Below are 144,179 nucleotides of genomic sequence, written 5' to 3'. Positions count from 1 at the left end.
CAAAAACCATGATCCAATGCCTTTCATCTTTGTCACTGGTGAATTCTGACTGTGGCACCATCTTTTTCCTGTGTGATTGTCATCCCACGCTGTTTGCTGGCACCTTTTACAAAATCTTCTGTCAAAATAACTCTAAAAACAGTATTTGAACTAGGCATTTAAGAAAATAATGTGGTTTATTCTCAATGATCATGATAGCGAAACATTTCTTTGTGAATCAATTTTTTCCTAGTGTTATTTGCTCTTGAAATCCTTGGAGATTATATTCTAGTGACATCTGTTAACACAGCTACACTTGACATGTAATTGGGAAGGAGGGAAATAAAGAAAACAGAAAACAAAAGCCCATGCCAATCTAAATGTGCTTGAAAGGTGCCAGATTGATAACTCTGGAGAACTGAGTCCTCTGTTTGTGCTCTGAGTCAGTGCAGCAGGGTCAGTGGCAGCTCAGGCTCGCTGCTGTCACCCTGGGATGTCCCCTGCTCAGCTGGGAGGGCAGCCTGGCTTTGCTTGCCCCTGGGAGGAGGCTGTCATTTAATACCAGGGGGATAAGGAATGCTTTAACCCTTCCCTCCTGTCCCTATCCTATCCAATTCCCCTCCCTAACCCTTTCCTAGAAAAGACCATTATCTGAGCTCTTCATGCCCTGGGACCACCATGCAATAAACAACGAGCTTTGAAAAAGGCAAAGAGCCTCTTTTGGATCCTTTGTGTATCACATGCATGCACCTAGCTCCTTCTTAAGAACTAAATAATTAGAAGGGAGTTGCAGTAGGATGAGCAGGCTGCTGTCCCGTGGTGGATGGGCTGCTCTGAGAGCCCCAAACTCATCCCAAACCAATTCCTGCCCATCCTCCTCAGGTCAAACCTCAGCTTGCACTGCACAGCTCTGGCATGGGCCACGAATGGTGATTCTGAACTGCAAGGCTTCATCATGGTGCATTTCCAATCTCTTAACTCTGTAATCCCCTGGTGTGTTTTATTTAATGCACGCACTGCCTGTGACATGACAGAGCCAGAGGCACTGCAATCTATCATGTCAAGCCTTCCCACATTAGCAGCACTTGTTAGCACCCACTGGCACAGTGCAGGGAGAGCTCTGAGTTATGCTAATGATCCATGGATAATGGGGCAGGGGAGAGTCTGAGCCTCCCTCCCAGGCAGTGCCACAGAGCTTTCAGGATGTGTCAGAGAGCACCAGCCTTGGCACTGGAACATGCTTTAATGCCTCTTCAGAGCACCTTATCTTGTATGCTCTGCTTTAATTGAGATTAAATGGCTTTGAAGGTCCAAACACCATTTCAAGGACAATGCAATATCTCATATTCTCAGTGAAAGGTTTTTAATGTATTTCTTTAAAGCCAAGACAAATATACCCTACAAACACATTACACCAGGCTGATGTTAAAGGTCTGTCTCAAACTTGGAGAAGACAACACAATTTGAATTTAAAACACAGTGTTCCCAAGGCTGTGGCTGGGATGGGGTGGGAGAATTGCAGAGGAGCTTGGGGCCTGCAAGAGCACCCACAGCAAAGTAACAACAGAAGCAGCATGTTGGAAAGGAAAGTAGAAGGGCCTGGATCCTGTGGGAAGTCAGATAGAATTTGTTCCAGGGAAGGCTTGTGAGAGTATTCTTCTGGGGGCATTCATACTCTGAATTCTTTGCACAGTGTCAAGGTACAAACAAAACCATCCTGAAAATTTGGGGTAGTTTGTCCCCCTTGTCTTTACACCATTGCTGTAATAATGGTTTAAGAAAACTTAAACAGATGTCATATGGGAAGAGAAATGACAAAACAGAGACTTAGCCCCCCCCCTCCCACTCCTTTTTTTGTATCTTCAGTTTAATACTTAGCATTTTCTTTAGTTGCAAACTTGTCCTCTCTGCCTTGCTTCAGTGATGATATAAAGGTGCTGCAGTACCTTGGAAGATGTTGCTGCATTCCAATAATGATAACTGTGTAGTTTCATGACCCTCCTGAGCTTACATTTGAGGCCTCATTGGAAAATCTGCCATTATATCACAAGGATATGAAGTCTAATACTGCCAATTTTGTGAATTATTCATTAGTCTAAAGGAAAAAAGAAGCAAGAAAGACACAGGCAGCTTCTTTTTATTTATGGTTTTACTACTTCATATTTTTAAGTGAAGGGAATACAACTCTTCCATCTTTTCCACAACAACAACAGCTGAAAAGAAAATGAAATGAGTATGTTTGAAAAGTTGGGATTTCTGGGAATACATTTTCCTCTTTTAGCTAGCATTTTAACATAAGGTAAAACATTTTTTTGACAAGGTAAGTAGAGTAAACAAAGATCAGTGAGAAAGCAGAAATTATTGAAGTACTGGAGAAACTGCTGCAGGCTACTTTTTCACACATTGCTGCTCAAGTCAGGATTATGCTATGACAGTTCTAACTCTCCTGCTGACATCCTTATAGACTCTATTACATTATTTACTTCTTGTAAAATAACATTCTATTACAGCTCCTTCATGTCCTGCTGCTAGTCTAAGTTCAAGGGGAAGAAATTCTGCTCTCCTCACTTCCAGCTCGTTAATACAGCTCTGAGGAGATCATTATTAACCAGACTGATCTGCAGCCCCTATTTCATGCCCCATTTTCTATTCCAGTAACGACTCTATTTGCAGAGTGCTGGTCTTCACTTCCATCAACAGCACAGTAAAATGTGTCAGGCTGTGTCTGAAGGAGCAGGTGAAGCATCCCCACCCTGTGCTGAGGATGTAATGTCATTTTTATGCCCCTGAGGGGGGAAGCTTTCAGATGTTTCTCTTGCTTTTCCACTGCAGGGAAAAGTGAAGCCAGGCATGCAGTCATACCTGATTTCAAAAGGAAAAGAGTTGATTCTCAGTAGGGTTGCAGGAACATCTGTGCATAAGCCAGGGTTAACAGCAGACAGGTTGCTCAAACCCTCTCTGAAAACTGGCTTTTTCAGTGTCAGGACATATTCAAACACACAGCACTGTGCCCCACGTTAGGCTGCTGCTGAAACTTGTTTTCTGGGAATACATACTTACTAGGACCTAGAAAATTAATTTACCTGTCTCTGAATTCTCACTTACCCAGCTAGGTCTGCCACTAGCAAAATATTCCCTCAGTCTGGCAGAATGCTCCCAAAGCAGCAGCCTTTGAAAAGCCCTGCTTTCATCAGTGCCCCAAATCACCCTGGCAAGTCAATCACTGGCCCTGCTCCTTGCAGTGGGAATCTTGAAAGCAGCACTCAGTGCTTGAAGAACTGGCATCAAACCAGCCAGCAGTGACCACAGGCTTTGAGATGGTCAGGGGACAGCACCCCTGGCACTGCTCACACACAGCTCTGAGCAGTGCACTCCATCAGCTGCTAAAGCTGCCTGAACAGCCCTAACAACTGCAGGCTGCATTTCAGCACTGATAATACAGGCAACTGGTAATTGTCTAATCATTCAGCCCTTGAGAAGAGATAGGTGCTAAAGCTACCAGCAAAAAGTGAATCATATGTGCTCTTTCTTGAAGGCAAGCTGCTGGAAAATCATCACTGGGTGGAAAGGAAGTCAATGGAGCCCCATTTCCAAAACTGAGTTTCATTTCTTTAAAAAGCAGCAGTATTTCCTTCTGGAGGTGGTGGGTCCTGATAACAGCAAAGCTTTTGGCCATTGGTCTCTGAAGCTTGGCAGGGTGGGAATTAAGGGTGACTTTTGCCACTTGTTTCTATGTGAGCCAGGACTTGAGTCACCATCTCCAGCATTTTCACAGTTTGCTGTTCAGTTATGGCACTGAAATCAGGGATAACTTTACATACCTGAGTGTGCTGTGGCAGAAGATGCTGATTGCTAAATCTGTTTCATGGCAATGGACATGGCTAATTAAATATATCATTCCTCAGGACAAGATTCTGTGATCTCTTCCACAGAGGCAAGAAGTGAACATGGCAAGAGGTCTAATTTAAAAAGTGCAGTACCCAATTCTACCAGAGCAATCCAACAGAATAGATAATTGATATTTCTTTCAGTTATGGCAATACTGGTCAATCTAAAAGAATTATTTTGATTCGCTGTACCCTTTGATTTCCTAATATTTTGTTTCACAGCTTTGGTGGGTTGGTCTGTAGAGTCCCCACAGGCTCTGGGATTCACCACACAGTTATTACTGGCAAAAGGAAAAGCAGGTTGGTCACCAGTGCTGCAAAATTTCTCTTCCCTTAGGCATGGAAGATGATCCCCTTCTTCATCCTCCTACTCCTCTATCTCCTCAGTCTGACCTGCTTTTTCTACGAGAAGTGTTGATTGTTCCCTGGAAAACATGTTTTCAAGGAATTTCAATGAAAATGCCATGAATATCTGACCAGCTGTTGAAGTAGTTTAGTTCAAATGCCTGTGGAATGTTTTTAAGACCCCGTGTCCTAGCTCAGTTTGTTAGGACTGCTAATTCCATCTTTGACCAGGGAGTCACTCTATTTATCTGTTTGCATTTGGTTTTTATAGACCACCAATTACTGTTATCAAAATGTGTTAAATTAACTGTGTTCTAGGAAAGCAGATAATTTCTGTGTAGGCTGGTAAATATCCGATTATAAATGAAGCTACCTTTTATTTATTGCAAAGGCTAGCACATTCATCAGCATGCCTAATTAAAATTTAACAATTAATAAGCAGTGGCAAACCCTGTACGAAGGTCAGTAGCAACCTAAGCAAACTTATCAAAAATGGAAAGGGGTTTGGAGTTTTTAAAAAGTTCATTCTGTTCTTAATTAACAGATCTAATTACAGCTCTGCCATAGCAAAATGCAAAATGATCTCTTCAAAAGACAAGGAGTCAGAGGTTTAATAGTGCAGATAACCTTTTTCTTCAGTACACACCGACCCAAGTGTAGAAGGGAATTTTACCAAGCAGTCAACAGAGTTGATTGGATGGCTTTGAGAGAAATTTAAGCTAAGCAATACATAGAAATCCCCAAACAACAAAGGAATTGAGAGGGAATAAAAACTCTCTTCTGTCTTGGGATTTGAAATAACACCAAGTCAAGACTTTGGGTAATCTCCTCTCTTAGCAAGTTGTCAATGTATTTATTCCATGACCTTTGCTGGTTAGTTTTGAATAACACTTTCTGTTCTATAGAATGCATGTGTTTAATTATCACCTCATTTAACAAAAAAAAAAAAATGGACAGTGCAAAAATCAAGGATAATCTAGCAGAGCTGGGCTAAATACAATCAAGAAAAACACTTAAAATTCCTGCAGTTAATAGTCAGCATTTAGGCACTGAAGGGCAATTTTCCAAGTTTTACTGAAGGGTTTAGTTGTGCATTACTTCTTCAAGAAGTCCAAGAAAAAAACTGAGTGTTCTGTTCTGAGTTTTGCAGGAAGAGCCTGGAAATTCATCAGTGGTTCATCAGTAAGCGAATTAAATCTTCCTGGCTGATTTATGTGAGCAAGGGTCATTACACATGGGTAATAGAAAGTGGCTGATAGAAAAACTAGACTGCTTAAAATTAATGATACATGGCTGAAATGAATTGTTACTATTCATCTTTACGTTTGGATAGCAGAAAGAGCACAGGTATGAGAGGCAAGATCCCTCCAGGGAAAGCTGACCTGTGTGAACATCCCCAGTGTTCCCTTTCATACCCTGCCAGTGGCAGAGGGAGCTCAGCCCCAGGAACACGGGTCTATCATAGAAAAGGTGGAATCACAGTCATTATCTTGGAGAGGCTCAAAAACACAGGAGCCATATTCATCTTGGGCTGGAATCAAAGTGCAGCATAACGAGTTTTTCAGCCAAAAGGCTCATTAAATGCAACAGGAAAACAGAGAGGCTGTTCTGAGCAATCTCCACGAACTGGCCTCTAGCTTCACCATGGCACTATCATGACCTGAATTAATTTGCTATGGCATGATCATTTCCTCTTGGCTGTAGGAGGGAAAAAAATGAGCCCTGCTCAGGCTGATGAGTATTTTAAGACTTCTCTTTAATTCCTTTTCTTAAAAAGAATATCAGCTTCTGTTTTTAAAGTGCCTGGCTTCAACTGATAGGTATCATCACCCATCAATAACGTGCTGTACCAAGGTGGTCTGTGCCACTCCAGTGCTGCAGAGTTGAAAGCAGAAAGGGTGAGGCTTTTAAATGTCACAAACACACTCCTTCTCAACTCAAAGGAGCCAAACATCCTCTGTGGCCATGGCATACCCCACCTCTCCTTTAAAGAGGTGATCTGTCTAAAATGTGAACAGCTTGTTCTGATATTTGGTCATTCCCTGCCCCACTCCAGCAGAAGAAACCTGTCCTGAGACTTTGCCCAAAACCACAGATAGCAGCAAACACCACAAGATCACATTCCTCTCCTCGGTAACACTTGCTTTAAGGTAAGAAATGAGCATAATTACTTGTGTTCTGCTGATGGGAAGTGAGCTATCAGAGGCAGGCAGTATTACTGGTACTGCTGATATTATTACCCAGGTAGCAGGAAGTGCAGTGCTATAAAAACTCTTCTAAGCAGTCACTCCCTCTTACAGACCATTAAAGGTTCACTTCACACTTACATCTCTTTCTTCCAGACTCAATCCTGAATCATTAATTTTGCACTTGGCATTCCTAAAATAAAGCTTTTTTTGAAGCAAAGCCTTCTCTTGATGTCTGAGTGCACCCTGAAGATGTTAATCATCAGAGACGTTCACTCAAGACAAAAACCCATCCAGGTTCCTTGGATTTAATGAAACTTGAAAGCAGCAAGATGCAAAGATTTTTGGTTTGTTTTCCAGCACCATACAGTGCCCAAGCTTTAGACAATATCCTTTTGTCACAGCAATCTGAGGAAGAGCAGTTGTTAAAAGAGTGTGTGACCCAAGACACTGAAAGTGTGACAGATCAGATTGGAAACCAAACCAAGCCCTTCCTCTCCTCTCTTGCCAAAGTGTCACTTTACAGATGAACTGGTTTTAAAGAAAAACACTTATGGGGACACTCCACAGCAAGGGAAAGTACAATCTCTTTGTTGTGCAGGTAAGATACCTCTAACGGAGAGAGATTTTTTTTTTATGCTACCTATCTCTATAACTTTTTTTAAATCTTCTCCCGTTATATCCCTTTTTTATTTTTTCTGTTCTGCCTTTTTCCTCTTCTGTCCTTTTCAAGAGATTTTTTTGCTATCAGTGATTCAGCAAAATTCAAAACAATTTCAGAAATTTTAAAATGTCCTTCAATATTTTGTTTGGAAGAGATACTCCTCCCCTGTATGCAGATCTCCTTCCCAAAAGGGATCCTCACTTTCTTTTAAGAATACCACAAGACTGTGAAAATGAGCGATTGCTAATTTTTAGGTTTTTGTGAAGCTTTTTCTTTTCCTACCCCAGCTTCCTTAATTAAAGCAAACACATGAAGCAAATGATGAACTAACAAGTGGAGACCACCCATGTCAGATATTCTCAGTCTCAGAAATCCTGAATATCTCATGCATTATTGCCCTCTAGTGTTACCTCAGAATCTATGGAAAAGATTCTTCTGTAAAACTGAACAACAAATGCACTTTCCAAAGAGACAGGGCCAGAGCTGACCCTGAGAAGAAGTGGCCATACATCCTTGAAAAGAGACCATTCCCAGTTCTCCTGTGGCTGAGGAGAACTCAGGGATCTTAAACTGGTTTAGCAATGGACCAATAAAAATAAAATACATAGCAGTATAAGTTTAAAACAACATTGCCATAGAATGGCATGAACAAATTGGAATGTGACCAGTTACAGAAGGATAAATTAATAGATTGCTTTATCCTCTCCAATCTGACATTAGCTGTTCAGAAAAGTTGTCTAAACTTCCTGAAAGGCCAGAGCCCAGATCAGCAGGTAAATGCACTTTCCACAAGCCATGCACCACATTCATTGCACTGCCATTTAGGTGATGGTTGGAAGGAGAAATCCAGAGACCTCAAATTGAGAGTGATCCATGGAAATTTCAACATCCAGTCTGTTCTCTCACAGGTCCTTTCATCCTGCTCCCAATCAGGAGCTCGTGCAAGCTTTGGCAAAGATTTTGCTGGAACATGCTGGTGAAACCCAGCAAATAACTCTGCTCATTCCTTATTCAAAACCTTGAAATACCCAGCAAAAGGTGGATCATGACATCCCAGCAAGTTTACAAAAAATAAATGTTACTATGGCTTTTACATATTTCTGTTGGGCTTGATTTTTGTCTCATCCTAATTTCCTGAGTTGTATCCTGCAGTCAGCTTTGATCATATAACGTGACCTATCCTAATAAAAGGAGCAGAATCAGAGCAGTGCAAAATATCCCATTACATTGATCTATTTATCTATTTATCTATTTATCTATTTATCTATTTATCTATTGCTTTAAATCTGTCAGAGGTCTGTTCTACATGTTCTTTTGCCAGCCATTTACAGGCACTGATGTCATTTTAAAGTCATTTGGGCATTTACCATGCCCAGTGACTCCTGGAATTTTCCAAACAGCTGAGAAGCTTCTGGGTTTTAAAGGACTTTGACAAGAGTGAGATAATAAAGGCTTTTCAAAACTGTCATTAGGTATTTATCTGCATCTTTAAAAATGAGAGGTCTATCAAAGTGTGACCCTAATCCACTTCTGAGAAGAGGAGAGCACATGCCAGTGCTGGGTGTGTTACATCACACTTTTGAAACACCTTTGAAAACATTTCTTCACATCTACATCTGCCTGCAAGAAGTTGGCATCCAGACAACTTAGAGAGGATGATTTAAAATCTGGTCTTGAACAAGACACTATTTTTCTAAAAGATTGCAAATGTCTGTAACATTTCATGCTCTGAAGCTCATTTTTTTAATGATCCTCATAACTAGATTTTTATGATGAATCTTTATGATTCAGAGAATTCAAATCCCAGAGTGATTTGTATCCCCCCCTCCTTTAGATATGGGTATAGCTTTATACTGATCCTAGGATATGCATTGATTGTTTTTTATGTTCAAGGCTTTTTAAAGGACTTTTTTCTGAAGGCATTGAAATTTTTTCTCTGTTACATTAACAATAGAGTTTTAACTAAGACACCACTTCAGGAGAGCAGCAATGAAAGGAGAACACAGCTGTGACTTTCAGAGTTTGCAGGGATGTCAGCAAGACAAAATGCATCTTTTCCTGTAAAGTGGGCAAATTTATTCTGCAAGAGTTTGAGAGAAAATAAATTTGGAACTTCACAATGCTATTTATTCAGAGTCACTTTTCAATATAAAACCACTGCTGAAAGTTCTCATAATAGAGGGTAGGAATCTCATAAGCATCTCAATGCACCTTACACTCCTGCCTCTGTGAAGAGTCAGCAGCCAAGTTGATAACAAGACCTATCTTCTTTTATTTTGCTGGAGAAACTCTTAATCAGTCCACTGTTGCCTGGTATGTGTCTAATTTTATGTAGCAAGGAAAAGATGAGCATGTCCACACCAGCTTAGCAAGTTCAGAGGCATTTTGCTTTAGCATTTACAAACAGATAGGATCCATGACTGGAATTACAAAGGTAGATAAGCATAAAAGATATAGAATTGCATTTTCTTTCCTCCTAATTTTTTCCCTGCAGCTTGTCCTTTCTTGTGTACCAGGGCAGCAGGCTCACCACCACAAGTACCATGGAGTCACAGTCAGAGCAGGGTGCAAACTCTGTTTTTTTATATGCAAATACATATTTAAAGACTGTTCACATTTGAAAATAAATCTGTACATGAGACACATGGGAGAATAACAAGAAACAAAGGAAAGTTCAACTTTAAATGCATTCTGACCACCGTGTCTGGAAAATCTTTGCTGCATTATGTGGATTTTGAATTTGTACTAAGAGGAAAATTCAGCCCTGGATATAGCACAGAGCAGTGTGTAGGTCTAGCCAGGAGCATGCTGAGCTAAGTATTGGGTCTTTGTGGTCTGAGATGATATTTTGTGCCTTGAGTCCCATAAAGCAGAGTGACAGAGAAAAGCTTATTTCAAGTGTCACTCTTTAGCTCGGGAGCTAATGTGAGGGTGGTGGTGGTATTATATATAACTACAAGCAGATCCTCAGTACCTAATGCATTTCAATAGAAACAATTTGATTCAGGACTCTAAATGTGAAGTGATATCTGGCATAGGGCTTTGAAATAAACCTTTCAGGGTTTGGTACCTGGAGCCAAATTCCTCTTTGTGTTCTCCAAGTCATGTCTGCTCTTGCTGCCCGCAGGGGCTGAGCACAAGTGAGAACTGACCTCCAGATGCTGCCTTTCCTCTCACTGCACTGCAAGGGAAGGCTCCATGTGTGGGGCTGTTCCTCTCACAGCACAGCCAGGGCTCACATCCTCAGAGGGACACAGCTTGTGGCTGGCAGGAGATGCAATAGCTAATAGGCACTCAAGCTTATTTAGGGTCTGGACCTCAAACGTTGGCACTAATTAGCTTCTTAAATCACTGCTGAATGGAAGTGCAGAATAAAAAACCTTTTTCCCCTCAATGTGGTCCTTTCCAAATTACTGCTGAGATGTTTGCTGGGGGCAGATAACATCTTCCCCATGCAGCACTTGCACTGTACCTGTTCTTAGCTATGCAGAGAATGTGCAGTTCTGGCAGCTCTCCCAGACTCTGCAGTATGTTCACTTTCATTTTCGGCCACTTTAATAGTGAAAGATCCTTCCTTGGCAGTGGCTACAAATATCAGAATTCCCACTGCGAGGAAAAGTTTAAATATTCAGAATTCACCTTCAAAGCATTAGTTGAAAATCACTATAAGAAATTCTGCTCTTGTCTTTGCCTTTTATCTTGTGAAGAAAAGCAAAACCATAAAACCTTGAGGAACAAAGCCTGCCTCTGACCTTGCCCTTGCCTGGATCAGGTGTACACGTGTGGAACAAGAGTTTTGTTAGTCAGCAGCTGAATGTGTTTGCAAGTTTAATGTGTCCAGCCTATTCAATTATAGTACTACAGCTAATCAAACTAATAACAAGCTGCCTTCCTACCTTTTGCATTGTATTTGGACATTGCTAGTTTTGGCAAATTCAAGTTCACAGTGCCTTAGAGGGGCAAGAGAAAGCCACAGCTGCATGCCCTGAACTGGGCCAGCCGTGGAAAATGAAGTAATGCTCTCTGTCCAGTACAAAAAGGGATCTGATAAGTGCTGTTCTTGCTGACTCTTTTTGTGATGTAGGCTTTGGGGGAAAGCCTTTAGGCAAAAACACCATTAGAAAAATTTTCCTGATATTTTCAATCTCTGTATTGTGATTCTCAATTACATTTCTTCAGTGGTCAGGCTGAAGTGTCCCTTTGTTCTGTGAGTTCAGAATAAAGGAAATATTCTTGTCTTTCTAACAGGCTGTAACTGTAGTTGAAATGTTCTTGGCTTGCTGACTTTGCTTTATCCTCTTAACAGAATAAATGTTCTCATGTAATAACAAACCCGACAGATCTTCATAATTGATCCCTATCCCTGACATATGAAGGGCACAGGATGCAAAGAGAATGAAGCACTGTAAGTACCCTGCAATGGAAGTATTGATTCTCTCAATTGCAGCACTGCCTCTCTCTGTAAGTGCCCACCTCAGCAAGAAGAAATTATGGGGCAAAATGGACAGGGGAAGTAAAATTAGACCAAAAAAAAGTAACTGATAATTCAGTGAGAGCTTGCCAAGGAGCCTCATTGCCTAAGGGCTCAGTTTTACATAGAGCCCTTAACTAGATCAATAGATTCCTTTTGGACTGCTGGAGGTTCAAACAAGTATAAGTGGGAGAGGGCTAATAAATCAACCCTGCTTGTACCAGACACAAGTTAGTAGTGTCTAAACCCCTTTGTACAATTAGAATGATTCACACAAGAGTGATTGGCAGGGGCTGAGAGGTGCTGTGGGTAATGGGTAAAGTGCTGTGAGGAGGGCTGCTCACACCCCTCACTGCCAGATTGTAATCAAGCAAGTTGTTCTTTCAAAGCATTATGTCCTTGATAAACAAGGAATGGCAAGGCTCATTAAAGTGCAGGCCAATCACTGTTATACCCTGATACTGGAAGAGATAGGTGTCAGGTTCTGTTACTGCTGAAGTTTTCACAGCACCCAAATGATCTCACTGGAGGTGTGTGAGGAGGCACTTTGGCACTTAATACGTGCACACCTATTCCCAAACCTGCAAAACCACTGCAGGAACCCTTTAACCTGTTCTCTCATCTCCTTTTATCCATCACAGTTGTCTCACAGTCTGCTCCCACTGAGCATGCTGCAGTTGTCTAACGAATTTCACATTCAGATGGTTGAGTCACATTACACTCCACAGGGTCATATAAATGTTCTGAAGCTGACAGTTGTGATTACAAGTTAGTTGGGTAAGAAGAGGACCCCTGGGCACAAATCTCTGATGTACCTGAAAATTTTTTTGGCAGCAGTGACTAAATCTATCCCAAGCCTCCAAGGTCAATTTGCAGCTCAGTTGCCATCCATATTTATCTGCCTCACACATTGAAATTCTGCTATGACAGTACTAAGATCTCTAGGAAATACCTCAAGTCGATTGTTTCCATGGGTAGCCTGTAACCCTCATTCTTTTGAAACAATCTTCCAGGATATGTCATTCTCATGATGATGCCATCTTAAGTTAAAAAGGAAAAAAAAGGCACCAAGAAAATCAAAGCCCAAAATAAAATAGGCTCTTATAGCCATAGAATTCCCCTTAATTTCAAATCTGGCTCATAATGTGGCAAACTTTGGTAGCAGCACTATCACCAAATGTAGGAACTGCTCTGCTGAACAATAAAGAGAAAGGGTTGGCTGCTGGAAGGGACAAAGAATTCTCATGTGTGAGACTGGACTTATGGAGGGACTTATTAACAGAAAAAATGGCAAAGACATGGAAAATCCTGTTTGGGCATACAGCCTCTTGGCCCCTGAGCTCTTCCAGTGCTTGATGATCTCAGTCAGAGCTCCTGCTCAGAACTAATGTATTTAATCACAGAACTGGTGTGACAAAACACCAGATCAGAAAACTGCAGTCACAAAAGGAATCAGTCCTACTCATACCATGCCTATTTTAGAAGCAATAAAAATTTTAGACACGTGTCTTGGTGGTGGGAAATCAGTTGAAACTGCTTTTAAAGTATTCAGCATTTAGCAAGTTTAAAGGTGTTTAAAACAAGGCGATATTTGGGACATTTCCTCTGAATCTCTGGAGAGAACTGCTGCTCTTGGTCCATGATCAAGGCAGTGCATGGCCTTGTGTGATACAGGGACAAGTATTGATATTTCCAAATGGAAGCAGGTTTTAACTAGGATTTTCTCATCCACTAAATGAAATGGTGGATTCTTTTCATCTCTCAACACAATCCACTTCTGAAGTGCTAAGTATTGGAAAAAATAAGGCAGTCCTTGTCTGAAGTAGCTGTTTAATATTGAGATGATGCAGCTGATATTTTTGTCTGACTTTTTTTCCAGGAACAAAGGAATGTGAAAGCAAGGAAGGTTGCTCAATGGCTTGGAGAACCTGGCAGGGGTTTTTTGCCACAGTTTTGTAACATGAGTACTGAAAGGGGGGGAAAATAGCTTTGTCTTTTATGTGTTCCTTAAATTGTGAAATAGCCACATTGTTCAAGAATTTCAGTGTTCAGCCACCATACTGCCCCTCACTGCACCAAGGGCTGGATCCAGCACATGCCAAGGTCAACAGGAGTCCTTCCATCAGCTGGAACAGGCTTGGACCAGGCTCAGCACAACTCAGAAATGCAAACACTGCAGCCCTGGCTCTCAGAGAGCTCTCCCCTCTATCAGCTGAATAAACCCTGGCTAGGTTGGTGCTGGTTTGGATCCTGCCAAGCAGGCCATGTGCTAAAGGGTGGCCGTGGGCAGTAGATGCAGATCAGGACATCACTTCAGAAACATCATCCCTGTGCTGTAGAGGTGCTACAATGTGCTCTATGCACAGTCCCTGCTCAGCAGAATTACTGTCTTCAGCATTTAATTTTGATATTGAATCAAAGGCCTTTATTTTATAATAAAAATATTTATTAATTTCTTTATTAATTTTCCTGAACAGGGTGTTCCCTAGGATATGCACTGATCTCCCTTGAGACCCAAGGCAAAGTTACTGTAGCTCCATCCATCATTATCCAATTGCTAAAATAACCAGAAAGTGCTATCAGTGTTCCACTGTAAATGTGCCCCCTTGCCATTCACAACCTGCAATATTAGTTCTGCAAAATTTCCTTTTTATTTACAGCCCTCTAAGTACATTTCCAGAGCTAGATGATACAGTCTTTGTCAGCAATACAAGCAATAAAATATTACTGTATAGCTGGCACCTCTGGAGCTGGAATACAACCCAATCAAACTGACATAGCTGATAAAATTCAGTGCTGCAATTCTTGCAGAGTCTGAAATGCTTGAGTACAGAATGCTCTGGAAATCAGCAGGTTTTGCCATAAAAAACCTCGAAGTCAGTGCCAAGGAATAGTGTCCTTTGTTGCACTGATTGAGTGCCCCATGCCAACTCCATCTCATTAAGAACTGCTCACCAGGGACAACTCAGAAGTGTTTTGCTGCTTTTAAGTAAGAAATCGAAATTAGTGGGAGCTTGAAGAGGTGGTGGATGCTTTCTTTTGCTAGCAGAAATCCCTCTGTCCTTTGCATCAATAAAACCCATTGATTCTAAATTTGCTAATCCTGTTGAAAATGGTTTTCTCATGCTCCCCCCGAGTCTGGTAAATGGGGATGGAAGGTGAGAGCTGCAGCAGGTGCAGGGTGATGTAGATGCAGAGGCAGAGCTGCTGAAGTGCAGCAGGTTGGGGCTCTTTGGCTTGGTAGAAGCAATCCAGGGCTGCATCATAAATGTCCCTTCAGCCCTAAGATTGCTTTGTCTATCACTCATCTCTTGAAGAACCAGCTTTATATTAACTAGTACAGTATTTCTTGCTATTCAGAGGAAGATAAAGTTTTCCTCTCTTGTTATCCCTGCACATTTGATAACAGAAGCAAACATTTACCCTCTGTATCTCTGCAGTATCTGTGGTGATGTGGCACACAGAAAACCTGTAACAGAATTTTTCACTGGCTCTTGCAGTCTACAGAGCCTGGAAACTCATTCACTAACTACCAAGCTTTTAACTACTTGGAGTGTTTTGTCCTCCCTTCTGCCCCACGGGAGCAATTTAAATTTAAATGAAAGATGATTTACAAGGCTTGAAGATAACATAGTATATGTAAACTTGTAAGTGTCAAATATAACCAGAGCTGATGGGAAGGGTGATAAAGTCTGTGCTCTGTGCCATGTAAAAATGTACTGCTTGGAACTGAGACTTGCAGCCAAACTCCCTCCCCAGCACATTCCCTCCTGCTCCCCACTATTGCTGCAGGGGATGCTGGAGAGTGGGACAAAATGAAACACATTTCACTGTTTCAAAGCTGCATCTTTCCTTCTTTCATCTCTTTTATCTATCAATGCTCTTCAGACCCTCCTTTAAGAGGCAGATTAAAGAACAACACGGGAAAACAGAGGAAACACAAGAATGTTTTATTTTAAAGAAATCGTTCTTAAGAGTGTCTGCTCTCAAATGCTTACCTTCAGATTTTAATTTTGTTGTTTAGGTTTTTTGTATGTTTAAACACATTCCCCTTGTCATAAACACCCCTTGTGCCATTTCCAGTGCCAGGAAGGGAGATCTGGTTTTGTAAAGGTACAGTTATAGGGAGAAGCAGATGGAAGATAAAATGCTGGGTGAGATTTTCTGTCTGTCTAGCCACTGGCTCATTTATTGTCCCTTTCCATCTGTCTTTGCTTGCCTTCTGAGATTGTATTGTGTACTTCTCTCACTGCTGCTTGCCAGAGATTTAACTGAGCACCACACTCAGCTGGCTGCAGAGCTTACATCAACAAGAAATAGTATTTAGTTATACTGGATTGGGCTCGTGTTCAGTGTTTATTATTGGATTTCTTAAAAATATAGTTGTTCATGGGTTTGCAGAAGGCTTTTATGACAGGTTTACTGTGTAGTCCATCTTAACCAAAGATATGTTACCTACTGCCTGCTTCAGAGGGTTTTTTCTTCAGTGCTCATATCTTAAAGTTTTGCTAGTTTTTTAATCCTTATTCTCACTTTTCAGCTGGCTTGCCTCTTGCTACTTTTTCATTATTTTTCTTAATAGGATTGTAGATTGGATTTAGAGTGAGTTTCCTGAGTTCTAAGCAAATCTCACCCTAAAGCAGATGTTACTTCAGGAGGGGCACAAACTTGTTGCCTCTGTTGCAGCTGTGGCACAGGGATGCCAGTGCTCCCTTCCTGACTGCAAGTGGCTGGGGAAAAGGACAATTAAACAGCAAGAGCTGCTGACTGCTTTATGCACCATGCTGAGAGTTTTAAAGTGCTGCAGCCTCAGAAAGGCATATAAAACTGCTGGGTTTAAGCTCACTCGACTTTTTTTTTCTTTTTTCACATAAACACCAGTATTTTCCATGCAAGGGGAAAATCTGTATGGGTGGGTATAAATCAGAATGCAAAGTCTGCTGTTGAATTTACTGGCAGCCTTAGGTTAAAGGAATGAAATGGCCCAAAGCAAAAGCACTAGATTCATAGAATCCTGCTTGGAATCCTGATGGAAATGTCCAGCGAACTGCAGGGTGTGATGCTAACAATTCCTGCTGTGGAAAACGAGGTATGGCTACTGTAAAGAAGGACAGCCTGAGGTGATGACCAGGTGCTGGTGCCAGGAACTTTTAGGAGAAGCTGTGGAAAATGACCCAGGTCAGCTCCACAACTGAGAGAGGATGTGTGCTTTGACAAAAGATTGGGAGATGGAGATAAGGGTGCTTATCTCCCCATGGTCAGGGCAAAAAGGTAATTTTCAAGATTTAAAATACAAATCCCCACATCTTTCAACACCTAGATGGGGTTACTGGTTTGTTCTCGGTGTGATTCTTTTTTAACTGTTCATCCATTCTTTCAGCCTTTCTCTGATTTATTGTCCTGATATAACAATTGTGTGAATTGGCTCCTCAGAGCTATATGAGATTTTAACAGATTCTCAGCCTTGGGGGGTGGAATCCTTCTTCCTCTCTATTTCCATCATCCTTGTCCTCTCTCTCCTCAAGGGCAGGTGCACTCATTTCCTCTGTTAGCTCTTTTTGTGGAACAGTTAAAGGCTCCAGGCATTGAATCAGCTCACCTGTGATATGCCACACAACCCTTGCAGCAATTGCAATGCTGGTGAGGAAAAAAAAAAAATCATATGCAAGTTATTTCTCAAGACAAACCTCTCATTTGCCATCTCAAGACAAATCTATTTTTTGTGAAGCTTAAATTATGTTACCAGTTTTTTTATTATCATTTTTCACTCACTTAAGGAAGCTTCTTTACGCAGCAGACTTCAGTGAAGCCATTTGTGTAAGAATTGTGGGAGCAAAAAATGTAGGATTAGAATCTTTCTTGCTAGAAAAAAATTGCTGGGTTTGTTGGTTTTTTGGGTTTTGGGTTTTTTTTTTCCTCTCTAAACAATTATTTTATTGGAGTACAATTGGAAGTTCCTCAAAATTTCTTTCTGGAAAGAGTAATTCCATCATGATCATTCCCATATGTTTTGTAAAAAGAAATAGCTGTCTGTACTCAATTTGTTTCAACAACGTGCATTTAAATATTCATTATATATTTAGAGTGGACACAGGTACAACATGTGTCTTCATATGTCTTGCAAATAAAATGCTTTTCCTGTTTTCTAGACAATTCCATGCTCTAAGCCTTTCTGAGGTACCTGTTGAAATCTTAGCTGTGTTTTCTTTCCTGCCTTTTTATAACATTTCAGTGGTCTGGGTCCTGAATTATAACACATTCCTCAGTCTGATTTATTTTGTTATTTTATTTTTTTAAATTGTATCATCACCACAGTGCTGCTAATATGTACAGAGTAAAAAAAAGAAAGGAACTCGAGCTTTTCTTCAACCTGTCCTCCAAACCTGGCAACACCAGGCAGGAGATGGGCATTGGCACAGGGACTGTAAAAATACCACAGCCAGCTCCTTGGACATAATCCCTTAGGGAATGTGAGGGCATAGGGAAATCTTGTCTGAATTCTGCTGCACTCTGACCATCTGGGTGTGGGGATGTCCTGTTGCTTTGGCTCCCTCCCTGTGAGGACTCAAATGTCTCATTGCCACGTAGTGAGACACAGCTCATGTTTCCTGTTGCCTTTTCCAGAGAAGGGAATGTTTCTGTTCTGAGAAATGCACTGGATTTTCCTTCCAGTGTTTCTGAAAGAGGAGGACAGAGGCATTACACTGTCATGTAGGCTGATTTCCCAAGCCCACGCTTATCTGGCAATAAATACTTGGACAGGAGTAAGATGATGTTGTGAAATTGAATCTTGATACCTCAACAGATGGTAATAAGCAGCCTAAATATGAGGAGAGTGCATCAGATGTTTGACTTGAGTCTGAGAAGAAGATTTATGCAGTTATATTCTAGCTGAAAAGGAAATACCTAAATACCTTTGCTAATCTAGATCTGTGCCACATTAACTTTCAAAGGCAGACAAGTTCTCTGCTGCACTCTGAGGTAGATTATTGGTTCTCCTGAGCCAGGAGACATGTAAAAAGTGACAAAAGGGAATAGGCTCCTATTGAATTTACCAGACAAGTTGATACATTTTTATGTGAAAAGGGAGGTTGGAAGTATAAATATGTTCTACATCCTTTCCATGACAGGCTATGGAATATTTATTATAAATGGAGTCATAAAGCAGGAATAATCTTCCCCATGACCTCACTGTGACAAACTGGCTTTCTAATTCTTGCTGAGTGCTGATTATTGCTTGGCTAACACTCTGAGCTGAAGATGAAGCATGTGCTAAGTTGCAAGAATTCTTACAAATAGGCTGAGCTAATTCCAGAAGGGCAATTTTAAGGACACATTCATGTTTTTACTTGCTGGAGTATTTTTTCTTAAGGCACACGAGTAGATCCACATATGCTGAAAACCTTCAGGCAAACAGTATGAAAGCAATTGCTCATTTCTGCATTGTGCAGTGCCTGGTCCAGGGAAGCTGTGGGATTACTGGGATTGGTCACAGGCTAGGAAAGGCACTCTCCTTAAACACCTTTTGGAGGTGGTAGCACTTAGAAACTTGCCTCAGTTTCTATCAGCTCAGAGAGGATGCTGCAGGTGAAGGCAGCTCACAAATACACAGGTGTAACATAAAAGAGTAAAGGGGTTCCTTGTGGAGTTTTATCAGCTGCTGGAATCATTTAACTGTTTATGGAGAATTTGCTTATGAAGGAGACAAGGATGTTGTTTCTCATAGCAGTGCAGCTGCTGTATGTGCATCTGCAGTGCTTTCAGAGGCTCAGGGAGAGCTACAGTGATCTCACAGGCAGAAACAGTCATTAATTGAAGAATTGTGCCATCCTCCATGCAGGGTTTCCCTTATGGATCATCCTGATTATTCCACCTGAATTAAGCCAAAGGTACTTCTGGTGTGTATTTGCCCTTCAGCAAAGGGTCCCCAGAAGTGTCTGGCTGTAACCAGAGCATCTCCTCTGCAGACCAGAACCACAGCCAGCCTTCCTGGTGTGCCTGGCATGGACAGGGGCTCACCCTGAATGGTTTTAATCCAGCTCATGCCACTCAGATCTACCTGCACAGCTCTCGTGGCTCCACACCTCCCTTGATGGGTTTTTCCAACCCCACCTTTCCCCAGCTCCTCTTACTCAGCAATGAGGTTTTTGTTTCCAAGTCTTCAGGGCCTGTTCATGGCCCTTTTGCAGCTCTGTTCCACAGCCCTCCTGATGTGCAATTATAGCAACAAGAGGAAAAAAGTGCAAACCTTTCCACTGAGCAGCAAGGAGAGCACACTTCTGAGGGTGGCTGTTTACAGCATTTCTTCTAATAGTGTCCAAAAAGATGTATAAAGGAAGGATTTATCATTCCTTTTGTAATAACCTAAACACCTGTCACTTGCTTTCAAAGATTTTTCATGTGACATGAGACTTTCTCCACAAGTTATTCTACATCTCCCCACACAGCTGCCTTCTGTGATCCACTGCTGAAATTAGGACCACTGGGGGAGATCAGTGGAGGGAATTGTCTCACATGGAGAGTGTAAAACATCAATGGAATCAGCAAATACCTCTTTTAACTTCTAGATGAGCTGTGGGAAGTTTCTCTTCTTCTATGAAGTTTCACAGACAGCCTGAATTTAAATCTCCCAAACTTGTGAAAACCGAGACAGAGGTTGGGCGTTTTTTTTTGCCTAACCAAAAATATGAGACTTTTTTCAAAACTAGATAGGCTTAGCATTGAGAAACACTGACAGAGAGAAATGCCATCTGCAGGCTCAGTTGTGGGGTTCATTGGCTGTGTCCTCTGAGCACAGAATTTTTGTCACACCACTGCTGCAGGCAGTGGGAGTGAGCAGCAGCTCTACCCCAGCTTCTCAGGTGGGTCAGCCTTCCTCCTGTTTTACAAAAACTGTCACAGCTTCTTGTCTCAGAGGTTATTTTCATGAAAATGGAACAAGGCAGGTGTTTTCTAGCAAGCCATCCAGCAAATGTAAGGGTTTGTTTCCTGTGTTCTTGATGTGGCTTTGCAGAGCACCTCCTGCAGCACTTGCTGCATTAGTGTGGGTGGTGCAGCTCAGCTGAGTTTGCCAAAAAACTGGGGCAAGTCTTAATTAAATTGTGTTCTTGTGTATCTCATGCTCACAGGACAACATAAACATAAAAAACATAACCATATGCTTTCCTGCTACCATTGCTTGCTCTGCCACATGCTGTCAGCATGTCAGATGTGAAAAATTAAACCATAGCAAAGGAATTTCCAGTAAATGTTTAATTTCATAAACTGGGAGTGTTCTGTCAATGTGCATACAACGTGACTCCTGTAAAATGGCTTCACTGACACCAGAGGTGAATTTCTAGTATTTCCAGGCTCCAAGTTCCCAGCAGCTTCAGCTGTATTTCCATGTTCTTGCCTGCCCTTAAAATTAAAGAATAAACCTGAAGTGAGTTAATCTGGGATAGAAACAATAATACAATCCAAACTCAGGGTTATGAAAGGTCAATGAAGACTAACAAAGGAATGTTCTGTAGTTAAAGATCTGGGAAGCAATAAAATCCACCAGACTGTCCTGTGCAAGAGAATTCATGGCTGTAGTTTTGCCAGTCTGCTTAGGTTATTTTCCAGAGGCTTTGGGGAACACCAAAGGGGCTGTTCATGGGAGATGATGGAGCATTTCTTTCGAAATTAGAAGACCCTGGAGAGATATTTTTGCTCTGAATCATTAAAGGTTAAACCCATAATCACAGAGATATTCAATCAAGTCCTGTCCTTATTTTCAAACCACAGGAAGATGGATGCAGCTTGATGATTATTTATATGAGAAGTCTGCTGTTTTTCCAGGGGTACTGAAAGCTGGTTGGCTTTCAGTTCCTTGGATCCTTTCCCTCCCTAACAAGATCTTTCACTTCATACAGCAGAGCAATGGTATTGAACAAATTGTCAAATGAAGTCCTAGAACAAAACTGCAGCTATGCCTGAACCTATCACCATTGTTTCCACAAGCTTCAATTCTGCAAAGTCTTGCAAATTGTCTTAAATTCTTGTAATTCTGACATGTCTTATGGCCATTATGGGGCACTCCATGTGGTGATTCTGGTGACAAGGTTGTTTCAGAGCAGAAGGTCATAGAGGAAAAGAGCCAGCAGGCTCTGAGTCAGGCTCCACAGAGATGTTCCACATCTGTAAAGAGGAACAGGGCTCACACACCACTCCAGGGGACCTCTAGACATGTAATGGGAACACACAGACTACTCCAGGGGTCAGCTACTTGGGAAGACTTTTCTAGGGATCATCACTGAAGAGATTTTCAATGTAGAAATTAGTGTCATACAGGTATTACCTGAGAGAAAAAAAATGCTTGCACACTTAGCATAGAGAAAATATATTTTATACATCCCCAAGAAGCAATATCTTCTTCATGATCTGGCAGGGATGAATTTTACCTGTGCTTCAGGTGAATAAGAGCAAGAATGATCCATGCAGGCCAGAATCTCAGTACAGTCATGGCTTTAGAGCCAGAGGAACTGCTGCAGGTCAAAGAGCTTTGATACCTGTGATCACTTGTGTGACACTGCCTCAATACTGCAGCACTGAGCAGCTCTTCCTCTTTGGACATATTAAATACAGATCTTAATCTAAAGTCATTGCTTTTCTCATAAATATAGAGAAAATCTTGTGAAGTTTGCTAATAAGCCCTGTGTGGATATCTGCACTGAGCTGGAGGAATCATGGAGGCTGTGGAGACAGTCCATTTAAAGAACCTTGTGTGTAATTAAACAACTGCTGGATAAAATTCCTTGCTGTACTAGAAGTAAGATAAAAAATAAGCAAGAAACCCAGCATGGGGGAAGAGAACTCCCAGCACAGAGGTGGAAACCTCAGAGGCTGTGGGAGTGACACAGGCAGCACCTGCAAGTGAATTCCAGCAGCAGGGAAGTGCTGGAAGTGGCTATTTGGGGGACACTTGTGGGTGACCTCAGGTGGAGGAGAGGGATGGCACTGCAGTAGAGATATTTCAGAAGGTCTGTGGGCTGTCTGTCCAACAGCTGGAACTTCATATCATAGTTACAATTTGCCAGACTCCCTGATCTGGCATTTAGAAACCAACCACCAAACAAAAAATCCACTCAGAAGTCATTGCAAGGTCTAGAATGGCCCCTTGAGGTGTCAGATAAAACACTGCAGTGAGCACAAGCCATTCAGGGCCAGCTTGAGGCTTGTGACACTTAACACTGCTTAAACCCATAGCACACACACAAAAAATATCAAATCAAGAACTGAGGCTTAAAAATGCTCAGGAAAGGAGAAATCCCACAAGAAACAACTGCAGGACTTTGTAACTATGATAACCAATAAATGTTATGTTGAAGTGGATTAAATAAGTCTTGTGTTTGTAAATAACTCCTCAGAGCAAACTGGTGTCCATATCATTTCAATTCTCAAGGAGTATAAATTCTACTGTTAACTATTAATATCTGTGGCTGGGAAATGGGGGTGTGGAACACTGTGCTTTAGGGATGCCCCAATTCTTTAGTGCCAAGGCCTTAAATATCTGAGCTGTAACAGAGACCCTGAAAGGTGCCAGTCTGTTGTCTGGGCACTGTCACAGAGCACAACAGCAAATCCCTCCCTGGGCACCCAAGAGAGGAAGAAGTAGCTTTGTGGAGGCAGCAGCCTGAACTTGTCAGGATCTCTGGGAATGCCCTTAGGCTCTGCTGAGATCCTAAATCAGGATTTAGCCCCTCTTGCCCTCCAAGGAAGGCAGAGAGATCTGAGTTCACTCTCCACTTGCTGGGCAAGTAGCAGTCCTGCTGCTGGCTGTGGGAGGATAAAGGAACTGAGTATCCTCTGGAATAAATAAATAAATAAATGGTGTTTGTGCTCCACCACAGATTTGGTGAGGAACCTCTGTGCATATGTTCAGAATCACACCATGTGTGCAGAGCAGCTCTCTGAGGCATGGAAAGTAAGAAATGAGTAACTGGCCCCAGCCCCACACATCTGGGGCACTCAGAACCAGAGCAAATTCTTAAGGAAGAGGGAGAAACTGGGGCACAGGAGCAGCAGGCAGTGTGAAAGGGAAGGGAGGGGAGCACAGCATGTGAGCCCAGGAAAATTCTGAGTGAGACCTAATTAAAATCATCTGGCCCTCGTGAGAGAGGTTTCTTTTCCTTGCAATTATTTTTTGTGTGTGTCAGGGATATTTAATTAGGCATGTAAAGCTGATGTTTCTAAGAGGAATTCAAAGCACATTCATAGCTATTTTTAATATGTTATCACATTATTAGACATGGGGATTGCAAACACTGCAAGTCCATGAGAACAAAGAAACTCTATGGCCAAGTCTGCAGCAGTGGATCAGGACTGACACAATCTGCAGCCCAGGCAGTTCTCTGTTTTGGTAGAGTTTTGGGAGGCAATAAATACCTAAGTAGAAATTCTACAGCATCTCAAACAGAATATCATAATCAGAGTTTAATTATCACTTCTATGAACTACTCACCCCCCTGCAGCCAATCTGTGGCATATTGAAACTGGATAAAACTTTGGAGAACCACAGTTTTGATAAGGTTTTCCACTAGTATCTTAAGTTTTTGTTTCAGTTTTTGTTGGTTTTTTGTTTTTTTGTTTTAATTTTCCTTTCAGTGGTCCCATTTATAACTAGAGACCATCTGGGAACTTCATAGCAGAAGGCAATTTATTGAGCAGTGGTTAATAGGTAACCAATGGACTGATGAGGTGCTGACTCTGGCTGCTTCATTGCAGCTCCACACACTCTGTGTCCTCCTAGCACAGGGATAAAGTTGCATGCTGTGGCTCTGTGAGTGCCCAGAGCATGAGACAGTAAGTGTGTAGCTTTGTCAGACATCTCCCTGGGGGAACTTTGCAAAAGCAAACTCCAAAAATCATGCCTGAATGATTTTCTGTTGATCCTTATGGCTGAGGGTGTTTTTCCCCCCTTCTTTTTCACAGAGCTGGAACTCAGCACCCACAGCTAACAAATAGAAGTGCTGGTTTTGAGGTGAACTCACAGGTTCTCTTTTCCTTCTCCTGCTAATGTCACACCCACAGACAAGTTTGTCTTGGCAGAAATGGCCCAGCACACACAGCAGTGGAGCAGGATCCCTGTGCCAGCCCTGGAAGGGTTCAAAAGCTTGTGGATGCAGCAAGTGAGGACAGGGTTTAATGCTGAACCTGGTGCTGGTGCTGGTGCTGGGCTGACAGAAGGATTTTCTGTTCTTAGATGCCCTTTCCAAACATTAATGACTGTGAATTTCTCTATCCCTCCAGACTTTGCCCCTTTTTCTACATTGCATGATGTCCTCTTTCCAGTCAACAGAAATGTTTTGATTTAGCAATGAGTATGTAAGAAAAAGGTGAGGTGTGTAGACATATATATGTATATATGTATATATGTATATATGTATATATGTATATATGTATATATGTATATATGTATATATGTATATATCTATATATGTATATATCTATATATCTATATATGTATATATCTATATATCTATATATCTATATATTTATATATATGTATATGTGTATGTGTGTATATGTATATATGTATACATGTATATATCTATATATCTATATATCTATATATCTATATATCTATATATCTATATATCTATATATCTATATAACTATATATCTATATATATGTACATGTGTATATGTGTATAAGTAAATAAATAAAACCATACACATGTTCTTGTTCCTGAACAAAATCCTGCAATTCACATAGACACCTTTTCCAATACTTGAATCGCAGAGGGATGATAAATCTTGTCTCACAGCTCAGTAATTGAAGCACCCCTTTGCTCCAGCCTCTGAGAGAATTCACAGAATTTCCTTGGAGCTCTTATTCCTCTCTAAGCTCACTAGGTGGCTGTCTAAGAACACACATGGTCTGTGCTCTGCTCCTGCATCCTCTCCCCAGCCATGGCAGGGCAGGGCTGAGCAAACCCAGCCCCACACAACCTGGCACCAGATCCCCTTGGTCAATCCACGTTTGTCCTCCAAGGCAGAATTCTGTATTTATACCCACCGAGTCCAAGCCTTGCTTGAATGAGTTCCTCACAATTTTTTAAATTCTGGGAGGTATTCCTAGGAGTTAGGTAAAAATAGGGAATAAGGTGGATAATGAAGGCTGCTTTTTATTTCCAGTAAACTAGGGCAGTGAGGCAAATCCCCTCCCAGAATCTGGGAATTCTGATTTGCATGTGAGGGGGCAGACTGAGAAAAGTCTGTGCTGTCCACTGAACATCCTTCATGCTCAAGCCCTTGTTGCCAGATGAGGCTTCAGTCTGGCCTGTGCACACTGATTCTGTGTGGTTATGAATCCTTTAACCTAAGGGAAATTATTTCTGATTAAGATGAAAATTGGACCCCGAGGCTCAGGCTGAGCTGAACTTTGGGAATGTGTCTCAGTTTTCCAATGCTTTTCACTGGAAACCCTGACTTAGGAAGGAAAGTATGCATGGATCCATCTCCAGTCCATGTGTCATCCCATTGTCTTCAGTCCTGCAGAATGCAGAGCAGGGAATTAGACCACACAGCAACGAGTGCATCTCTCCAGAGCACCTCTGGATCTGGCTTGCATGGTTTGTGCTCCTCTGGACTACCCCAGGAAGAGGAGGCAGGGAATTGGCAGAGTCTGGTCTCTGCCTTACTGGGATTGCAGCAAAGCTGAATTGGCACATGGGAATGATCTTAATTGCTTATGCATGGAGAAAAGAGGATGGGAGAATAAAAAGGAATATAAATGTTATCTGTGCTTAATCAGTGTTTTCCCATCACTGTGTTTTCAACAGGATGCTTACATTCCAAGAAACAATAATTTTTCTTTTAGTTCAGGCTTGTTGAAAAACCCAGATTTACCTGACACTTTAACAGTTTTCAGTTGAAAACAGTGACATGAGATACTTAGTCTGAGGGCTGGGTCAACCCCATATCTTCCAGAAAATCTCAGACTGTGAAATAGTTTGTTTCCTGTCATCAGGACACCAAATGCTGATGTACAACTCTCCAGTGCCTTCTGGGAGATGAAATTTGCTTGTTCTCTGCCCAGCTCTGGTATTTTTTGGCACCTTGCAGCTACACAATTCCTTTTCCACGTGGAGATAAATGCATACTTTTAAGGCCTCATTTGCCATAAATCTTAATTTGCATATTGCAAGTTTAGCTGAAATAATAACAAATTGCCAAAATGTTTTTGCCTGGCCGTCAGGCAAGTTTGAAAGTTAAATTCTTGGCTCGGAGCTGGCGGGATTAATATGAAACCCTAAAACATGATACTGGAGCTGATCAAACCGTGCAAGCTACACCTGAGGGGGATTTTTCTCATGGAATCCATAAAAAAGTCCTTATTTTCTCTTGATTAGATCTGACTGTTCAGGTTTGAATAGAAAGCAGCAACTTTTACGTGGACAGCAGTGGGAGCTTTGCTGTTCCAAAGCCATAACTTTTAATCAGTGCAGTTCCCTGTCAGGGTGGATTATCCCAGGACACTTCAAACCCACCCTGCTCCCACCCCCTGGCTTCAGGGGGCAGCTCTGGAACAGGAAGAGGGAAGCAGTGAAAAAGGGGATGCAATTGTCTGAGAGAGACACAGCTATGTGCCAAAATGTCTGAAGGTTTCAAGACACGATTCTCACATTATTGGTACTTTATTTTTTAATCAACTGCTGTTTTGAAAAAGGCAAACCCACTGTTTGCCTTTCTCTTCTATGTAGTTAGTGTGCCACAGAAAATCAATTTGGAAGCTGAGGTGTAAACTCTCCTTTCAAAGAGTCCTTTGGTAGTGGAGGGTGCTGGCTGGGATCCATCCAGTAGGCATGAGGTTCAGAAGGTTAATGAGAAGTTCAGGGAAGAGATTTACAAAAGCCAGCACCAAGAACAACCCAGTTCCTGCAGCACTCTCTTACTGGGCAAAGTGGGATTGTGCAATCTAGGAAGCTGGGGAGCTACTTTGGTCTGGCTGTTTCCTGACAAGACATAGCACATACAGAATAGTTTGGGTGGTTTTTTCACCTTAATTTTGTTCCTTACGTAAAACAAGATCTAGATGAACAGTCTCTAAGTATACAATAATCTTGTATATGTATATATATATGTGTGTGTGTGTGGATAAGAAGATTTTGGGTAGCAGTTTCTAAAACTGGCCTTATTTGAGGGATCTCTGAACTAAAGGAAGAGTTTTAGTCTCCCTCTAAGTCACAACCTCTCAGCAGATCAGGGCTGTTAGCAGGACAATGGCACATTAACACCAGGGCACCATAACAATTGCCCTTATACAGAGGGTGTGAGCTGTTCCTGCCCTAAATAAAATGAACCATTTAACTGAAGGGGAACTGGATACAGTGATCTAGAGAGAGCTGATTAAAGGGCTGAAAGTGATCAGTGGTTTTAGTAAATCCACTCTCTGACCACAGCAGGCTGCTATGTGACAGGTGTAGAATCAAGAATTAATCCAAACAGGATCCACTTTTCTGTTCCACTTCTCCTTTTCCTTCCTCACACAAGTGAAGAACTTGCAAAAACATCATCTGCCACCTCTCAGTAGAGTCCTGACCTTACAGCAGGTCACAGATTCAAATTCACAGGAGACTGTAGAAGAGGTTAAAATACCTGCACCAAGACCCAGAATGTCTCTGGGGTGATCCCTTTGAGGCTTTCCAGCTCCTAAAGGGCTCCAAGAGAGCTGGAGGGGGACAAGGACCTGGAGTGGCAGGACACAGGGAATGGCTGCCCACTGCCAGAGGCAGGGATAGCAGTTCTGTGCTCTTCTGATCCTCAGATGGAGGTTTTCCCCCAGTGCTGTCCCCCAGCCTGACTGAGGCATGGAGCACAGCTGCTTTAGCTCTGCCTTGCTGTTCACACCACTACCTTACTGTCACCTTCTCTGCCCTACTTTTAGCAGCAAGGCTGGTGACTCTGGGCAGGATTCTCAGTGATGGGCAAGTTCTAGGGTAGAGTCACTGTGCTAAGGAGCAGATGGAGTGGCTGCTGAGTGGGACAGATGCACAGCATGTCTTGGAGAGCTCAGTGTTTGCACTGCTCTGCTCCCCAGTCCCTGAGCCAAATGTCACACAGCTTAGCAGGGGAATCCTGACACTCTATTTTACCTGAACAATAACCTCATGCCAATTTCACGATCTTCATTAAGAGTTCCATTGCAACTGAGAAAGAACACAATAAAAAGCCAGCATTAGCTGTTCAGTGGCCACAGGACACGATGCCAGCTCAGGTTTGTGCAACGTGGCCAGTGGATATCACAGCCCCTTACACTGCCTGACAGCCTCAATCAATGGCTGGATGCTTTTCAGATGAGATGTTCCAGTTTGTTTATACACAATTTTGGGTTGGCAACCAGTATTTTGGAAGTGGACACCAAACCCCTCTGAATGAAGTTGTGGGAAATGATAGAGTTTGAAGAAGTGTATCCTGTATTTAATGGGAGAGAGCTGTGTTTACAGGCTGTTATTGTCTCTGTTGGTTGATTTTTCCCCACACCCAGCAAAGCCCAGACTCATGGAAGTTATGCACAACTTGGCATCTGCAGTTTATTTTTACAAAACCTGAGCTGGTGAGTTTTCTGCTGACAGGCAATATCTCTCTAAGAATGAAGTTTTCTGATCCATTTAAAACATCAGTGGAGAGAGCTGTACAGTGAAAGCCTTTGAAAGTGAAAATTCCTTTAATAGATATCCTGACTCTCTTCAATTAATCTAAGCAGAGACAGTAGAGGAGCATTATTTCCATGAAAGCAGAGTGTTGGTAGAGCATTCCTGCTTTGGGGGGAATCTCTTCAGTTTGTCCTATCAGACAGACTGAATTCAGATGTTGTGGTAATTTGAGAAAGTCCCAAAGATGCCCCCCAAAAAAGGAATTCTTGTGTATGCTTTCCTCCAAAATCTCTTTGTTCTCCACAGGTAGGAGCTTCACAAGTAAACATTTCCCATAAAAACCCATTCATAGTGTCCCTTTGAATGAGATTTTTGTCAGCTTTGCTATGTTATTATGAAAGGATTAGTGAACATTACCACAACAGAACATAATGAATTAATGTTTGCCAGCCCAAGGGATACTAAAGGTCCATCATTATTTGCAGTAGGCACACAGCAGTGTTGAGGCTGACATGTATGGTGACAATAGCTTGATTTAATGCTTACAAAGTAAGCCTGGAAGTTAGAACTTAGCTGAAGATTCCTGCCTCCATTGGCAGAATCCAGAAATTAAAGCAAGTTCTGTTCAAGACTGAATAATTCTTATTATTGAACAGAAAGTACATAAAATATTTAGTAGCTTGAAGCACAGACCCCATAATAGATGTTTTTCTTCAGGGAATGTAAGGAAAACTGCTTTTGATGCTACTACAATATATTGCAGATTGAGGAATTCAGATTTTGCTGTAGCTCAGCCCAGCTGGCAGATGTGTGCACCCCTTCCCTTAGCCCTGCCTGGTGTGTGCTGGCTGCTGGAAGGCCAGAGTGTGTTTCTGATTCCCTGTGCTCCAGGCAGAGGCTGAGCCTTCCCCTGGCACTGTGGGGCAGATGCTGTAAATAACCATCAGAGCCCTTGGCAGTCCCACTGCTCCCTGCCTCTGTCTGCACGTGGGAAGCTCAAGGGGAAGGACTCCAGAGTGTGATCCACACCACAGGACACATTCCAGCCCAGCCTGGAGCTGGACTTGTCCTGAAGAGCAGGGGACAGAGAATATCCACAGTGGTGGTGCACAGTGGGCAGGGAGCAGACAGGGGGTCAGCTTGATTTGGCTGATGTTCTTACAGCAGTGCCTGGGGAGGAATTCAAAGCATCTCCTGGAAGCTGCACCTCCTTATTTCAGGATATTTTAATGAGAAGGAGGCTTATTGCTCTGCCAAATCCTCACATCTCAGTCCCCAATAACTGCAGGTGAGTGATCCACATGGCTTTCCCTCCTCTGAACACACCTCATTTCTGCTCTCAAAGCAGTGTCAGGATAAAGTCCCTCAGTATTGCTCCTTCAGATCTCACCTGCACAGAGCTGATGTCCTGCACTGTCCACACAGACAGTGAGCCACCAGCAGCACTTCCTCCTAATCACCATGAGCTCCCTAATAATGTGATATTTTCTTTAGTTTCCTGTGGCACACTCAGGACTCTGAGCCCCTCATGACCTGTACACACAGCCCTGAACACAATGGCATCCCAGTGACTCTGCAAAGCTGCACTTCAATTAAATCAGAAATAGTGATGTTAATTTATCTTCTTGGTGCTTTTGAATAGGATTTGCTGAAAAATAAAGGAAATATGGGGTATGGATCGTGTTACCATAAAACCACATGCAGTGAAACATTCATCTGTCTCCAGCATTTCATGTCTTCTGGGCATCTGAGAGAGTTGAGTTTGATTTACACAATCAAGCTATTCATTAAATATCTGTATGAGTTTTGGGCAGATGCACCCTTTACCTGAGTGATGAAATCTGACCACAGGAAATCGAGCTACTCCTTTGTGAAAAGAGCCCATTCTGCTCTATAAAGTGAGCCTTGCAGCAATACACTCACAGAAAGCTGCCAAGCTTTGTGTACCAAATACCACTGCAAGGGCTCAGCAATAAAACAGTTGTGGACTTGGTGAGGATCCAAGCACACAACAGCACATCTTTATGCAATATTTCCTCTTTCAACATCCCCCTCCAACACTGTAATTCACTGACAACCATCGCTTCATTTGAATTCCAAAATTCCAGCCCCAAACACTGAGCAGTTTACAGTCTGAATTCCTGCGTGGGCATATTAATTATTTAAATCACTAGTCCAAATCCCATTCCAAAGAGCTCTTGCTGGGAGTCCTTCAGGAGCAGACTGATCTATTGCTGCTTACTGGGTTGTGCTGTGTGTCAGAGGCATCTCAGTATTTCTATCAACAGCCCTCTGAATATCTGGCTCTTGTGAGAGCACCGAGTGATTCTGAACAAAGGGAAAAGCACCAATATATGTTGGAGACTGTATCTGAAATGATCAGGGGAATGATACCCTCCCTCCTAGGGACTGACTTGGAAAGTTCTTAGCCAGTTTTAGAAAAATAAAGTGTCCCCAGGCAGATGGGAGAGGCTGTAAAAGCTCCTGCTGTGTTGAGTGAGGCTCCTTATCTTGAGCACCACCTTGCAGAGGAGGACAGGGAAGAATCCTGCTGGTTCTGGGATGCACAAATCCCCACTGGCTTTGCTGACAGGAGCCACAGCTCAGGTTTGTCTTGCACATGTATTGTTCTGTATTTTAGCTTTTGTGTTGTCATGCAAATAAAAACAGGGTTTTTTTGCCCCATTTTGCCATTTTGGGCCCAATTTCCCAATTACAAAGCAGCAGAAACACAGAATAACCATCTCCTTATGGGACAATCAACAAAGATGCAAGGGAATGCAGACAGCACTTACAACACTTGATATTTACTTATAACCTCCATATTTTATTCATGAATTTTACAATTCCAAATATAATGAAACAGTTAGAGTATTTTATTACAAAGCTTATAAAATAATTAAATATTACACTTATAGTTTTTGCTTTTTTTACACCATAATTCATACTTTGTGACACTACTATTTCCTTTCCTCAGTTCTCACTTAAGGAAGTGAGCAAAGAAATATAAAGGAAAAGCTATGCATTAATAAATTAATTATTTTACATCAAATAATAAAAAGGACACAATTATGAAAACAAAACAAAAACAACCTTGTAGTTTTCCTAGAAAAAAAGGTTATAATTACACAATGTCCAATATCAAGACAGAGCAGTGTAGGTTGAGATATGTTTCCAATCATTTTGTAAAGTATCACAGAATACATGTTTTTAATTTAAATTGCTTCAGAAGGAACTGCTAATTTTAAGTGACCACTGTCTGGCATTAGTGCTGAGCTGGCTAATCCTACACTGAAACCATATTTAAAAAAAAAACACTCAAACTGAACTACATTCATCAAAGTAAGTTGTGGGATTGGGTGGAATTAGATAAATATGTCCCTCACAGGCACTCCCCAGAAAATTGCAGTAGGACACAGCTCTGTCTTGGAATGGTTTGGCAAACAGGCTGGGGTTTTTTCAATGCAGGAACTTTCTGGATGGCACCATGTGATACCTGCTGCCATCAACATCTCGATACTGAACGGCCACAAATATCAGCATGCTTACAGTTCTTTTGTTTGCTGGTGGGTTCTGAACTAAATACAAGTATTAGGAGAGTGTATAAAAATAGAATTGACTTTTATTTGGTAGGAGTAAATAATCCACTTATCTTTTCATGCTTTTTTTTTTGTGTAACGTGAATAAATAACTGTTTAGAGAATTCAGCATGAATTGATGGACTGTAATATTCTTGTTATTTCCTTTGGGTAACGGATGAATCAAAATTGCAGAGAGATTTGAGATTAGAAGGAAGACATTCTTCAGTATCTTGGCATTCAAACAATCTAGCTTCTGAAACAAAACTACTTTAAAATATCAAGTTTAAATTTTAAAATTACGTATCTAATGAGCTTAGAAAGTTGAAAACATTACCATTGAGCTCAATCAATCCGAGTTCCTTGAGTTAGTTGAAATATGAAATTCTATTTTACTTGCAACACAGCAATATTAAAAGTCCAAATATTCTAAAGCTGCATATTTCTAGAAATACATTTCAAGTTACTAGTTAACCACCTCTGAGTTTCTACACGAAGCAGAAAATGAATTCTTCAAAAATTATAAAAACATTAGCATGATGCACAGCTTGCTTTTCCAGCAGCAAGTCTGGTAGAGAAGCACCATAGTATCTTTGTAGTGCACTATTTACTTCTGGTGGCCACAGGTGTGACGCTGCCTTCTCCAGGATGTCCCTCCAGGGCAGCAAACAGCCTCCTCACCCTGGGACAAGTCACAAAAAGCAGGAAAGGACCCCTCCTGATGGTGTGGTCCTTCCTCCTCCAGCTCCCAACTCTCCTGCTTTGCATGCTGGTAAATCAGCCAAAAAAGGCTCCCTTGCCTTGATTTCTTCCTTGTTATATGTGACAGTGCAAAGTGACACTTTTAAACAAAGAAGAACTTCCCCTTGAGTCTCAGTGTTCAAGTGATCCATAGTACCCTGTGCTTTAGTGAGGTCAGCAAATTAAGAAAAAAAAATAAGAAAGAAACATTCCTTTTTCAACATATATCCAACAATTACTGTACCTCAGACATTCCCTTAGAAAAAAATGTCTCTTCCATCAGTGGTTTATGTGGCACCATGTCTTGCCTCAAAGCAGAGATAATTCCAACATAAATTGAAGAAGAGAATCACTGAAGGGTTCAGACAACACGCTGCTATCAGTTCTTCTTCGTGCATGATTTACAGCATTGCTTGCCATAAAATTTGTGGTTACAGACACCATGCTGGGGCACCAGATGACACCAAGTGAAGAAATCCACACAAGAAGGATCATCTGAAGGAGAGGAACCCAAGCAAAATGGTCAGACTGTGTTTTAGCAAGTCTGCAAGTCAGGCAGTCCCACACCCTTGTATGCCTTTGGTAATATTAAAAACACAACTGACTCAATTCAAAGGAGAGGAAACATGAATGAGCTTTCATCTCAAAAATACTAGTTTCTTGCTCTGTCTTAAGAGCCACTAAATATTTGTTAAGAGATTTGTTAACTTGATTGAGATATAGATAATATTAAAGGGGTTCAAAAACTGAGGGAATTAAAAAATTTGGAGCACACTTTGTAGCTCAGGCAGACAAGAAGAAGTTCAATATTAGAGGATAAAAATGCCATCTGTGTTTAAATCTCTGATTACAAATGTTGTTCTAAAGCCAGGTGCTCATACAAATGAGCCTGCTCCATCCATATTTGATACCAGTTGCTGGCTGCCATCATCATCATCATCACATGGAGTTTATTGCACACAGACCTCTCAGAACTCAGAATGCCTGGGCCCTGCACAAAGAGCTCTGCTCCAGGATTACATTCCAGCACTTTCTGGAGAGACTTCTTTCTCTGCAGGGAACCTCAGAAATCCCTTTTCTCAGACACTTCAGTTAGGTGTCATGAGTCAGGCTTTTAGGACTTTGACTATGCCACATTGGCAAAATCTTAACTGCAATGGGAGAAGAGGCTTGCTAACCATGGCTAGCTCTCAAAAGCCCAGCTTTTAGTTACAAATACAGCCAAATTATGGTTTTTAATTAAAATCTTATTACTCTTCAATTTATGTACAGATATAATTTATACACACAGCTCCATTGTTTTAAAAGCACCTCCTTTAAAAAGCACTCACCTTTTAAAAGTAGCTGCTCCTCTCTCCACTTTTGCAGTGGATGCTTTATGTTTCTTTAAAAGAGGAGAGTCATGATTCGCATGGGTGATTTATAAACAAATTCACCATGTCTGAGAGAGCAGTAAGACTCAATGGGGTTTAGCAAAATTTATAGCTAAACTGAAATCTCCTACAAGCATGGGAAAAGAGTCCGTTCAGCTCTCAGAACTACTGTTTACATGGTCAATAAAAGGAATTTACAAGGAGACTGAGCAAAAATCTAGCCACCACTGTCTGCATTCTCAGATCAGTTACTGAGTCACAGCAGATAAATGCTCCCTCACAGAGCACAATCTTCTGCATGTTCTGTGGAACAGGAGGCATCTCCATCTCTCTATAGCAACTTCCTTGGTTTAATCACCCCTGTTCTTGTTTATATCCTTTTATATGATGGCAAAGGTGATTTTTTAATGCCCTTATCATCCTCAAATTTATTTGAATGAAAAATAAAATAATAATAATATTTTTTCTAAAATATGCCATTTTTCCCTCAGGTTTTCAAAACACGAGTTTGTTTTTAAATTCTAATGGTACAGAAAGAAAATACTTTTGAACAGGAGCTGGGGAGCTCAGGACTGAACTGCAGCTCCCACTCCACTGCTCTGCCTTCCTGTTCTGCATGGAGTGCCAGGAGGGATCCAGCTGGCAGCTCAGCACCAGCCTTCCCATTCCTTCACCTGCTGCCACCAGACAGAATTTGGGAGAACCCAAAGCAGACAAGAGATGACAAGCACACACCATACGAAGGAAGGGAAGCTGTTTTTATAAAGGCAGGAAGGAGCTCTCCTGCCATGAAAGGGTAAATTAAAAAAAAAAAAAATCAAATCTGTTTAAGAAAATGTATAAGCAGTGAGGCACTGAGGAAGCCACATTAATAAATCCTAATGCCCCCTTTGAAGATCAGAGGGCAATGCTAATATAGGTATGGCTGAAATTGGGACCTAATCCAAGGACTATTGGAAGGAACACAAAGCCCCAAAAAATGCAGTGGAAGTGCATCAGGCAGTCAGGTCCTTATTTCTATTTACCCAAGTATTTATAAGTTGTTTAGATTTTCATTCATCTGAAGCAGCTGGGTTTACCAGAGTTAGGGTGACCCTAACTGCATCTAGAGAGGGATGGAAATGACCCAGTTTGTCTAGGAAAATGTGCAAACCCTCCCTGAAACATTAATTTCTTGCCTGTGATCACTGAGCTGGAGCTGCATGGCTGATAATAGAGACTGATTTGCTTCAGTGTGATTCCAGCACAGCTGGTTTCTTCTCTTTTTGCTGCTTTAAACAGAAAGTTAGAGAGCAGCGAGGAGATAATTGATCTCTAGAGCCTGATGACCCAGGTATAATAAAGGGGAAAGGGCTCCTGCAGATGTGAGGAGACAGAGAAACAGGCCAAGGCCAAAATTAATAACAGACAGTACTTCAGACATGAAATATAACAGGGGAAAACAGGGCTGAAAGGAAAGTCCTTGCTATATTCTAACAGAAAAGGAAGTTACACAGAAACTCCAAAGTACAGCAGAACCTTTTAGGAATGTTAATTTGAAGTGTTAGGAACATTCACTGATAAAAACAGCAGAAGTATTTACTTATCCCTTTTAGGAGCATTTCATCTCCATGTCCTTGTTTGGATTCAGGCCCCTGATAGATGAGGCTGATACCCTGCATGTCTCGAGCTGATGCAGAAGAATGGTCTGCTGGGATCCCACTGGGTTTCAGGGGTTTTGTGCACAGGGAATGCCAGGAACTGGGGCAGACGTGGGGGTGGTTGGCTAATGTCAGTTTACAAATGCAGGGCCAGAGCTTGACCTCTGCTCCCAGCTCCATTACCACCTTCCTCATGCAATCCAGCCTAGGTTTTATAGAGGTTGCTTCCAGCTCCCAGTTTTTAAAAGGTAACAAGTCAATTAATGTGCAATATTTTGAAAGTCACTGTTTAAAATGCTTCAGCATACCTAGATAACCAGATTAGGTGGGACAAACATGGACTTCCATGAGCTTTTTCCATGCAGTTAGGAAGGAGTCACAAACAGTAACCATCCTGTAAGCAAATCTCTGGAACAGGGTAATGCACCACTCTCCATCTGTGGTGGTGCTGACAGACTTCCCCTTCCATCACTCCATGGCACAAAACCTCTTGCTCCCCCTCCCTTCTCCCACTGAAGAGGTGGAAGGATAGAATAGACAAGAAAGTGGAGAGAAACTCTAATTTCATGATCCCTGCCTGCATGCCATGCACTGGTCAGAAGGACACCCTAGCTATTTTGGAATCCCAGGAGCTGGGTGCAGGCTGAAGACTAAAAGTACATGGCAAATTCTTATTTCTTAGTTCCAAAGTTACCATTATTCATCAAAAGCAGTACCAGCACAGAATGCTTTTTCAACGAGAGAGTATAAAGGTGCAGCTCAGCACCAAGCAGCATGGCTTTTTCACATGCTTCTTTTCACATATGCCAGTGCCACCTGTACCCCCAACACTGCTTTAAGAGGGTGAAGAAGAGATGCTGTTAATATCAGAGAGTTACTGTAAACCTGGAGGTCTGGGAATAAACCATTTATGGAGGAGCAGCCCAGAGCAGTGGCGCGGTGAAAAGGTGATGCTCGCTGGCTGCAGAACTCTAAGCAGCAAGGCTGCTGCAGCACCTTGAGCACCTCGAGTTTTACCTCTTTTTCCGGGGGCTGGGCAGAAGTTGGTGTTGCAGGCTCTCAGGACAGCGGGTTTCTGCTGGGGCAGGCAGCCGGCGGCGGGCCGGCCCTGGCGCAGGCACTGCACGCTCCGCGTCTGCACTCCGCCGCCGCAGCTCACCGTGCACTGCGGAGACAAAACCTGCGCTTGTCCTGCGCCACCTCAGCCCCGCAGGGCAGCCTGCAGGGCCTGGGGTGAGACTGAAACCCCGGAGGGCACGATCAGGTGTGCTGCTCTTCACCAACCCCCGTCAGCGCCGACTTTTTGGGTATTTAAGGACTCTGCTGAAAATCTGGTTCCTTACTTAGGCGTCGAGACAGAAACTGAACGTTTCAGAAACCTGTTCCTGATTGTCTGCATGGATTTCTTTTGATCTCTAAGCCTTTGGGCCCAACCCTGCTCCCTGAACACAGATAAAACTCCCATCAGAATCATAATTATGGCAGTATCTGGGGAAAACCACTAAGGGTTTGCAGGAAGAACTATGAAGTATTTTAAAATTAACAAGCCTTTTACTTCTATGTTTCATGAAAAGTTGTCTTTAAGATAAATGTGATCATTTTCATCTGATTGCAATTGTCAGGCATATATTGTTTCATGAAAATATCATTAAATGAGTGCGTGTCTCATTGATATATGACTCATAAAGCAGATAAGTTCCAGAAATACAGAAGCTTGTTTGCAAGAATGTAGAAACAAATACAGACTGATCCCACAATTAATCATAGTATTTAGGGAATTCCAGGCAATCTGTGCAGATGCTCAAATACATTGTGCACAGAGATATGCAGTAGTTCAACCACAGTGCACTTTGAAGAAGACTGAGAAGAAAGTGTTGGAAAATGAATGTGGAATGCAGTGCCTCTCAAGCATGAATAACATTTTTAGGTGACATTCTTCAGTTTCAGGACAAAGTGAGCAGCACCGAGGTACATGATGGATGTGGAGCAGCTGCATCCCATCTCAGTGGCTGAGTGCTGTGTCCCTCCTCAGGGAATGGCTCCTGCAGGAGGGACCTGGGGCCTGGAGGCACTGGGGCACTGGAGGCAGCTCCTCTGTGCCACCCCACCGCTGATTTCCCGTTCCTACCTGCTGCCAGGGCGAGGAATACCAGCCAGACACCATGTTGTACAAGGTCTGCGATGGACAGGCTCCCTTGTTACAGGCCTCCTCCAGGTTGGTGTTTGGTTTCTTGATGTTCCTGCACCTCCTCTGGGGGAAGGTGACCAACTTCCCGTGGATGCTCTTCTCGCCACACTTGAGCTCTCGCTGCCGCAGGCCGGGCCCGCAGGAGGCTGAGCACTGCAGAGGCAAAGCACAGCTGCTGCAGCCCCACAAGCACAGCAGGCAGAGGGGAAGGGGTGGTGTGTCACACACCCCAAGCCATGCATTATGAAAGCATTACAGAACTAATCCCGCTAAGCCCGTGCTCCGTGACGTGTGAACTGAAATATGAGTCCCAGCCAGTGATTAACAGACATTGGGGCACATCCATTTTCTTGGGCTGCAATACAGGATGTGGCCAGAAATGTGAATTCTGTCACCATCTGTTGGAGCTGGGTGGGGCAGTGACCCTTATCTCCGTGGCACATATTATCTGCTAATGGGCCATCTTTAAACCAGCTGGGCAATCATCTTTATCTTTTCCACAGCCCATCCTCCCTCCAGGAAGATATCATCTGCTGCTGGGCCATTGAGCCCCACTGCATGACTGATAAAATTCCATCATCCCACTGGGAGATGCTCCAGCCAGGGGAGCAGCCAAGCCTTTCCTACCCAGATAAAAACTGACATTTTGGACACCAAGGCAACCTTCTTTCCACTGGATTCCAGAGGAAAGCCAGACCTTTGCACATCATCCCTGGAGCTTCAGAGGAAACTGCACCTTCTCCAGGAGCACTGCTCCAGCTGAACCACATCTGCCACTGCAGGAGGATGCAGCCACCATTGAATGGGACTGTGCCAACACCCTGACTGACTGACGGGTGTCAGCTTGGATTCTGACTGTCAGGGTTAGGATTGTTCTTTGTAATACTGTATTTCTATTTTAATTTTCCTAGTAAAAAATTTTTATTCCTAATTCCCATATCTTTGCCTGAGAGCCCCTTAATTTCAAAATTATGATAATTTGGAGGGAGGGGTTTACATTCTCCATTTCAAAGAGAAGCTTCTGCCTTTATTGGCAGACACCTGTCCTTTAAACCAGGACATCCATCTACATCTGGGGCTCACAGCACCTTGCCTAGGATACCTGATTTCCAAAGGACAGCTCAGCTTTCTCTCCTCCCCGTGGTCTGTGTGTGTCCCTGAGCCAGCATTTCCACGAGCAGCCAGGGCAGGCAGTGAGCCATGAAACTGCACCACTTTACCTCACTCCAGGAAGAAATCACCCACTGGAGCCGGTCATTTTTGGGACAGCGGCCGAGCACACAGGTCTGCTGGGACTCAGGCTTGGGGTCTGTGCTGCACATGTCTTCAGGCAAGATTTTCACCTTGGGAGAACCAGTACTCTTGCAGTAGACATCCCGTTTCTTAATACCTCTCCCACAAGTCTTGGAGCACTGTGATGGAAAGAAATGCTTCTTTGAACTGGAGGAAATTAAAATTGGCATTATTTTTTATTTATTTTTTATTATTTTTTATTATTTTTTATTATTTTTATTTATTTATTATTATTTTTATTATTATTCTCCAGCAGAGCACAGAAAGCATGGCTAATGGGCTGTACAGCTGCCATTGTGATATAAGTAAACTTGAAATTGTATTGGTAAATAAGCAACAGTAACATCTGTGTGTCACTTCTAAAACATTGTCTTAAGTGTTCTTCATGCAAGCTGTGAACTCTCTCAGCCCCCATGCAGAACAGACAAGTAATATCTCTTTTCTGTAGATGAGGTAAGCTGGACTTGTGAGCAAAATGCTTTTGTAAGCAAAATGCTTTTGTGAGCAAAACACTTTTGTGAGCAAAATGCCTTTTTCCCTGCTCAGCATAGTTGAAAACTGGTCCTAAGCTCCCATTGCAGAATCTCCCATGGCAAGATGCTCTCAGCTATTTGTCATTTTGTCCTCACCTTGGCCTAGAGGGATGAGATTGAGGCAGAGGAAACTGCCCAGGGAATTGATACATAACTCTTCCACCAAGGGAATCTCACTACAAGACAGAATCTGATACAGACAATGGTTAGGGAGATATTTCAGTTGCCAGCTGCAGCTTAGGACGAGTCACCAGAATAAAAATGGATTGCTGAGCTGTGGTTTGCACTGCCTTACATACAGCAAAATGCCTGAATGAGCCATTTGTGATGAAATGAGGCAAGGAGCCCTGAAATAATGCTGCCAGCTTCCAACCTGCTTGCATCTCCTCCAACTGTTCTTCTACTGATAATTATGGGGCACGCTCCAAGGCAGAATCACTCCGTGTATCAAATTACAAATGTTTTAAAAAGAATCCATGAAAGCACCTTTGTGCTGGGGATGCAACAGAAATGTCTGCATGCTGAAATTCTGTGGGTTTAATCCTCCCCCAAACAAAGAAAATGATCTTTTCATTTAAAACAGCACTGATTAGTGCAGAGGGGCTGGGTTTAGATTACATGTTAGGAAGGAATTGTTCCCTGTGAGTGGGCAGGGCTGGATGGGATATTGGGAATTAGGAATTGTTCCCTGGCAGGGTGGGCAGGGCTGGGTGGGATATTGGGAATTAGGAATTGTTCCCTGGCAGGGCTGGCACAGGGTGCCCATACAGCTGTGGCTGCCCCTGGATCCCTGGCAGTGCCCAAGGCCAGGCTGGACACTGGGGTCCAACCTAAACCATTCTCTGATTCTATGATTTTACATTTTTTTTCCCCTCTTAACACCTTTAAGTCTGCCATATAACAGTTTTGAGCTGAATCTTAATACCCTTTACTGACTTGTTCAGTAGGCCTGTTCACCATATTTCAGCAGGACTGGTGAATGAATTTCTGTGGGCTTATTTGAAAACTGCAACTTGAATTTTCCACCTCATAAAGAGGAGGAAAACAGATTTTTCATAATTTTATTTATTTGTTTGTTTGTTTGTTTATTTGTCTTAGACAGAAGAAAGTTTGAAAATGTGAATGCAATTGAAGACCTGGTTTATATAATTTCTGCCACTCAGGTTTCCTCTAGACACACTGGAAGAAAAAATTCTTTTTTGAATGTTGAACTGGAGTACTGAACAGTTACTCCTCTGTTACAGGACATTACAGGGCAATCCTGTAGGGGCAGTTCATGCTCAGCTGGGAGTGCTGAGGACAAGATGTTCTTGAGCACCTAAAGAGTAGCAGTACCAAGAACAGAACATGTAAGTAACACATTTTTCAGCTGAAATCCATCTTGAATCTCACTGAATGAAGATGGGAAAATAAAATGAATGTATATCCTTTTATAAAGGTACTCTCAGCTCTCTCTTAGACCCTAGATGTGCCAGTACTTCATTTTTCCTGACATGAACAGCATCAATAGCAGTGAAAGGTGGAGCAGAGCTGAGTTTTGTGTGGTTTTAGCTCAGGTATTTCAGTGTCAGGTGTGTAAAGCAGGGTGTGCACACAGGAATTTGCCCTCATGGCAATACCTGCAGCAGCACAGCTTGCAGGAGACTTACTCTGACAAAGGCAAAAGCACAGAAGTGAGTAGTGAATTTGTAAATCACAAATTTATCACCCCAAAATCCATATACACACATGCATTAATATGCAACTCTCACCCCAAATATTTCTTCATTCCTTGACTGCCTGCTATCTCTGAGAGAAGTTAATATTCCTTGGGAAGTAATCTCATAGAGGGTTGTTAGTCTGAAGAGTACAGAGCCTTAAATTATGAATCCAGAAAGAATTATCCATCTGTTTGTATGTGCCTAAAAGAACACCACAAGCCCATTTCTGGCAAGCCCTTGTGTGCTGAAGGCTGGTTACAATGCACATTTAGTTTACATGTTTATACAAACATGGTTTACATATTATCTTCAATAAAAAAGCCACTTGCAAAGCACTGATCTCCACAAAGTTTGCACCGTTTTTCTTTTCGAGGAGAATTTTTATGCAGTATTTTCATTATGCCTGCAGATAAAAACATAAATTTTCTCCAATTACCTGAGACCAGGGGCCAGAGCTCCATTCAGGTGGGCAGTCCTGACTACTGCACACCTGTACCTGTGCTGGGGTGCTGACAGGACACAGGGAGTGGGCCACCAGCTCCTCTCTTTGGAAAGCCCTTTTCTGGACACACTGGAGGAGGCGGCTTTGCTGTCCCCCTCCACAAGACTTGCTGCATGTGCTCCATTCACCTGCTGACCAGCTTAGAGGAGGAAAGGTGGGTTAGAAACACAGCACTGCAAGCAGCTTTAGAAAATCAATACAGCCAGTCACCTATCAAAAGTGAATTATCCAGGGATCCTGCTCAGCCTGTCTCCTGGTGCACTGGTATCTGTTCAAGCAATCAAAAAGTTGCAGTTACATAATCCTGTTTTCAAAGCATGGAACTTTCTGCTCAGGATAAAATGTAAGTCACTCAACTAGAAAAGCAAGTGTTGTTTATTTATAGCTTTTATCCACTAGAACCAGCTTGCCTACAAATCTGACCTGGAATCTGGAATTCCACAGGAGCTGAAAGAGATGCTGCCATTGAGGCTGGTGGAATATTTAGAAGATATAATTAGAGATATAATTAGCTAAGATAGAATGTAGCTGAATATATACCAACTGTATTTGTGCTGAGATACACTCCACTCACACAGGGTGACAAATGTTGGCATTTCAGTCAAACCCTACTGGTCCATATTCACCAAAAAGAACTTGCTTGCTAAAAGCAGCAGTCCTGTCACTGGTGTCTTGAGAAAATGAAAAGGCTCTGAAATGCTGAGAGAGCTGGGGCTGCTCATCCTGGAAAAACAAAGGCTCCAGGGTGACCTAAGTGCAGCCTTCCAGTACCTGAGGGAAGCCTGGAAGAGAGCTGGAGGGAGACTTTTCACAAGGGAATGCACAAGGAAAAGGGGGGATGGCTTTAAGCTGAAGGAGGGCAGGTTTAGATTAGATATAAGGGAAGGAATTGTTCCCTGTGAGGGTGGGGGAGGCACAGGGTGCCCATACAGCTGTGGCTGCCCCTGGATCCCTGGCAGTGCCCAAGGCCAGGCTGGACACTGGGGCTGGAGCAGCTGGGACAGTGGGAGGGGTCCCTGCCATGGCACTGGATGAGCTTTAAGGTCCCTTCCAACCCAAAGCACACTGTGACTTTATGATTCTCTGACTCAGTGATTGACATACCCTCAGACTAATAAATCTGGCAGACAGTTGGTGCAGAATCTAAATAAAACAGAGGCAATTTAACCAGCACAAGCTGTTGGGCAATGTGTGCTCAGGCACAGGGATGCTGCAGCTCACACGTCACGTCCCTCAAGTGACACAAAGTCTCAGGGGTCATTGCCAATTGCTTGGGCTAAGCTCAGCTGGGAAATGCCAGGAGCTGCTCAGTATTTCTATTCTTGAAGCTCTGAGTGGGTCCTTGTGGGACACTTCTGCAAACATGCAACCAAGTTTTGTCCTTGGAAGCTTCCAATGTAAGACAGTAATCACAGCCAGACAGGAAAACAGAAGTGAAAAAGCAGAAGAAATTATGAATGACTAAATGATTACCCATTGAGGACTCTTATTCAAAGACCTAGCACTGAAATTAAACTGAAGATTTTTAAAGAGTTTGACAAATTTTTAGTAATTTATGTCATGGAAAAGGTTCTTGTCTCCCACCTGACCACTTGGCCTATCCTGCTTCCACAGTTTCTCATAGCATCAATCCTGTGACCTCTGAAATAGCTGCTTGCATAGTTTTAATGACAAGAAAGCTGTTTTTGTCCTGGGTGAAAGATGTACAGCATCCCATTTGCCTGTCTATTCACAGCTGCCTGAAGAACAAACCTCATTTTCATTTGTATAAATTCATAAAAAGCCTATTTTTGAAAAATGTCTTTGGGAATTAGAAGAAATCCCAGCTCTCAGTGTCTAGCAACTTCAGGAACTGCCAAAAGTACTGAAAAATGTAAAAGGCACTAATTTAAGGACAAAGAAATATTAATGTGAAAAGTCAGCCGTTATGTAATTCCAGAACACGTCAGAAGTTTCCTTTTTGTCTGATTTATAAATATTTGGGGCATTGAACTACAAACTTCTGAGAAAAGAGTTTTAATCCATTTTACAACTTTTAATTAGTCTGCCTTGATGTTTCTGACAATGGTCATTGGTGGAGTGACCAAAAGTGCTCATTTTAAGAGTTTATTCACCATAACTTGCCCTGAAAGTTCCTCTCTTCACAAAGGAGAGGGCAGAAAACCTACTTTAATGTCCTCTAGTAAACTTCCATTTTCCAAGATTATCTGGGCTGTGATCCAAGAGTATCTTTCATTAGTTCAAGTAACTAAATAATTATGACCAGATTTGGCAGCTCTGAAATCCAGCAACAGCAGTGTGCAGTGCTGGTGCCTTTCTGTGTGGGACAGTGGTTTGGTCCCACTCAGACTAATCAGCCTTTGTTCTCATGCAGCAATTATTCCTCACTGACCTTTACAAATCTGGAGCCTCTTTTATGTCCCCAAACTGACACACTTGTATCTCATCTGTCCCCTCCTTCCCCTGCCTGTTCTGCCTGGTGTATTTGGGTTTGCTTTATTTGCTGGCTATTAAACATTCTTTTGTTTCCTCCATGGTATTTATTAATCCTACTTTTTTTTTTTTTTTTTTTTTTTTTTTTTTCCTTTTTTCTGTTGGCAGTGTTGGCTTTATGGGAAATATTACATGCTGTGAGTTTCTGGGCAGATTCCTCAGCAGAGATATCCTGGCACAGTTTCACTCAGCTGAATGGCAACCTGTTAATTTAAGGCATGGTCCTACATGTAGATCCTCCATGCATTATTATATCCTAAGGATTTTAAGAATAATTAATTAATGAGTTGAACAATTTTTCCCTAGAGGTGCTTGGGGCTTTTACATCTTTTCTTTTTGTACTCTTTTTAGGGTTCAAATCATTAATTTTGTTTCAAAGCAGAAAATCATAGAATAGCTGTGACTTCAACAGGAAAACATTGTACTGTGTGTCAAAATGGATATTCAGCATTTTCACAGTAAATATATATCAGTGGATGTTCAAAATGCCTCAGGATCTCAGCCTGTCAGAAATAGAAATTTTGTGTGTGGTCAATATAAATAAATCTGATTTGGGTGGAGCTTTATAGCATAATGATGCCACATCAAAACAAAGGTAAGCAGAAAGCTTAGGCAGACTCCTGGAGACATCACAGACAATATATTCCTGTGCTCATTGGATAAAAATAGTCCTGGCAGGAGATAAGTTGAAAAGATTGTGTTTGGCTACAAAGATTACTTAAAACTGGTATTAAGCAAACCATGTGGCTAAACACAAGCTAAAGAAACTGCTGAAGCAGCAACGTGGGGCTCTCATGTCACAAGGTACCATTATTTAAACCTTATCTCTACAGTTTTGTGGTCATAGTGTGTAATTTGGCATTTGGGTTTTGTGTACTCTGCTGTACTCCTTAAACTTGCAGGAAATTCCAAACTATTACTGGAATATTTTTCAGTACGTTCAACATATTGCAAGGTATGGATTTTTAAAGTAAAATCAAAGTCACTGCAGGACATGTGCATCCTTTTGCTTTGCCCCACCATCCTCTCCTAGACTGGGGGGAAGAGGGATGCTTCCTATTACACATCATTACATGGGATATTTTATGAGCAGGCTTAGCCAACTGCTTTTACTGTTGCTTTTATCACCCCAGAGTAAAACCAGCAGATCATGCCAGGTCTGGACTCTTCCTCCATTTCTTCTGCTTCAATGCACCTTCAAGTGTATTTACTTCTCTCTGACTGAAACACTCTTAATTTTGTCAACATATTCCTTTAGAAAATCTCCTGCTCTAGAGGTTTAAATGTCTTGTCCAACATAGTACAGCTTTTCTGATCTTTAATGTAAAATTAAAATAATACTGAGGTTGCAAAGTCAGGAATCCAAAAGTGAAATAACCAGCAGAAGAAAGATGGCCACTGTGTCCTTTAATCTATCTATTTATACCCTAAGCCACATAATACTGTGTTTAATTATATGAGCACACAATTTTTGGTTTTTTTCCCCAAGGACCCCTACTTCAGCTACTGTAAATCAGTGTAAATCCCTTGGTTTTTGAATTGATTTAGACCAGCTGGGTTCTAAGTGCTTGCCTGTATGTCAAAATCTTTCTTTGCACCTTGCCTTTTTTACATCTTTTAGAAAATAAGATTGTCCACAAAGGCAATGCCTTCATATATATTTTTGTGGGCATCACAAAATTGTCTTTGCTGACAATTCATTTGGTTCAGATAGTGCTCTTCATGGCATCACAATACTCTGTGGGACATTTTGTCCAAAAATGCCCAATTGCACTGCACAAGACTCTTTTAGCCTAATCTAATATGTGGAGTCACGGGGCTGAGCTTCCACACAGGGAGAAGCACTTTCCTCAGGAGAAGGGTTCAGTGACTCTAGACCAGGAAAGGGGCAGCAGGAGCCCTGGGAAGGCTGGGTTTGCCCTGTGCCACCCCAGCATGGGGACAGAGCCCTCAGCAGCCCTTGCTTTAGGCATCAGACCCAAAACCCCTCTGGGAGCCTTGGGCAGAGCATCTTAAACTATTGCTGGTTCCTGGTTACAGAGCACGAGGGACTCATCCAGCAGGAGAACAATTCCAGCAGAAAAACAATTCCAGCAGGCACAAAAGCCAGAGAACTTACTAGGCTGGGCAGGGATGTGTGTTGCACAGTTTGGTTTCAGTTAAAGGCTTTGTCCTTGGGCCACAAAGGGAGCTGTTCACCCGTGCACGATGGTCTTCCAAACAAACTGCTTTTGCTGTAATGTGTCCTGTGGAAGTATTGGAAAAAAATACACTATAATAAACCTGTATTCGAAATATAAGAGAAAAAATGTAGTAGAGAACAATTTTAACTAAACAAGTTTAAACTCATCCTTGCTAAAAATGCACTGACTTGGACTAAATAAAACATGGGTTTATGTGGCAACATGTTTTTAACACTGATTTCCTTCTCTGTAGCACAGATACTACTGAAGTCAGATAAAACATTTTAGCTACAAACAACAGATTTGCAGACTGCTCCCCCAGCAAAAATTAGTAATTATTCAAATCCTAATTCCCTGCAGACACTATCAGTGCTTGCTTAGAGCCCTCCTCACACACTTGAAAACTACAAATAAACACGCTGTAAATTTTTACAGTGAATCTCTACAGACTCCAGAGTTGTGCAGGACAATTACAGCAATGCCTGAAGTGATTTTATAGACTTATCTTTTAACTGAGATCTATCATTCACCTCACACATGGTTCATTGGGCACAGTGATCTAATTTGGAAACAAGATTGTTTCCATCATTTTTATATCCATCCTGCAGCCCTCTAAAGGGAAGGAAGGGAATACAGCTGTCATATTTTATATCTGCAATGCTCCTGGTGGATCTCTCTTCTATAAACCATTAACTGAGATGCTGTGAAGTTCTGACAATGCACCAGCAAGGTACTCCTGAACTTCACCTGAACTTTTTGCTAATACAGGAGCATTTCCTTCAGTGCCCAGTTGTATCCTTTGGTATTACAGACTTCCCACATGCCAGCTTTCTGCTTCATTTACTTTCACTGGCAAAACATGCAAGATTTATAAAAACAAATGGGTGTCTGTGCAAGAAAAGAGGAAATCAAAGTGCATAATTAATTCCCACATTACTTCAACAGGAAGATATGATATGCATATGGGTTGACCTAAACAAAAAAGACTGACTCACTGGCAAGAATATTTTTTACTCTAAAGGCGGTACCAAGTTATTTCCTCTGTATTCTAAGTTATCAGATAAAAAAATAAGGACCAGGTGTTCAGTGTAATATGTATCAATATATATTTGCAAAATTAAAGGCAGCTGAAAATATTTGAAATCCATAAAAAAAAAAACTGAAAAAGAAGAGGCTTGGCAATGGGAAAGTCACCTACCACCACCACAGGTCACTGAGCACTCAGACTGCACTGTCACCCAGGAGTAGCTGTGTTTTCTGACAGATGTCTTGTTTTCAGTGCTGGTTTTGGCAAATGTATATTCCCAAGAAATCCCAGGATTTTTGCCTTGTAACAGGATCTGTAGAGGGATATTTGGGGTTTGGTTTTTTTTTAAAAAAAAAGGTGGGGAGGAGGTAAAAAAAGGATTCTGTCAGTCTGAAGGAAGATGAGCTAAACAAGATACACACAAAATATATGGACACATAGCATGCTTGTGAGAGAAATTTTATGGAAACCCAAAGGAAAGATCATCAAAGCAATTCCTAAACACCAAGAATTGCCTGGACCAACACCTGCAGGTCTGTAAGAGTGGGTGCAGAAACACAGTGCCCTCCTGCAAATCAGGCATCTAGCAGGGTCAGAGAAGCAGCACTGCCCTCAGCAGAGGTGGAACATCACCCCAGAGCCCCCTGCCCTGCCCTGCCTGACCCATGGGGTCCCTCTCCCATGGGAGCCCCTGGCAGGGGCTGGATTTGGGATCTGGGCATGGGAGACACCTCCTCTCTTTAGCAAGCAAAGTCCAGGCTGGTCCTGCTGGCTCTGGGTGAGGGTCCATAGTGACACAGAGTGCCCAGGCAGTGCCAAGGAGAGACCCTTTATTGCAAAACCAGCCCTTTTTCAGTTAGCCCATTACAGTTTTAAATCATAACAAACATGATTGCTGTTATGTTTGCTGTAATATATTGTTATTGTTTGTTGTAACCAACCAACCACCACACACCACACACACTATAGGTAACACAACTTGTTTTTCTACCCTCAATTCAGCTGAGTCTCTTTCCCACAGCCCTTCTCTGCTCAGCTGAAGTAAGAGACCTGAGCTGTGATTTTACCTGACCTTCCTTTGTAAGGTGTTACCTATATGCAACATCTAGCACAGAGGAAGCTTCTGCCCACCAAGCAGGACTCAAATCTTTCCTGGCAGAACCTTTAGCACAGCAGCAGCACAGCTGCTCTTGAGGTTCTTGAGGCTGAGGGCATAAAACACAAATCTCTTTCTTGTAAAAAACTCTTTTCTATGCAGACTGGGAATAAATGTTGTTTGTAAGACCCTCAGCAGGAATTTCTCTCATGGTGATTGAAGCTGATAAAGCTTCAGTGCAGAAGAGAACCTGTCCTTGGGTGTCTACAGAGGCAAAAAGGATTGGAAAAATCTTTTATTCACTATTTCAGCATAATGTGTTAGAAAATTTATAGAAAGTGTGATTACTGACTATAATAACAATCTCTGTCATTTAACTCAGGGAGCCCAGCTCTCAAGGGTGTACTATTTTAGTGGTGAATTATACTGGAGTTTTCATTCACTGTATTCATTTCAAGACTGAATTATAATCACTGCAAGATGCATGAACATCTGACACATACCTAAATTTGGGGAGAAATTTCTACTCAACAGCACTTATTTTAGAAACTTTTGGCAGCAAAGTGCATTTATATCCACACTTAGTAGAAACAGTGTGGGAGTTTACAGTTACAGAGCTCTAATGAGTTTTAACTCTTCACCAATATGGATCTTGTCACAGTAAAATAAAGAGCAGGTGCAGTGAACCTCAGTTCCTAAATATGCTTTTTGATAAGCATTAGTATTTCAAGTACAATTCAAGTCTATGTTAATAATTGCCATTCAAAATATTAATAACTTATCAGTGAAGTTTACATAATGATTGACCTGAGCACTTAAGCAATCCATGCAAGTAGAACTGATCTCTGTAGAGACTGGTTTCATAAAATAGCAACAAACCCACATTTATGTTGTTTAAGACTAAAGAATATAATAACATTTTGAAATGTAGCCAAGGGTTTTAAGGTATTCTGAAAATGTGCCTATTGGAAAACAGAAATTGCCCATGACAGTGAAAATTCAGACCAAATTTACATGACCTGCCGCTCAATAATGTTGAACACATAGGATCTGGTCTGCTCAGTGTCTATTTTTCTAGAAGAAAGGAAAATGGATGCTATCATTTCTATTTTTAGTAGCCAAAGATTTGGTTTCAGTCAGGGAACCTCAATAATGATCCAAACTGAGAATGCAGCAATTAGGGCTGCAAAAGGCAAATACTTCCAAATGAATTGTAGAGTATGTGCCTTCTCCTGGGAGGATCCAGATTAGAAACACTTTCAAGCACAGCTAAATCCAGTATTTCATGTGAATATTTTCAGCTATCCAAGCTTAATTCATGAGCACCTTAGAATACCTGTGAGGTTATGGAAGAAACAGATCTGAGAGTGATTACTGAGCTCTATTTTAAATGAAAATTCTTGGCAGAAGTAGGATTACCAGATCTGCTGGTAGATGCAAACTATTTCACAAGAACAGGTTTAAACAGAATACTCTGAAATCAGGAAACATGAGAACTGAGGCTGCTGTGCAGCTCCTCTCTGCCCTGCACAGCTGCACCCCAGATCTCAGCATCACTTATGGCTCCCTGGGAAACCTCCACAGGGTCCAGAGCTCTCAGCACATGGGGCTCACTGATGGACATCTCACAAATCTTCTATATTTCACTGTTTTTTATATTCCCTTCCTCAGTGTGTGCTTCTGTGCCCTATTTGCTGTACTCTATTCAAACCATTCCCAGTGTAATTTTTTTCAGGACTTTTCTTTTTGCCTGGGTTATTCATCATTATTTGAAGTAAATGTGATAAGATTTAACAGCCCCTTGAAATGAAGGAAAACATCTCTTCTGAATGGAATACAGGATGTATAATGTTCAACCAAGCTTTCATCAGGAATGCAGTACTACTGCAAAGTTGCAATTTTGCCAAAATAACATTTTTATTTTTAAAAATCTATCAGACTGCTGACAGCAAAAAGTCCAACTGTTAGAACAGCTGTTCTAGAGTTTGAATATTGAACCCCAAGTCCACTGGCATTACAGATAAAACAGGCTGCAATAACGTGCTCACTCTATTCTTCTCTCAAGGACAAAGTGAGACAAATATCTGAAGCATAAAGCTTCAGAACATGTGCTTCAGAAAATAAATGCAGAATATTAACTGTAGTAAGAACTGAGCCCTTTAATATTATTCTTCATTTAAAACAATTCCTTCCCTGGTTATTCTTACAGACCAGACCTCAAAATATATTAATTTACATTTACTCATCCTCCAGGTCTAAGGTATTAGTACAGATCTCAGCATCTTAGGCAGGCAGAAACACTTTCTCCCATTTCAGTAGGAGCTCTGTGTTCCTTCAAGTGCTGAGGCTGAAATTCTGTCTGGCCTTTTAATAAGTTGTGTCAAAGGAGGAGGAGGTTTTGTCCATACCACATGTAAGGGTTAGTCCCCATCTCATTTGATTCTGACAACTGCCATAAAGCTGCGCTGTGCCAGTGGCCAAAAAGCAGCAAAGTTTAAAACTTTTCTAATAAAAATATCTTGAAGCATTAGGCTGAACATTTGTCTTCTGAAAGTGCTCTTTGTGACAGTGGAGGCAAGGAACAGATGGAATGCATTCTGAGCTCAGAGCAGGAAAGGGGGAGCAGGAGAAGGTAAGGGTGGCAGCTTGACTCCAGGGCTCTGCTGGTGCTTCAGCAGAGTGGAGGGAATGATGTGGGGTGGGTCAGAACAGGACCCACGAGAATGCATCCACTCAGAGATCAGCCTCAAACAGAGCAGGAGCTCACAGCCAGGGAGTGCCTGGGGTAAACCCTGCACACCAGGCAAGCTGGGCCATACACATTCTAACACCCTGGGCTACACCCCCTCTTTGCACGTTGGGAAGCAGCCACAACTCCAACAGGCAGGAGAAGGGAACTTGCTCTCCATTTCCTGGCCAGCAGCCAAAGCCAGAGCCCCTTCCCACCCAGCAGAGGGAATGATCACCAGCCAGGGGCTGCATCACTGCCTCTCCTCCTGTATCATCACAGCTACCCAGAAAAAGGGCAAAATCCAACTATGGAACAGTACTGGAGACAAAAATATTGCAGGGCACACCAAAAAAAATTAAATATATGCTTTGAAGCCCCTGGCACTCAGCTGAACAATAGTACACAATGTATAATGTCTGAGTTTTCACCAGGAATGCAATAGCATTGCAAAGCTGCAATTTTGCCAAAGTAACGAGCACATAAAAAGTTTTCTGTTGTATTTTCAAGCATTCATTATAAAGCCCCTTCTTAACAACCCAATAACTGAAGTCTGCATATTCAGCCAAGTTATCAGACCTACAAATTTGGAAAGACCTCCAGCACTAGTCTACTTAACTGGACACATTCCAGCATCTTTTCAGCCAACTGGCATTTGCTCCCAAATTTACAGCTGGCAAACAACCTCCTTAAACATTTCCAGTTCCTCCACAGAGCTGTTTAATGTCTACCTTTAACACACCAACCACCTGACTTCAGACACAACACTCAGCAGCTCTGACCGCAGGGCGCAGAGTTATAAAATTTACAGCTCCTTGAGCTGGAAAACCACAGGCTCTGGGGCTGGAATCTGCTGGATCTATTCCGAAGAAAAGGAACTGTGGCTTTAGCTAACGGCACAAAATGTTAAAACAATGGATAAATTGAACTCTCCTGGGTAAAGAACCTTTTCCCTTTGCTGCTAATTTTCATGTGAAAGCTAAACCAATAAATTCTCCAAACTAGCTGTGCATCTGCTCCTTTGTTTGAGATTTTCTTTTTCTCATGGCCATCCTAAGTTTCTAATATAATACTCTATTTTGCAGGTCAAATTTTTAGAGTCTACTAATACTGCTTGGTTATGACTGACTTAGTGCTTTCCAGTATTCTTTTATTGTAAGATATGCATGTGAAGTTATTTGCAGCACACTGAATTTAGAGAGATTAATTGATACAATCTATGTTCCTATTCCTTCCACAACGTTTTTATTCTATGTTTAGGAAAGAATTCTAATGCCTGGCTTGTAGAGGGCTGAAAAAAAAGCCTCATTATCTCTGTGGAGGAGGACTAACAGACATTTACAAATCACTTACAGAGTGAAGCTGAGCATAGAGGAAAACATCCAGGTAAAAAGGACTTTTCATCTGCACACATTCTGCATGTGCCCAATTCACAAAATGGGCATGAGCCCAAACTCTGAATCCCAGCATCCACAGTGCCTTTGATCTGCATCTACACTGCAAACATCATCTACACTTCCTGGGTCACTCCCATGCTTTGGAAGTCTTTGATAATTTCTTTGGGGGTGTACCAATCTGCAGAGAGGGCAGACAGAGCGGTCTGTGAGAAGCCTGGCTGTGCTCTGCTTGAGACCTGCAGTTCTCATCCATGGGGATCTACATGCTGTTTAATAAAACTGTAACATCCAATATCCTAAGCCACATTCTCTGCTCGAACAAGATTAATTCCATGGACTTCTATGAATTTATTCTGGTATATCTAAGCATGCAGCATATGGTTCTGGTGGAAAAGTGTTTAAAACAAGTTTTAAAACTAGTCTGTTGTCTCGAATGGGCAGTTATTGGATGGGATCCTTGACAGTGGCAGCACCAAGGCTTCAAAGAGAAGTGGGAGAACACCTGTTTGGAAAGCAGTAGAGGAAGAATTACCCACTGGGTACTTAAGCCAAACCTTAAAACAAAAGGGGTTTTATCTCTTCAGTACTTCTAAAATAACTTTAAACACAGTCCTAACTAAAAGCTTATGACAAACTACTGTTTTTCAAGTCCACTAAGGTCATTAAAAGGAAAAAAAAGAAAAAAAAAGTAAAAAAAAGTATCCTTGAAAGAGTCCTATATGATCTCATTTCTACTTCAGCTGTTTCAAATTTATCTTCCATTGTTATTGTGCTCCATTTTTTCACTGTTCACATGCTAAATGTACAACCTTCAGGGATGCTGTCCAGCTAATCTCTCCTCACTACAGGAGAACTCTTTTATCCATTGTACTGAGTCAACATCTGTATCTTATAAGTACATCTTGGGTCTCTTTAGCCTACTTTCTCTTCAGGGGAAATCAGTACAAATTTATCATCTAGTAGCTAATAATAAATGTAATCCTTTATAACTGCAACTTGGCTTTCTCCCAGTGGCAGCTACATCATCAGTAAAGCCATTCCACCTGGCCTCCCTTCTCCTGTTTTCCCCTATTGATAAAGAGGAAGTGATTTACTGGATTTAATTAGACATGTTCCTGCCTTGAAGCTCCATTCACCTTCTCTTCCTGTGGATGTCTGCCTCTTTACAAAGCATCCTTTCCATCTGTTACTTATTGATGTTAAAATAAACTCTCTTTATTTCACAAAGATGTCACAATTTCTTGATCTAATGTTTCACCAAGTTTGAGGATCCTTCAGTGAGGATACTCATCCTGGAAAATTTTGCTTTCTCCAGTTTTATTTGACTTCTCAAATCAGTAAATTCTTCCTTCATCTGCTTATTGATAGAATGGAACACAAAATTACAAAATTCCCATGTTTTTAAATTACTTCCTCAGTCCCTGGCCATGCAGCCTTTTTCATGCATTTCACATAAATTTTTGCTTCTTGTGTCCTTTCAGAATCTTTCCCAGAATTTGAGTGAGTTGTGGAGAGTGACTGAGTATTTCACCAAATAAATGTCCCCAGAGAGCCCCACATGTGACAGAGCCCTGTGAGGGTTCTCCTTCCCCAAAGGATTTTCAGCAGCTGGTGGTGCCCACTGGCAGCCCTTGTTTGCAAAGCCAGATAATTAATGATAAATATACTGTTTCTCTTCAAGTTAAATATCTTTCAGTTAGCAGAAAAACACTGAAAATATCCTTAAACTGGAGGAACTGACCTTGGATTACCTAGGTGGATTACCTAGGTCCAAATAACAGATAAATGAGCTGAAGGTATTCAGCTACATTTTTTAAAAATCCAGCAGATTTCTACTTAAGATGAGAAAAAGTATGCTACAAAAATTATATTTTCAAAAGCTGGTATTATTTTTTCATAGTTGATTAGCATCTATCATATTTTTACCCCTCTGACCATTGACCATTATTTCATGTAATCTAAAATGGGTCATTTTAGTGACTGTCTTCTGAATCCATGAATATTTTACATTTCTGCTTTTACAGGGTTTTGAAAAACATAATCACCAAAAATATCAGTAATGTTAACTGATACACAAATTCTGAAGGACATCAGTTTACTGGGTTTTTCCTTCCCCCCCTCTGAAATCAATTCCTGAACAATCCAGAAGGGAACCTGATGAATCCTAAAACCTCATCATTCAGTCACCCTTCCAGCAGTTGTGCTCAGGAAATACTAGTCATATATATTAATTCCACATTCATCTCACAATGTTCTCCTCTTCAAAAAATATCTGGCCACTACAGTTTGTACTTTTTGTCCCACAACCCAGTTAAATTACAGAGTCACTACTGTTTGCCCTTTTTAGTATGATTCATTCCCATAATTACATATCTATAATGCATAGAAGTATAGATATGGAGGGGAGGGTTTGGTGAATTTCTAGGGTAAATAAGACAAGCACTTCATGTCTTTTTCTGGTCTCTGACCCATTTTTGGATAGTGTTGAGGACTGCAATGTCTGATGAAATGATACGTGCTCAGCTGAACTACTGAAAAGCCTGACAGAGAAGCAGATGCATAGGAACACACTGTACAATAAAATAGAAATACAACACATCTCATAGAACTGCAAGGCTGAACTTGTGGTGTGCAAGACAATGAGAAATGCAAAGATCTTTTTTTTCTTATTTGCATCTCCTTCTGCTCTCTCAATACATGCTTCAGATGTCTCTTTCAAGAAAATATTTTGGAGGATGACTGCATTTCAAAGGAAGTGATTGCCTTGAGCACAGACTTGCCAGACCTGTCTGGTCCCATCCTCTCCTGGGAATGTTGCTTGGAGGACGTGCACAGCCTGAGCCTCCTGGATACCTGCTCTGCATGCAGAAACAAAGGCAAAAACCTGCACCATTTCAGCCACCACACAAACCTCTATCAAAATTATAACTGCAGAATGAAATGGGCACAAGCTGTGTTGATCTGGCATTCAGTCATAGGTGAATGGCAATAAATACAGCTGCAAAAACTTCTATTTTCTTCTATTTTCTTCTATTTTTTATTATTCTGAATAATAAAAGCCCCTGTATTATACATACAATTTATCCAAGCCCTTGATACCTGCAGTGCACCATTTCACAAGGGCTCACACTGAATTATTATGAAAAACAACAGCCCTAATCTGGAAAAGAAGTATTAAATAGCTTTGGGATACAGCCTAACTAAAACATTAAAAATTTAAAAATCTAAAGATTACAGGTAGAAGTTGAGGTCCAAACCCTGGGAAACCCTATCTTAAATAAAACTAAACTAGTTGAATAAAGAATAGCAGCAGAACAGTTTTGTGTGCTTCTTTGAAAATTATAGGTGAGATAAAAATGAAAATGAAGCTACACTGAAGTATGCTTAAACACTCATTTTCTTCAGCCTACTATCAGTTTCTGGTATTTAGAACTGAAGTAGGATTTGTTTCACTATTATGGCTGCAAGTAGACACTCAGCAATATGTTTCTCAAAGCATATTTCTTCAGTTTTCTGGCTTTGCTGCTTCTTAGAGTCACTGGTAAGTTATAAATAATGCAAATCTCTGAGCAGAAAATTCTGCTTTTTTTTCAGAATTCAGCTTGTTGAATGTTGCTTAAATTACTAAAGGGAAAAATAACCATCTTAAATTAAGTTCATAGATATGTGTAATTAGAGAACACATATTTTTAGTCATTAGAATCCCCAGCTACCAATGCCAATGGTGTAGGTATTTCAATAAAAATACAAAGGAAGCTTAAATAAGCTCTGAAAGGAGCAACAGCCTCCAGTTAAATGTTACATCTTAATAAAACTGCTTAGCATAATTTGAAAGGATGAAAATAGAAGTGTTATTTGGCATTAATTTCTCTTATTTAATCTTTATTCTGCAAAGTATGTGCACGATATGCACATACTGTAGGCGATTTATTATTCACACTTCAGCTCCAAAATAATAACACAGCTCAAATCTACTTTTGGGTTATGACAAATAAGATTCCTGGGAGTTCAGCTTAACATTTCACAGTATTTGTAAGTGTGGTTGTTTTGGTGTAAGGCAGGTGATTTGCAGAGAGGGGAGCATGTCTGCAGCTTGTGGCCCAAACTGATCAGACTAAAGGAAGATCCCTATGAGCACACACACACCCAAAATGGAAATTCCTCAATGGAGAAAGATGCTGCAAAAGGCACTGTGAATTGGGATGGCAATTTGTAGAAAGACAAACCTTAGCCCATGTCAAACTGCCTGCTCTAAAACTTGTGTTCACCCTAAAGAGTTTCACCCTGCCCATGGTCCAGGCCCTTCAGGACAGGCTTCAGTCCCTTACTCAGCCAGCAAAGCTCTGCAGTGTTCCAAAAGCACACTTCACTGGACACACCTCAAAGTATATACTTCATGTCCCAGTCTGTGCTTGCTCTTTCCTGGTTTAACAGGCCCAAGCTGGGCAAGGGAGAGGATTCCAGAGACTGGGATATGGGATGGGGGCAAGGACAGCAGGATGCTGCCTCGGGCAGGGGCACAGGGGGCACAGCACTCCCCAGGGCACTGCCCGTTCCACAGTGATGCTGGAAGGGGTGGGAAGGAACTGAATCCCTACTTGGAGGGATCCTTCCTTCTCCCAGGGAAGGAAGGGTTCATCAAAGCAGACTTAACAGCTGAGTTACAAAGCCAAAGACCTGCTAGACTAACAAAGGCAAACTAATGGAGCTAACAGGAAGCAAAGCCCTGATTCAGCCAGAAATGGCCCCTCAGATGTTCTGATGCATTTTAAAAGGAAATCTAGCTAAGCAACCTAATGCAGGAGGAGATTTTTCTTACAGCAGCAGTAGCACAGGCCAATTTCAAAACTGTAAAAGTTGAACTAACCATGTAAGTAGCAAGTTTCCTTTCTGCTTACAATAGTTTCAACACAGGACGTCTGGCAAACAAAGTAGGTGACACAAATTTCATTTGAGATGAACACATATAATAGAATAACTGAACTAACAGAAATTCATTCTGCAGGAACCTGTGTATGGTATTTTGACTGCGTTCCAAGGTGGATGTGAAAATGTCTCCACTCACCTGCAGTTTCAGAAGCATTATTTGTACCTGTAACAACAGAGCATTGACATAATGGCACCTTTAATTTTGACCTTATTGGATTTCATTGTATGCCATGTATGGGAGGCATTTAAAATTTCCATCAGCACTGTGCAACTCAGAAATTATGCTATAGGGTGTTTCATGCACCTTCCTTTTCACTGAGTTTGTGAGAGTTTGTTGCATTTTAAGGCTATAGGAGCAGTGAAAAGAGTAATGCAACATAGTTCCTCATGCAATAGAGAAGCAAATGAGAGAAAGAGCTTTATTTAAACTACACATATATATAGGGTAGTACATGAAAAACAATATAGAAAAGACTCATTGTTGGGGAAGATGAAACAGGAAAATCTTACAAATATGAATGCTCAGATTCTGGGAATACAGAAACCATGAACGAGATTGAAATGAAACCCACTTTTGAGATACCAAGCCTTAGTTACTGAATTACCATGAAACAATGGGATAGCCATCTTGGGGTAATCCCCTCCTGATAGAACAATGCCTTCTGCTAGATGGTGGGTCTAAGGTCAGAGAAAACTTGCTAGGGTCCAAAGAGTAGTTTTTAGAAGTTTAAAGTGTAACACACTATGGTAATGTAAGGATTCTTATAGGCTGTATGTAAATGCTATAGAATTGTATCTTGTGTTAGATTGGTTCTTGGAAATTAGAATATTCATCATAGAAAAAGATTTATTGTATTGTAAATGGGAAATCGCTCTCTTTACTTGCTCTCTTACTCTTACTGCTACCACCCCTCTCTTATCTCCCTCTCTCCCTCTCTCTTACCCCTTTGCCCTCTCTCTCACTCTCTTGCTTTTACTCTTTCTAACCCCTCTTGCTCTCTCTCCCTTCTTCTCTTACCCCATTGCTCTTTCTCTAACCCCCTCTCACTCCTTGTCGTACTCTGTGCTGCAGCCACCAACACTCAGTAGGACTCCATGTACTTTCACTCTTTCAATAAATGTATCAGTAACTTTTAGCTAATACAGACTGAATGAGTTTTGTCCTTGATGACCGTCTATCCCAACACAAAGACTCCCGCAACTCATTGGTGCAAGAAGGCAACACCTCTCTGAAAACATGCTTTCTGTAAAATACCACAGACACTCACACGGCTCTCACACACCCTGCAGGTGCATAATCATTGCTGTAATTTCTTGACCTTGTAAAGCCTTTCTCAAGGCTTCAAGGCTGCTTTTTTTTCTGGCTCCCAGCAGCATCCAACAACAACAGTTTACCAAACTTCAGAGCCCAATAAAGCAGGGAAAGGCCTTTCAATCGCGCACGACCACACAATTAAGTCTGAACGCTACCGTGACTCAACAGCACCCTTTAATCTCTCTGAGAGCCCCAGCTCAGAGCTGAAGCTGTCGTTACCAATTCCATAACGGGCATCAGGGCAAGAACAAACACAAGCCAGGCTTACTTCAAAGACCAGCGTCTCGTTGGTGGGTCCCGCCGCGTAGAGGCTCTCGGGGTGGCTGAAGGAGCGCTGGTAATCAAACACTGTCCCAGCAAAAGGGAACTTCCCTGGCCAGTCGATGGTCCAGTCCCCAGTCAGGTAGTACCTGCTGGCCAGGCTGCGCACGGCCAGGTAGCTGGGGGAGACGTGCATCTCCTGCAGCTGGATGCTGCGCGCGCCCGCCGGCACCGTCACCACCGCGTAGTAGTCTGTGGGGACAGCAGCAGCAGCCCGTTGGCAGCTGGCACACACACAGCTGGCACACACACAGCTGGCCCGTCTCCTGAGCCAGCCTGAACATCAGCACAGCTCTTCTGACTCGTTTTCACCAGGAAACACCAGTTCTGATTACAACACCCACCCCTCCATTCAGCCTCTAATCAGAGTAACTCTGAAGTATTTCAATTCTTTAATTTTTTTCCTTGTGATTAAAGGCAAGAAAAAGCAACTTCACCTTAGGAAAATGCAGAACACACTGATGGTGGCTGCACTGTAGCTTTCCCTGCAGTTGGAAGGTGTTGCTGCCAGCCACAAGGGCTTTGAGGTGAGGTGCACTAGGATGCAGAGTCTCCACAAAGCCCTGGGTACCAGAGCATCTCCCTGCTGCCAGCCAAGGCTGCATGACTGCATTCTGGACAATTTCCTGACCTTTATTACTGCAGTAGGACACGTATTATGACCAACAGCAAACAGATCCTCAAAATACCCCTGTGGGTACTGAAATCTTTTCTGCATTTTATGCCTGAAAAACTGCAGGACATTGAGGTTATTTCCCAAGAAGCCTGTGACAGTCCACTAAGGAAAAGTCCACCTCCCAGTGCCTGGATCTTCCACTGAAACAGCTGGACAGCTTCCAGACAACTTAATTTGAAAATGGACATGGAAATACTGTCATGTTTGGCATTATGCTGTGTATTGCTTTTTATATGTTCCACAGTCCCATCCCAGTCAGAGCTGCTGACAGCTATTTTTTAACTTGCCTGAATCCCTCTCTTTTAAGAGGAAATTCACAGTAAAGGGAAAATGTGGCTTAAGAAACAAGAGGATTGTTTAACTGACCAAGACTTATGCTCACAGCCTTCTTGTTACCAAGAAACAGGAGAAATGTGAACTCTCCTCTCACTCTCCCTGTGATTTTCAACTCACATCTGGACCCTCAGCCACTGCCTGGATGAGCAAGGGTCATATATATTACATGGGGACACAGCAGTGCAGGGAGTTGATGATCATGGGGAACAGTTTTCCTTACCATTAGCTTTGTGCTGGATCAAGTATTGGCCTTTAAAGAACTTGCACGTTGAATTATCTCCTTTACAAACTCCACAAGCATCCAACACAGCTTTGGAACCAAGTCCATGATCACATCCTACTTGCTGCAACCAAAAGGCACAAGTGAAGGACTCAGACAAAACGGAATTTAAAGAAACAGCTGCATTTTCCCTAAAGGAGTCAATTGCCCACTTATTAAAAAAAAATATATAGACATTAGGATTGTAAGAAACTTAATTTTATCTTACTTCACATATTCCATCAATACAAACATCATAATTATTTGGAGAACACAGAGTTCCATCCTTCACTTTGCTGGACATTGCAAAGAAAAAGTCAAAGTCTTCAGCTGTGCAGTACAATTTACATCTGTCTTCCTCTGGGGAGAGAGAAAACAAACAAACAAACAAACAAACACAAGAGAAGGAAGCATTAGCAGACCTGCAGTGTTAAAGAGATAAAAAGCATCTTGGCTGTTGTTTCCTCCTGTGTTCTAGAAGATAAGGATGAACTCTGCATGGTGACAACTTAGGACACCAGAATGTAGCTTTAATGAAAATATAGCTAAATAGAGTAGTTTATATTTTGCTTTTTTAAAAGCACTCATGGGTTTGCTTGTCCACACAAAGAATTAAGAATTCAAAGTCAGTGCCTTAGCTCTAATGCTGCACCCTGTTTTCAGTTCCACTGCTTCACAGACTCAAATTTCATTTTTATTAAGAGAAATGGGAGAATGCAAACATTTTATTTGAAGTTTATTTAAAATTTGGGGAAAGGGATAATACAGCACAAATGACCAGTTCAGCTGAAAGCTAGAACTGCAGCCAGACTTCCCCCTAAAAAAAGTATTTTTTCTCCAACAAATCCCAACCATTGTTAAATTTCTCCTTACACATGGGTGGTGTGTTATGCTTATAAAGGGCTGAGTAATTCTGCATAGACAAAACCAGTCATGAAATTGTAAATATTATTACAACTGCTGAAACGCAGAGTTTTAATACAAATTTAAGTGGAACAAATGAAACAGTTTTTAAGAACATGAAATTGGATTCAAAAGAGAATCATTTTATTGTTTAATCAGCAGCTGGATTTCCAGTAGTTCCTTCTACAGAGGCAAAGCATCTGCAGCAATTTTGAAAACCAGATCATGCTTTTCAGAACTATAAATGTAGGTCTTGGGGGAGCTTTTACATGGAGACATCTTGCTTTTGAAAATAACGCCCCTTGTCTCTAATTTTACTCCTCCTTTTCTAAGCATTGCCCCTGCATTTAAAACCAATGTAGGCCACCTTAATTTCTATTAAATAAGATGTATTTTTGACCTATTATACAACATCCACTGCTACATGCTGTGAAACTATATTACTTCTTTCCTCTGTTCACACTGCCTGTTATACATTTTTAAATACCCATGGAAATGTCCACAAAGACTTTTGAAGAAAATATAATCATGCTACAAAGGAAAGTCACATGTATGTTTATACTTCTATTTAATTATACACATTATCATCAAAAGCAAATTTGTACATGTGCTAAACAAAGCAGCTATGATGTGAGAAAATTCAGTATTATTCAAGTAGTGCTTTCAAACTAGAGAATGTATTTGTTTTAGCTGATAAAAGTGAATACTGATTCAAAATATTTGCAAAATTAAGATGCATAAAGTAAAAATAAACTTGCTTGTGCAAAATAACAGAAATAGTTATTGAGACCTGAACTTGATAAAGATCTCTTAGTAAAAGATGACTTTAAAAAATGTATGCCAGTACATTGTTTGCATTTCCACTTCTCATGGGACCATACCAGCAGAAAAGTCAAAAGGTTGATTTACTGTTACGTTTCGAAATCTGAGAACATTCCGAAAGAAGGAAGACTCTGGTAGTGTTATTGTGGAAGCTTACATTTCCCATGCTGAAAATTCCAGGGAAATTGTTTTGCTTGGGTTTCAGACTAAGCAATATGAAATATAAAATGAGAGAGGGAGGGGCAGCAACAGCCCGGGAGTCACGGTGAGGACAAGGACTCGAATTCCCAACCCAAATCAATCCTGCATGTCCATGAAGGCACACATCTCACAGAGACCCAGCCAGCCTCTATCTGCTCAGGTTTGCACAGAGCACACACAGGGAATTGGTGCTCAGAGCAAACACAGAGGGGAATTGGTGCTCAGAGCACACACAGAGGGGAATTGGTGCTCAGAGCACACACAGAGGGGATTTGGTGCTCAGAGCACACACAGGGAATTGGTGCTCAGAGCACACACAGAGGGAATTGGTGCTCAGAGCACACAGAGGGGAATTGGTGCTCAGAGCACACACAGAGGGGAATTGGTGCTCAGAGCACACACAAAGGGAATTGGTGCTCAGAGCACACACAGGGAATTGGTGCTCAGAGCACACACAGAGGGGAATGGGTGCTCAGAGCACACACAGAGGGGAATTGGTGCTCAGAGCACACACAGGGAATTGGTGCTCAGAGCACACACAGAGGGGAATTGGTGCTCAGAGCACACACAGGGAATTGGTGCTCAGAGCACACACAGGGAATTGGTGCTCAGAGCACACACAGAGGGGAATTGGTGCTCAGAGCACACACAGGGAATTGGTGCTCAGAGCACACACAGGGAATTGGTGCTCAGAGCACACACAGAGGGGAATTGGTGCTCAGAGCACACACAGAGGGGAATTGGTGCTCAGAGCACACACAGAGGAAATTGGTGCTCAGAGCACACACAGAGGGAATTAGTGCTCAGAGCACACACAGGGAATTGGTGCTCAGAGCACACACAGAGGGAATTGGTGCTCAGAGCACACACAGAGGGGATTTGGTGCTCAGAGCACACACAGGGAATAGGTGCTCAGAGCACACACAGAGGGGAATTGGTGCTCAGAGCACACACAGAGGGGAATTGGTGCTCAGAGCACACACAGAGGGAATTGGTGCTCAGAGCACACAGAGGGAATTGGTGCTCAGAGCACACAAAGGGAATTGGTGCTCAGAGCACACAGAGGGAATTGGTGCTCAGAGCACACACAGAGGGAATTGGTGCTCAGAGCACACACAGAGGGAATTGGTGCTCAGAGCACACAGAGGGGAATTGGTGCTCAGAGCACACACAGAGGGAATTGGTGCTCAGAGCACACACAGGGAATTGGTGCTCAGAGCACACACAGAGGGAATTGGTGCTCAGAGCACACACAGAGGGGATTTGGTGCTTAGAGCACACACAGAGGGGAATTGGTGCTCAGAGCACACAGAGGGGAATTGGTGCTCAGAGCACACACAGAGGGGAATTGGTGCTCAGAGCACACACAAAGGGAATTGGTGCTCAGAGCACACACAGAGGGAATTGGTGCTCAGAGCACACACAGAGGGGAATTGGTGCTCAGAGCACACACAGAGGGGAATTGGTGCTCAGAGCACACAGAGAGAATTGGTGCTCAGAGCACACACAGAGGGGAATTGGTGCTCAGAGCACACACAGGGAATTGGTGCTCAGAGCACACACAGGGAATTGGTGCTCAGAGCACACAGAGGGAATTGGTGCTCAGAGCACACACAGAGGGGAATTGGTGCTCAGAGCACACAAAGGGAATTGGTGCTCAGAGCACACAGAGGGGGTTGATGCTCAGAGCTCATGTTATAATTGGTGCTCAGAGCTCTGCCCCTGTCCCTGAGAGCAGGGCAGCCCTCCTCACCTTCCACCTTGGTGTAGGGCTTCCACTTGTAGAACCAGCCCCGGAAGGGTTTGCTGTTGTACTCTGCACACTGCAGGGCTCGGAAGTCCAGGCTGTCTGCTGGGCAAGGCTGCTTGTTGCAAAGCTGATAAACACGACTGGAACCTTGGCAGAACTTCCCACCATACTGTGGCCTACCAAAAAAAAAAAAAAAAAAAAAAAAAAGAAAAATATGATTTTGCAAAATCTGCCTTTTGTGTGATTGGCATGTTACACGTGTGTCTGTCTGTGTGTGCAGGAGCAGGAGAGGATATTCTTTCCTAGGAGATCAGTATTTCTTATATGGGCCATTAATTTTCATGGTTCCTAAAACAAAGCAAAGCAGTTGACATAAATTATCTACTTGGATCACTGCAGACTCAGCAAAGATGCAACCATCTAGAGGTGAGTCATGTTTGCACTAATTTAAATTTATAGGGCTATTTGGTACTGGCTGGGTTCAACCTTGTTATACAGCTATTTTTACTCTGCTGTAACCAAGGAATGAACATGTGCAAAGAATTACCTATCACAATTAGAGTTAATAAAGGATAACATAACACTGATCAAACAAAAAGAGAATGAATGATTACACTTGCTTGTTCATTTCTTTTATAAATCATTTTGAAAAAATGTGCTTTTAAATAGTCAGAGGAAGCAGGGACTGTGCATAGTTGTCCTGCTTTAGGAAAATGCTGGAATTCAGGGGTAATTTTAAACATGTCACATGCACTTCAGCAAACCTCACCTGGGCATTTCCCTTCATCTTGGCCAGAATGGAAAGAGCACATTCTATTACTTTGCTCAAACCTCATTATCAAAATATTACTTTTTTAGCCATTCGGTCTGTGCACTGACATAGTAAAACAATGCAAAATGCAAGAGTTTCTCTTTTTAACTTAGCCATTCACTGATGTCATTTGTGCAGTTTCACAATGCTCAGATACACATCTGGCAAGCACTGAGCCAAGTCTTCCAAATAACAAATTCTAAGAACTCTTTGTTGTAATATACATTTCTTGAATCAAGTGAAAAGAAATGTACTAATGCTACACTTGCACTCATTTATATAATGATCTTTTAAAGAAATTAGGGAACTTACATACTTGAAAGACAAGATACAAACTTTGAGTGGACAGCTTTTCCTATATTACACACACATTAAGGAAAATGCCCAGAATAATATAAAAAGATACTGAATAACAGTAATATATTAACTAACAGCAAACATTAAAAATTCTGAGTACAGAATGTGCAATTGAAACGTATTGTTTGTTGAAATCCCTAAACCATGCTGTAACTATTCCCCACATCCATGAAACTCCTGACTTGCTCATGCCAGGAGCAGCATGGAGACAGCTCTGTGCAACCTGGAGGAGGAAATCCAGGTGCTTCTTCTGTTTGCTCTGGGATAAATTTTAACTCCCATACATCTAAACCTCTAACCAAGCTGGGACTTGCCTTTTTTATGTTTTACTCACACAATATCTGCCTTTTCCAGAATCCAGGGCTGCAAAACAGTCTTTCAGAGAAAGAGATGGAAACCCACCTGTTACTGTGTTTAAAACTGGGTTAAATCACCAGTGTGCTGTGGAAAAAACCACAACAACTTCCACTGACTTTTCCTGAGGTCACCTGCCAACTACACTGATACTGGGTATAATGGTGAAGGTCTTAAAGTCAAATTTTTGTCCTTGTTTGTAGCAATCCAGCCTGTGAAGGGCAGGGAGGTTATGGAACATCAGTGAAATCAGGGAGTGTTTATGTTAACTTTGTGAAATGGTGAGAGCTTTGAGTTAAGGCAGCCAAACTGATGGGTGCTGACTCAATTCCCTACAGACTGTCTTTACAGCTTCAGCACATGGAGGATTTTTGACCTCCTTCAACCCTAGAATACAAATCTGCTTTAGTGTAAGGAAAAGAAGCAACCTCCTTCCAAGTAAATGCCACCAAATAAGCAATATAATAGAATTATTTATGGCTAGATCGTGATTTCCAGCCGCACTCCTGCATTTGAGGATGGGATAAAATCCCTCCAAACTAAGGGAGCTCTGAAAGAGGCATTCTGTTTCCCAACTCCATTACAGAATTTTAATATTACAGTACATTCCCATTACTGAAACTGTTGGCTTGAGAGTGATGGAAACTTCTCCCAACAAGATGTCAGTAGGAGTTAAGTGATTCACAGGAAACGAGATGGAGATCTACAAATGCAGGTTTCTATTATCCACACTGAGAAAATCATGCTTTTCTTGAGGATGTTTGTATCACCAGTGGATTTTAACCTCCAGAAGCAGTTGGTGTATCCACACCTGCACAAAAGGTATTCCAGTATTTCTGCAGCACTGCAGTTCCCCAGTACAGACACAGCCTGAAGCTTTCATCCCTCTGTGACCCCCCAGCACTGGCATAAATAGGTTGACCTGCATGAGGTCTTGCTGAGGATAATTGGAAAAGGGAAAAATGTGGTGAGAAAGGCCAGCAAGAAAAAACCTCCAAAGATGGATTTGGAAAAGGAGTCTGAGTGCAAAAAGGTAAATACTCCACTCCATATGAGACTCAAATATAAAAATGCTACAAGAGTAGCTTAAATTAATTCTGGAGAACCCTTTTAAGGGGAGATTTCCTAAACTATGATATTCTCTGCAACACAACACAGAGAGTGAGAAATCCTGGAATTGATGTGATCAGGGAAAGTATTTCATGCATTACCAAATGATTAAAGACTCTGAAATTCTGGATTCCTATTTCTCACTTTTTGTAATCATTTATTTCACATAAGAACACTTCTGCTCATCTTGTGGCCATATTATGATGGTATCACAAAGTTTTATTATTGTGCACAAATCTGAAAGGTCTACAACATCTTTCAGAGTCTTTGTTTTTTAGAAATATTTTAAATGGCATCATTAATTTGCATCAGTTAACATCTCACACTTTCTGCAATCACTGCTACAGATATTGCACACAAAAGATTTTAAAAAGTGTGTTCAGGCAGTTTGGATTCAGTCTTTTGACTGCACACATGCCTACAGCTCCATCCTGCTCTGCTGAACAATGCACTATTGTGAAGTGTAGGATGCAGTCCCACAGATATGATTTAGGTATTAATTTAAATCTCTCGGGCACTCTTCGGGTTCTTTCCCAGCTAAACTATTAAATTATGCAATCAATTTCTATCTTGGAAAAGTACCTCAACTGTAAAGTGCTGTGGTGTATGAAAACCAGATCCATGAAATTGCACTGTGACAATTTACAGGAACATAATGATTTTAGCAAATCTGCCCAGCTCTGTGGACTACAGGTCATCCCCACGGGTGTTTGTCAGGGAGAATTTGTGCACAACTCCAGTGGGAATTCCAAAGCCATACCCAAAACTGTTTGGGTGTGGTCACAAGGCCTGAAAATTGGCAAGAGGGAGGGAACTGAATTGGTTGGATATTATTTGCAAGAGGAGGAATTCACAAACTCACACAGGTAACAAGATTTTCACACACAGCAGCTGATGCTGTATTCTTCACTTGCCCTTAAATTTCTGGTAAAATGGATCACCTTTAAAATGAAGTCAAAATGACTGACTTCTTATGAACATTGAGGGAAATGTCTCAGTTTCTGGTGATTTTAGAGTCCAGTCAGTTCTTCATAGATCCACACCCCTTGGTCCAATCTCTTACAGAAATGCCATTGTCATTTTCAAAATTTTGCTATCCAAAATCATCTATCAAGCTTTTGAACAAAACAAACATTAGCTCCTACACAAATCTGGATTAGGAAAAGTGAAATAAATATATCACATATAAAATAACATACATATATGTACCAAAATATATAAACATCTGAAATATGTTTCAGAAATTCAGAAAGAAAGGAATCATTATTCTCTTGCTGTGTGTTTTCAGAGGTGAACAATGAACAGGGATTAGTCTTTAAATCATTTTGTGTGGTGTAGCATTGAAAATAGATGATATTATTTTTCTTCTGATTCTCCTTTCATACAAAATGCTGTGATGGCAAATACAGCTACCTGGACATTTGTTCACTGTTGTGTGGCTTATTTATACCTCTGTCATTCTATCAGTGTAAATCTGAGAGTGGATTTTACTATCTTCTCTTTGCCCTAACTGGATTACCACTAATACAGTGGAATTAAATCTAGAGTAAACATGATCCAGCTCTGGCACCAAGTATGACTTGGTTGCATCAAATCCTACTTTATTAGAACAGACAGTTCACTCTGAAGGAAGGTTCTAAATGCTACAGCAGCTGACACACTTCTTGTTGAAGAGCTTCTGTTTGAAGACCCCAGAAATCTTTATCAGTCCCACCAGTGCACCAGACTGAACCATTTCCACTCCTGGACATTCTCCTGTCATACAGGGAGAGCAAGGGGCAGCTTGTGCATAAATACAAGGAACAATGTGCAGCCATACAAATTCAGCAAGAAAAACAGGGAGAAAGCAGGAAGACCAAAATATATAGATATGGCCTCTAACTGAGACCCTGCATTCTTTTGCTAAAGCATTTCACAAAGGAAAATATACAAGTAATTTTATCTATGAAAATGAACTGAGAAACAACAGAAAAGGTTGACAAAACGCTCTGCTATGGATCTGCAAAAATTGGCTTGGCTGAGGGTAATAAAGACTACTTTAACTAACTCACATTCTCCTATAATATAGTATATGAAGCATGGATATTATTACTGCAGCACTATACAGTAGATGAGAGGCTTCTTTACAGCCTCATATAAACTGTGTCATACTTTCTCTGTTTTTTATTACTGCAGTTTAAATGATGCTTTTATTGTGTGCAATGAGGAATACATGTGTCTATGCCTGCTGAATTTGTGTATGATTTAAAGCAGGGAAACCCTGTTTTTCTTGTAAGTTGCAGTGAGCTGGGTACTTGGGAAAGATGCTGGTCAGTTAACACTTTTAATCTACTTTGAAATACTTATTATAATGAATAGCATATACAGAGAAAAGATATTAATTAGAGGCAAATAAAAGTAATGTTTTGTGACTTAGCACACAATTCTAGGGTTCAGCAACTTTTTTTGACTCATGAAATATAAAAACAATGCAAAGAACAGGACAGACATGCAAACACATCTATCCTTATCATCCTGGATAATATGATCTCAGTAGAAGTTTTAACAGCTTTTCAGATCTTTTTCTCCTGCTCTTAGGCTGTTAGGTGTAAAAAATGTCTGTATGGTGCTTCTTTAAATGCAAAATGTAAAAATGTCTATGTGGTGCTTCCTTACTTCTGCAGTATTTGATAAACTGCAGCATCCCAAAATAAATGGAGCAAGGTGGGCTGGAGATGCTGAGGTGCCCCAGTCTGCTTTCTGCGGTCAGGAATTTGGCTCTGCCTTCCACCCACTGGCTGCTGATGCTGGACATGCCCTGCAAACATTTCCACACACATTCCTGCCCTGCAGAAATGCACCGTGCTCGTTTTCTGCTCTAGTAACAGGAAAAGAATAAAGATACTACCTGTCCACCTCTGTGTCTTACTTTGGATTATTGCAGTGCCTCTCTTGATAGGTGACCCCCCCTCCACAGGTGCGAGTGCACTCTGACCAGGGGGACCAGGCTGACCACTGGCCATTGACAGCCCGGGGCCCGTGGTCACCGTAGCGGACACACTGCCCTCTGCGACACCACTGCAAAACAGGGACAGCAAGCACAGTTAGCAGCACCCAGCAGAGGCAAAAAAAAGAAAAAAAAAAACCCCAAACAACGCATTTAAAAGCTCCAGTGCTTGATCCTATTAAATATACGGTCACCCACTGGACTCAATGAACAGCTCACAGCAGGACAAGGACTCTGGAGTGGGACATCCATCCATACAGTGGCATAGATAAGCAATGTACTAACATTTGTCTGAGTTGAAGATCCCTGAGATGACAAATTTTCAAAACTGTTCTCTTGAAGAGTGCTTTTTTGCCTTACTCTTCCCCCAGAAATCCATGTTACTTTATGGCCCTGTGCTGCAGAGCTCAGTGCTTCCCACATAATTTACAAACAGCCTGCTAGAATTCTGCCAACATGTCTCCCTTTTATGATTCAGTTAGGAAATACTGCACAAAGAGAAAAGCAAAATAGAACATTTGTCAATAAATTGATCAGAACAATGTTCTGCTGGAAAAGAAAGGAACCTTATAGGAAAAGAAAATATTTTGCACAACTACAGAGGGGAGTAAATAAGAAGGTTCAACTCAAACACAAACAAATGAGGGTAAATACAAACAAATAAGATGAGTGTAAATTAGAAGGTTTGACTCAAACAAAAAGTGGTGATCTCTGATGAAAACATGGCCTTAGTCTGTGTAGCAAATATTACGGCTTAAGGTATGCTCATATCAGAGTGGAATTCGAAGCATTGATCTAACTCCTGTTATAATTAATGTATTTTCTTACTGATTTAGATTTGCCAGAGATATCTGATCCCACAGCTCATTGGGAGAGGCACCAGGCCCTGCCATCAGACAGGTACCACTGAATCCTGAATATGCATCACAGTGGAATAATTTACAAAGCAATCCCAAAGACCAGGATGGTAAATCTGGAGGGATCTGGCTAAAACTGGTTTTGATGGGAGCTTGTATTTGACCAAACTCAATCTAAACTCAGGTTAGGGTGACAATATTTTATTTAGAGAACAACTTACCATACTTATACCACAAGCTGTTCCTTCTGCTGCGGGCATGAACTTTGTCTCACACCTGTGACCCACTTTGTGACACCAGAGAGATTTGCAGATATCCTGGAAAGGAAACAGTACTCGTCACAGTGCTCATAATTTCCATTATTTCCTGGTGTTTAAAAAGAGTAACCAATGAAACATGCTTTTGCTACCTTAAAAGATGTATTAAAAAACACTTTTCCGAATTTAGAAAAGCCTGGTTTAAAGTTTCCCAGCACAGCTGTACCCTGTATATTTCCTCCTTGTTTATGCACCATTTCACTATATATTTCTTAAAATTATATTGAGTGTGAGATTATAATAGAACACAAACAGTGTTAAAAACTTCATGGCTAAAATTTCATCATGTCTGCAGGGACTATAGTACTGTGAAGAGACAAGATTTTTCTAAACCACAGAAGATATCTGGAAAGGCAGTCTGTGCACAGTGCTGTTCACTCCCTCTTCCTTGTCTATTAGCTGTGGAAGAAACACAGCTGCCACCACTTGAATAATGTGGTTAGTATACATTAAATCAAAATACTCCAGGATAATAGCAGGAGTAAAAGAAATTACCATATGCTTTTTTCAGAATGAGCACTCCAGATTATTTTAAAAAATGCCTTCTCTGAAGAGACCAGTAAGGAGTGTAACAGTCATTAAAACAACAGGTTAATCTAAATTAATCATTCATCATGAAGTCAAGAGTATAAGTTACATTTCATTGCTCTCAAATAACCCCATAGATCTCTCCCAGACTTTTTGCTGTCATAAAAGTAAAACACAAGAAACTGAGTCCTTCTTACCCCCCACCCCACACAAGCTTTGATCAAAACTCTGCTGCCTGCTAGTTTCCCTTAGCATGGCAGGCAAGGGCTCATGTGGATTGAAGTGCCCCCCCTGTGACTCCTGGAAGGAACACATTTCCTTCTGAACTCCCCTGGGACTGGGACATTCCTCAAAAGAGGCCAGTACCTTCAAAGCAAATTGCCAGATAAGGCAGAGAAAGAGCCCAGGCCTCTGAAGAACCCCCTCCTACTCATGCTTATTCAGTGTACTGCAGCTCTCTCACGTCATTGTAGCTTCTCAAAAGTGCATCAATAGGTACCTTTACAAAGCTGAGGTTGCACAGTTTTGCTTTCATTCCAAATTGCCATTTGCACTGGGTATCAGCATCATAGATCTGCCCTGGCAGTTTGTCAGGGTATTTATACTGTCCTGTTTGCTTAGGTTCATCAATCAGGCAGGCAGCTTGAGCTGTACTATAATGAGAAGGTAAATTAATCATGACTATGATCTTTACATTAAAATATTTTAATTTGCTACAGACCAGCACAAATACAGAATATGGTATACAGTACCTTTAACTAGTTTTAGAGGTATGCTCTGAAACAAGAGTATCTGTGTGCAGGAACCAAAAGTTCTTGACATCCTGTTGGTAGCCTGACCTGCAAAGTTTTAAGGAAGCAGGAATTTCCAGGCTTTGGGAATGTTGTGACAACAAGAAAGAATGATGTCAAATTCTTTTCCTCCCTGTATTCATGGGTAACCAAGAGTGAGGTGACTCCATTTACTTTTTTCCCTTCAGTGGATTCCCCAAATCAGGAATGAGCAGAAGCAGCAGGCACAGTGTCCCATTGCAGCACCTGCCCTGTGTGGAGCTTTTGTTGCAAGGTGCTTTGGGCTGGCTGTGTCCAGAGCACAGCTCCCAGCTCCACCTTTTCCACCTTTTCCCCTTGGTCTCTGCCTGAGAACCCCTTATACAGAACCCCTTACACAGAACCCCTTACAGAGAGCCCCTTACAGAGAGCCCCTTATACAGAACTCCTCATACAGAATCCTTCATATAGAACCCTTACACAGAGCCCCTTATAACCCTGTATCCCTCCACGCTGGATTTGCCTTCCAAGTGCCAATCTCTGGAACCACACAGCAGCTTGGAGGGCTCATTTGGCTTTTAAGCTTGCAATTTGCTTCTGTACACAAAATCTTGCATCACTGCAGCATTAAAAAGCCCCAGAACTCAACCTTTTCTGGCTAGTACTCAAATACATTGACTGGGAATTCAAGGACCAGATCCACATAACTACTAAGGTTCCTGCTACTCACTCTGAGGAATTAACATCTAAAATGCATGTGTTACTCTTGCTCAAAATACCTCCTACACATTTTTTAGTATGGCTGGATAGACTACCCATGAATGACAAAAAAAAATAAGGGAAAGATTAATGTAATCATGAATTAAACAGTGATTGAAAAACACTCTCCTCCTCTAAAGGCATCAATGAGTAATGACAACATGCTGGAAAAAAAGCTGACATCTTTCCCCTTCTCCTTTTTTCTTGCTGCCAGAAACAGGATGTGAAAAATGTAAAATGTCCTGTACTCATGACATGAGCTAGATCAAGAGAGAAACTGCAGTGAGAAAGGGCACCGACGTTAATTTACATCTTGTAATGACTTTGGTACCACTGTGTCTGCCCTCTTTTGTGTGCACTTCCTACTAATTCTCTAATAAACCCAGCTGCTGACAGGAATGCCTGGGAAAGAATGATATGCCAGTCATTACTGCAGGGTATTCCTGGAGGGTGAGACCCATGCTTTGAGAGCAGGCAGGACAAAAGCCAGGGCACCTCCACGCTCCAGCAGCCCGAGTGTGTGGGCTCACTGCAAGGGCTGGAGCACATTCTAAAGCAGGAGATCTTCACACTTCAGCAATTTTATGCTGTTTAGATTCAAGCCCAATTACTAAAGCTGCATTCCCTGGCACCAGCCCAGATTTATATCTGACCTACCTGAGAAATTTGTTGAGATACTGCCTGCTGCACACAGACCAAGAAAACACTCCATTGTTTCCAGTGAGTGTGGGAGACATGATATTTCCCTCAGCTTTTCTACAAGCATTTCCTTCTCCATCGTGAATCATCCCAAAGCTGAAAAGAGAACCAGGTGGGAGAGTGAAAGTCTAGATTAAACAGAAGCAAGACAACATTTGGGGAAAATAAAGATTTCCTGGGTAACAGCTTTATGCTTGAACTCCACAGGGAAGGTGGAATTCACCCCTTTCATTCCAAAGGGATGAAAACTGATGCACCATACAAATTAGTATTGGTATGAGTCAAGTTCCAATTAACAGCAGTTTTTGTCATCACATTCTTGTCTGATGGGAAAGGATGATCAGGTTCCAAGGAAAAGCCACACTGGTGCTGCACAGGCAGCCAGTGACAGGGCACTGCACAGAGGCACTGGAGATGCAGACTGTGCCCAAAATCTCCCAGTTTAGCCATTTGTCACTGCCAAAGCAGAACAGCTCCATGGTGAGGTGCATGGACACCACAGATCTTATGTTCAGCCACACTTGTCCTTTCCTGTGAATCTCCCAGCTTAAAACCTGCAGGCAGAGTGAGCCTGTCTCTGCCCTGGGACAGTGCCTGTGAACATGAATGCTGTGGGGATCAGAATCCAGGGAAATACCACCCATAGGAATGTGCCTTACACACCACAACTGCCTTCCTGATGGGAGGGAAGAGCTACAGAGCTCCATTTGTAGCAAAGGAAATGTGAACAAATAGAATACAGAAGAATGAATATAAAAATATTATTTTTTTTCTAATTTTGGCTGCTAACTTGCTATATTATCTCAGGCAAATCACATTGGTTTCCTCACCTTTGTTTTACAGTGTCCTTTTGTCTAGACTGTAACTCTTTAATGGGAATAATGCCTCTTACTGGGAAAACTGCTTTGCTCAGTCTGAGCATCAGGAGGTCCTGCTTTCTCTAGGAGAGGTATTAGGATGATATAAAGAATAGTAAGCAATAATTTAAAAATCACATTATAATTAAAGATTATGGAGATTTTATTGACATCATAAAGCTAATTTTTAGAGGTTTTCCTTTCACTGTTCTGTATTTACTGACTGCATGGGATATCTGTGAATTTCAATGTGTTTGGGATAGAAATTTCATCATCTGTTACTTCAATATTGTAGAACACTGGTGACTTTATAAATGTAATCTCTGCATGTGCAGGGAATATCTCATTTACTGGACTCAAGCCTCTACTGCTATAAATCATTACAGGCTCATCAGGGTTACTGCAGGTCTTGCCACCAGCTGAGGCTCCAAACTTCCTAAAATATATTGCTCTTCCTATAAATGGACAAAAAAAAGTACCAATTGAGCCAGTGTTTTAGAACCCTTCATAAAATACTGTGTTCCCCTGCACTGCAGCCAGAGAATTCCCAGTTTATATCCCACTGACACAATGGGCTCTGAACTCCCAGAGGAACTGTTAAGGTTTCAGGTAAAAACACAAACTTTAGAAAATCATTAAAATGTCTAACAAACCACTAAAATGTCTAACCACTGAAGCTTTCAGTGGATCACAGAGTGTGATATTCCCCTTCTGTGAAGCCTTTGGTTAACACATTCACAGTGGACCTTAGCACCTCCAAAGCTGTCACAGGTTTTTGTTTTTTTTTCTTCCAAGAATCTCTATCACAGAAACCAAGTTCTGTTGCCTAACATCACATATTAGTTAGTCTCAGGACCATGAACACGAGAAATGATCATAAAGACATTTTGTGTCTGGCACAGGCTTTTCCCAGGAGATAAGAAGCATTTTATTAGGAGCATGTAAGTATACCAAAGGAAGGTTGAATAATATATGAATTAAAGGCAGTGGTGAAAAAAGGAAAAAAAAAAAATAGAGAGAAAAAAAATTCCAAGTTGAATCTCTCAAAGCAAATAAGAAAATAAAAAGGAAGGAGAACATTAAGAGACTAAATGGGATAATTCTTGAAAAACAAGCTATGGGCCTGATTCTCTCCTAATACTGATTGAAGGGCATTAAAAATGTACTGAGGTCAGTGAAACTGCATTAGTTTGACAGGAGGATCAAACAATATCCATATTACATATCTGGTCCTTTGAATGCTTTGGCACAATTCCCACGGGCCTCACTGGCAGCTGGATTACTCTTTAATTCCTTGCTTCCCTTCAGATGTACAGGAACCTGTGAAAGGGTCACTTGTGTAGACATTAGGTCATAGCGTGTACTGCAGAGCACATCAGTACAATGAAAACTGAATAGTCCTGGTGCAGTCAGGCAGAATGGGAAGGCTTCATGCCTTGACCCATCAGCAGAATGCAGGACCACTGCTTTCCAAAGGTTTTCTGAGCATTAATGTTGCTGAAAAATAAAGCAACATTTAACTAAGCCTTGCTGTTAGGTTTGTACCACACAGAGAAACTCTGCTTTCCTACTGCCAGTGCTGAGGCAGACTCCAGCTTGAACTGTGCTAAACTGGAAATCAAAACCATGCACAAAGTTGAGGAAAAGTAATTCAGAATTATTGGGGGAAAAAACAGCTGAACAAAACCTGATCATCTTCTTCAGTTTTAATTCAACAATCTGAAGAATAGCTGGAGCTTCACAAAAGGTTATTACTGGTTTTGTATGAGAGACACCAGGTTCTAAGAAAATTAGAAAATTAGTCTTTCTACAATAGAAATCAAATGGAAATGCAATGGACATAAATATATAAAGGCAGAGACCATTACAAAGATGGGTTTTACCCAAATCATTCATTAAACTGGTAGAGAGAACAAAGGACAGGTTCAAAGTTTTCCATGAACCACTGTGTCTTTTGGGAGACTCAGAGAGATCAGCTTTCCTGTGAAGCTGCAGTAACCTGCAGCAACCCTTCTCTTTTTGGAGCAACCACATGGATTCCAGAAGGGATTTGCCTACCAGAACATGGGAGCAGTGTGGGAAGCTCAAAGGTGTTAAAGAGTTCTGGCCAGTTCTGAGCCCAGCAGAACTCCAGCCACCAGCTGGATGGAACCCAGTTCACCATCACTCCTCAGGCTTTCAAACTATTTATATTTAGAATGTGCCAATCCAAATGTAACTGATTTATATTAAATAGGCTATGTTTCCATTCACTTACATATTTGTTTATAGAAGGAACTTACTTGTGTCCAGATTCATGAGCAATTGTAAAAGCCAGTCCAAGGCCTGTGTCTTCATTAATGGTGCAACTGCGGTATTTGCTGCACATGCCACTGATGGGTGCAAATCCTGAAGGAAGGAAACAGTAAAATAGCTTGTTCCTCTCTCTACAGAATTCCAAATACTCATATCATCTGCACTGGTCCTAATAAGCCAGTTTATCTTGGCACATGGAGACACTTATCTACTTCATCAGGTTTATCATGGAGGAATTACAGCAGACTTTATTTGACAATAAAGGAACTCCTATATAAAAAGTATAAATCAAACCTAACCTCTCCAACTACACTTTGTTTGTAAAGATTATTCTTCCCCCAGCCCACCCCCCATGCCTTTACTGCTCTCAAATTAGGGAGGAATCCCATTCAAAAAAGGCAAGCACTCACAAAAAGAAAATAAAAATAGAAATGAAAAATATTCCTTGAAGAGATGACAATCCAAAAAAAAAAAAAAAATAGTGTCCTGCCCTCTTCAGAAGACTGACAGCATGTGCAAAAATGGACTCTTATGTGAAACCAGCTCAGCTCCTGCTGTGGACCCCCCAAGCTCTCAGCCGTGCTTTGGTGGCACACCTAAGGTGTCACAGGGCTCGTTCTTCCAGGAGCAGATGTCCAAGCCCGTCAGCAGGATGGCGTGGTCGTGGCGCTTCCCGTTCTTGCCAACCAGGGCCGACTGCCACTGGCAGAAGCTGTTCAGGGACTGGTCAGCGTGGTGGTTGATCAGCAGCCCGCCCTGCAGGGAGAGCACACACAGACAAGGTGTTCCCAGCAGAACGTGGCATGGGAAGAGTAAGAACTGCTTAAAAAAGGGAGTGAATATTTCATATTTGCTCCACATCAACTTCTGTATTCCCATGTTATGGCTGAGTCAGCCGATGAGTGAATCTATTACAGCTGTAAAATAAAACTGAGCCTCTCCCCAGACACACAGATATTTCTAAAGCTGGTGGTTGGAATTACAGTGTACAAATATATCTGATTCCTGAGAATGATGAACACCAAGCCATATTCAATATTGTGATTATAATGTATTTGTAATTACTGGGGAGGAAAATATTATCCAAGTAGACCAACCCATCACAAATTTCTTTACAGCAGTAGAGATTTTTGTCTTTTTTTGTCTCAGCACCCTTGACACAAGAATTGGCTCCACTTCCAACGTTTGCTACATGTTTTCTTCAGTTTGGGACTTCTGACTCCTTACCACTTCTGATCATTACATCTTGGAAAGCCCAGTTCAAAATTATTCTATTTATTTAAATACTTATTAAGTAGATTTCTCACTCCAGCCATTTCTCCTCAAGGAAACACCGGAAAATGTAAGGTTTTATCTTACTGGAAGCATTTCAATGTTTCTAAAGAATATTTATATGAAATGAAGAATTTAGAATCACAATCCAAGAAGCAGTGAAAAGTAGAAAGTGTCATTTTGGAGGTTTTGGCAGTTTTAATCTTCTTCTCACACTCTATGCCTTAAGAAATCTCCCTGCATATAATGTTGGAGCACCCAATGCTCCCAACTCAGCAAACACTCCCAACAGCAGCAAATGAAGTAGCTCAGACAAAAAATTCTGACACAACTTACAGGCTCTTGTTCCAAAAGAAGCAGGCTCACAACAATAATGTTTATATCACTTCCAATTGTTCCATCCTTAAACAGACTAGAGACCTGCAATGATTATTGGAGAGGAAATATCACCTATGTGCATAATCCCTTTTTAATAGATTAAACATATGTACTGAGTTATTGCCTTGGACTTCAATTTTCAGTACTAGCTAATGGAGTTATATACCTTGTAGGATTAACCCTCAAGAACTCAAACCAGAAGAATTATGCCCCAAACTACACTTAGTCAAAAACTTGAAAACCCTCTATTGACTTCAGTGGGCTTTGATCTGGCCTTGGTCTCCTGGATCAAGTGAAATTAAGGCCAAAGTTCAAGCTCAGGTTTTGCAATACAAAAATAAAGAACAAGGCCATACAGGAAAACATATTTCTAGTCAAATTATATCAATTTTATGAAAATATATTCATGCTTTCTCAAATAAGTGTTTCTAGGAGACATGAGATGAAACAGATAAAGCTCCGTGATACTAAATGAAAACTTCCATTTCAGAGTATCTGCCTTTTTTACACTACACAGGAAGTATTTTAAAACATAACATTTTAAATGTTTCTAATTTTTTTTTTTTTACTCTACAGTACAGTTGCTAGAGCTGTGATGTTCTAAAGATGTGTATTTAAAGGCTTTTTGATCTAAGTACTACATTAGATGAGGCTTGAAGAAAGGCTTGCATAAGGTGTCTCTGCTCTTTTTGTCATCAGTATTTGTCTAATGAATGGTCCTACACTGACACAACAATGGGAAAAGACACTTCAGTGACACCACACCTTACCATGTTCATGACTGTCAAGATATATGTTGTTACATTTTCCTTGCCATGTTTCTCCAACATCTTTTTATCCGCCACAACAAGGGTTTCAACGTTTAGACTTCCATTTTTCTGAATCTTAGAAGACGATCTTTTGAACCTTGCAGAAGTCCCATACTCATCTGAGCGAATGTAGGTCTCTGCTGTGGGTGGCTTGGGTGCATCTAAAAGGAAATAAAACTGTTTTGGAAAGAGTTCAGATCACCCATGAACAGTTTCATCAGAAAATGAAGTATCACAGGTTTAAAGCCTTAGATTATTTTTATAGCATGTGATTTAATACTTCTGGCTAAGTTCTTCCATATTTATTAAAAAAGACCTGATTCATTCCTGAGGGAAGGGCTGCTACAGGGAGAGAAGGAAATGGGAGAACCACACTCGTGTTCAATAAGCAGTTTAAAATAAGGAATCAATCTAATAAAATGGTAGCATCTGTGCAAAAAAATACAGCAGAATTTCTAACAGAGTATCTGCATTTTTCCTGTCCTTTTGATAACTTCCTGAGGTGTTTGGCATGTGCTACTTACATAGCAGTTGGCAAAAAAGTCCTTTCCACAACAGATGTCCATGGGCAGTGCAGAAATCAGACACACTCCACAAGTAAATTCCTGCCAGCCTGATATTGGGACTGACATTGCCCTTCCATGCCAGACTGCCAGTGAGATTATTCCTGCTGGGAATGTATTTATTCAGGCAACACCAAGGAGGGCTTGACAACAGGCAATGCATATCCCAAATACAGGGTGCATTTTCTCCCTCTGAGCTGGTGAAGCACAGGCAGTGGCACAGCTGGAGAATGTTTTCTACTCCAGCTCTTCAGGGAACCAGAAATCAGGGAGAGAAATCCATCTCACATCCATCCTCCAGTGCTCCTGCTATCCACAGGTTCTTCTGCATAAACTGTCTTTGCATCAAGAATTAACTGAAAGGCCACTTTAACAAACTCTTTGGATAATAATGGGGTTTTTTGACACAGGATGTAACAACACAAGTGAGGGAGCCTCAGGTAATGAAAAAAATCCTGCCTGTGCCTCATCAGAAAGTCATTCCAAAGAGCTAAAACAGACCCTACTTTCTTCCTCACCAAACTGTGAAATCAAGGACACCACAGAATGCACAACAGTGGGCTGCTTTCAAGAACTGAGCACTCTGATATGCATTTAACATACAAAGGACCAGGTTATGGTGATTTTCAAATGTATCACTCATTATACACAACCATCCTTTACAAGCTCAAAGAGCTTTTCTGGACCACAAGACACAAGGACAGGCCTCACCCAAGAGGGAAGTGCTCAGCTCAAGGCACATCAGTGCCCAGGTACTGTTTTGAAGGCAATACAGCTCCAGTGCTTTGGACACACATATCCATGAGCAGGGAAGTTCTGCTCTTGAATTTACTCTACTGCTACTCATAAAACCTAAGCAGCAGCAGTTTCATGCATGTTTTACTAACTATGAGTTAATTCTCATGATCTAAATGCATTTAGGTTGTGACAAAGAATTTGGAAGATGATCAACTGGCTTTTCTAGTGCTTACAAACCGCCTGCACATGAAATTTAAAAGATGGTGTGTGGGACAAGTTATTTTTATGATATCCAAGTGGCAATGTGCTCTTCCCTCTTACTGCTCATCGAGTCTGATTTCATTATTAGGTTAGGATAAATTAATAGGCGGGGTTAATAGCAGAGGACCACCTTGTTAGCCTGACTTCTTCATCCCTTTCTTCATTCAAACTGGAACTCTATTCCAGGTGATCAGAATGGATTTCACTGAAAATTTCTAATTTATATGACTGCAGATCTCAGAATAAAACCAGGAAAACAATGTTGAAAAATGTTTAAAAAAAAATAATCAAATACTCATAGAAAAAGGGTTCCATTTACTGGGGTAATTTCTTCTGCATCCTGTATTTTCCTCTACTCAATTAAACAATGACATGTGATTTTATTTGTATTTCATTCAGTGAAGATGAGATTGATTTGTTCTATAAATTAACCAAGGCCAAGTCTGGAAATAAGTTGTTATTTTTTAGAATTCCTTTCTTTCTCTCAGAAAATTACAGGTATGAACTACACAAAGTGAAAGTCCACAGGGTATGAAAAGAAAGAGTTTTGTGGGTAAGGTACTTAAATGCCATCTTGCTGAATCAGACCCTAAGAGTGTGTCTGACATCAAGTTCCTAAACAATGATGGGTAAATCACTTTTACTAAACTCATCACAGTTGGATGCTAATTGCATGTTCTTCATTTAACACAAAACCTGCTTGAATATGCAGCTAAGAGCTCATAGTGAAATTATTGAATAAATAGATATAAACGTAGACTTACAAAAGCACAAAATATTTTAAAGAAAAATTCAGTTTCTCAATTTGGTTCCCAGAATCATTGGTTACTTCTGACCTCTCCTGTGTCTGTGAGTCCCATTTATAAGACAGGAATAACAAAAACATCTTCTCACATCCCAGGAGGTCAAACAAATACAGTGTTCAAAATTCTCTCAACTGTTCTGGGGATAAGCACTGTGTAAAAGCTGAAGAGGGCGGGGATGATTCTCATTTTGGACAAGCAGCCACAGGAGGAACAGTAAATAAAGCACAAACTCACAGTGGACAATCCAAACAAAATGGGCCAGTGCAGGGCAGAGGAGATAACAGAGCACCCTCAGCCCTGCTCTGCAGCAGGAAAACCATTCAGGATGGAAAGGGAGGATGTAATAGGGCAGTTTGGGATTGCATTAGAAGGCAAATGTTTACAGGTTGAATCAGAGGCCTGTGCATCTGGCATTTGAGGGTTGGCTTTCAAACCTAGGGGGAAGGATTTCTGAAATTTTAACAAGCCATTTGTTTCCAGGCCTCGGTCTCAGCCAGCCACCTTTCCCACTAACTCCCTTCCAATTATTTCCTCCTTCTTCCTTACACACCTTTGGAAAAGGAAGCTGCTCATTTTCTCAGAACTTCAGTAGGAAGTTGGAAGACTATAAGTGGAGAGGGACTGTTTTCAATCCTGTTCGCAGTCCTGGAGACACTCATTAAGAACCTCAGCTCAGAAGCTGATCAGCTTTCAAAAAGACTCAACTGAATGCTAAAAGCACAGATATGGGGTCCAAGGGGGCTTTAAAATGTTCTGCAATTTGAGGGCCTAATGAAGGACTCAGAATGGATCTTGGCAGGATAATATGTTTCAATATATTTTTTAAGACGTGGCTCCAAAATCTTATTTAACAATTTACATGGGTGGTTCTGTTTGAAGATCTCAGTTGCTGAAAATTTCATTATCAAATAGTGAGTTCTGGAAGACTTTTTCTCTATCCTCTCAGAAATTAATGATTTTGAAGCTCTTTTCCTGAATCTTCAAGCCAAATTAATTTTTTATCCCCAATCTAACAGAGAGAAGTTAAGGGACTTGGCGTCCATCACTGTGCAGAACTATGTCAGTGTAAAAAAAAAAAAAAAATCACCACTGGGGTCTTTTAATCTAGGCAAAGTACAAGAAAACTAAGCAGTGATTCTGACAGCTTAATAAAAGAGACGATTCTATGAACTGAGAGGAAAACTCAAGTTCCTCATACGCGTTTCACATTAGAAATATATAATTTAATGTTTTTATGTCTTTATCCCAAAGGGACGTGAAGGACACCTCGGGACCACCACTGAAGCAGCCTCTACCTCAAGAAAGGAGAGAAAGTTTCCTTACATACATTTCCTGCGCCGTCCACAGAAGTGCTGCCTCTGGGAGCGGTGGGCGCTGGCGCGCGGCCTGCGGCCTGGCGCGGGCTGGGCCTGCGGCCGGGCCCGCTGCACCTTGCCCTCGGCCGTCCTCTTGTACAGCACGTGCGGGTGGTGCCCGGCCGGCGACGTCAGGTTGTGCTCCCGAGCCAGCTGCCCAGGCAAGGGGGAGATGAGGAACTCCATCTGCCGCGTGCGGATCAAACCCGACTGCAAGAGAGACACCGGCGCGGGTTAGAGAGCCGCAGCTCACAGCTGGGACAACCAGCTCCACCCTCCTGAGCCCCAGGCTGCCACAATGGGCACCTCGACACTGCCCAGATACCCAGCTTATGGATTAGTCAAGGCGCCATCTGGATACTCGCCCCAGCGTCGTCTCCTTTTGGGGATGACCAGTTTTCCCATTTAGAAAAACACAAACCTGGAATGTTGTAGGACACCTCCACACAATAGCACGGAAGGTTTCACATGCAATATTAACCCATTCAGGTGTGTTTGTGTGCATGTTTGTGTACAGGATATACAAAAATAGGAAATCCTTCTAGAAAATGACAACTTCTCGTAAGTGTACATATCATAAAAGAAAATATTTGAATTAAGGTTCACAGCTTTTTCTCAATAAGGTATTACCAGACAGAAAACCCAAACTCAAGGGCACTTCAAGTAGAAAATGACATTACAGGTCAGCAGCACAAAGCTGAAGCATCTGAACTCTTAAGCGCCATCATTCAGTAATCAGCTCCCTGCAATTTAATCATAATTTACACACAACGTACAATTTATACCCTCCTACAAGGGAAAGCTAATCACTAAAGGCAAGTGATTGTTTTCCTTCTTGGATCTCTGAAAGACACAAGTATGGGAAAACTACACTGTAGTTTTCACATAGGATCTGTGCATAAAACTGCACATGTGATGAAGTGTTTCCAGGAGCAGGGCCAGGGAAATGTGGGTGGCACTGAGGAAGTATTTCCATGCAGCTCATTAATCAGTTATGATTTTATTTCATTTCTTGGTTTTGTAAAACATGTTGTAATAAACACCCCTTTTTACCAAGTCAAAAACCAAAAAGAAGTTTCATCAGGTAATTCTATCACATTATATACGCAATACTAGATACAGATTTTTGGTTTGGATCAGTGAGGCTCTACCATGTGCCAACACCCTCCTGCCAAAACTGACATCCCACGAGGACTACATATCTCTTAGGCTTCAGAAAAATATGTGCAGACAAACAAATGTCAATTGCAAACCATCTTGCCCCACATCTTGAGTCCTCCAAGACCATGATTCCACCTCCTGCCTCAAAAAACTCTTTGAAAATGCAGAAATGTCACATGCATCACCTCCTCCCTTCTGAAATGGATGCTCTTTAGCACAGCCTCCCAGGCCCTGAATGCCATGGGTATCACAACGAGAGCAGCTTGAATGCCTAAAGTAAGCATGGTATTTTTTCAGGATCTGTGGAATTTTCTGTGCTTTAAGAACTGCTTCCCATGAGGAAAACTCAACACAGTGAAAGGCAAGTGAAAATTGAAAGTTACATCTGAATCTTCACAGCTTTAACCATTTACTACACTAATGCTGAAATTGATTTTAAGTCTATTCCAGCTGGAAAGATTTATTAAAGATCTACAGGTCCTCACCAGACTACAGTCATCCACTGTGCTCTTTTCATAGAAACTCTCTTCTGTTGATCCAAATCAAAGGCAGCTTTGTAGAACTCCCCAGTATAAGCACCTTTCACAGGGGCCCAAGAATACTGCTCATAAAGTCACACTGTGATCTCAATGTTGGCAATAGAAGAGATTCCACATTATGAACTGAGAAGGTCTAACTGGCCTCCGAATAATATAATAATAATAATAATAATAATAATAATAATAATAATAATAATAATAATAATAATAATAATAATAACAACAACAACAACAAAACACACAAATTATATTCTGATCCACAATCTGCCCATTCTCCTCTTTTCAACATGAATTCCTAATTATGTATCTCAGCCTGTACTTACTTCACATTCCAAAAGAAGATTAAAATTGCCTCCATCAATGAAAGACAGGTTTTAAATAATTGACAGGAATTTAACTCGCCTGCTCATTGCAATAACTTGGCATATTTCAAATGTCAGTTCACATTTGGCCATGACAAAGTACTTTCCTGTAGGGAAGATGACTAATATTTTAATCCTTATGATGTGTGTCATCACACAATTTACAAGTGGTTCTGAGAAGCAATCTTTATCTAGAATGCTCTGATAATTGGGCACTGCTAAGCAATTTTTTTTTTTCAGCTGGAAAACAGAAATGTAGTGAATCTGGTTCTTATTTCCCCATTTTAAATGTTTCCACATCTGAAATTATTCCTGTAGGATTCGTTTTGTAAATGATTCAAACCATATGGAAAAAAAAAAAAAGGGGGTTCTACATTTTCCTGTAAGAAACTGTCCCTGATGCACATGAAGTCTCAGCCCCAAACATCATTTCTATATTTAACATTATAAGGGTGGATTGAGAATTCATGGTGGGGGGAAGAAGTGACTGAATTCTGAGCCCTGCTTGTACTTTGCTGCACCTTTACAGGGCTGTAGCTGACTGAGTGCCTTACAAATGTAGTCACTTTTTTCCAACAGAAATGACCCTAAATCTCCAATAAGACATTTTTCCTTTGTGTTTTACATCAAACTCATCTTCCAAGTTGAAAAATGTTGTGTGAATGAAAGATACTTTCTTTTTGATAACATGAAGTTGTCAAGAAGAAAGGGGAAGTGCCACAGAGCAGTCTGGACACTCATTCAATCACACACCATTTGCCATTTTTTTCAGGTATGGGATGGTTTCAAGGTTTTGTATTGAATTAATCACTTTGGGAATTCCAAAGCAATGCAGAGAATGCTGACCTGGCTTCAGACACAGCTCCAGTCCTCTGGAGCTCTGCGAAGGGGGCAATGGGACAACAACTGCCAGGTCCTTTTCCTGCAGGTTCCTAAATTGTTAAACAATTTTATCCTAGATTGGTTAAAGCAAAGTGGCCTAAGGCTCCATTGTGCTGGCTGGCAAACATGCCAGCTGGGAAATGCCACAGCACAGGGGCAGCAGACTGGCACAGGTTCATCTTTCCTAGCTTTACACCATGAAGGAATTCCAGCTGTGAAGGTCAGATTTTGCCTACTGTGTACTCCTGGGTGTTCCTGGGAATTTTTTCTACAAATACATGAAACATCTCCATAGTTCTGAGTTAGATTCAATGCATTCATCCAGCTCAAATACAGTCAAAACTGTCATGGAAACTGGGTTTTCTACTTTCAGCATAGCTTTATGCATTACATCTCATTTTCCCTGAATCAAGGATGACTTTCCATTAACCTTGATGGGTTTAGGACACAATGAGGAGAGGGTCAGATAGGTCAAAATTCCACTTTTATTTCAGATTCTCTGCCATTATAACACCATGAGAGGAAGCAGGATGACAAAATCTAACATTCTTGTAAGTCTAGACAACACAGCATGAAAAAGGCCAAGGACTCCTGTCTATTCCCTCTGTATCCCACTGTGGCTATCACTAATAATAGCAATAATTGTGAGAATATGGTGGGAAGGAACACCCAAGAGATTGCTCAGTTGGAATTTGCTGTTTTCTTCTTCCCTCACACCACATATTTGCTATCCTTCTGGAAGGAATATTCCCTGCCATTGGAAAGAAAATTGAAAGACACAGGTTGACCTGTGTGGTTAGCAAACAATTTTGAATCTATAATTTAGAGGAACTTGCAGTTTGTTTGTGGAAAATTTGAGAAGAAGTAAAAAGACAACTTTTTTTCTTCCTCTCTTGTTATTTTTTATGAAACATTTGTTTAGCTCTGGGCTAAAGGAATTTTCAGATCTAATGTGCCTCTGTGAAATTCCTCAGGATCTGGGTGTAATCACCAAGGTAAGGAACTTGCTCTGTTTTCTTGGTTTGTTTCAAAAGGATGAATTTCAAAATGAGATTTGGACAAGAGCAATGACAACATGGTATCTGCTTCAGGATTTTTTTAATAGAACATAGACTATAAATTGAAAAATGAGATTTTTTTTTTTTAAAACCACTCAAAAATATCATCTTAACTATGCAAAATCAGGTAGATATTCCGGAGATTTTCAATCCACATGGAAGAATTTTCAGTCACACACTAACATATCTGTCCCTAAGAGATCTCATTGCCTCTTGCTGGAACTGCAGAGGCTGCTCCCATTTGCTCCCCTGTGTTCTTAGAGCAGAGCCTTTGGCAGCTTACCAGCCTGTAAACCAAATTCACTCTGGGGTTTCAGCATCTCCAGAAAAGCCAGACCCTCCATAAAAAGCAGAGCAGTGACAGTGAGTGAAGGATTTGCAGAACTTCTCCTTCTCTCCTATAATTTAACAAAGCTGGGTGCTGAAGGAGCAGACAAATCCTCACTCCAGACCAGAAAGTCCTTGTGGCTGTGGGTTCCCTGTTTGCAGAGAAGGCACTTTATTCATGACATGCTAATTAAACTGAAGGCAACAGCTTTATGCATATTAAAGTTAGAGGAGTTTCAGAAACCAGATGCAAATAATGAGATAAAAGCCTAACAAAATGAAACCGAGAGTCAAAACAGATGAATAATTGAACTGCAGTGTCTCTGCTAAACATAACTACCTAATGCTGACTGATGTGAAGTTAAATTACAGTTTGCACAAGAACAAGGGTATCTCAACTAAATAAAGCACTGAAAAGCATGCACATATTTCCTAAGGAATCCTACTCATACCCAGAATGCCTTATTCAGTGCTAAGAGCATATACATAAAATAAGGTGCTAAAAACTCAATGTGTCTTAACTAAAACAATGGCCAAAGAAATCAATGAAATCTATACCATTATGTGGGTGTGAGTGTGCTCAAAATGAAAAAATCACTAAAAAGGAAGAGTTAAATGTCATTTCACACCCATTAAACTAGTTCCAAATATTCATGAAAAGTTTTAAAAGCCTTGACAAAAGGCCAACTGAAATTGGCATAAAGCTTTCCACAGACTTCAGTGGACATTGATCCAAGTCTTCTGTTATTTCCCAACTGTCCAGCTCCTAAAAAACCCAAATCATTGATTCAAACACATCTCAACAAGAATTACAGGATGTGAAGAACAGAGACATAAAGTACAGTTTTTAGTCCTACTTCAAACACATAAAAATGTAAACTAAGAACTTCCCTGAAAAACAAAGAACGAGGAGAGCAGATGACCTATGAACTATGGTTGCTGGTTATTTAAAACCATCTGAGGCCAAAGATTCCTAGAAATCTAATATGCATATCACAGTGTGGTTGGGGCCATCTCATGTTACAGCACACTGGAGTCTTTTCTCATTCACTTTGCAGAGAGAAAACTCATGAAATTACCTTATCTACAGCTCATTTTCATCAAACTCTTGTTTCCTGCCCTGATGTTCTGTTAAGTCCTTGGTGCACAAAAGGTCCAGCTCCATCACCAAGGTTCCCCTTGCTGGAGGAGGGACTGCCTGTGGGAGCCCTGGTCTCTGAGAGTTTCAGACTTTCTGTGCTGATAGGCACTGACCCCCAGGAAAACACTGCTTTTGATCTGAGAACATGGAGAAGGCTTCCAAAAGTGGGTGACAGGACTGGGATTATGGGTGTGTAGTTTGAATAGAGGTGTGTAATATCACACTTTAAGGTTTTAGAATATAGTAATATATACAAAGCAGGGTAGAATTTTAGGGCAGAGGTTTGTCCTTCACCACCTTCTTCATGGGTTTGGGTGATTTTGTAATTGGGTAGAAAAGTCCACATTGCAGGCCACAGGTGCTTGGTTATTGGATTAAAAGTAAAATTAATTAAGGTGTCATTTGTTAATTGGACAGTTTATCCTTAAAAAGCCTTGTAGAGAGAGAGACAGGTCTCCATTTTTAGTTTGTTAGCCTGAAGTACTGTAGAACTCACAGGTTGTGAGACTGTAATATAGATAAAAACTAACAAACATCTGAGTCCGAGTAACTGGGAAAGTGCCAGCTGCTTAGAACAGGTTTTGGGTTAAGCCTTGAAAATGTGGTAAATGTATCATTTTCTCACTCATGCCAAAGAATCCCAGGAAGAATAAAGTCCTGTTAAGTTTGCCAACATTCATCTTATGAATTCCTCTTTCCTCCAAACCAAGGGTGTTCAACCAACACCATGAAGAGGCTGTTGCATCATGTAAGCTGTTTAAATAAATGATTGTTTCTTTAGGGAATGTGTAATGAAGTAGACTCACCTCTTGGGATGGGTTAAGTTGGTAGTCTGAAAAATATGTGAGACTATAACCTTACTACAGTCATAAGCAAAACTACTTCCAAGAATTATAGCCAGCAGGATAGTACAGCCTGACCTGGAACTGCAGATACCTGATAGCACTGGCTGACTTTGAGAGATGGCTTACTGAGCCCCTCTCAAGTTAGGGTCACAATGTCAATGCTCTGGAAAATATAATCAAAATGAGCAAATTAAGATGTGAAATTAGGTAGGAAAAAAAAAAAAAAAAAAAGACAAGCAGCATATCTGGCAAGGAGAAAGGGGCTGAATTGCAGAAAGTGTTGCTGAGGTGAAAGATATTTTTACCCTTGGGGAGCATCAGGAGCAAACAGCCAAGCCAATGGCAGTAAATCATGGCAATTAGGGGAGTTCCTCCCCTCTCCACTCTGACCCACAGCCCCTTTTCTGGGAGGGAGCTGCAGAGGGGACAGTGGCAGCCACAAGGCTGAGGGGCTTTTTGTCTCTGTCCCACATATTACTGAAGCACTGGGTAAATGGAACAAGCTGCTGAGACACCGTGACAGGGACACCATCCATGATCCACCAACAAAAAGTGAAAAGTCTGGGGCCTAAAATCCATACACAGATTGTTAAATTAATGACAGACTTTTACAGAGTGTTAAGCACCCAGGAGCTCCCATTGAGCTGAACATTGTCTGTGCAAGCATTTCCAGAGTGCTTTTATACCAATTTGGGAAAGAAAATGTTCTGGGAAACTAGTGAGAATGGACTCTCATGGGGTTTCCAATAATACACATGTATTATTGAAGTCAGAAATCCCACGAGTAAAACTCAGAGCATGTTCATTTTTGATCCTATCCCAAACCAGGCAGCAAAAAGGCATGTGAACACACTGAAGGGAAGAGAGAATTTAAGTTAACTAAACTTTTCCCTAGCTTTTATGTTTGCCAAAAAATTCACCCATCCTCCTGAAAAGTATCAAGCCTGTAAATGGGCAGCTCCTGATGCTGGCCCCAGAGTCAGGGAAGTACAAAGTGATATTTTATGGGACTGGGTCCTTGGCTGATGAGAATAACCTCAGCAGACCTTTACTGATTTTCACCAGACTGGAATACCTGGCTCTGTACCACAGCAAATGTTTAGGTTAAGTTAATGGCCCTTATACACATTAAAATATTTTTTTTATCATGAAAGTAGCATTAGAATCATTGGTTGCCTTTTCTGACTTGAGAATTGTCAGCAGATGCCATTTTTCTTTAGAATCTGACTCAGAAAAATAACCCAATTATTCTGGTTTCTAACACAATAGAGATTTCTTGCAAATGTAAAATATTAAGGGTTCTTAACAATACAGCATTTTCTTACCTGATAATCTGACAGAAGGAGAGTACAAGATTTAAACTGCCAGCCTGGTTTAGCCATGAAAGACTACTCTGTTTGGTTGCTCAAAAGAAGTGCTATGCAGAACAGTCAGCAATTAAAACAAGGTAACAAAACTGCATGTCTTTAATTATTCCTATATGAACAAAGCCAGAGTTATCTCTGAATAGTGCCTTTGTATTTCTGCAGTTGACTGAGCTTGTTTCAAACATCTTTATGCAACCCCCTGTCAGCATATGGCAAATAAGGAAATATTCTTATTTGTTCCTCCACTTAAGGTAATTGAACCAGTCACATTGGTATTTAAGTGTATTAAATTGGTATTTATTGCAAGGTAATGAGATATTCTAGAACTAACACAAAGTTGATTGCTTTGCCACAGATTAAATACTTGCTTGTCAGTATGTGAGCTCTCTCATTTCTCATATTTTGGGTTTAAAAAAAAAGCCAAAAGGCAGAAAAAAAAAATAACACCCCAGGAGTAGGCATGATAAATGAATAGAAAAAAAATACTAATACAAACTACAGCATAAGCACACTAAGTATACATCAATAATATTTCAGTGAAGTGCCAGAGGTTTACCAAGTTACACTCAGGATGACTTCATTTACAATTCCATCAGTAGGGCTCTTGGGCTCCCTGTAAAGGTTTTGGGAGGCAATTAGCTAAAACCAACAGCTCAAATTTAGCCTTGGTAGCTGTACAAGCACTTGGGTATGGATTGTTTAAGCAAATCTCTGCAACTGTAAGATAAAATCTAGAGCTTTTATTAGTTATGACAGTTGTGAAATCCATCACAAAGCAAACAGGAAACAGCAGGATTATTTAATGAGTGCAATTATGCTTCACTTTTCCTAAAAAGAGGCAGCCCACTATTTGTCATGTGCTGACAGTTGATTAGTTACTTAGGGTACCTCAAGAAAAACAGAAAAATTACTTCAGAGGGTAACTCAGTGTGTCCCCTGATCTACCATCCCATGTAACTGGGTGCACAGCTACAGAGAACACTCAGGTGAGAGCAGGTTCACCTTAGAAACCTTCAAGGGCACAGGAAATGCAGCTCTCTCTGTCCTGTCATTCTCTGTGACAGCACAAAACAAAAGCACCATTTACACCCCTCCTAAATATCTGAAATGTGCCTTCAGGATGCCCAGATCTTCAGACAGAGCATTTCACCCTAAGGAGAGTTTGCTATGAAGAATTTATGCTGCTCAAAGGATTAGGTGAAATGAAAATGTTCTGGCAAGATTCTCCTCCCCCTTTGTGTACAGCTAATCAATTTTACAGGGCTGGAGCTCAGATGTACCAATATTCCAGGGAAAGTGCATGCCTTCTTAATGAAGCTGCTGCTCCTAGAGTGGTAATAAAGGCAAAACCAATAAGATTAGGGCAGAGTGACACAGAAAATGAGCAGCTTAAAAAGAAAAACAACCAAAAACCTGATGGTATATAACTAGAATCAGTACTTGGAAATTCCTTTTCCATAGGTACTTAGCATTAACAGATGCTTGCTTGAGTGTTTCTGATCAGCAACATTCCTCCCTATCAGATAGGCAACTCCAAGTATTAAAAGTCATGAATCAGTCCTTGCATGAAACAACACTATAAATTATGAGATTTTTTTAAAACCATGCCAAAGGGCTTCAGTGTTTTATTTTCTTTCTGATTTCTTGAGGCATTTTCAGCTGAGTTGTTAAAGGGCTTTTTTACCCTTTATAATCATCTATACTAGAATCAAAGTTAAGTGGGGTTGGAGGGTTTTTAGTGAAAACACAGCTTCTCCTGTGATGATGGGACTTTGGCAGCTGGACCCTTCAGAACATTTCACATTGCAGGTGAGAATTAGGCAAGGTTTAGTACTCCCTCTCCCTTACAGGAGAGGTTGCAGCAATAGAGAGAGGCTTGCCCAAGCATGGGACACCACTTGGAGCTACCTGATGGCAGAACCTTCACTCTGGTCAGGACTCTGGGCTGCAATGAGTTACACCCAACTGCATCAAAGCCCCAAGCAGATGCTCTCCACATCTGGTGGCTCCCAACCCATACCCACATTTCCCCAGTGCAGATCCTCCAGATAGGAGCTTTGCCCTGCCAGAGCTGATGCAAATGAATTTGAGGGGGCAGAAGATCTGAGCCTGTCTGACCTGGGATAATTTGCATTCAAACAAAATAAATCCAGCTCAATTCCCATAGCAATTTTGCTTTGCTATGAATAGCTCAGGCAGCTCCAATAACGAGGAGCTCGGGTTACATCTGATTGCCAGCTGTATTGCTTAGTAAGAAGTTAGGTCAGTGGTTCCCAACCTTTTAATTTTCCTTGTTGGAGTATACATTGCTATGGATTAGTTACATGAGAGAGTGGTCACAAGGAACTCTGTAGGGAGCAAAGTATCAGCTTTGCTGATATTCCACATACACAGACAGATCCATATGTTGAAATATCTACGTGGGAAGGAGAAAGGGAGTGGAACAAAAGAGCTTAGGCTATTAAGGGAATGGAAAACAAGGAGCAAAGATGGCCCAAGAGTGAGAATGTCAGGCTGGCGCCTGGGGTATCTGGATTAAACTCCCTGCTCTTCAGCATTTCAGCTTCTCTGCCCCTTAATTATCAGTTTAACAGGCAGGATGTTGTAATCAATGCAGAAAATGCTCATGAGAGTCTCATGAAGGCTCACATTTGACCTGGCTGGGTTGTTCTGTTAAAGTGCTTCCACCTTCTCTGCTGTAAGCTGCATGCCATCCACAGCCAGGGCTGAGATCCAGGAGCCAGAGCACAGCCAGGTGTGTGCCACCTCCAGGGCTCCCACCTGGCAGCTGCCCTGCTCAAATACCCCGTCCCCAAACACAGCCCTGACCCTCAGCACACCTGGACAGGCTCCTGGCAGGTGGCCCCACTCAGGGGCAGCACCACTGGGCCAGAAACACACAGCAGAGCCAGCTGTGGAGGGCTGGGAGCTTTGCTCATCCCTGGGAACTCCAGGGCAATAAGGCTTCTTCCTGCTTGTGCCACACCTTTAGGGAGAGGGTGTTATTGGTGTCATGGTGTTAAACCCAGCTGGGGATGGAACAGCACTCAGCCCCTCCCTCCACCACCCCTGTGCAAGGCAGAGCAGGGAACAGTCAATGCCACCCTCTGCTCCCCTGCTGTACTCTCGCTGAAGCAGAGCAGCAGCCCAGGCGTGTCTGCATCTCCTCTCACCACCAAGAACAGGTAAAGCAGTAACATGTTAACTGCAATTCACACACTGAAACCCAAAATACAAGGCAGCAGCATCCCAGAAATCCACCAAGTGGAAATAAGACCTCATCCTCGTCTCAGTTCTGCACAACATTAAAAACCTGCACAATGGCAACTCCACATAACACTCCCATGACCAAACAGACACCCTCAGCATCCAGAGCTTACTTTACATGGGCATTTAAATAGTTATTTACTAAGATAAATAACTTACATCTACATTCCATGGCATGAAAAAGCCTCATATTTGCAGGCCCTGTTTACAGTCACAAAATCTGCCTTCACCATATTACACTGCCAAGCATACCCTGAGTCCAGATGTTGGAGAGGATGAAACTGAGGAATCTTGCAAATATGAATGCTCAGATTCTGGGAATATAGAAACCATGGATGAAATTGAAATGAAAGCCACGTTTGAGATACCAAGCCCTAGTTACTGAATAACCAGGTATACAATGGGATGGCTCACCGAAGCCAATCCACTCTTAACTAAACAATGCTTTTGGCCAGAGGGCAAGGCCAAAAGACACAAAAGACTGACCTGCACCCAAAGATTAGATCTTAGAGTTTAGAATGTCACATGCTATGCTAATATAAGATTTCCTATAGGCTGTATGTAAATGCTATAGAATTAGTATTTTGTATTAGATTGGTTTTTAGGAATTAGAATATTCATGATGGAAGTGGATTTATTGTGTTACAAACGGGAAGTCGCTCTCTTTTCTTTTCCTCTTCTCTTCCTCTCTTTACCCTCCTTCTTCTCTCTTTCTCTCCCCCTTTTATCTCTTTAATCTGCACGTGGCTGTGCCGGGCAGCTCCTTGCAGACTCCCTTATAATAAACTGCAACTGTAGCTTTTAGCATTTACAGAGCGTCTGAGTCTTGTTCCTCGCGTCCACCCTGATACAAAGAGTCCAGGAGTCCCCCGCAGAGTGGCGCCCAACGTCATTTAAAGAACCAGCTCACCCGTTTTTGGTTGCGGGACGTTTTTTCCTGGACGGTAACTATTAAACCTACTTTTACCTACTTTCCTCGCTTGCCGTGAGCACAGCTTTGCGTTGGTTCAGCAACGTATTGGGCTGGAGCTCTTAAAATATTCTTACTGTCGAGAAAGCCGTGGAGTAAGGGGAGCCAAGCTTTGCACGGACTTTCTGACAGCCCTCGAGCACACAGTTACTGCCGGTCAGTACTGCCTGGAGCTCTCTGAGGGAACCGCCGCGGCACTCCCCGCCGTGGCACCGAGTTCAGCCACACGCTGCCTGGCGGTGTGTGAGCTGTAACTCAGTGGAGGGAGGTCCCGAGTCCGCTACGCCGTTGCACAGCGACGCATAGAGCGGTGCTCAGAGAGGGGACCGGAAATACAGTGTCTTCCACCCAGAAAGGACGCCTGGCCAGCGCTTTCGTGGGACTCCGGAAATTTTACACTGTATCAGCGGCAAACCGAGGTTAGTAGTTAAAAGTTAATATAAAAGTTAGTAGTTAAAAGTTAATATAAAAGTTAGTAGTTAAAAGTTAATATAAAAGTTAATAATGGGACAGACTCATTCCGCTCAAGAGAGAGACCTGTATAAGCAGTTGAAACATTTATTAAGTTCTCATCACCATGACCTGCCTAAGCAAGAGTTAAAAAATCTTTTGGAGTGGACTTTACTTAATTTTCCTCATGCAGACCGTTCCGTAGTTTTTACCGCAGATTTTTGGGAGAAAGTAGGGGTTAAACTTTTTAACCGCATTTCCCGCCGAGATATGGCTGTAGCAGAACTAGTCCCGGCATGTCGCGCATTGCTTGAGTTGTTTGTGGACAAGTCCTCAGCAGCCACCTCCCCTCAAGCCCCCGCGGTTCCCCCCTCCGTTTCTACAACCCCGGTCCCCGCGGCACCGGTTCCCCTGCTACCCCGAGTCCCGGCCGCAGCGCCTCCAACCCACGTGGTGCCAGGACCCGCTCCCCCAGTCCATCCATCTTCCCCGGACCCCGCAGCCTCTCCCGCTGCTCCCGCCGCCCCGGCGGGCACCATCCCCCACGCCCCCGGGGCCCCTCCCCCCGCGGTTTCGGTAACCCCGGGCCCCGCAGCGCCAGTCTCCCTGCTTCCCCGAACTCCTGCCGCCACGCTTCTGACCCACGTTGCTCCTGCCCCTCCTCCCCCTGTCTCCGCTCCCGTATCCCCAAACTCCGTCCCCGTAAACCCACCCGCCGCGTCCGCACCCAATCTTGCTAATCTCCCTCCCGTCCCGGTAACTACGACCGTTCCTGTCTCTCATGCTTCCTCAGTAACCCCAAATCCCGCCCCTCCTCTCGCAATCTGCACTTTCCCCACCCCCGGTCCTGGCCCGTCCCCGTCCCTTGCCCCCGCCCCCGCTCTCCCCGCCCCCGCTCTCCCCGCCCCCGCTATCCCGGCCCCCGCGCCCGTCACTGCCGTGGCCCCGCCCCTTGGCTCCGCCCCTGCACGCCCACCCGCCAACGTCATCGCCTCCGCCCCGCCCCTCGCTGATGGCGTCACGCCGACCCCGCCCCCCTCCCTCGCTCCCGCGAGTCCCTCAGCCCCTCCCCCGATAACCGGCGCCGCCGCCATGACGCCCGTGGCGGCGGCTCCCTTTGTTCCCACCCCGTTGCAGACACACCAGTCTGCAAATGCCATAGTGCCTGCAGTTACGGCATCGGTGCAGTCCAGCGTCCTGACGGACCGGGCTGCGCCGCTCGGCTCCACACCGGCGCTGCCGGCAGCAGCACAGATGCTCCCCGTTCCCAACCCGGGAGCCGCCTGGCGCGGAGTGAGCCCGCCGTCGGAGCTGGCCCGCGCCGATGCACCGCTGCCTGCGCGCAGCTCCACGGATGCGCGGAGCACAACGTCGGCGCCGACCGCGGTCCCGGAGTGCCGAGACGCGCCTGTCGCTCCCACGCCAGCGCTGCAGGCTCCAGCTAGCCCAGTCCCCGGGCAGGCGGTGGGGGACGCTCAGCCTGGAGCTCCCCCACCTCCTGTGCCGCCTCGAGCCACTGCGTTCCTGCCTCAGTTCTGCCCGGCGCCCATCGCAGCTCACCCCCTGAACTCCCGGTGCTCGGCAGCGCCCCACCCCCAGTCGGCAGCGTTCACCGACAAGCCGCCGCCCACCCAACCCTCCGTCCGAGATACAGCCGCAGTCGCGCCGCCGTTCAGCTGCTCTTCCGTATCAGCAGTGCAAACTGCGTTCCCTATGCACCTCCCCGCCTGCGCCCCGCCTCCGCCTCCTGCCCTGATCCCGTCGCACACGGCTCCGCCGCCTGCGACCCGCATGGCACCGCCGGCCGCCACCATGCAGCCAAGTCCGCCGGTGGAAGCCCTGATGCAGCATCCTGCCCCAGTTCAACTGCTGCCACCCGTTGCAGCCCCAATCCTGCCTCCCGTTTTAGTCCCATTGAATGCAACTCTGCAGCCCGTGCCCACCAGTGCTACTCAGTCCTTCCCAGCCCCTCCTGATCCACAGCACCCCACCAGAGCCGTCAGCAAGCAGCCTGCCACAGTCACAAATGCAATGCCTGTCCACATAACACTGGACACGAACACCGTCCATGCAAAGACCTCGCCAGCGCCTCCTGCATCTGCGCTGTCCCCGTCTCTCCTATGTCCCAAGGCGTCCCTTCAGCAGTACCCCTCCGCAGCCCGCTGTCCAGTACTCTATATGCCTACCGCACCAAAGCCAGATCCACCGCCGGACTTATCCACTTCAGCCCTGTTATCGCAACCTGGCACACATATTATGCAAAACAGAGGGGGAATTGACGGCATTGCACCCCCCGGTTTTGGTTAAAAACTCAAAAACACCTCAAGAAAAAATTTGAATTTTATAGTTTTCGCAAATGCATGCTAATTTTCTTCCTTTGTTTTAGTTTTTATAGTGAAACCTTATCTATAAATCAACCTAAGATAAATGCCTGGGTTGCTTTAGCCAAATCCGCAAGCTATGATATCATCTGTCTATTTAACACATGTAAAAATTTTCACAAATTTGCTGCATAAAATTATCAAACTATTTTGCAAAATTTAAAAAATTTGGCTGACCAAATTACAAAAAGTTACTACCTAGCTGAACAGTTTGTTCAAAGTTAAGGCTTTGCCTCTTGGCTAAAGAAACTCTGTTTAACTCTAAAATAAGTTTGTGTATTCTAGTAGTAATAATTGTAGTTGTAATATTTGTACCCTGCATTCTCCATTGTACGCAAAAAATGATAACGAAGGCAGTATCTAATGTATTAGTGGTTGAACAAAACGGGGGAGATGTTGGAGAGGATGAAACTGAGGAATCTTGCAAATATGAATGCTCAGATTCTGGGAATATAGAAACCATGGATGAAATTGAAATGAAAGCCACGTTTGAGATACCAAGCCCTAGTTACTGAATAACCAGGTATACAATGGGATGGCTCACCGAAGCCAATCCACTCTTAACTAAACAATGCTTTTGGCCAGAGGGCAAGGCCAAAAGACACAAAAGACTGACCTGCACCCAAAGATTAGATCTTAGAGTTTAGAATGTCACATGCTATGCTAATATAAGATTTCCTATAGGCTGTATGTAAATGCTATAGAATTAGTATTTTGTATTAGATTGGTTTTTAGGAATTAGAATATTCATGATGGAAGTGGATTTATTGTGTTACAAACGGGAAGTCGCTCTCTTTTCTTTTCCTCTTCTCTTCCTCTCTTTACCCTCCTTCTTCTCTCTTTCTCTCCCCCTTTTATCTCTTTAATCTGCACGTGGCTGTGCCGGGCAGCTCCTTGCAGACTCCCTTATAATAAACTGCAACTGTAGCTTTTAGCATTTACAGAGCGTCTGAGTCTTGTTCCTCGCGTCCACCCTGATACAAAGAGTCCAGGAGTCCCCCGCATCCAGAGCCTCTGTTTTTCCTCCTTGTAGCCAAATGCCACCAATCTGCATTGCTCAGCCACTCTGCACCCACCCTGAGTCTGCTCTAAAGCTGTGCACTCATTCACTCCTCTCCCAAAAATTAGCCTCAGCTTCTATTTTTAGGCAATGATGCCCAAGGGTGAACATGCTATAACTGCTCTGCTGAAGTAAATGAGAAAGTTTGCCTAGTCTGTGACAAATCCAGCCAGATTTCCTGCTTGGAATAATATTATAAATGAAAGTTCGATGAAAAATAATTTTCAGTACTATTTTCTAAATTTCTGTAGTAGAAATAACTGTGATGACATGCAAAACCCACCACAAAGAGGTCCTGGCTTGGCATAAAAGATAACATAATACCACAACTGTGCTTAAGAGGGCACAGAAATACTTCCTTAATATTGGTCCAGGTTGGGTAAGATAAATCCATTTTTCAACCCAATGCATTAATTTACACCTCCTGACATGCTGTCTGTGACAAGGTCAGGGCCCAAAGCAGGGTCTAAAGCAGCATTTGGAGTGTTAACCACTGGTTTCCAGGTACTCAGCCCCATGTTTGACTTGTACCCCCTGAACAGGCCTGCAGAACTAAACTGGTCATGAAAGGTTACACTGATTTTGCCATCACCAGACTTTAGTACAAGCACCTAAATTATGCAACTATTTAGCAGGGATGAGTTAAAGTATGGGAACATTTACTTGTGTCTTTTCATTGAAGAAATCCATTCAATAATGTTTGATGTCAGAAAACACCATTTGCAAGGATTTTCATGCAACTAGAGAGTTTTCAGCACAAGACCTTGCATATCAGGCTCACAAAGTATAATCTGTGGATCAAAGCTCAAAGTAACCCTGTGATGTTCTCTGAGATCTCAGGAAACAGGGAAATTTAAGTGGCAAAGGCAAGGTAGTCCCTGAAAGCAACTTTTTTATTCTATGAGATATTATTTATGTTAAATTGGTCCAAAATTGCCAGATATCTATTGAACAAATGTTGTCACTATGTTAAACACTACAGATCTTCTGACTGAAATAAAGATGCAGTGAAGACAAGGGAGATACTTGTTGACAGCTCAGCATGCTGCAAAATTATAAAGGGATGGTAAAAAAAAAATTGTATCAGCAGAAGATTTAGGAGGCAAAATTTCCTAAGCAGCCTGACCCTGTTTCTGCAATGAATCTACTGAACAGCAGGTTAAGCAAAGGTCAGGTTAAGCACAGGTTAAGAAAAAAGCTCCAAGAAGAGAAATGTGCTGCCAGGGTCACAGAAGCTCTGGGACATCAGGGGACTGTGTGAGAGCCACAGACACTGCAGTCTGCAATGCAGCTCCTACTGCCAGGGCCTGAGAGCTCTCTGCTCCATCCTGGCACCAGGGACCTGGGCTGGCTGCACAGCACAGCCCAGCCCAGCCAGCAGTGACAGAAATGCTGCACAGCCCAGCCAGCAGTGAGAGAAATGCTGCACAGCCCAGCCAGCAGTGAGAGAAATGCTGCACAGCAGAGCCCAACAGTGACAGAAATCAGCCACAGCACAGCCCAGCAGTGACAGAAATGCTGCACAGCCCAGCAGTGACAGAAATGCTGCACAGCACAGCCAGCAGTGACAGAAATGCTGCACAGCACAGCCAGCAGTGACAGAAATGCTGCACAGCCCAGCCCAGCAGCGACAGAAATGCTGCACAGCACAGCCAGCAGTGACAGAAATGCTGCACAGCACAGCCAGCAGTGACAGAAATGCTGCACAGCCCAGCAGTGACAGAAATGCTGCACAGCCCAGCAGTGACAGAAATGCTGCACAGCCCAGCCCAGCAGTGACAGAAATGCTGCACAGCCCAGCCAGCAGTGACAGAAATGCTGCACAGCAGAGCCAGCAGTGACAGAAATGCTGCACAGCCCAGCCAGCAGTGACAGAAATGCTGCACAGCAGAGCCAGCAGTGACAGAAATGCTGCACAGCAGAGCCCAACAGTGACAAAAATGCTGCACAGCCCAGCCAGCAGTGACAGAAATGCTGCACAGCACAGCCCAGCAGTGACAGAAATGCTGCACAGCCCAGCCCAGCAGTGACAGAAATGCTGCACAGCCCAGCCCAGCAGTGACAGAAATGCTGCACAGCCCAGCACAGCCAGCCCAGCCCGCAGTGACAGAAATGCTGCACAGCCCAGCCCAGCAGTGACAGAAATGCTGCACAGCCCAGCAGTGACAGAAATGCTGCACAGCCCAGCAGTGACAGAAATGCTGCACAGCCCAGCCCAGCAGTGACAGAAATGCTGCACAGCCCAGCCCAGCAGTGACAGAAATGCTGCACAGCAGTGACAGAAATGCTGCACAGCAGTGACAGAAATGCTGCACAGCAGTGACAGAAATGCTGCACAGCCCAGCAGTGACAGAAATGCTGCACAGCCCAGCAGTGACAGAAATGCTGCACAGCCCAGCAGTGACAGAAATGCTGCACAGCACAGCCAGCAGTGACAGAAATGCTGCACAGCACAGCCAGCAGTGACAGAAATGCTGCACAGCTCAGCCAGCAGTGACAGAAATGCTGAACAGCTCAGCCAGCAGTGACAGAAATGCTGCACAGCACAGCTGCTCTTGCACCTTGAGCCCTTCCCCAGCAGTCAGGATATGCTCACTCTGCTAAGTACCACCAGTGGAATAATTAGTACATCAAAGCACCCAGCTCCCATAAAAAGGAGATCATTTGTCTGCCTTCCTAGGCAAGAGCTAGAAAAGTGAACAGGAAAAGTGATAAATGTGGTCCTCCCACTCCAAGCCTCTCTGAAGCTCCATGTGACCTGCACAGCCTGTGATTTATTATACTCAGATGGTATCTGCCCTGCTGGAGCCTGTCCTCACCCCCCCATCCTTCACACTGGTGTATCCCCTACTTCCCCCCAAAATACTCTGGCTCTCAGTGACCTGTGAAGGGGCACAGCCTGCCCCAGGGTTACTGGCTGATGCTGGTTCAGCACTCCCCATGCCTACACACTTTCCTACAGGAGGTTCCCTGTGCTTCAGGAGCTGAAGTGCAATCCTGCCACTTCCCCGTGTGAATTTGCCCAGCTTAACACATCTGACCACAGCTGTGACTGTTGCTGCAATCCATCTGGATCATCAGTCAGTCCCTCCACCTTTTCTTCTTTCCAGGTGGTAATGCAAACAGAGGAAAAGCCAGAAGGAGCTCTTGTGAAACATTTCCTCTCTTCACAGCATGTTACACCACACACCCCTCCCTCTGCAGAAAACCAGCAGTGTTAATGTGCTAGAGAAGTAAATTAGGCACAAATAGCACCATGGGGAACTTAAATATTTTGAGTGTACGCCATATAATCAGGAAATGCCCACCCTCTTTATCTGTTAGGAGCAAGGAAACTGAAAGCTTTGTAATTTTGAGCTGCCCATCAGTTGCTGTGAATCAGTCAGGCACCTTGCTGGGGAGAGGCAGCACACACAAGAACAGTGGCAAGATAAGAGAGGGTTTAGGCTGCACTCCCCATCCTGTCAGAATAGTTTCAGCCCAAGATTCCACATTTGATCACCCCTCTCCAGGGCTTCTCTTCATACACCTCCACTGAGCCCCTCAGGAGGACTAAAATAGGACACTGACCATAGTTTTTCAGATAATTTATGCTGATTCTTACAGGAGTCACCAGTATGAAATAAAATTGCTTTTGTTTTCAATAGCTGATACATTTTATACAACACTTTACAGACTTACAGTGACTTACTCCTTTAACATATTTTAACAAATAATAAAGGAAGTCATGTGAGACTCATTCATATACATCCTCCACATTATAAATTTTGCAACAAACCTACATCCTCCACTTACTACAAAAATTAAAGGCACTACAACAAACTTCTCCTTAAAATGCAATTCATTTCCTGAAAGAAGCACAATGGTGTTTCTTTAAATCATAATAGTAGTGACTGAATAAGTTATTGAACAGCAGAAGGGACTACAGCCCTGAACAGCATTGCACCTTTATAGAAAAACAAATATATTCATATTTCAGATACAATGAACACTGAATTGCACTGTCCTTTGCATGATAAAGATTTAATAAAGAATAGGCACCAATTCAGGGCATTGGTACAGAAAAGTATATATCAATATATAAATTCCTCTTTATTGGCCATTAGGTCCAAAGGCTGTCACTAAAGGATGTGGAACATCCATGGAGATATTTTGGAGCAAAAGGGCACCATTCTGAGCAGGAAACATTCCCAATGGGAAATACACCTCATCTTCTGCTAATCCTAACACAGGAGTAGGGCTGTGGAGGCAGAACAACTTTGGCTATGCACAAAAGCTGATTTGCAGTAGACAGACCCTCATTCTGGGTGAATAACATCTCCTTCTGTTTTGTTTCTCACATCAGAGTGGGTTCCTGACTTTCCCAAACTGTAGTCTTTCAAATGACTAAATAAATCATGTGAACAGCCACAACAAAAAAATATACTATTCCCTTAGCCCTCAAGCTATTTGCAATTAATTTAGTGTGGTGCTGATCTGTGCACCAGAAAGCTAATTTTCAAGAAATGCTTGGAAAATTACAACAAAAATAAACTTCTGATGGCACTATAACCCAAAAGCTGAGGACATGTAAACAGAACCAGTGCAGTACTCACAGGCCAAGACTACAGTCTAGCACATTTTTTCCTAGCTTTAACTGGCAATACATGGTGATGTATCAGCCCTCTGATTCAGCTGCTGGTCTAAATTGTCTTTTCCTTGGTATTTCACCTGTCCCACTGATGGAAAGCCTTTGTCACCACAGCATTATGCTGATGCTCACAGCACAGGGCACCACCTGCACCCTGTTCAGCCCTGGGCTCATGCACAGTCTGCATCACACTACACTGCAGGGCTCTGTGCCTCAGGCAGCCCAAATGACCACCCAGCTCTCTCTGGCAAACACAGGAACCAATTAACCATTTCTGTAAATGCTCCCCTCTGCAATTACCATCTCTCCTACCACAAGCAGGAGATGAGTGAGCTCTTGTCCCCTACAGGTGTTCTGTGATGACATCTGATAGCATTCCTGCACTTCTCTCAGCTCAAAACCTGCCAAGACCATCTCCTGTCCAACAAGGACAACAAAAGGTACCATCCTCTTTTATTGCCATCACCAGACTTGACTTCATCAGGACTGGGTTTGGGTTAGGCCAGATAACCTCTTTACATTCACTCTGCCTTTGCATTCTTTGCTGGCCACTGCTCTTCCTTTAGTCCTTCACTGCCAGGATATGCTGGCAGTGAAGCACTTGGCACCAGGGCACTGAAACCTGTCTGGCAGCTGCAGGGATGCATGCCAAGCACTTGGGTGCACTTCCCAGCAGCAGCAGCTCCTGCTCTGTCTCACTCCTGGCTGCTCTGGTCTGAGCAGCCCATGAGAACAGCAAGGCTCAGCCTGCAGATGGGGTTTGGCTCCATCTAACTTCTGACCCAGTGAAATCTGATCACACAGCACCACCCTGGATCATGCCCAAAATGCATTTTGGGATCTGCCAGGAGCAACAGACACGTTTCACTTTCCTGGTGAGCCAGTGGTGCCTCCCCTTTACAAAATGTGTTTCTAAACCAAACAGCAATTGCACAGCAGTGTGTCCCAAAAAAGTGGAGTGCCCACTGACTCAAGGGCCAAGATGATGTAGGAAGGAATAAAAGACACTTCCCAGGGCCAGGGTCAGATCCACAGCAGTCAGCAGAAAATTTTTGACTCACCACAAGAAGGTTTAGATGAAGCCCATCAAGGAGCAAACACCTCTCAAAGAGAGTGGATGGTACTGGGCTGCAGGAACCAGCAGACATCAGCAGCTCACTGCTGTCTCAGCCTGGAAATTCTCTTTTCTGCCCCTTTGCTCAAGCTTTGGCTGCTTGGGGTAGGATAACAATCCCAGCACCAGTATGTGGGAATGTCAGTAGTGTAAAAAAACATCCATATGGCCTCCAGCATGAAGAGAACCAGCTGACAGAGCAAGCCTGGAGCTCCTGTTGTGGCAGGCTGGTCTCCACAGTGGTTACAGAGATGTTTATTGCAAACAATGAAATGTAGAGCACACTACAAGGAATTATTCTTTATCAGAAAAAAGAATAAAAAGTGAAAACATGACAGAAGCACTTTTCTTGTTTAGGCCATAATCATCCACAGTGGACTGCAAAACAAAAATCATCTCTGCCCTCACCCAGGACTGTTACTTTTACATTTCATTTATATTTGCATCTAACAAAACAAGTGACATACCTTTCTGTCAAGTGTTAACAAGAAATGACACTGGGTAGCCACATTTTTAGAGAAGTTAAAACTTTCTTGTCTGATGCTGCATTACAGCATTTAATACCTATCCCTCACCATGACCAGCTTGTGCTTTAACAGCAATATTAATTTGAAATATTTCTTGAGGTTTAGTCTAGCCTAATTTTAAGGCCTACTGTTTTGATGACTTCTTCCTAAAAGAAAAAACTTGGTGTGTGGCATAAGACAGGTATGGTCAAGAAAGAATTATTTTAAAAATCTTTCCACTGAAGTGCAGTAATTTGCACAAAGAAAAAGAAAACCTGTTTTTAATTTCATGATTTAAAAAGAACTAATTACATTCTGGTGTTATATAAGTTCTATATCTCATGGCAAGGAAACTGCAGGTCTGAAGAGTAATCCATGTTTCATTAGTTTGTGTACTCTGCCACAGAATATAATATTAGGTTCTTAAATTAGTCAGAAGCCACACTGTGCTGCAGAGTATAAAAACAAAAGTGAGGGCTCAAGCTAGGTCAAGCATATTTCATATAGGTCCATTAAAAATCTCATTCCATTAATATTAATAAAGATGTTGAGACACAAAAGTCCTTCAATTAACATATATTAGGCAGGCAGGCACAAGCATTCAAGTGATCCCACTGTGAACAGCAAGAATCCAGCCCTCAAAGAATAAAGCCCTGAGTGTGCTGTGTGCAGAGTGGGGCAGCCTGAAATGTGAATGCCCAGGGGAGTGAAAAGGCAACACCCCATTGTCTCTGCAAGCAAATATCACTTTATTGCCTCAGCTTCCTCTCCTCTTAGGCAGGTTTGTGCTGGGCCTTGTTATTGCAGTAGGAATAACTTCAAGACTTATTAACTTTGTCATCCAACTTTTGTCTTTTACCATTTTTTGGCAGTCACTAGCTGGGCAGCCAAAAAGGAAAAAGGGTTTTCATCTGCCTGTATAAGCTGTTTGCAGATTTCCCCAGCTTATGAACTAACATTGTAAAAAAAAGAAATTAACTTGCATGTTGCACAAATGACTCTGGACAATAATGGTTCCCACGGTACCAAGCTCCAACCATCAAGACTCATTCACTTGCCTCTGACCTGATTATTTGACATTTCTTCACCCTCATTCTTGGTGACTTCCGAGCACGATAAACAATAAAAGGTTACTGATGTCAACCCATTGTGTGCCAGGATGTTGTTCTCATCTAACACAGAGCAGAGCCAGCACTGAAGCTTAATTAATACATGTTTGCAAATTGTGCTGAGCTGCAAGGCTTCATGATTCCAGGTTCCTTCTGTCAATGTTTACCTCAGAGCTTTAGTCAGTGCTCCACTGTCTGAACCCAAGATAAGTTCTGCTTCCATCAGCTATTCACATAGCTGGTCAAATCACTGTCAGAGCAAATCAATAGGAAATTCCTTGAGCATACAGTAATTTATGGTAGACCTGCAGCAACAGAATTGGGATTAAAATGGGATAAGAAAAGGCAAGAAAGAACCAATATTTCTGCTCCCAGTGACATGATCAAAAAGACAGAAGAAAACCTTGTTTGCAATGGAATTATCCATTAAAATTCAATTCAGATACCACTTAAGGGCTAGTCAGAGCCTTCCTAACATGAAAATGAGTGGTTTTTAGAAAAAAAAAAAAAAAATATTGAAGTCTGGGCTTCAGCTGCTAAAACTCACTGCAGGTCCACTGCCATCTCACACAACAGAGATAATTAAGTTTAACTCCTTTCTTGTCAGATAGCTGGGAGAAGACCATGACAAAGTGAGAGCTCCTGGAAAGCAGGTATTTTCTAGGAAATCCCTAGAAAGCTCTGTGTCTGTAAGTCAACAACAGTGCTAATGCTCAGGAGAGAATGAAATCAGATGCAAATAGCTCTGAAATGATCTCAAGGAATTGACTGATATATTATGGGCATCACCAGCCTGGATGCCTTTGTCTAGCATAGTTCCAGCTTTTATCTTGATCCATGCACTGCAAATTTCCAAACCACAGGTCTATGGACCTCCAGTCTTCCCTCCTGTGGCAGCACTGAGCAGCAGCCCCAGTGATCCTCTCTTTCAAAGAGTAAAGAACATCAGGAAGACAAACCCATCCCTAAGAAGCTGCAAATTAGGAAACATTTTCATAGATATCTTGTGGACTTGAATGTGATACCACAAAAAACAAAAATTTGAGGAGCCAAAACACATGAGGGACTTCTGGAGCAGGTGACAGAACCCCCTGTGCCCATCCAGAGTATTTATGACTGAGCAGCCAACATTGCAAAGCCAAGCTCCCAGCTGAGTGCAGGTGTGTCATTGTGATCAGGGCTCTGGTTCTGCACAGGGTAAGGAGAGAATAAGCTTGGGATAACAACAATGGTTAAGAACAGTTTTGATAGCACCATTTGCTCAAATTAAGTGAATTTGTTCCTCTGTGGGGACCAGAGGACAACCAAGACACTTCTGTGCTTCCCACTCCTGTGCCATGTGTCAGGTACAGATCTCCAGGGCTGCTTGGCCTGGACTCGAGCTCCAGTTTCACAGACTGCCACTGTGTTTTGGGACAACAAGAGTCTTTACTCATCAGGTCTGCCAACCTGGTATCCTCCTCAAACACTTCTGAGGTGAAGGAAGAAAAGGGGAATGACAGAAATAAAAACCTGATTAGGTTAATTAGTGACTAAAAGCTGCTATTAGTTACTGAAATCTCTAATAAGAGAGCTATTTGTGATGTCCAGCAGTTCCCAGCTGTGCAGAAGAGAATACACTGCCTCTGGGCAGCAGAGATGGTACAGCCCACATCAAAATAGTGGTGCTGAAAATAAAAATCCTCAGGACATCAAAGACATCCTGTTATGAATGGGTCATGTCTGTGCAGGCAGGTCACCCACTCCTGACCCTCACAAGGGCATCTGTCTATAAGCTTCTCTCCAATGGACTAGGCAGAGTGTGGGAACTAGGGTTAGTGGGAAGCTTTGCTAGTAAAACACTGAGGTTTCCAGCATGGATAGAGACTGCTGATTGCTTTGGAAGTGATGATAAGGCTGCTGCTTAACAAGAAGGGCCAGGATGAACTATCTCTGTACAAATGGACACTCCCTGTTTCTGGAAAGCCACTCCAAGGGTTGAAGCAGTGGTGCCCACAGTGGTTGGAAATACACCAGTGAAGCATTTCCATGCTCTGCTGCCAGCTGAGCAATGACAGAGCAGCACAAGTGAGAGAGGACCAGCTCCTGTGGGCACTCAAGGGCAGCTCTGCAGCCACAGCCCACCCTGCACAGTTTCCTCTATGTACATTCCAGTTTTTTAACATAAAACCAGGAAGAAATGCAACTTCTATTACTTTTTCTGTCAAGCAGAAGCAGATTCTTTCTCATCATTAATCCTCTTTAATTCTATTTCAGGAATCAGTAGTGCCAAAACACCTGGGATAACACTGCCTTTGTCTTGCAGAGCCTAAAGGCAGAGTTAAACAGAAAGCTTATCAGACAGATATGGAGAAGGTTGATCAATAACCTAATCACACAATTCATCACCAGTCAGTCAGTGCTGAAACCAGAAATACTGCCTTGTATTTTCTAGTATAACCTACAACATCCTCAAGAATATGACTATTTCCCATTGTCATCTCATTTTCTTCTGGAGATTCTTCTTATTTTCATATTTACCATATTATGGAGTAACAGAATAAGAATGGAAAATAGTTCACCAAAACAGTGAACAAAAGGATGATCCTGTAAAACACAGTTTGTGTTTTAGAAAGGATGGAGATGCAATGGTGTGTGAATACAAAGAAAATCACAGGACTCCCATGCAAGATGCTGTTCATGTTGTGCTGGTACAATGGCAGAAAATACAGAATTTGTGTATTGGCTTCTGAGTGGACTAAAAACACCTTTAAGAAGGAGAAAAATCACCAGCTCTATATTTAGCTTCTCCTCAAGGTCCCACTGGGCCAAATTGTATTTTTACAGCTGTAGATTTCTGAAGGACCCTCATTGCAAACAGCAATTATTCTGCACTTTCACCAGCAGTCTGCCTTCACTGAGTTTGGTGGCAGTTTGTCTGCAGAAGAACCTTGGGATTTGTCTCAACACATTTAATTGGACTTAAAGTGTGAGCTCTAGGAATAGGAGGCTGCTGTTAGCATCAAGTTTAATAATGCTAATACCAGGTGCAATTAAATGACTACAAAGAGGGTACATGAGCTGCCTGGCCTGCCTGCCTCCTAGGTGGTCAGACTGCATCAAGACACTTTAATTTTGTGGCTTCTTTGATACCTTGAGCAAAGCCCTGTCCTCAGACACACTCACACACCCCCTCCACTGAATTAATTCATCTCCTGTTTATCTCTCAGTGCTATGTCTATAACCCTTCTTGTCTAGAGCCCTCTGACAGCTCAACGAGTGTAACATGATTCATCCCTCCCTCCTCTTTCTCTTCCCTTGGCTAGACACTAATAAACATAACACAACTTGAGACAAGAGAGAGGCTCCTTTTAATGACAGATTCAACCACATCTGGCCAAAACCAGAGGAGGGCACCACTACTTCTAACTGAGGCACATAAACCAAAGGGAGGGAATAGCCCAAACCCACCTCTGGTGTGGGCAGGTGCAGCCCCTCAGGCCTCCATGCCTGGGTGATAAAACTGTGTGTCACATAGTTTTAAAGGACCTGAACTGTTCCACTGAACTGAACTCACCTTTCCTGACCCAGAATACACACTCATCTTCTCTGGGATGGAATGGCAGGAGAGCTCCTGATATAAACAGTTCCTTCCTCTGGGCACACATTCTGTGCTTGCTCTAGACCCTTGCCTGTGTGCTGCACCCCACAGATGCTGTGTAACAAAGTCCTCACTCATTAGGGCCACCAATTCCCATGCTGTTTACCGGATTATAAACCTTTCTGACTTTGCCTGAGTTCATGTTCATGAAGGGAATGCAACTTCTGCTCCCAAAAGCACAATTATAAATTATAAATTATAAAGGAAGTCTCTACAATACAACCAGAGACCTCTGAGGTTCTCTTGTACTCTGCCCTGATTTACTGTGTGACTGTAAACAGCTCACTTTATACAGGAGATTCTGCACACACAAACCTAAAGTGAGGAGACAGAAAGGAGACAAAACCTGGCAAACACCACACTGTGATACAGGCTAGGAAAGCAGCAGTAAATCTTTTAGATGTCACCATGGAGTTAAAGATGGTGAACCTGCAACAGATCTCATTTTTAATGCAGATTAAATAGCACAAAGTGGATGAGAATGGGAAAGGGGGAAAGAGGAAGGAATATACACAACCATCCTGAGTAGGTCCTAAAAAAACAATTTCATATTCTAAGAGTGGCCAACACCATCTCATTCAGAAAAACTTGAAAAACCACAGTAGTTTGTGGATTTTATATAGTCTGCCTCCCAGTGAGCTAACTAAGGCAATTAGAAGTAATAATAAATTGCTAAATAATAATAGTAATAAAAATACTATTAGAACAAGCAAAAATTAGCTCAAATCAGGATTTTGGGAAAAAAAGATTGAATGTGGAAAGAACAAACAGATTGAATTGGAGAATGTAAACAGGGGATGAAGCAGCAAGACAAACCAGTAGCCTGGATATACCAATTAGCAAAGCACAAGGCACTGAAGGAAACTCCAAAAAGTCATGCATAAATAACACAAGAGGTTTATTAAATCAATAATGAAAACCAGTGAAGAAAAGTAAAAAAATTTGCATTACTTTCTATTTGGGACACATTAAGATGATGCTAAAGAGAGAAAGTAGCTTTGCATTTACTAACATAAACAAACTCATTGTCCCAAAGGTTTAGGAGTAAGAAAAATGATCCCTGGGAGTAAGAATGCATTAAAAAAATGTGAAAAAATTATCATAGCTTCTATGGAAGGAATGTATTATGTTCTCATTCTCAAACAGAAGGTCCAGAACAGAGTTTTTATTTATAAAACAAGTAAAAGAACTGGGTATTTTTCTGTATTAACAGATGCTCCAGCAAGCAATGGATGCTGACTGAAGCAGAAAAAGGGCAGAAGACAGAAAAAGGTGAGTTTCCAAATGAAAGCTGAAGCACTTTGATGATGCAAAGAGGCAGTACTCACAGCAAACTTGTGCACATTCCCCTGAAATGCTCACTTACTATATTAGAGACTTGTTCAGATAAAGATCCACTTATGCCTTCTGACACACCAAGAAAATTGTGTTAACTGATAGAAACATTTGGTCTCAAATCAACAAATCAGCATAAAAATGTGGGGCCTTCCTGTCAACTAAGCCATTAAAACATAATATACACACATCTCTTAATAGATCTAGACCAAAGCAACAAATTCTTGCTCCTTTCCAGTGTTAAGTTAAGGTCATCCTGCCTAACAAACCATTTCATATGGACTCTCCCCAAAGTCTCCTCTGCAGGCACTGGCAGATAACAGACAGCTGAATGACTGAATACTCTAGGTCATCCAAAAAATTAGATCAAAGAGTCCCCGTAGTCTATTGAAATGCAATTGCTTCCAAATCACATTGTGGTGTTCCAGGCTTGAAAGAATGGGTCACTGCAGCTTTATTGTAGGGAAGCTATTGCTAATGAAAGGAACAATGGAAAGATTAGTGCTACCAACCATATAGAAGAAACACCACTTTCGGTTTAATTGCAGTGAACAAAGCAAATAGGAAAGAAGGGCAACCAAGTGACAAAAGTAGTTGGTGAAAAAGGATATAGAAGCTATTCACAAGGTTCTCTTGATCAGAGCACAGCTTCCAGACTTAACATATGATTACTGGGTTTGGATCCCAGTGGAGAGTGACGTGGGTGTCATTACAGACAGCTGACGACATCTTTGAGAGGGCAGCCTTGCAAACTGAAAGACTCAGAATCCTGTTGGTAATTTGCCTGGGATTCATTAGGTGCACTGAAATTAACAGATGGATAGGGAGAGAAAGAAACAATTACACTTTGGGATACCTACCCTACAGGAGATTATTGTAAGTAAAGGTTTACTTCATTTGCCAGTTTAAAACAACAATTTAAGGCAAAATCTATTGAACCTTGAAATTAACTTTAAAAAGAGATTCTATTTGTTGATAATCTGGGTACTTCCATAATAAGTTTGTTCATACCACAATATTTATTCTCTTTTGATCAGTTTCTGGATCTTTTCTAAGTGAAGCTTACCAGTCATAACAACCTCTGTGTCGAGACAGTGGTAAAAGATCCATTTCATTCTCAGTTAAGATCACCACATTCTGTTCCTCTGTGACCTGAGGCAGGCTTGAACCTTCCTCCTCCAGACAAGACTTGACAAGCCCAACTTCACTTAGCTCAGAAAGCATGTTAAAAACCAAAACGTGGCCAAACAGGGGAGATCTCCCAAACTGTACCTGCTGTGTAGGTAGAGCACCTCCCGTAGCAGAAAGACAAAACACTGCAGTGAGTGAAAACAGGGTATTTTTCTGAGTAAATCTGATAAAAGGTAGCAAATGTGAACATGAGGCTTCCATGAGAACAACTGAGCACATTTGATATTAACAGTTCAGCATCACAAACACAAATTTAAAAGCAAAAGAAAGCTCCAATCCAGTTCCTGGCACCTGCTCCAAAGTCACACTTGCAACTGTTCAAATGAACTGTTAAGATTCCTCTAACCTGATGAGGTTAAAAAAAAAAAAATTAAAAAGGGAGTACAGCATTCAAAATACAACCCAGACCACTTCAGCCAGTTATCAACAGCCCTTCCTAATGAACAGGCTTCTCAAGTCACTGATTCCAGTTTCAAAGGAAACACTGGCTGTCTCAAGTGCTCCTTCTCTGCTCCCGTCACACACTTCAACAGCCCTCAGAGACAAGTACCTTTGCAAAACAGATTTCTAGAGGGTGACCCAACATATCCTCTGGACCTTTAGTCAACCACAAAGCACACAGATGACCTCATGTACTTCCCACTCAATGTCACTGCCTTCCTCTACAGCCACAGCAGACTGCTTTGCAAGTGCAAGGGATTAAGCCTAGAAAACATCTTTAACTATTAATTCTGTACAGGATTCTCCTAAATTACATCAGTAAAGCCATCTCTGCAGGCAATGAGCACTGTCAAATGGATTTTGAAAAAATCACCTGTGAATAATGGATTTCTCATTAATTTGGCTGACAGCCATAAATGGAAAATACATAATGATAACATTTAACAAATTCGTAAGAGATCGACTCATCAAGACTAGTAAACCCAAATAAGGCTTGAATTATCAAAGGAAACAAAGGGAAATTTGTTCACAACTCCTGCCAAGCTAGGAAATTCACCCTTCCTTAAAGCAGTTGATGAATCTAGATATAATATCTTTTTTCACAAGCTTCTGGACTGATTTTTTTTCCTTTATTCATTGCAGTTCACAAAGGCAGGAAGAACTTCTATCTGAGAGGGAGCAAAAATGTATAAACTATCACAATCTGTAACAAATTGCTATGGGATAATTACTAGGACTACCAGCTATTCTGTTTTGTTTTTTTTTCTTCCTGAAAGACTGTCATCAAAAAATGCAAAGGTTTTGATGCAGTTCATTGGCTATAACAAAGTCTCTTCTGATAAACACAATAGCAACTAGTCATACTAGAAAAATCAGAAAAGGCTGTATGATGTCCTGAATATTATTTGAACTACATACTTTCAGCTACTCTTCCACATATGAAAATACTTTTAATGCTGATTTGTTTTAAAGAGACACTTACCAAGCCTACACACGTAGATATTGCTACTGAAGATGTGCTATCATTCCTTATAAATCCCTGGTAGAAGCACTGCTCAATTTCATGTTCCTGAGAATGTGACACTCCATCTTTCCCGAGTACCTGGACAATAAAACTGTTGCTTAAAATGGTCGAAGGTTTAAGCTCTAAGTGAAGTTCCTGTCCAAATGCTGAAAATTTGTAGTGCAAGGAACTCTTTGAACTCTGAGTTGATCTCTTTCTCCTAGTACTGTGCAAAACATCATGTGAAATGTACGATCCGCTGGCATCCACTCTGACAGGTGTCACAAACACGTAATCTGTAACGATAAAGGGTTGGCCATCAGCTCTGGCACCCACAAACAAGGCACTCTGACACAGTATCAGGCATTCCCTGTGGCATGCAGCATCCCCTCGTTTTGGGGCTGGCCTGCAGGCTCTGTGTGTGCTGTCTCAGCCACATAAATTCAACCCTGTAAGTCACACAGGCTCTCAGCCTGTGTTTGTTTCTTTTGTGTCCCACTGAGAGGCACAGACTAACTAGCATAGCTGTGAACATTCCCACAACTGCTCCTCTGAAGACATTTGTCATCACCAGCAGATCTGTAGATTTTCCCCTCCCCCTGTATTAATTGCTGTCAAATGTGAAGGCTGCTCTGGCTTGAGAGGCTTTTCCCTTCCCTAAGAATGCAGCAAATATTGTATCACTGTAGGGGTAGCCATGACTGGGGCCTTGCAGAACTGTACCACTTGTTCAAATGGATTAAAGGATTAATTTATTAATGCCTTAACTGAGTGAGACCTCATCTCTTTGTAGTGACTTGATTAGACTGGGTTTCAAGTTGTAACTGACCTCCAGCAGAAAGAGATTACATCCTACCTAATAACCTTTAGCCAGCCATTGCTAATTGCATGTCAAAGAAGTTTATTGTTTTGGATAGAATATGCAAAAAATTACAAAACTATTTTTTAGGAGAACACTCAGACCTACTCAGAACCACCTAAAAGGGAGGGGGTGGGGAGGGAAGAGGACATAATTCAGCTGGCTGTACAAGCAGGTGCCTCACTTGCAGTACATCACCATTGGTGTTGACCTAGCCATGCAGGCATTACCTGTGTCCTGGAACCAGGTTCTGAGTTTTAGCTGTTCCCTGAACTAGGATCTTTGCAGCTATTCCTGGTAGCCTAAGTAATTATGCTGAAAAAACTGCTTCCCAAGCCCAGTTAATTTGTGACCTGTGTTTCTCTGTGGGTATTTAGAGATGTCCATGCACTTTCCAAACAATTAATTTCTCTTCCTAAATTGAAATTACACCATTAAAAAGGAAGAAAATCCCCTCCTCCTTGTGTTGTAGCAGATGTTGCAAACAGTCTCAATCAATCTCTTTTACCTGAATGGACTTTGTTGGACACACATTAGGCTGAACATGTAACCACTGATAGGTTGCTTTTTCTTAGACAGTGGAAACAATACATCAAGAGCTTTCACTTTCCTCGAGTGGTGTTAATCAACGGCAGAAGTTGAGGATGCTAAGCAGGCTGGGGGCCAAAAAATGCAAGCAGCTGCTGGAGAGAGGGAATCCCCTGGTGAGCAGAGCATAGGGTGCAGGAGGGTTTTCCTTTCTGCACCCTGGTGTGGTTCTCTATTGTACTTTGTTTCTGCTCACACACAATACAAAGCGTATACTGCACTTCAAAAGTCCCAGAGTCATCAGCATCTACGTGTTAGGCACTCCAACCTGGGAACAAACAGCCCCTGAGCTCCCACTCACACAAGCCCTTCCTCTCCAGGTTTTTTTCTCCCATAGCCTGCATTGCACCTCCTGCTCTCCCACACATATATTTTCATTACTTTTGTCTCACTGCTTCCACAACAGACACATGAGGCTTTGCTGCTGTGGCTACACATGCATTCATCTTTCTAATCGCACGTGGAAACGTGGAAGTATTTACCATCCCATTCATTCGCTTTGCTGCTACATGTTGTTCCTTTCAGCTTTAGCACACAGGGCTTAACAAATTAATCCCTGCCCACGGTTCACCATCCCGCAGTAGCCAGCCTGCTTGCACTCCATGCTCCCCAAACACTGGGACTTCTTCCCTCTAAATACTCACTCCACGAAAAATAAATAAATAAATAAATGTAATTTAAAAAAAAAAAAAAAAAAACATGCATGCAAACGTTCACATACACAGACACAAGAAAGAGCTATACAAACCATGAGCCAATTCACTGATGCTGTCACTGGTTAAAGTTGCCGCATGAGACATGCAACAGAGGCAACACAGCTGAAGGGTCTGCAAGAGAAAAAAAAAAAAAATAAAAGAGAGAGAGAGAAAAGGAGTATTGGGCGAGATTTCCTTGACAAGGCAAGGCAGAAAGACAAGGCACCAGAAACTGCAGCAACCTGGTATGAAAGCACACTAGGCGACTGCAAAAGAAAGTGCTCTCGACCTGCCTTTACAGTGCTTCCGAGCCACGGGAGAGTCTGGAATGGCATGGAGCTGCCGCCGAGGATCGCAGCAGGTAAAGTCCAGACGGCCAGCAGCAGACAGTCCATGTTCGGCCGCGCACCTGGCGGGTGCTACCTGCTGCCCGGAGCGTGCGGCGGGCGCGCCCGCCTGCCCCGCATGGTCCCCGGGCGCTGCCCCGCAGCCGCTGCGGCGGCCGGCGGAGCGCGGAGCGGCGCCCAGGTGAGCGCGGCCCCGGCCGCCCGAGCGCGCTTTAAGCCCCGCCGCCGCCGCCGCCGCCGCGGGGCAGCGCAGCCTCCGGCACCGCGTCTGGAGCGCCGCGCCCGGGGCCGAGCGGGACAGCGGGCGGGACCGGGGCGGAGCGCGGCGGGGCCGGGCGGGACAGCACCGGGGCGGGAGGGAGCACCTGGGCCGGGCTGAGCCGGGCGGGACAGCACCGGGGCGGGAGGGAGCACCTGGGCCGGGCTGAGCCGGGCGGGACAGCACCGGGGCGGGAGGGAGCACCTGGGCCGGGCGGGACAGCACCGGGGCGGGAGGGAGCACCTGGGCCGGGCTGAGCCGGGCGGGACAGCACCGGAGCAGGAGGGAGCACCTGGGCCGGGCGGGACAGCACCGGGGCGGGAGGGAGCACCTGGGCCGGGCTGAGCCGGGCGGGACAGCACCGGGGCGGGAGGGAGCACCTGGGCTGAGCAGGGCTGGGCCGGGCGGGACAGCACCGGGGCGGGAGGGAGCACCTGGGCTGAGCAGGGCTGGGCCGGGCAGAGCAGAGCAGGGCGCACCTGCGGGGATGCGCGGGCAGCGGGGACCTGCGGTGCGGTGCGGGGCAGAATGGAGGGGCCGGCCCGCAGGGGGTGGTCGGGCTGGAAGGGATCGTAGTGGATCAGCTGGTGCAACCACGGTCATGTCAGCTCCTAATAGCTGGCCTTGTCTCCACCATTCTAGTTATATTCCAGTGATGATGGGACATTGTACGAGAGAGCACCTTCCAAGGCCACCACACTCCTTAGTCTTATTATCACATCAGAGGCTTTCTTCTTCCTCAGCTTCTCCTGAGCATTCTTCCATCCAAGCCTAGCCCCCGCCCCAGAAGGAGGAGGACAATGCACACACCGCGCACAGGGTTGTCTCCAGACAGTTCTGGGATGTCCCCAGTGAGGGAGACTCCACACCTTCTCTGGACAATCTCTTCCAGTGCTCAGCCACAGCACAGAGAAGAAGTCCTTCTTCATGTCCAGGTGGAACTTCCTGGGCAAAAGTTTCTGTTCATGGCCTCTTGTCCCACTGCTGGCACCTGGCTCCATCCCTTGGCACTCCTCCTTCAGACACTGCAGACACTTAGCACTACACCTTCACACATTGATGAGATCTGCTCTTTTCACAAGGAGCAGAGTTCTGTGATGATGCTGGGATGAGCACTAGTCCAGGAAAAGCTGTGCAGCTTTCACCACTCATTTGGAGACAATGTGCTGTTCTTTTCTATTCTTTTTAGAAGTCGAATCATTGGAAAACAAACAAATCACACAAAGATTAAGGTGCCTGACAGCTGTGACAGGTACTGGATACTGAATGCTGATGTCCATGGAGGAGCTGATTTTCACAAAGTGGCTCACACAAATTGAACCAAACACAGCACCAGGTTCTGGTCCCAACCCATGTAGTTGTGCTACTACACACTCCTTTCTACAGAAAGATTCAGGAAAGAATGAAAGATCTGAATAATCTAAAAGCAAACAAGTATTGAAGTGGATGGGACTGGTCCAGACTGGAAATCATCACAGAACTTGTTTCTGACGATTTTGGCTGCACTTGGGAGAAGTGTCCCTCACCTCATGATCTCCCTTTTGTGCCAGAGAGTTTTCTAGCATGTGTCTTAGTCCAATCTCACTCAAAATCTCCCTTGTCCCACAGCCACACAGTGAAAATAAACAGTAACTGTGTCAGCTGAAGGTGCCTCTTTGCTCCAGTTGGCACAGGAGCTGAAGTGCATGATGGAAGCTGAGGTGAGATGGAGGTCATCTCCTCTACCTGCCCCCTTCACCAGGGGCATCGTGATAACTAGTCTGGGGCAATGGATTAGACAGATCTGAGATATTTTTGCTTCTAAAGCATTTCCTGTCTTTAAACATTAAGTAAGTTCCCAGGCATGGAATTTCTCCTCCACCTCTCTCCATTTTCCAGCAGGCTTTACATTATCACCTTGCTGAATATATTATGATAAAGTTTCAAGATCTTTTTGTAACAGTGCACCTGCCACCTCCCACCGAGTACATTCAAATGAAAGAGCTGGCCATTGGTTTACAATGGTTGCAGTGGAGTAGAACACATAAAACATGTGTAGAACACATAAAGCGTGCTGTGCAGAGCAGATAATAGGAGAAAAATGTAAAATTACTGGGCTGTAATTTTATTATCAGCCCTCAACACCATGAACAGACAGACTTGACTGTTTTCAATAGACTACCTGACCATGAAAACTGACGTTTAATTTGCTGTGAGGGAAATAAATAAAATTCTCCAGCAATTACAAGAATTTTTTAAAGAAATAAAAACATAACTTCCACCATGAACTTTGCATCACTGAAAGGAGGTTTGCTCTGGGTTTCTGTAGAGTTAAGATTTCACCCTGGGGATTTATAGTTTCTGGGTATGATCAAAGAAGAAGAAAAAAATGTGACACTGCTTTGCATGACTACAAATGACATGCATCTAAATTTGAGTTGGCATTAGGCAGGGGACCCCAACCTTTCCTGGCCTGTAGGCAGCAACACTGATCAGTTAACATGCTCAGACAGCATCATCCTTTGCTCCCCGAGTCAATCAAGATCCCAGCCGTGATGGTCATAAACATCAGAGAATCCTGCAAGGCAGCTCCTTCCATGTGCAAACACACCATGCAAAACATCAGAGAAAACTAAAGCTCCACAGCCAGCAGTGGAGTAAACAATGCAGTCAGAGGGGGGCTTTCCTCCCCCTCTCCCTAGCAAGTCCCACCTCAGATGGCCACAAGCACAGATTTCCTCAGAGGCAGTCATCACACTCTGCAGCCTCATTGGGCCCTATCCTCCCTAAGCTCTCAGGCTGCATGCTCCCACCAATTATTTTAGGCTGATCAGTTTTGTCAGGTTCTAAATAGGTCGTGATTTTCCCCTAGTAGTTTGTATCCACCTGTTCTAATTGTGTTCTGCCCATGTGAGAAGCTCCTTTATTACCCAGGAATACAGGAACTGTGCAGACCCAGCAAAGGCTGTCACCCCAGAGCAGCACTGCCCTGCAGGCAGCAGTGACCTCCTTGGGGAGGGATCTCCAGCACAAAGAGATCAGCTACAGACCCCGACTCAGAGCTCAGGGTTTCTCTCAGAGCTGCAAGGAGGTTGCTGCTTCACACCAGCAGTGAGTTACTGCTTCATTTTCCCCACACTGAGGTCCCAAGGGCTGAGCCCAAGTTTCACCAGCATGTCTCAGCCCTCTTTCTAGACAGACCACACCTGCATGCAAAGTGTCTGTCCACTGTCCTGATGTCTACATGTGAAGATATTGGATGTTCTTGCTTTGATTCATAAGTATATCATAGAACATTGATTACTATTTTTCAGGAGTCAGTTCTTTCTAATTCTGAATCCTTCTTTTCCAGTAACCTTTCCTAAAGTTTTTCCCCCAAGAACTCTGCTGTCATTGCCATCACAATAAAGTCACACTGCACACAGAACTCATGGAGTTGTGGCTGCCCCATCTCTGGAATTACCCAAGGTAGGGTTGGATGGGGCTTGAATCAGCCTTGTCTGCAGGAAGGTGTCCCTGCCCGTGGCAGAGGTGTTGGAAGGAGAGGTTCCTTCCAATCCATTCTATCCTTCTATGATTCTGTGCTTGCTGGTGACATGACTGACAGGCATGCAGCACAAACAAGCCCTGGACTTAAATACCACCAAGTTTGTTTTGCCATCTTTGTCAGAGCAAACTCTTCATCATGAGGGACATTTGTGGCCACTGAGATGAGCCAACGGTTCACAGGAGACAGAGAGCTGTCAATGTAGATTATCTTCCAGGTTTATTTGTGTTTAAAATGAATTTGTATAATTTATACCACAGTTTAACCACATGTGCTTGGGTGACTGGAGGCAGAGTACTTCCAATGAGAAATGGCTCAGGGAGGGCTCATGTCAATTGATACTCAGTGACTGTGCATAGCAGAATCAGAGCAGAATTTTCCTTTGCTAACTCAGCATTCAGTTTCTGCAGTTCTCCATTCCTGCTTGACCATTTCTGGGACCATTTCTTGCCAAATTACATTCTTGCTGGGTTACTCAGGATGCATATAAGCACTCCATAGGATTCTTCCAGCTCAATTTTTACGCTCTCTATGTTTATCCTCACAAAGAAGTTTCTCTCTTGTGAGGCACAGGAGCCCTTTGCCTTCATTTCCAGAGCAGGGTGATTACCCCCCTGCTGGGTGAAACTCGGCAGAGAAGTCTGCTTAGAAACCCCTTTACAAATGACCCTCTTTAGAATGAGCTGGTAGTTTTTAAAACCATCAGGTTCATCTTTGTCACAAGGTGAAGAGGCCCCAAAGTGAAATTACGTTCCAGAGTTGTTTGTGCTCCATACACAACTCAACTGCTAAGGGGGCTTTTCTCTTTCATTCTATTTTTCATTGAGTAACCTCAAGGCATTTTTGTGAATTTATATACTTTGTCTAAAGAGTTCAGCAACTGTTACTCAGTTGTAGCAGGACCAGACCACTGGTTGAACAAAGTATCAGCAGCTTAAAGCAGACCATGGGGAAGGGTTCCTACAGATTCAGTGGAGTTGCAGGGAAGTGCTGAGCTGGAGCCAAATCCCATTGGCACATCTATCTGTACATTATCTAAGCCCATGCAATACTGTGCAGTTTGAAGCCAAATCCTTTCAGCTGGCATGGCTGACCACAGCTCCTTTCTCTGGTTGGGCTAGAGAACCTGAGAGGAGAATCTTTGTGCCCTCCCTGCCAGAAAGATCCTGTGTGCAGAGAGAAGGCTGTGAGCAGATTCCCTGCACCTTCCTCTTCCCCCTCCACCCCAAATTTTGAAAGGCTACTCTCATAAACAGAAACTCCGAGGACTGCTTTGTCTACTTCCACAAGATCTGAAGCTGACTACAGCGTTCTGAGGAATGGAAAATGCTAGTCTAGCATGTTCCCAAAAGCATGTTCCTGCATTTCTAACCAGTGTGCAGTTTACCATAGGAGCTACTGGGGCAGGGTTGCTTTTGCATGATGGTTAATTGCATTTTTCAGTGACACATGGCACAGGCTATACCATGTCACTGGTTATTCTGTTTATGGGTAACTATGTTTCAGCTGACATGAAAACTCATAAGTAACAAAAACATCTATTGGTTGACTTAGTGTAGTTTCTCCATTAATTCCTGATCCTTAAGGACCTGAATGTTCACAGAATAAAATTCCACTGTCTTACCAGTTTCTCTATTAAATTCTGCTTTCTGCAGAAGCTTTAAAACATGGTGTTAGGACAGAAGTCCTCAGCTTATCTCTAAATACAGTTTGCATCCTACAAATTCTGGCAAACTCCTTGCAATAAAGAGTAATCATTGTGGAATAGGTTTCCACCACCATTTACAGTAATATTTTCTGTCAATAAGCCCCTAAATTCATTTCGCATAGCTTTTTAATGCCAGCCCCTGGAAAAGGAGCTCCATCCAGCATTCCTGCTGCACCCTAACTCCGTGAAATCAAAGAAACAATGTTTACATTTTTTCCCCAGCCAATTTGCACGTAGCACTGGGCTGTTATAGTCCCAAATAAATGCTTTTGATTACAAATATTAAACACAATTTTCTGCTTACATGCATTTCTCTGTATTGCACAGCATGTCCATCCTAATTTGATTAGTTCTACACATTTATTTGTGCTAGCTGGACATCCCATTTTCTGGCATGGAGTATGAAGTTCCAGCTATCCTGCTGACTTGTTGCCATTGTCCTTGCTCCGTCCTGCGACACAAGATTTGGGCTCAGGAGCGGAACTAAACCCACCTTCCAAGCAATGTTCTGCATTTCTCCAGCCGTCTCTGCTGTAGGCTGCTGCTTAGATTTTAGAACAGATTAACTGACTTGCATTTCCAGTGTCACCAGCAATTTTTGAAAAGGGGGAGGGGAGGCCAAGGAAGCAAGACAGACAAGCTAAAAAACTTTGCAAACAGCGCTCGCTTGGCTGGGCTCCAAACGCCACAAGTTGCTGCCACAGTGTCCCGACCACTCCAGGGCTGGAAAGGGAACAGGGGAAGCTGCAGCTCAGTGCATGGGGGCTCTGTCACACACCCAGACCGAAATGAAATGAAAATGTCCATCACTAATAGAGGAAAAATAAAAGCTGTCATTGTGGGTGGCCCGATGAAGGCTTTGCAAGCACTACATTTTAGAAGAGTTTTCCTGGCAGCGTGCCAAGCGTAATTAAAGCACAGGTACCTCCAAACTCACAGAACTCTAATAAAAACAATTATGCAGTTTATAATGTTGTGCACGTGCCAACATTTGTATTTATACAATGGATCAAAAATGGCACGGGAGGAACTGCGCAGCCCAGCAGGTTCAGAGATCCACTTTGAAAATGCTTTTTATAAATGGTGATTTGCACTCTACCCGGAAGGCTGGGCAGCCTACAGAGTCACAAAGACACAGTTAAAACCCCTGCAAATTACTTCTAAGACACTAGGATTGGTTTCAGACGTACTCTGGTATCACGTGCAGGAAGGAAAGCTCAGTCCCTGTTACACAGCCAGCATCTGCACCCCAGAAAAGGATAAACCAGGCCAAGAAACAAAATCCATATGGAAGTTTCAGCCCTCTGTCTTCCATGTTAGGAATGTATCAGATTATTCTACTCCCAAAACAAATGGCATTGGGATGAAATTGCTTCTCACTCATTTCTTATTGGTTCTTCTTTTCATGTCTGTAAACAACACATATTTGTTTCGTCCAACAGAGACTAAAAGTTGTGCTTTTCTCCCCCATTCCTGGTAGTGTTCCTTCATCACACCCAACCCTGAAATATTATCTTGCTTTTTCATTTTATTACTGGACTGGAAAGGTGACTTCTGCTGATGTGACTAGTTCCCACAAGTGCTGGCATCAGTTTGAAGATAAAGATCTCTGATAACAATTCTCCTGCTTGTATCCAGTTAGTTTGAGGGTAGGAGTCTGAGTTCTGGGATGAGAATTTTGGGTCTTAATATTCCACAGTACCAAGAATTCACAGTTCCAGTTGGGGTCAAGAGGAACTGAACCTTCTGAGCATTTCTGAACACGGATGCCTGTATGCTTCTGAGCAACATACCCCAAGAAGAATGTTGTTGGGAAGATTTAGTCTCCAGTCCTTTGTAAACGTGTTTCTTCTTCTATTTGCTACTCCCTTCATGGGCCAGGCAAAGAAAATTGGCCTCTCTTTTCTCTGAATTTCATTATTTGCAGATTTTTTTAATACAAGATAATGCTTCTTTGGCTGGCTCCTGGGATTCCTCTATTAAAAACTTCCCTCCCTTCTCACATCAATGAGCCTTTGTTACTTCAGCCTTCTTGCTGAGAGCACAGATTGCAAAGGAGCTCAGGAGCATGCATTTTCAGTCCCTTCTGTGGAACAGTTGCAGTGTACTCACAAACCCTTTGTTTCACCATTCTCAATTAAGTATCAGCACATTTCCTATGAAAATTAGGTGGTTTTACTTCTGGTACAGTGTGTGTTCATCCTCCCTTGGTAGGTGTCTGCCCAGACTCACCACCCTCTCATCCTTCTTACCCAAACTGGACCTCTCTGGGGGAATTTTAAATACAGCTTGGCAAACAAACAGGAAAAGGTCTCCCACAGAATTACGGAGCTGTTCCATATTTTCTTCTATAAGAAAGAGCTTGCAGCACCATGCAATCCTGTACAAAGAAGGTGTTGTCTAAAGGATCTGCACAGATACTGTTTGCTGTGCACTGAAAGACTCTAAACTCTTGTTCCATAACAAGAGTGGGATTTGTGTCAGGCACTGGAACGTGGTGTCTTTTGAGGACCAGAGCTCATTACTTGAGGGCTACACTGCACCACAATGGCAGTGAGCAATCACAGCTTTGGATAAGGGCATTAACTCCCTTCAAATTGCTTTATACTCTTTCATGAGGAAAACAAGGCTTCGTGACTTACTTTGTATTTTTATACAAAGAGATTTATTTTTTACCACTGCTTTTCATGCCAAAAGATGATGAGAACAGATGAAGAATATGGTAGCAGTAGCTGTAGAGGACTCCTTGAGCTAGGTGCTGAACACATGCAGAACAGAAAGCTGGTCCCTATCCCAAGAGCTCAGCTTGCAGTTTTTAATTTACCACAGCCTCCTTTGCATTCCTAATTTGCAAACAAAACCATTCCCCGACTATGGTGTTGATTTCCAAAGTGATTTCAGCATGCTGAGGAATCAAACAGCTGTTTTACAAACTCAGTGTTGCACCAGTTGCTGTGACAACATTTAATAATATCTTACTCTGTGTGTGTGTACTGAGTGGAAAGTGTTTGATTTTTGCCTGTTTTCAATAGAGCAGGATGTTGGGAAGAAAAAGGAATTAGATCATTTTATGTTGTACGCCTGTAGCACTGAAATCATCAGCTCTTCTTAAACTGAATTCAGTAAGGCAAGAGTTAGGAAAAGCACTGCAGTGGAGCATGGATGAAAGGTAGTTGGGAGGGTGATTTCTAGTCCTATAACAATCAGAGAAATGTGGAATTTTTCTATTAATGAAAATTGGAGTCCTGAAGGTTGAGGCTTTTCTCAGCAAAACCTTATGTACAAGGCCAATTCCTGCTATGTTTATGTTTGTTAGGAGGTGCCTTATAATCAAAATCCTTCCCTTCCTCCCCTTTAAAGATTACCAGATACTGTGGCAGTGCTGTTGTTTTGCTCCAAGGATGAACTCTTTAAGACTGTAACATTAATAAAATTAATTTCATGGCCATTTCAATCATTATACTTTAATGAGAGCAGGAGATTTTAGCTTGAATTTAAATGAGATTGAAACCTCCTTGGCAGTGCAGACACAGCAACATTGTGCTAGAGCTTCATAACAGAAACTCAAACTGATTAGTCTGTTTGAGGGCAGCTTGATTAGTTTTTCCCAATGCTTCCAGGATAATTGTACTGAGTCTAGCAGGAAGAACTTCCCTGGCTCCAGCTCTGCCCTTCCAGCCAGCCACCCTCATGGAATGAACCTGGAGTCCCATGGCAGGACATGCATGGGATCTTCCAGAGAAATCACAGCACATCCAGCCATGGCCATTTAAAACCATTTACAGTCAGAATTCTACAACTGATGGTCAGAACTCAAGTGATCTTGGCCTATTTTCATGATCCAGTGTAAAACAGAAATAAAAGTAAAGAGAAGAATGTGACAGGCAAAATATTCATTAGATTGACAGAGCAGTTTTATTTTTTATGGGCTATAATAGTCTAAGTTTCAAGATTTATTTTTTTTTCAGTATCTGCCTTTTGTTTCCCCTTGATTATATGTATACACTTGTGCCTTGTTCATCTGTAATCCCACACTGGGTGTCAAGAGCAGCAAGACATAAATGCAGCTCTCAGGAGTCAAATTTTCTCACTGCAAACTGAGGAAAATGGGCAGTTAATTATTAAGTCTGTTTTCCAGAGACATTTTTTCTGCAGCCTGTCTCATGACAGTGTAGAGACAAGGAGAGCTGAAAGCAGATGGGTCTGGACCAGTGCCAGCCATCTGGGAATCCTTCACAAGTACCTGAAATAGAAGCAAGGTAGGGCATATTGAGGTGAGCAGCTTCCAGATTCTACCTGAAAGCTCTGTAGGTGGCCTAAGGCCACTTGAATCCAATCCAAAACAGGCACCTGGCTCTGGCCTGGATGCCTGCCAGTTTCATAGCATATTCTATCCCTGAATTATGGTGTCTGGACTTATTTCATGGCTTATTGTTGTATGCCTTTTAAAACTAATTCCTCACTGAAAGATGTTTGAAATTCAAAGCTTTCTTCAGTTTCCCACTTTATTCTGGAGCTGCAGACACTTGCCTTATTGGGTCCAGGACAAACCTGCTCTAAGGATTCCCTAAATAGAACTTCATGCTTTGGTAGCTGCTGGTTGTTGTTTTTGGAGGAGGAAGGAGGGGGAATGGAGGCTTGTGTTATGGATTTACCTTGTTGATAACTATGATGAGGTATAACTTCTGTAGGGCCAGAGTTGCCACTGAGTGCCTGTGTAACTTTCAAAGCACTTTTTAATAAGTGTAAAGGGATCCATCTCCTTGCAGTGATTAAAGCCTGCTTGTTTGTTAACTACAAATGTGGCTTGTAGGTACTAGCCCCTGAATTAGCACAGTGCTCTTATAAAAGCTCAGTCTTCCATATTGCAGTGAGATTCTTCTGACTTCTTCCTTATGGGCTGCCAGAAGGAACTCTACTATGGAGCTTCATAACTATTGGACTTCTCTGGAATACTAAGTTAGGCTTACTCATATTCCAAAACTCCAAAAGGAGAAAAAAATCTCCTAAAACCGAAATGTAAGTCTTATAATCAATATTTTCTCCACAGAGGAGTAAAATACTTAAAATACTTAAGGGAAGATTTAGCAATGGGTGATACAACTTCTCCCTGAGAGTCAAATGTTTAGCTTTTGATGCTGAAATATTTTAAGTGGACAGCACTACAGGATTTCTCAGTGCTAGAAGGGCAGCTTAGATGGTAATGTGTTCATCTTTCTTCTATCAGATCTGTCAGAATGGTTTGTATCTTCATGATTTTGTACAACCAGCAAACCTAATCCTTACCAGATGCCTGGATTTTATACTGCAACATTGCATATTCTTAATTATGCTGCTATCTGCCCACCTCAGTACTTGGTTATCATTATCACACTAAGCAGTCTACTTAGTTAAACTTTGAAAGAAACAGAAAGGCAGACTTCTGCAAACTCTTTTCCTAAGTTAGGCAGTCTCACTGTAACAAAAAACATGTTGCTGTTTAAACAGCCCAGAAAGGAATTACCTGACCAGAATAAATAACAACTGCCTGAGGGTATGTTCCCTCTCAAATGTTGATTTGAAATTGCTGATCAAGTGTTAGATTAAGTGAATTACTTACAACTCTCAATTAATAAATACCAAAGCAACTTGGCTAGGAAAACAACAGAGAGCATGGAACAAAGAGAACAATGCCCACGTCTGCAAAAATCACTTGGAGTGGTTTGTTAGAGACCAGGGCACTACACAGAGATTTCTCCTGAATCAGCCTGAGAGCTAAACCAAGGGTCATCTGTTATTTCCCACCTAAAACTCTAATAAGCAGTTCAGAAGGATTTAAAGACTGTTGGGCCTATAGGAAAAAGGCAAATAACTGCAAAGTCAGGAGAACACTTAACCTGAGATTTATGTGTTGTATCAACAATAATGGAAAGCCCGAGAGAGACCAGGGGTTCAAGACATGAACCTATTATGTGTGTGTGTAGAGTGTGGAATGTGGGAAGCTTGGGGCTACCATATTTCTGTCCAGGTTTTCCCAGACAAAATGAAATGCAGTGAGACTAATGTGTCTGGGATGCATCCTTGATTTATACCCATACAGTAAGCTCAGAGTGAACTGGATTTACTGTGCTCACACAGATCACCTACTCAGTTGCACACACATTAGATCCCATTGCATCCCAAGTGCATGAGATCCACTGTCCACATGCCACAGAACAGATCTGACCCTGTGCAATGGAGGTGGCTGCAAGTGGCCTGATCTGCTCATCAGGTGACTAAACCTGGGCTTTTCCTAGGAAAAATATCTAGGTAGAAAAATACAGTGTTCCTGCAAAAAGTCAGATGCAGTCCTAGGTAAACAGCATAAGCACAAGTTTCAATTAATGTGCTTAATGGTATCTTTAGAGAAACATCAGAAGATATCATTGGTATCTGATTTTTTTTTTTTAAATGGTGTCCATAGATATTGGAAATCTTATTGCCCTGAGTATCCATGGAGTGAGATTAGAAAAACATGTCATTATCCACTCTTGTTTACAAAGACAGAAATAAGTGCTGTTATTCAAGAAGGACAGATCCTCTTTGAAAGTCTAATAAGCCATTTTCTTTCCAGCCTCATATATGTGTATTGTCAATATACTCTAAAAATCCTGATCTTAACCATAGATTTTAAGGACTTTCTGTGCTTTTGGAAATGCACTTCAATGTATTTGGTTTTTCAAGAGCCTCCGCAGTCTCAGGTAGGGACAGTCCTTCATATTCAGAAATCTCTAGAACTCCACCACGTGCACTTGCTGTGCATCCTCACATTCCCTATCTTGGACTATAAAACTGGAAAGTTGAATGAAGAAGTAATTATGTACCAGAAGCAATGTACCACTGATATTTCAGTAAAGGCAAGAACAGGAGCAGCTAGTGCAGCATGCTGCAGTGTGGCTGAGCACAACCCAACCAGACACACTCTGTCACCTCTTTCTTGGACCAGGACCAAGTTCTGCACCTACTGAGTGACTGGCAGCTACAGAAACACTCTAAGGCACAATCTGATTTCACTTTCCAGTGTACACTGATGGCCACAAAGCTACAGTATCTTATCTGACTCCTATTTCTTTGGATTAAAAAATAAAAGACCACTTTTCCCTAAAAATCTGCCTTATTGCAGCAGCATTACTACCCACAAGTATTCTTTTAAACAGGATGAAAATTATGCTAAGCATTTTTTCCTAAGTCCATAGGGTAAGAAGCAGGCAGTGACAAACCCAGGAGCACTTTTCCCTCCCTGTGCATGCTCCAGCCTGAAAAGCAGTCGGTGTGGGGATGGTGGGACCCGGCGCATCCGAAGGTTCTGCTAGACCTGCTGTGTGCATAAAGGAATTTCTCTGTTCTACACCACCATAGCATTTTACATCCTGACTCCACTGCAGCCAAGGAGCAAGTCAAGACAGAATTACCTTTGCCAGTAAGCCTGAAATTCCCTTCAGCAGGTGCCAGCAGCGAGACTTGCACACCCATCCTCAGGTTACACACTCTGCTGTTCCTTTCAGGGCATTTACTAAACTCAATGTATATTAAAAAAACGTGAAGACAAAGTCATTGACATATGAATCAAGAAGGAAATACATTTTTTGTATTAAAATGGTCATTTCCTTTGCAGGGGTGATTATATGAGAAGCTTTTTGTCTGTTTAAAAATCTCTGGCTTCTACTTTTTGATTCTCAAACTGAAAGATGCTATTTAAAAACTACAATTTCAGCTTGCTCCTTTTCTGTTGGAGAGAGGACAGTGCTCTCACAGAAAGCTTTGGATACCTGATGTTCACAGAATTATTCCAGTGGTTCCTGGGGAGTCACTGTGTAAGTACAGTGATACTTTTGGGGACAGCTCCCAGAAAGGCTCACAAGAAGAAGTGAAGGCAATTACTCTTAGCCAGTAAGAGTTAATAAGAGTAGCTGCAACATCTACTATAGCTGCCTAAACTCACATTTCTAACTTCATTGGAAAACTTTGCTGAAATGATGATGAGGTTCACTGGGACTAGATGATCTTTAAGGCACCTCTCAACCCTTAGCATTCCATGATTTTGCTATGGAAGACTTGTAGGTGGAGGACTACTCTGGAATGCCCCCTAAATTGAAGACTACTCTGGAATGCCTCTTATCAAAGCCTGAAGTCCTCATCCCAATAGCCATCCACGATTCTGGAGAGGAAAATGGTCCTCCAGGGGTGCTTCAAAGGAGGTCTAACTTGGACAGCATTTCAGAAAGAGCCAAAAACTGTGTTTGTCTATCCCAGTAAATGCACACAGGGAGGTTTGAATCTTGCAGTGGCTCAAAATCAGCTACTCAAGGTCTGTTGAAACCTTTAAATAGCATCAAGTCCACATGCTAAACTCTCTGAGGGCCCATGGACTGGTGACATTCATTGTACTAAAGGAGTTGAATTTTTTCAGTGCCTTTAACTTCAAAGGATTCTGGTAGCTCATTTCGTTTAAAAATTTCTCATTTCAAATTTCCATCTGTAATTGTCTGTTGTAACTCTTCAGAATAAACTTATAATTTTAATTCAAGAGACTTTAAAACTGTCTGGACAAATTAGATATGTGCTTAGAATATTGGCACTTCTCCAAGACAAACAGACTCTGTTGTTATCAGCAGTGCTAATGTTACCAGAATAACTAGGAAGCTTTACAAATCAGCATGACAAATTAAAAAGAGGAAAAACAAAAATCTCCGAAGGCAAGGAGTTTTTAGCACCCATTTAAATTTAATCTTCACAGCTAGATTTGCTTCCACAAACATGGGTTTGTTGTAATTAGCTACCAAGACTGGAGCTTAATGAGCTTAATAAATATTTCAGGCTGTTAAGAGATGGAAGTGGCACTGTGGTGACTGGAGAGTTTCTGCAGTACAATGAAATATAAACGAAGACTAGAAATTAATAATTAAAAGAGAATTGGAATGACTGAATCACACTGAATTTCCTAAGGGCACCACTCAACTTTCTGCAGAGTGGAAAAAGTTATTAGGAGCTGAGCATGGACCATAAGCTTCTAAACAATTGTCCAGCACAAAGAACAGCTCAGTCTGCTGCAGCTATCCACTTAGGAAACCCAAACAATTATGTGTGCAGATGAATATTTTCTCCAAACAGAAACTGAGGGGTGCAGTGGAGGTATTACCATCTGATTCTGAGCTATTTTCACTACAACTCCTATGAATATCACAGAGCTTGATGATGCCCTGTGAGGAAAGAAGCAATGGGAACCACACACAGAATTACAGAGCTCATGAAGCTTCAGAAACCTTTCTTCATTTAGACCTCTGGCTGACCAAATATCTTCCCTCCTCTTGCTCCTTTATTTTAGAATATTTGGGTCTGAGATGTTATAGGAAACAATTTTCACACTGTTTGGATTTTGTAGTCTTGAGCATGAATGCAAGGACATTTCCCTTGTGCGTGGTGCTGGGGCTGCTTAGGCACAGATTTAGACCACATCTCACTCCCCAGATGTCCATGTCACAGAGAGCAGAGAGCAAGGCACCTTTCCAGTCCCCACTCTGGCTTCTCCTGTCAAATCAGATGCATCAGAGCAGTCCTAAGAATCACTAGGGAAATGTGCAAGCCGTTAAATTATTATGTACTCCTGTTTGCAGGAGGATTTATGCAGCAGAAATCAATACTCTGGCTACTCACTTTATTTTTCTGCAGACTTTAGTCTTTTTTTACAACTACAAGAGGGAAACTTCTTTTTTTAGATTAAAGGTTAAAGGTCCTTAAATGACCCCATGATTTCAAGAATGTTGGGGCATTTACCTCTTCCTTAATACCATTGCTAAAGTTGAAAATAAGCATCAAACATTGGACTGAAAAATCAGAATTTTGGAATTTGGAACATCCTTGTAGTACTGACTGACCATGCTTAAAGCAGGGACAATTTTTGCTTTTAAATAATGAAATCACACTTTAGAGAAAATAAATTAAGTGCTGCTTGTTGTGAAGATTCTAGCTCACACACTGTCTTCAGGTGCTGCCTGTGGCTACAGATGCTCTTAAAACCAGACAAGGAAAATTCAATTCCCTAATCCTGGAGCAAGTACAAAGCCAGACCTTGCAGCTTGATGCAGACTCTCCAGAATCTCCTGACTGTGCTGCATGGAAAATAATCTATGGATAATCTAGTCCATACTGTATAATAATTCACTACTTCAAAGGACACAGAGACCTGTGCATTTATCAGATAATGGTAATGTAATGAAAGGCTGAAGGATGTAAGAATAAGATTAAAGTACAGAGATAGAAAGTTAAGCATTTAAATGTTAATGTGGAAGTATTGCTGCATACCATAAAATGCATTAAAAAATCTTAAAATAGAAGAACATGCTAACAGTGGAGAAATTACTTCAGGCCCATTCTCACCTGTAATTTCAGTATTTGGGTTATCATTCAACAACTAGTTTTAATGTAGCCAGCAGATAAAACTTTGAAATGAGGCTTTAGACAACCACCTTACTTTGATTCCCAGCAAATACAAAAGTTACTGTAATGAGGAGAGAAAATATCATGTCAGGTTACACTGAGGCTTTTCCTTTTCTTCCTCTCTGGCTCTTTAAGTGATGATGTTAAATTAGCCTCACTCACAGAGAATTAAGTAAACAATCTAAACTTCTGTCTGCAGCTGGATTTTTTTCCTTATTTCACTCCATCTTTCTCCGTGTTATTCAGTGGGTCTGCAAATGGAGCAAACTGTCAAACTTGTTTTGCTGGTCTGACTCATGGCTCACTCCTTGTGCAGGAGGAATTCTACAAGGGTTCAGCATGTCCTAAATTATCCTTATTTTACTTAGTTCAGACAGGCACTTGCACTGGTTAACATATTTTTCAGAGTACACATGTCTCAAGAAACATAGCAACACATGAATATACCAACCACAAAATCAGCTTATCACAAGCTGCTTGGAAAGACAAGAATTATAATGGATGATGAAATTAGCAATCAGCTGTCGTCACTTTGCAATACTCTCACCCCATATATTTTCATAATTTCATGTGGTTATGTCACAGAACTCTTTAATGATTGTACAAGTTGTGTCCCATGAGGTAGAAAGATTTAAAACTGCTGGGGGAAAACATTGTAAGCTTTTTCTTTCTTTTTTCCTCATGAATTTGACAAGTTTCTCATCACCTTTTTACCAAGATGCTCAAGAGCCAAAAGTTGCCCTGTATATTCCAAAGAATGTGAACATAGTTCAAATACTATTGATGGATAAAAAAAATTGCAACTGCAAATAAAGCAAGATAAACAGAAACATTTGATATTTTTCAAATATATTTTCAAAAATCAAGCCCCATCATGCACTCAAGTGGAAAAATGTGATCTCAAACCAATTGCTTATTTTTCAAACAAAGAAGTAACCAGTCCATTTTATTCCAGTGTCTTCATTGTGGTCTAATTAATCAAATCAAAATGAAAGAAAAAAAAGTAACAATTTGCCAAACACATAAAAGAGATGTCTAATGCTGATGACTGAAAAAACAACTCCTCCAAACAGTCTGAATTTTTTTCTACGGGAAAGAATTTTAGGGGCTTTTGAGCTTTCTGAACTCTTTCTTTTTAAAAGATCAAATACAAATTTACCATTTATCAATCATAGTGCATATAAGAATTGTGTGTGTCCTTGAAATTCTCTTCACTTGAATTTCTGCATCTACTTAAAAAAAAAAAATGCTTCTGTGGAATTTTTTTCTTGTAGAAAAGGCCCCCTTTATGAATAGCTCCACTAAAATATCTGTGACTACAAAACCAAGCAGAGATGCAGGTGCTTGGTGCATCATTTATAACATGCATTCCTGATGAATTCAAGCAAGTAATTTCTATTCATCTCCCAAGTAAAAAGGAAATACCAATGCTCTTGTGAAGCACCTTCATTGTAAGGATTCAGAGCTGGATAGATGCTCCTTTCTTGCCATATTTCCTGCATCTTGCAGCCTTAGTGTCTGATGGTGATTTACTGACCTCATTTACACCTACAGTGACAGTTGTTGCCAATGAAATTCTCTATTTTCATGCTCATGCCATGTTTGTGCCCCTAAATCCCAGACCTGTGGCTCAGGGATGCTGCTGAGCAGGATCCCATAGCTGAACACCAGAGCTATAGTTGCCAAATATAAAACTTCCCTGAGGCAGCAAACAGTGGCAATAAATGATGAAGAGAACATAAATCATTGTTATTTTGCCAAGTGGCAGAAGGTTTTAGCTGTTTGCAGCCGTGCAGGGACACAGAGGGAAGCTGTATTACAGTGATGTGGTTGTATCAAGCATTGCAAAGCTGGAGGTTGTTCATTGAAGGGACACTGGGAGACTCTGTGTGTGCCAGCACTCTGGGAATGGTAACCCAGCCTCTTTTGTGCCACTTGCACACTATTTTAAGACCAATTAATCTGTGTTTTCATTAATCTGTGTGTTCATGAATCTGTGTTTTCACACCCCCTGCATGTGGTGTGTCCCACGCTGCTGATGCTGGTGCCATGACTGTGCCACACAGAACAATCCACTGACCATCATCTCCACCCAGAGCTGCTTCATGCAGAGGAGCAGGAGTTTCATGGCCTTCTGTATCACAGTGGACTCCACCTGCTCTGAAAACTGCAAAATAATTTCCATGTGCTATTCCTGCTGCCCTGCTACTGAACTTCAGTCAGAGAAATGTAGAATGTTTTCCTATTGCTTTATTTGATACCAGCCTCTATGGAAAACAGGTCAGAGCTTTGAGCACATTTGTGCTTTTTTGACATCCCAAATCAAATGGAAATCTGGACATTTACAGAGAAAAAACAATCCAAAGGTCAGAGGAGATTTTCAGCAAGAATTGTCAGCTGAAAAGACTGAGATATGAGGAGGATATAGAAGTTTATCTGAGGGCATGTACACATAGCCATAATAAACAGCAGCACATACTGAAAGATGAAAGATGTCCTGAATGTTTGAAACACTGATTAAGTTATTGTTTCTCTGCAGGGAAAGCCCATTTCTGAAACCATAGCTCTTATCTGTCACTTCCAGATATACATCAACACAGTGAGTTTTATTAGTGATAAACATCACCTGTGTTTTACAGAGAACCTGACACTGAATAATTCATATTTACAGTCTGCTTGATAATAATCACAAATGTCATCTTTTGATGAGTAAATTGAGTATTCCTCATATTTCCTGTCCAGCAGAAGAACCTCTACTAATATTAACATTGCCACCTTTTGCACTGTCTGATCACAATACTGCACATGATGCTCTGAAGGATCCAGGGACAGTCCATTCCCAAAGGACTTGTCACAGACAAGTCCTTCTCAAGAGCTGGACATTAGGGTAGCAAACAAATCAGTTAAGAGAAAGTGGACTGCCTAAATAATTGTTCATCTCAGCATGGTACAATCTTTCAGGATCTGAGGAGCTGATTCTTAAAACAAAATCCAGAAGCTTTGCCCAGGCTACTTTGCAGCCTTGGGTTTTGCATAAAGCTTTTGAAAACTTCATTTTTTGAGTAAAAAAATAGAAAAGGCTTTAAAAAATTGACTTCCTACCCAGTTGACTGACACAGCCTGAAATGTATCTACCCACAAAGGATTTTCAAAAAGCTCTGGAAGCGAGAGATGCTGTCGAGTGGATCTATTGCTGCAACCTACAAGCATATAAAAAGCATATAAAATATTTCAACAGACTGTTCATGTAAAATAGAGCTGACCTTAATGGGGATGGGATAAAAAGCTCCCTGCATTATTTCCCTCATCCCAGCTACATCCTGTGTGCTGGCATTCCCTAGAGCATCTCTTTGCCTCTGGGGTACCACGAGAAGCCTCCTGAGCTCTGTGCCAGCAAATCCCCTCTGTGAGAGCAGCAGGATGAGCACTGGAACACACACCCTGCAGTGGGGCCACCCCTACTCACTGGGCTCTGGGATCAGGGCACTGCATTGCCCCCAAAATCCCAAACATTTTACCATTCCTGCAGTCAGAGCTATGGAGCTTTCCCAAGGAATGAATTTATAGTTAGAGCTTTGTCTCTGCTGTTCTCTGAAGTCAGTAAAGTATCTCCATTAAAGCCCAGCCAAAAGGACATTTGTTCTTAAGAAAAGAGCAGCACAATTCATGAAGCAATTTATTTAAACAACATCTGCTTGAGTTTTGAGAATGTTGCTGTAGGATATGGTTACACTGAACTGTAAGACAAAAATGTCTGGTCTTACTGTGTTCTGTATCTCAGTTATTAAGCACATTTTATAGGAACACTTATGAAGGCTGAAAGTCTTCCTAATAAATCATTAGAGGATATTTAGGCCTCTCTCTCTGAGTTTGTGGTTTTTGTTTTCCAGTAACCACAAAACATCTGAATTAAATTATCTAGTACATTTGATTACTTGTATTCCAGAAGTTGTACATCTTCAAGATATGTGAATGCCATTGCTACATCAGCAACCTCATGTTCTGACTGCACTTAAATCTCTCCATTCCTCTTCCAGAGCTTTGCTACCAGAGGGGTTAAATCAGTCACAAGCAACACTATACAGCCTCAATTTTCTCTAAAGGTGAACATACAAATTTAAAGAAAATATTTCTGCTTGGATCATGCCACATGACTTGTTTGACCTTTATTTAGCCACAACTGCTTCCCCTGCAGCTGATGAAGGAAATATAATCTGGCATCTTGCCTGGTGCCATCCAGGCTGGATAGTGCTGGGGAGAATGGTTCTGAAAGGGGCTTTGGTGATGCCCAGGTGATTATTTTGTCCATTCCAACAAACTCTTTAATGAAATAGATACAATTGAAACTGTCTGAATGTTCCATCTAAGAAAGATCTGATTTTATTTAAAATTTTGGAACAACTTTTTCAGAATTTAGTGCCTTCAAAATAATTAACAGCCTGTGATTATATCTTGAGGCAAAATGTTTCTTTTCCATGCAATGTTGATATTTTTTGGAAGATCAGGCACTTCAGCTGTGTTTGGTTGGTTTGGTGCAGCCAAGGTGTGAGACAAGGGCAGACACCTCACTCTGGGATTGCAGAGACAAGAGCCAGCCCCTTTATTTACTGCAATCATGCCTTTGCTTAGACAACAACCTTTTTTGACAATTTAATGCAAAAGTAAAAGATAAATAAATTCCAAAGATAATACAGTAACTCTTAATTTTCTTTAGCAATATAAAAAATCATCAGGGTTTTAAAATTTTCTTTTGCTGCTTAAAAGTGACCTCTATTTGTATATAAAAACTCTTAAATCCAAACCCAAAATAATCATTGAAAAACAACTTGTGTAACCCATGAAATGCCCAGGCAATACCTGGGAGATGTCTTTCCATATCAGCATTCTTCTGCACAGGGAATACAAAAGTTAATTAAATTAAATAAGCAGGGTTTTGACACAATACAGTTCATTGGAATTTCATACAATGAGCTCCCAGAATTACTAATGGTCAATAAAGAATTACCTCAGCAACCCCCCACAGCACAGACATTGTCCCATCAGACAGAACAAGAATGTACCACACATTCCACTGTCCAAACTGGGATTTTAAGTGTTTAGGTTTTGGGGGTGGATGCTGGAGAGAAAGAAAAGGAAAATGAGCAGTCCTGCAGCAATCACTTTGATATAACAGAGAAGGAGCAAAGAGTCTCCTCTGCATTGCTCCCCTGGCCTGCAGGAGCAGACAAGGAGCCTTTCAGATGCTCCATTTGTGCTCCACTCCACATTCCACATTTCCTTGCTTTGGGCACCATCTGTAGTTCACAGATTCCTTTAGGAGGCCAAACATCCCTGGGAAAACAACAGCAAAAACCCAAACACACAGTACACAGCCCAGTGTCACACAGCAGAAGGCTCAGGTGGAAAATCTAGGCAATAAAAGCTTTAAATAAAAAATGCTGTCTCCAGGCAGAGCTGCATTTCCCTGGTCCCCTAGAGATTTATTTTCTTGTTTCTGGCCCTGGTTTTTGCCAGTGGGTACCCTGCTTCCCTGTCTGAGGTAAAGAAATCTACAGTGATGTCTCTCCATTAAAATGTCTCTGCAAATGACTAGAGATAAATTTAAAGGATTTTTAAAAGATTCAGTGCATGGAAAACTGGAGTGCTTGACTGTCACACTAAGTAGATTAGACACTGCCAGTAAAGCTGGTGAGCTCCTGCCCCAACACAGGGGTTGGTTCCTTGCAGAGCTGCAGGGCAGGTTTTCTCTCCATTCCCACATTCCCACATCTCCAGAGCCTGCAGAACCTGTGGCAGCAGAGTGGTGCTTTCCCACACCCACCTTTGCCAGCTGTTTTCTCCTGCAGGGTACCCAGGCTCTGCCCTGGCAGCTCTGAGCCTCCAAAGGTTACCTGGAGATGCTGTGTGCCCCACCAGGACTTTATTCAGAATGGCACCAGGCTGTGGAATTAAGGTTAAAGGTGGGTTTGAGAGCAGCAGGAGAGCACTGCATGAGGCTCAGTTGTCCTGAAGCAGCAGCAAAGCACGTGGATCTTACCAAGCAAACCCATGAGCATCTGGAATGTTCAACCTGGCCCTTCCCAAGTCATGCTCTTTGGGTATGGCTCTTCTAAGGATCTTTACTGAGGCTGCATTTCCCTGAGCTGTCTCACAGAAGAGCATGATCAGGATCTCAGTTCCTTCATTAGCTCCTCTGATATCACTTGTATCAGCTCTTTCCAGGCAAGCATCTCCCAACACCACAGAACAGCCAGACCTCAGCAAGGGAGTGTGTATTTGACACAAGAGGAATGCACACTTTACAGAGGAGTATATTTTTAACATCCAGGATTTGTGTGGTTTGGCTCTTCTCTTTTCATGAGTGCACATTTTAAATCATGCTTGAAAAGACTGACCTTTTGCTGAAGAGACATAAAGCTGGGGAGAGAAGGCTTAGGGGAAAGGGGTAATAGCACTATTAATTTTTATTTCTTCTGTTGCTAACAAAGGTGAGGACACAGAAGAAAGCAGCCTGAGTATTTCTGCCCATCACCTCCCCAAAGCTGTTCATGCTGCACTTAATTCTGAAAGAAGTAAGGTCAAGGAAAGACCAAGATACGTTTTATTTTGTTGTGCATGTGGTCTGATTAAAGCAGTAACAGCCCCACAGAAAAAACCCAGTCCAAGCTCTGCAGACGTGGCTCCCTGTTTACATCTCTATGTGAACATTAGGGGGTTGCTTTGTTAGATTTTCACAATCCTCCGGCCCTGAAACCCACCAACATTGCAATTTCTGTTTTTCAACTTGCACCAGGTTTTCCTGCAGCTCTTTGACTTGTGTGGACTTGTACTTTGTTGTTTTGGTTGGTCAGGAAAAGCATGACAGGGTTTCATAAGGAAACTTAAGAAGGTCTCAAGAATCTTTGGCTTCAAAGCTGTTACTGGGACAGTTCTATTGAATTTTTGGGTGGCTCCAGGCACACAGCCCTCCTGTAGAAGGCACCCTATGGTACATTATTGCCTGTTTCCAGTGAACTAGTAGGAGGTGATTTGGTTCTTCAATGTGATACAAATAGTTTTTATTAAAGAAAATAGGAGTGAAGAAAGGGATGATGTCTTGTGATAATTAAAGGGTCTTTGACTTGTTCAGTGTCAAAACTGGGGCTCAGCAATATATGAACATCTGCTACCACTATGAATTAACTGCTGCACTTCAGGTTTGATATGGGACTGGAGAGATCACTATAATATATCCCAGAGAGACACTTTTCTTTCAGTACCCCTTACATGCCTTTTATACCCATCCATCAAGTATTTTGTTAAATGTAAATTTCAAGCCCTTTGGTTTAGGACCAAACCCTTTTTATGGGTTTGAACCTATAAAAATTGTGCTTAATGCGACAACTTGTACATTGGGGGAGCTCTGCAGTGCAAATTAATGCCATCAAGCCTCCCAAGCCCTATTTACAAAAGGACATTAAGCCTGTGAAGTAAGGGTTTGTGATAAGGTAGCAGCAGGTACCAGAATGAGGGGTTCCTCCTCAACTGCCTGCAGTGGTGAAATGCATGCATGTGTCCTGTGGTGCCCACTCTCAGATACAGCCAAATTCCCTGTGCAGAAACAGGCAGTGCTCACTGCCACCAGTGAGGAGTTCATTTTGTTCCCTGCATTCCCTGCTGCACCCCATCAGCCTCAGGAGTTTTCCACAATTGCCAAATGTGCCCTCGTGTTTCAGCCTGCTCTAAGAACCTCAGGCCTTGACTGTGTAAAGCAATTACAGTGTATAGCACACTTCCACTCAGAACAGATGTCAGTGCAACAGAGGTCCTGCCACATCTGCCAGAAACATCAGCTTAGATGTCTCCATTTGGATCCCCAGAAAACAAGGAACACAGCATCACCACCTTCAAAGCCTTGGATTCAATCACTGCCTTGACTGACTGCACAGAAGTGTGCGCCAAGACATCCTTCAGACGTGGATTTCACTGCACAAACACTCATTTGTCTCAATTCTTCAACCCTCTGCTCCTTTTACTGCAGCCACAGCACATCTCCTTGGAGATCTCTGAGCTGGCATTTCTTCAGCAACTTCTCCCTGGGACTAAAGCCTATTTTAGCCTGGGTACACTAAGCACCTGGAGATAGGCACAGCTCTCAATAGATTTCTATCTGGGAGGAGAATATGGCACATTTCTGTCTTGCCCAAGGTCTTCAAAAGGAGCCCCTGTGTGATCCTGACAGGGTTCCTAATCCAAATATTTTGGGAAGTCATGACATCAGAGCAGGTTATGTCACATGGTCCATGTACAGCCTCAGAAATAAAATTCACTGCAGCACCCAAGGAGATGGATTTATCATAAATTAATCTGATCATAAATCATCTTATCATAAATATCCAAATAAATATCCATAAACAGCCAAAATGCACAGCAGCTCCCTTTGCTCACCAGAGGCTGATCTTTTCTAAATCACCATTGATCTAGGATTTTTCTTGTTTAGTTGACTTCCTTGACCTGCATTTGCCTCCCTGCCATACTCCTGTTTCAGGCTGTGAATGGTGCTTAATGACCATGTCCTTATCTTACAGAAAGATCCAGCAGTGATCTCCTCCTGTTGTTCCCTAATCAGCCTTGAGACTTAATTGGCAGTTCCCTGTCCAACAATGAGCATTCCCATAAAAGCAGCAGCATAGCACTGAGATGGTCCACTAGAGTCTCACCCTCACAAACATGCTGGGTTTTTTTTTCCCCTCAGACCATTTTTTTAAGCTCTATTTTATCCAAATCTGTGAGCTCACTGCCTCCTTTGAGGACAAGGAGCAAATATCCCAGTGACCAACTACTTGGGACTGCCCACATACATACAAACCAAGCAGTGCTTATGTTTTAATCTTAACTGATGTTGGGATGAAGCTTCTCTCTCCATTTAAGGAGACAGAGATAAGAGTGTCTTCCCCTGAAATTCCTGTATTAATTAAGGAGAAAACACTCCACTGGAAGAAAACCCTTGGGTGTCACTTCTTAATCATCAATTTACAAAAACACATTTTAAAGCAAAACACCCGTGGGTGGTTCTGGGATCATTATTAACAAAATATAAATCTTTTAATAAATAATCTCAGGGATATGGCATCTTAGGAAGACTGGCACTGATTTCTACACCATTTTGAAGCCTGCTGTGCAGTTAGGCTGGATGCCAGTGCTGCAGAAGGGCAGCCTGAAGCCTGGCATGGCCAGCCCCCAGTGGGCAGCTCCAGCCTGCCAGTGGTCATGCTGTGTGAGCTCTTCCAGGGCACTCTGTGCAGAAGTTACCAGAGGAGGAGGCTCCTGTATTGTAGTGGAGCATTAGCAATGTGTCAATCCAAGTGTTTTCATGCTGCCAGCTGAAGCCAGCCTAACATGGGCTGTGCGTGCAGCATGTAAATAATCAGTGAGTGCTCTGCAGTGTGCTAAGGCCACCCTTACAGCAGGGGCTGGGGAGGAAAAGAGCTGCCCTGTCAGCTTCCATGGGCTCTTTCAATAAAAACATGGTGGGGACAGTCTCTAAGGGTGTGCATGACTGTGGTGACAGCAACAGGAGGAAGAACTTGCAGGGGGACCATAATTCTGGATGTGCATTCCCTGCTGGCGTGGCCATAAGGGACAGGAGATCTCAGTGATTTTTCTGTTTTGTTCTTTCTGTCTCTCTGGATCATTCCTCCTATCCTCAGGACTCCTCTACCTCCTCAAGGTCCTCTTTCTCCAGGCCCTCTGTCTCTAAGCTCCCCTGACCAGCCATCCCACCTCTTTTATCACACTTATCTTTATTAGTCACAGCTCTGACCCATTAAGGGCAAGGCTGTTCCTCTTCCTTGATAATTAGTACAACTGTAACTTAACAGTGGCAGGGTCACCTGTAATCTCTTCTTCTGCACCTACATCCTGCCACATTGCCCAGCATTTGCTGCAGTCACTGCATCTGTACCTGACAGCAGATTGCTTTGGATTTCCCAGAGCATATCCTGGGAACAGATCTGGAAGGCAAGTGCCAATAAAATTTACAGGGAAGTAAATTTGAAGGTGCAATGCAAGTGCCCAACAGCTGGCTGTGTTACTGGATGTAAAACACCTTTGTGCCTAGCACCAGCTTGGGTCTGCACAGCATCTTCTGCTGAGAACAGAAGCCAAACACCAGGCTGATGCCCTTACAGATGTGGGACACACTGGGTGAAGACTGAAGAGAATGAGCAGATGCCAACATTTACTGTAAACTGAACTTGACAAAAATGCAGATTCTGTGGTTGCTGAGGTTCAGGAGACTCAGAGTGTGGTGTGTCTTAGGAGAGCACAGTAAGCAGAGCTCTCCAAAGGCATGTGGGTAAGAGTGGATATGCCCATCATATCCATGGCTCTGGCCAGGCTGCCCTGAGTCAGTCAGCAAACCTGGATAGCAGAACTGCACTGGAAAAGCTCTGTAGCCACTGCCACTGAGCTCTCATCAGCACTCCCTTCTCTGCACTCAGGCTGATATTCCCAGGATTAACTTGGCCAATGCAGACAAGACCCAGCCCCCTTCTGCCTGGAATGTGCCTGCATCCAGCCCTGCCCCTTCCCAGCTCCCTCCCTTCCCCATCAGCCAGGCTCATGCACCCCTGTACCAGGAAAGCAGGATTGCTTTTCTAGCATCCCACAGCCATCAGACAGAGCAGCCCTGAGCCCTGGTGCCTTCAGAACAGAGGGAGGCTGTTCCTGCCCACAGCTGCAGGAGGTGGGCACTGTTTGTGGACAAGCCACAGCACCCTGTGCCAAATGCTTCAATACCTGCTGGAGGATTTCCCACTGTCCATCCCAATCCACAGGGCTTCCAGAGGGACATATCTTCCTTAGCATTAATCAATCTTCAACTGTGCACGAATTAAAAAGGGTAGGGTTCTCAGAACTGAATTAAGGATTATTTTATAGGCTCAGAAACTGAAATGATTTTGA

At 42.4% G+C, this 144,179-nt stretch overlaps 1 protein-coding gene across 2 annotated transcripts; it reads right to left on the bottom strand.

Annotated features, from left to right (window-relative positions):
* Positions 1-31,977: 31,977 nt before the first annotated feature.
* Positions 31,978-117,534, bottom strand: ADAMTS18 (ADAM metallopeptidase with thrombospondin type 1 motif 18). Of its 2 annotated transcripts, none has more exons than XM_056500887.1 (23): positions 117,234-117,534; positions 116,994-117,072; positions 114,778-115,094; positions 83,992-84,229; positions 80,258-80,457; positions 79,446-79,529; positions 78,434-78,593; positions 77,825-77,930; positions 74,644-74,781; positions 72,957-73,110; positions 71,834-71,929; positions 70,678-70,826; positions 65,141-65,313; positions 61,691-61,821; positions 61,423-61,546; positions 60,138-60,382; positions 48,576-48,717; positions 47,314-47,440; positions 42,636-42,840; positions 39,894-40,085; positions 38,614-38,826; positions 37,503-37,650; positions 31,978-33,967 (listed from the first exon to the last, which is right to left on the bottom strand). In XM_056500887.1, exons 1-23 carry the CDS (start codon positions 117,333-117,335, stop codon positions 33,852-33,854), a joined length of 3,639 nt encoding a protein of 1,212 aa, XP_056356862.1. In that variant the 5' UTR covers positions 117,336-117,534; the 3' UTR covers positions 31,978-33,851. The 2 variants fall into 2 exon arrangements, with proteins under 2 accessions (XP_056356862.1, XP_056356863.1); XM_056500888.1 differs by having other exon boundaries at positions 31,984-33,967; positions 117,230-117,290.
* Positions 117,535-144,179: the final 26,645 nt, after the last annotated feature.

Source organism: Oenanthe melanoleuca, chromosome 11 (assembly GCF_029582105.1).
Source record: "Oenanthe melanoleuca isolate GR-GAL-2019-014 chromosome 11, OMel1.0, whole genome shotgun sequence".
NCBI lineage: Eukaryota > Metazoa > Chordata > Aves > Passeriformes > Muscicapidae > Oenanthe > Oenanthe melanoleuca.
This window is presented reverse-complemented; position numbering and strand designations above follow the sequence as displayed.

What these genes read in the sequence shown, in the direction of transcription:
- ADAMTS18 (XM_056500887.1), bottom strand. Translation starts at nt 117,335, where the DNA reads ATGGACTGTCTGCTGCTGGCCGTCTGGACTTTACCTGCTGCGATCCTC. An exon ending in CTGTGGACGGCGCAGGAAAT is followed by an intron (nt 80,458 to 83,991) that starts GTATGTAAGGAA and finishes ATTTCCTTTTAG; the next exon opens with ATGCACCCAAGCCACCCACA. An exon ending in AGGCACTGCAATAATCCAAA is followed by an intron (nt 65,314 to 70,677) that starts GTAAGACACAGA and finishes TTTTTTTGGTAG; the next exon opens with GCCACAGTATGGTGGGAAGT.